The sequence below is a fragment of the Suricata suricatta genome, chromosome 1, assembly GCF_006229205.1.
Source record: "Suricata suricatta isolate VVHF042 chromosome 1, meerkat_22Aug2017_6uvM2_HiC, whole genome shotgun sequence".
Classification (NCBI taxonomy): domain Eukaryota; kingdom Metazoa; phylum Chordata; class Mammalia; order Carnivora; family Herpestidae; genus Suricata; species Suricata suricatta.
In genome coordinates, this window is record NC_043700.1 from 129,584,251 (window position 1) to 129,728,429 (window position 144,179).

General features: G+C 37.6%; 3 protein-coding genes and 1 long non-coding RNA gene across 8 annotated transcripts in view; 2 read left to right on the plus strand and 2 right to left on the minus strand.

The window, feature by feature from the left end:
• COPS4 (COP9 signalosome subunit 4) overlaps window positions 1–36,872 on the minus strand; it is a 43,153-nt gene extending 6,281 nt beyond the window's left edge. The window contains exons 1-9 of one of the 2 annotated variants that reach the window (XM_029944028.1): window positions 36,563–36,866; window positions 20,820–20,899; window positions 18,565–18,716; window positions 17,538–17,641; window positions 12,677–12,830; window positions 12,117–12,267; window positions 8,424–8,594; window positions 2,558–2,673; window positions 439–523 (exon numbers count right to left, since the gene is read on the minus strand). In XM_029944028.1, coding sequence (XP_029799888.1) covers window positions 439–523; window positions 2,558–2,673; window positions 8,424–8,594; window positions 12,117–12,267; window positions 12,677–12,830; window positions 17,538–17,641; window positions 18,565–18,716; window positions 20,820–20,899; window positions 36,563–36,636 — 1,087 coding nt within the window. In that variant the 5' untranslated portion in view covers window positions 36,637–36,866. Of the gene's footprint in view, window positions 1–438; window positions 524–2,557; window positions 2,674–8,423; window positions 8,595–12,116; window positions 12,268–12,676; window positions 12,831–17,537; window positions 17,642–18,564; window positions 18,717–20,819; window positions 20,900–36,562 lie in introns of both variants that reach the window. The other variant, XM_029944037.1, reaches the window with a different exon arrangement.
• A 15,972-nt stretch (window positions 36,873–52,844) lies between these two features.
• On the plus strand, window positions 52,845–117,962 carry LIN54 (lin-54 DREAM MuvB core complex component). Of its 4 annotated transcripts, none has more exons than XM_029944136.1 (13): window positions 52,845–52,995; window positions 66,339–67,054; window positions 71,173–71,296; window positions 78,428–78,570; window positions 100,256–100,472; window positions 105,341–105,414; window positions 105,564–105,761; window positions 106,885–106,976; window positions 107,950–108,021; window positions 109,724–109,826; window positions 109,973–110,110; window positions 113,324–113,526; window positions 115,202–117,962. In XM_029944136.1, the coding sequence occupies exons 2-13, from the start codon at window positions 66,371–66,373 to the stop codon at window positions 115,401–115,403; spliced, it is 2,250 nt and encodes a 749-aa protein (XP_029799996.1). In that variant the 5' UTR covers window positions 52,845–52,995; window positions 66,339–66,370; the 3' UTR covers window positions 115,404–117,962. The 4 variants fall into 4 exon arrangements, with proteins under 4 accessions (XP_029799996.1, XP_029800010.1, XP_029800005.1 ...); XM_029944150.1 differs by having other exon boundaries at window positions 66,339–66,391; XM_029944145.1 differs by lacking the exon at window positions 52,845–52,995 and adding an exon at window positions 55,000–55,310.
• A 4,025-nt stretch (window positions 117,963–121,987) lies between these two features.
• Window positions 121,988–138,908, minus strand: THAP9 (THAP domain containing 9). The gene is made up of 5 exons (XM_029944126.1): window positions 138,712–138,908; window positions 132,677–132,872; window positions 131,001–131,304; window positions 129,466–129,616; window positions 121,988–125,064 (listed from the first exon to the last, which is right to left on the minus strand). The coding sequence occupies exons 1-5, from the start codon at window positions 138,789–138,791 to the stop codon at window positions 123,087–123,089; spliced, it is 2,709 nt and encodes a 902-aa protein (XP_029799986.1). The 5' UTR covers window positions 138,792–138,908; the 3' UTR covers window positions 121,988–123,086.
• The window catches only part of LOC115295873, an 8,921-nt gene continuing 3,428 nt past the window's right edge, over window positions 138,687–144,179 (plus strand). Inside the window, exons 1-4 of the long non-coding RNA XR_003910614.1 lie at window positions 138,687–139,192; window positions 139,380–139,532; window positions 142,788–142,861; window positions 143,461–143,639. This is a non-coding gene — a long non-coding RNA (uncharacterized LOC115295873). The remainder of the gene's footprint in view (window positions 139,193–139,379; window positions 139,533–142,787; window positions 142,862–143,460; window positions 143,640–144,179) is intronic.

Below are 144,179 nucleotides of genomic sequence, written 5' to 3' on the forward strand. Positions count from 1 at the left end.
GTAGGACAGTTCCAGGACCTGGAAGGTCCAGGGTGTAAATGAGGTAGGAATGGGGGCAGAGTGGGTAATACACAACCGGAGAGTCAAGAGACTGACTTCTCTGTCTGCCTCCATTAGTTTAGTGAGCTGCTGAAGAGGAAATCAACTGGCATTTCTACATGCCTGATACATGGTATGTGGTTAAAATATGTTTGAGGAGTAAATGAATGAACTGGTAAGATGATTCCATCTTCCAATTTTTCCATGGCATAAAAAAATGCTGTGTTAAACAGATTCATGAATATAAGCTCATAAAAATTATTCTAGATTATTTCTTTGGAAAATAAGCTCATACTGGCAGTAATATGCTACATTAAAGGAAATATTTGTGATCTTAATCACAAATAGACTACAGTTTACTGACATTTCATTATGGCAAAAATAAGCAAAAGCTCTTACTTTCAAAATGAACTATTCCATCAATCTGATCAATAAATCCATTCATACGTCCTTCTGTTATCATTTGTGATGCTATCTTTTCTGCCTGTAAAAGAAAATCCAAAAATATTCTCATAAACTTGAATTATCATATCTAATAGTTACTCATATGTAAGAGAACTGAAATCTCTTGGTGTAGCTACCCACATACTTTCCGTATGTGTTCATGTGCCATCCATTACAAGAGTAAATCTAGGAGCGCCTGGGTGGCTCAGCTGGCTAAGCATCTGACTTCGGCTCAGTCATGATCTTACGGTTCATGGGTGCGAGCCCCACATCGGGCCCTGTGCTGACAGCTTAGAGCCTGGAGCCTGCTTTGGATTCTGTGTCCCTCTCTTTCTGCCCTTCCCCTTTTCTCGCTGTCTCTCTCTCTCAAAAATAAACAAACATTTATGTCTTTTATTTATTTTTGAGAGACAGCACGAGCAGGGGAGGGTCAGAGAGAGAGGGAGACACAGAATCTGAAGCAGGCTCCAGGATCTGAGCTGTCAGCACAGAGCCCGATGTGGGGCTCGAACCCACGAACTGTGAGATCATGACCTGAGCCAAAGCTGGAGCCACCCAGGTGCCCTTAAACAAACATTAAAAAAACAACAACAACAACAAGTAAATCTAGTAAAGCTCCCTATTTTATTCCCCAATTCTTCCTAGGTATAACTGATTATTTTAAGTTAATTGGGATATTTTCTTGTTGTCAGATTTTGGACAGGAACCTAATGCTCTTAAAAATTTTTTCCTCTGCTTAAAATCAAACTAACAGTTTTTCTTCTTACTGACATGCACATCCAGGAACACCCAAACAAACCAGTTTTTCCTTTTACTTCATCTAAATTTTCAGTGTTTATCACCTAAAAAATTCTTTAAGAAAGTAGTATTTCTGAAGAAAAAATTGTAAGGAGGAATGATCTTCAAACTTAAGAGATAATTAAAAAGGAGCACCTGGCTGGCTCAGTTGGTAAAGCATGCAATTCTTGATCTTTTAGTTAAGAGTTCAAGCCCCACATTGGGTATAGAGGGATTAATAAAAGCAATCATTCATTAAAAAAAATAAATAAATGGGAATTAAGAGGATTTAGAAGATAATTAAAGGGAACCAAAAGGTCCTCTACCTAATTCCTAAAGACATGTTCCATGTTTATTACATGTAAGAAAACTGGCTATGACTTTGTCACGATAGTAATTCTGACCATCTTCACAATCAATCCTAAACACACTGACTAGCATTTATTGTTAAGTATATATTCACTTCCCTAAGTCTCAGCCTAAGAAGGAAGTATCTTTTAATGGCAATTTTAGTTTTGTTTCCCAAATTGTTCCACTTCCTGTACTGTGTATTGAATATGCATAAGTAAAGGAACTTTGTTAGGAATTCTAAGTTACATTTTCTCACCAGATAAAACAGGACGTAACCATTACTACAGGACTTTAAAGTATGCAAGTTAGACAAAAGTAAGGTTGATTGCTTAGTTTTACTCTTATTTAAAATTAAGAGAATGTTTTGTAAATGATACCTGAAATACCGTCTAAATACTATTGATACTTAGTTGGCATTTGTACACAGCCAACCAAACTCTTATCATGACTAAAAATGAAATTAATTTCCTAGTAACTCAGTCAAATTAAGATAAATCAAGCAGAAGTTACAAGAGAACAGCCTGGAGAATTTCCATTGTCATTCTTTCAAAGAGATGAAATATTTAACCTGTGAGTCAATCCAGAGCAGAAAAAAGTAAGGCGTGTATCAAAATCTTAAGTTTGTCAGAAATCAAAAACCACTATGAACTGGATTTAAACAGACACTAAACAAAGATTCTCACAAAATGGGCATCATAATCTGGAACCCTTTTTAGATTTTCATTCTGGTTTACTTTATCATGAAATACAGTTTAAAAGAAGCAAAAAACAAATACAATTCCATTACAGTACTACTGTAACATTCAGATGGTTTATTTCCATTTTCCTGAGGGTTTTATGTGTATTTTTATTGCAGTTGCCAATATTTATCAGTTATATATTTTCTCACTACATCAATAGTTTAGTCTCTTAACTTCTCTTTTATCTATTGGAAACAAGAAAATACCTTAGCTGCAGGGATCTCTAGAAGAGCTCCAAGTTCTTCAAAGGTAATATTATTATATAATTTGCTTGCAGACAACAAATTGTGTTCAATAACAGCTCTGTCCAAGATGCTAGAACCTTAAGTAAATATAAATTAGACAGTTTTAAGTTTGAAACTTGTCTTACACTTTTAAAATACTCATCCTTTTTTCCTAAAAATTTCTAGACATATAGCAACTCATAATTATTGTCTTTATTCCTCTTACCAAATTTTAAAAGGAAAATGACTTATTTAGTAAAATCTGAATAATATACAATTAAATACAAATAACATATTGAGAAAATGAGTGATTAGCAAATAGTTACTAACCGGTTGAATGGATTTAACCCTTAAGGTTTGGAGTTTTACTTCCCTGCCGTAGCTATCAGATTCCTTAACTTTACTTTTCTCGGTGTGAACACAAACTTTTGTTAGCAAGTAGTGGCAAACCCGCCATGCAACCTCTTATACAAGCTTGATGAAGTCAGTACATATACAGCTCAGCAGAAATACCTCTTTTCTTTTGGGCACTCCGTAAGCACCTTACTGTGACGCAAAGATGAGAAATGTCTGGAAGGCAGCGCCAGCCACCCATGAGAGAGCAGCCACAGCATCCTCCCGTAAGGGAAGTAATGTAAGGCACCCATTCTGAAGGTGCCTGACTTGCTAGGCTCACACTATTCTTTTTCTTACAAGTTTTATGGAGATATAATTGACATATAGTATTGTTTTAATTAACAATGATTTTTTTGAATTTTTATTTAAACCCCAGTTAGTTAACATACAGTGTAACATTAGTTTCAGGTGTAGAATCTAGTGATTCCTCATTTCCATACATCATCTTTGCTCATCACAAGTGCACTCCTTAATCCCCATCACCCATTTAACCAACCCCTCACCCTGTCCACTTCCTCTCCAGTAACCCTCAGTTTCTTCTCTATAGTTAAGAATCTGTTTTCTGGTTCATGTTCATGTTTTGTTTTTTAAATTCCAAATGAATGAAATCATATGGTATTTGTCTTTCTCTGATTTATTTTACTTAGTATAATATTCTCTAACTCCATCCATGTCATGGCAAATGGCAAGATTACACTCTTTCTGATGGCTGAGTAATATTCTCCCATGTCTGTCTGTCTGTCTATCTATCTATATATAATATCTTTATCCATTAATCAGTCAGTGGACATTTGGGCTCTTTCCATAATTTAGTTAGACATTCTGACAGGTGTGAGGTGATATCTCATTGTGGTTTTGACTTGTATTCCCCTGATGAGAGTGATGATGAGCATCTTTTCATGTGCCTATTAGTTACCTGTATGTCTTCTTTGGAAGAAATATCTCTTCATGTATCCTGCCCATTTTTTACTGAATTATTTGGTTTTTTTGGCATTAAATTCTGTAAGTTCTTTATATATTTTGGATACTAACCCTTTATCAGAAATGACCTATAATAGTAGGAGTTTAAGGTGTACAACATAATGATTTGATATATGTATCTATTGTGAAATGATTACCACAATAAATTTAGCTAACATCCATTACCTCACTTAGTTAAACAATTTTTTTTCTTGTAGTGAGAACTTTTAACATCTACTCTCTCAGCAACTTTCAAATATAAAGACCTAAATAAATGGGAAAATAGGAAGACTTAATATTGTTAAGATGGCAATAGTCTCCAAGTTGAACTATGGACTCAGTGTAATTCCTATCAAATTTCCAGCTGGCTTCTTTGCAGAAACTGACAAACTGATTTTAATTAAAAATATTTTTTGTTTATTTATTTATTTTGAGAGTGGGTGGAGGGACAGAGGGGAAGAGAGAGATAATCCCAAGTAGGCGCTGATATGAGGCCTGTGAGATCAGTTTGTGAGATCATCAGTTTGTAAGCTCATGACCTGAGCCAAAATCAAGAGTTGGACGCGGGGCGCCTGGGTGGCTCAGTCGGTTAAGCCTCCGACTTCAGCTCAGGTCAGATCTCACATTCATGGGTTCGAGCCCCGCGTCGGGCTCTGTGCTGGCAGTTAGCTCAGAGCCTGGAGCCTGCTTCTGGTTCTGTGTCTCCTTCTCTCTCTGCCCCTTCCCCTCTCAGGCTCTGTCTCTCTCTGTATCAAAAATAAATAAAACATTAAAAAAAAAAACTTAAAAAAAAAAAGAGTTGGACGCTGAACCGACTAAGCCAATCAGGCAGCTCTTCAAAAATTTTTTTACATAGGCTCCATGCTCATCATGGAGCCCAACATGGGGCTTGAACTCACGGCCTTGAGATCAAAACTTGAGCTGAGATCAAGAGTCGGACACCTAACCGACTGAGCCACCCCGGTACCCTACAAACTGATCTTAGAATTCATTCTATTGGGATTCAGAGAAGACAAAACAATCTCAAAAAAAAAAAAAGAAAAAGAAAGAAAAAGAAACCAGAAACCCCCCCCCAAAAACCAAAAACCTGAGGGTGGAGGACTCAAATGTCCTGATTTCAAAACCTGCTACAGAGCAACCAAGGGGCTCCTGGGTGGTTCACCTGACTGAGCATCTGACTCTGGATTCTGGCTCAGGTCATGAACTCATGGTTCTTGAGTTTGAGCCCTGCATCAGGCTCTGTGCTGATGGGACAAAGCCTGCTTGGGATGCTCTTTCTCCCTTTCTTTGCCCTCCCCATGTTCATGCTCTCTCCTCCTCTCTCTCTCAAAATAAATGAATAAATTTTAAAAAATAAGAGCAACCAAGACAGTGTGGCATAAAGATAGGCATATAGAATAAAGGAACAGAGAATTGAGATTCCAAAAATAAACTTCCACACTTATGGTCAACTGATTGTCAACAAGGATGCCAAGATAATTCAATGGGGGAACTTCTAGTCTTTTCAATAAATGGTTCTGGGACAGCTGGATATCCACATGCAAAAAATAAACATTGGATCCCTATCTTACACCAAATACAAAAAATGAACTCAAACTGAATAAATATCTACATGTAAGAGATACTACTATAAAACTTAAAGAAGAAAACACAGCAAATCATGACCTTGGATTAGGCAATGGTTTCATAGATAGGACACTGAACACATGGGCAACAAAAACAACAAAAAACCCCAGATACACTGGGTTTTCATCAAAACTTTAATGTTTCAAAGGACACCATCAAAGTGAAGAAACAACACACCGAATGGAAGAAAATACCGGCAAATCGTCTTCTAATGATTAGGTCTAGAATATATAAACAATTCCTACAACTCAGTAACAGAAGGGCAAATAACCTAATTTAAAACTGAAAAGGATCTGAATAGACTTTTCTCTAAAGATATAAAAATAACCAATAGGTACACACAAAAACTCTACCTCATTAAACTCAGGGAAATGTAGATCAATGCAAATCACTAGGATACGTAAATCAAACAGACTGATAATAAATGTGCAAGGAATTACTGAGAAATTAGAACCCTCAGACATAGCTGGCAGGAATGTAAAAAAGGAACAAACTACTTTTGAAAACAGTCTGACAACTTTTCAGAAGACTAAACAGAGTTATCATATGATCCAGTCATTTCACTCCTAGGTATACACCCAGAAGAAGTAAAAACCTGTGTCCATATAAAACCTTGTACATGAATGTTCATAGCACCATTATTAATAGCCCCAAAGTAAAAATAACCTAAATGTTCTGTAACTAATGAAGATATAAAATGTGGTATGTCCATATAACTATTTGGCAATAAAAAGGAATAAAGTAATGATAAATGCTACAACATGGATAAACATTTTGCCAAGTGAAAAGTCACTCACAAAAGGCTATACAGTGTGTGATTCCACTTATATAAAATGCCCAACACAGGCAAATCTATTGAGCAGAAAGTAGATCAGTAGTAATGTTATACAACTCCAGGAATATACTAAAGAACAATTAATTGTAATTAAAAAAATATGTTTCAAGATTGCTAATGTATGGTTGCAATGCCAATAGACAAAAATGTCTGTGGGCACCTGGGTAGCTCAGTCAGTTAAGTGTCCAACTTCAGCTCAGGTCATGATCTCACGGTTTGGGAGTTTGAGCCCCACATTGGGCTCTGTGCTGACAGTTTGGAGCCTGAAGCCTGTGTCTCCCTCTCTCTGCCCCTTCCCTGCTCATACGCTGTCTCTCTCTCTCAAAAATAAATAAACATTTAAAAAACTTAAGCAAAAATGCCCGAAGGAGATAAAGAAGGAAAGCAGTAAGGTCTAAAATGGAAGAAGATGACAGAGCACCCATCCTCTCTGTAAAGTTCTGTGTGAGAAATCTAGGAATCATTTGCATCCTCAGAGGTCCTAGCGAGTATCTTTCTTTTCAGGAAAGAATTCTGTGATTATACCCTTTTCACATTTTTTTCCCCCATGGCTAGAAGCTCAAAGTCAAATATGAAGCTTCACTATATCAATTCTGGAAACTTTTTCTTTTTATCCATCTTTTAACTAGTTTGTCAAATATCTTCTTGCAAAAAGAATTTAGAACTGCTCAGAAGAATACACAGAAGACAAGAGAATTTAAAAGCAGCAACAATCAACACACACGCACGCACACACATACACACTATTTATAGGTGGGTTACAAATTTAATAAGTTTTCTAGCAGCCAAGATAAGAACAAACCAGTTTTTCAACTCAGGTGTGTTTAATAAGATAAAAACCAACTGTTCAGGAGAATCACAACTAACCCTTAGACTGTGAAGGAATTTTTCCTGAGAATCTGCATAACAAATATCCTATAGAAAAAAATATATCTCTTCTAGAAAGAAACATGAGAATCAATGAGTTTGCTTCTTGATTTTTTGTTTTTAATTTTTCCATATTTATCTATTTTTAAGAGAGAGAAAGCCATAGAGTGAGCAGGGAAGGGGCAAATAGAGAGAGAGGAGACAAAGAATCCCAAGCAAGCTCCATGCTTTCAGCACAGAGCCCGAAGTAGGGGTTGAACTCACAAACTGTGAGATCATGACCTGAGCCAAAACTAAGAGTCGGACGCTTAACCGACTGAGCCATTCTGGTGCCCCTCAACTAGTTTGCTTCTTAAAATACAAATTAAATGAAGGAAATTCAATGGGAGGTCACTCTAATCACATCAAGGATCTGGTTTAACTCTGGCCCGTAAGATTGAGTGAAGTGTATACCTTCTAGCAAACCCCTGCATAAATGACTCTTCATAGATAATTCTCTGTGATAGAGGATGACACTAACTATAAGAAGTGAGTCTAACAGATCTGTATATTGACCTTGACCCTTTTCATGTTTCTGATGGTCTTTACGTATATTTTTATTATTACATAAGTTACTGTTATAAACTTCTTTAAAATCTCTATAGATAAATCTACACAAAGTAACTGATGCTATAAATCAACAACTTATTGAAAACTTCTTTTCTGGAAAAGGTAACTTGACTTAAGCAAATACACCCCTGAGTACGAAATATGACACCAAGTTCTATTCTTATAGCCAAAACGTTCACCCTGATTAACCTTAGGCAAGCTACTGTGCCAAATTTTGCTCTATCTAAAATAGGACTGGATGACTGTACTCTATTACAAACTGATGCTTAAGAGTAATTAAGGTACTTACCGAAGGGTTTGAGTTGTTTAAAAACCAGGCCTATAATTCTGCCTTTACAGTTTCTAAAAATGCATTATTCTACAATATGTTTTCCAATAGGACTTTTATAATTCAAACCCATATCTGTATATAATACTCATCTTCAATCAATATTGCTTATCAAATGTATAAAAATATTATAGAAAGATATCAAGATGCTTCAAATTTAATACACTTTCCACTAGAGTGTACCTAAATATTTATTCTCACATATATTTATAAGACATGATTATTACCATCAGCTGTAGTTGCTTTTTGGTGAGGCATCAGCATGGCGGCAAATTCTTGAAGCTGATTTCCTCTGATGATCCTGTCAAGGTACATTTTCTCTAGGATCCCATAAGCAGCAAGTTGCTGGCATCTTTCATCCTTAAAAAGAGTAGCTAGCATCCGAGAACGTTGCTGTCCTAAGGGAAACAAATGAGCATCAAATATTTTCAAAATCTATTTCTCCAATAAAAAACTATGTTATGACTCTATTCTTGCCGACTAAAATATACAGCCAATTCTCGTGATTTGTGGCAGTTAATGTTCTACAAAGTTGCTGCCAATTCCTGCTGCTAAAGCCAATACAGGATTAGGCTCTTATGAGCCTCTGAACACATTTGTTTTTGTCAACTGATCAATATGTAACCTTGCTTTATGTGTGTTTCTGTGTTAAAGGCACTTTATTTAATATGTATTGTCAATTCATTGTTCACAATGATACATAATGAGGGAATGTCATGATGGCCTATAATGAAAGAAAGCAAATGTGACAAAAAGCTAAGGAAATTTAGGGGGGGAAAAGTAATAAAGGGGAAGTAGCCCTGCTAGATAATAAAACATATTATGAAACAATTAATGATAATGGCAATAGCATTGCACTAGTATATCCATAAATAGGCTAATTAATGGAATAGAATACTAGGTCTAGAAATCTATAATGTGCTAAATCATCAGGGAAAAAAGATTACTTAATATAGGATACTAGGTCTAATAGCCATTTAGAAAAAAAAAAGGCTAATTCCCTATCTCATTCTTTATACCAAAATAAATCCAAATGGATTAAGATTTGCAGGAAAACTGAAGAAATAGGAAAAACTAATCTAAAGTAATCTGAGGCAGGGGGATGGGGAATGCCAGTTGGAGACAGTGACTGGAAGGAAGCATCAAAGTAAAATGTGAAAGTCTAAAGCAGCAATTCTCAAAGGGGGTCTCGAAGACCCTTCCAGGGGTCAGTCAGTGAACCAACACTATTTTATAATATAAAAACACCCTTCACGTTTTTCACTGTGTTGGCACTTGCACTGCTGGTGCAAGAGCAATGGCGGCTGAAACAGCCGGCACCACTGCACAAATCAAGGCCGTGGCACTGGCAACGAACCGTACCGTACCGCACATTCAACAGTCAAAAGACAATTTGCAGCAGGAAGGAATTATTTTTATTAGGTACTCACGCTTGAGAGCACATCTTTTTAATATTCTGTGCGACAAAATGGGAAATGTACATGAGGCCCTTCCGCTGCCAACCGAAGAACAAGGGCTGTCCCAAGGGAACAGTGCAAGCTGAACACCATTTACGTACGACAATGACCAACAGACAAAAAGATGGGTGTTCAGACTTGGGCATTTGGTAGATACTTCTTAGAAAATGAACAAAGCGAGCCTATCAAGTCCAACCAACAGTATTTGTTGTCCCTGGTAAAATTAGAATTTTCAAGAAAAAAATCAGAATTTTAAAGAACTTCTATCTACCACCGGGAGCTTGACAGCTCTCCAATAGTTAAGTTTTTCCAGTAAGATCAGGTGTGATATATTCAAATGTAATTTTTATATGTTGTATAATAAAGTATGTCAATATTTGGAAGCTCTGCATAAGTTAGTGAACCAATATTTTCCAAACAACCAAACACAATGATACAAAATGGAATAAAGGATCTATTCAAGTGCAAGACAGACCAAGACTTTAACAAAGCTCACTGATACGGTTTCAGATGCCACACTGCAACTAACCTATAAGAAACTAAGCCACTTGTCAAGTGTAGCATCAAAGTATATCACAATTTCTGAAAAAGCCATTATTAATAAGCCTCCTTTTTCCAATGACACACTGTGAGCTGGATTTTCTTCATACACTTCTTCTAAAACAACATATCAAAGCAGACTGATTGCAGAAGTATTTTTAAGAATTCAGCTTAAAAAGAAAATCAGTTTTTGTCTGTTAAGATAGACATTGACAGGATTTGAAAAGATGTAAAAACAATTCCATTATCTTAACTTTTCTAATTTTGGAAAATACAGTTATTTTATAAAAATGTTACTTCGTATTTATATGTAATGGACTTATGATTGCTACTTTTAAATGAATTCATATTTTTAAAATATCTCATCTCAATTCCTAATACAGTATATCCTAATAGATATAACCTACATAAGCAAATGCTTTTTAAGGTTCTCAATTTTTCAGTGTAAAGGGGTCCTGAGACCAGAGGATTTAGGAACCTAAGGTACTGAAACAAAACATGTGGGAATTTAAAATACTTAATTTCAGAGTAGGAAAAACCTTTCTAAGCAAGTAAACAAAACCCAGAATCCATAAAAAAAAAGATGAATATATTTAACTGTATAAAAATAGTTTCTGCATGGGAAAAAATGCACCAAAAATGAGACAATGAACTGGGGGAAAAATTATTAAATTTCTTATATACATGAGGCGCTTTCCCAAGTCACCAAGATAAAAACTCAAAGCCTGGCTAATAAAAATAGATAATTCACTCAAAAAATACAGGTTTTTCAATAATGATTTTTCTTAACATATGAAAAGATGCTCAAGAGCATCCCTAGTAAATGAAATGCAAATTAAAACTGGAGTGAAATGCTACCTTTTCATCCACTAGATTAGCACAGGTAAAAACATTTCATCACGCAGGTGCGAGAAGTCAGGTCTGCATGGACACTGCTGCCTGGAGGGTAACACTAAAGGGCAATGTATAATTTGTAGCCAAAGTTTAAAGGTACATATCCTGGGACTCAAGAATTTAACCTATACATGTATTCATATATGTGCATTATCACTATAGCACTGTTTGTAACTGACTAAATAAATTATAATAAAGCCAGACAACAGAAAATGAAAAAGAACGAGTGATATGTATTGACATATCAGTGATGTATAGGTACAGGAAAAAAAGAGGTGGCAAAGTGTGTATATCACGCTACCATTTATTAAAAAAAAAGGGGACACAGACACTTCTACATTGAAGGAAATACAAGTAACTGGTAAAAAAGTTTGTTAGAACTGGAAGCAGACCACATTAGGTACTGCCTTTTTAGTAACAAAAATGTAATAAGATCACTGCTTCATAATGAAATGTATAGTGTGAACATGTTATTAGGTTCTCAACCAACCAGATGAAGAATGTACATTCTAAAAATGATTTAGAAAAGCCACAGTTTAGAATTACCAGCATTTCTTCCCAATGCCCTGTTTTATAAGCTGAGTGATTTACATGCTATGATTTAGTTAAAAACAAAGAGTATTTTTCATATCTACCAAACAAAAGGATAAACGTGAGATCTACAACTAAGGTTTGAAGGTTGAAAAAGATCTCAAAAGCAGTACTTTAAGTATTACCAATCTCTAGATTTTAATTTTAACTTCCCTTTATGTAATTCTCACATAATTTTATAATTCATTTTTAAGTGATATTAGGCGAACTAAACTTCATATTATCTCTATTACTTCTAACACATGTAGGTAAGACTGATACATGCATATTCAAACATTTTCGAAGTTAAACGTTTAAACTAAATTTACCATAATTGTAGATATAAGACCGCCCCTTGAAGAATAAATAGTTCCTTACTACATCCTCCAATAGTAACAAACCTGAAATTATTAAGCAAAGATAACTGACTGTTCGTGAAAGCACAAATTACACGCTTACCTGCTGATGCTAGGATGGTACAGTGCAAAGCATGCTTTAAGGCCTCTAGTCTTTCACTTTCGTGCACTATTGTCTTGTAGGAGAGCTCATTGTACCTTTGTGCAGCTTCAATGAATTTTCTTCTATAATCAAGAACACGTGCATAGCAGACCTACAGAGGGGAAAATGTTTCAATTAGGGGGGAAAATTAAGAATCAAAGCCAGGGGTGCCTGGGTGGCTCAGTCGGTTAGGCATCCGGCTTCTGGCTTCGGCTCAGGTCATGATCTCGCAGTTCATGGGTTCGAGCCCCGCGTCGGGCTCTGTGCTGACAGCTAGCTCAGAGCCTGGAGCCTGCTTCCGATTCTGTGTCTCCCTCTCTCTCTGACCCTCCCCTGCTCACACTGTCTCTCTCTGTCTCTCAAAAATAAATAAAAAACATTAAAAAAAAAAGAATCAAAGCCAAAAATAAAAGAGAGAGAGAATTTCTAATATATAACACCATTGATCAGATATTCTGGAGTAGCTCAGTATAGTAGGATTCTCCAATACAAAATTAATTCCAAACCAGTTAATCTGTTACCTTATAATGTATCTGTAACTGTTCATTGGTGGATTCATTCTGAAGCAATGATGCTCGATTTATGTAAGCCTCTGCCTGTACTGGGTCGTCATCCTCCAGATACAGCCTCGCAATCTTCAGGTAAGTCTCCAGCTTGTAATCTACATTGTACTGCCTAGGATATAACAGAAAGACTAAATATTTTATCAAGAAAATTTTTAGGAGTGGTAGGAAATATACTTTTCCTTATATATATTCTGTTAATATAAGGAAATCAAATTTTTACTGCATTAGAAAAAAACCTAAAACATATTTCCAAAATGAATTTTATTGAATTTGTATTCTTTTTATCATGATTGCTCCATTGTATTTTAGTTTCCTTTAATCCTCAATTAATCTCAAAGTTAGAGAACTTAAAAGAAAAAATGCCCAGTTTAGGGGTATACCATACACTGGTGCTGGGGATATAAATGGTGTTTTCCGTCCTGGAAAACAATGTGGCAATATATTCTCCAACCACTCTTTGAATATTTTAAAATGCATATATTCATTAGCTACTATATTTTATCTCTAGAAAATAAATCACAAGAAAATAACCAGAGATGTGCACACATATGTACAAGGAATATTAATTTGTAAAACTACCCATAAATATCTGTAACAGAAAAAATTGGAAATCATCTATTATGATATTTTTAATAGTTAAATTGTGATGTATAAAGATGGCACAGTAATATATAATTATAATCATTAGTGTGTGAAAACAGTCATCATGTGTTTTTGCTAAATGAAAAAACAGGATAAAACACCATCTAAGAAAAAGTATTTCTATACTTATATATGAAGATGGTAACAGCAATTATCTCTAGGCCCTGAGATTACAGGTGGTTTTCATTTTCTTCTTTATCCCAGTGGTCACATTTTATGCAAGAAATGCACAACTGAACACCTCACCTCATCCAAAACACATAATTCATGATTAATCCTTAGAGAACAATTAATACTTTTTATTGCCAACAAAAGTGATGCCACCATGTGGCAAGAACTGAGTTTACAATTTACATGGCCTCAGCTCTGAAATTGATTATTTACTTAAAAAATTTTTTTATATGCATTTGATTTTTTTCCATGTCATATATTACTAACATTTTGTATTACAGTTTCTTTTCAATTTTACATGAACTGCTATAAATAGCACTATACTTTTTTGAATTTTCCAATTTTATGCCAATTGTACCCATTAAATGTATTACTTTATCAGAATGAATCATCGTTTAAAGAAACAAGTTCTCAATTGTTTATCCAGATTTTACTTTTAATCACTTTTAGGTTCATTTGTTTAGAAAACTCCTAAATTAAAAAAAATAATAATGGCTAAATGCTCAGTTCTCTGATATCTTCACAAAAATAATGTTATGAGACTACCAAAATGGTAAATACTATCACTGCAAAGAATAGTATCTAATTTTATATTTATTTCAACTATCAGTGAAAACAAATAAATTGCCCTGTACTAGGAAGAAAATGCTGTAGACAGAATAAGACCAAAGCAAATAAGAAAGCCCAGTCTTTTCAAACTATCAAAGAAAAAAACCCAAATTAACAAGAAGCTTTGGAAAGCAAAATTCAATATCTACTAACAAAACCGTTTTCATAAACTGGCTGTTTTCTCAAGGAGCATCACTGCCTAATAATTTCATAAGTAATGCACAAAACGCAAGATGCCTAAAGTAGTGTCTGCCTTATCGTCCATCATAAATATTAATGAGGACCAAAAAAGAATCCCTCATTTACCTGGTAAAAAAAGTAGAGAAGCAGCTGAAATATTTTTAAGTCATTCACAGTTGGTACTGAAAGGGGAAGTGTGTTTAAAAAATATAACCAAGAATCTCACATCTGTCCTCCTCTTTGTACAATGTACTTGGGAGGATGTTTCATAAGACACTACAGATGTTTTAAAAAATCCTTCTCAAAAGGTAAGGTTAATTAAATAAAAGTTACAAACTATCATCTTAGTTTTTTCTAATTGTTTCTCCACTTCCTCTAGCATCTCAAATCCCAACAACCCAGTGAACTCACTGGGACCTCCAATTATTACACTAATCTTATTACACTGTTACTATCTTTTTCCCCTTGAAGCCTTCACTTAACACTTAACCTAGCTTAAGCCCTATGGTCAATCATTGTAATTACTGATTTGAATATGCACTCATCTCCCTTGTCTTACTTTTGCTGTCACACTTCTTGGGCAAAATCATAACTCTGGTTAAACCTAAATCCTTTCCTGCACCCATGTTGCTGAACTCTGATGGAGAAAAACACCTAACCAATCTGAATGATCTCATTTCAATCACCACAACCTTCAGATGAGCCCTTTATGCTGCCAAATATATTACATATTCCTAGTCCATTAACTGTCTCACTCCTCTATAAATTTCTCATATTCCTGTCTTCCCTCCAACTTCAGTGCTCCCAACCCCATCTACATTTTCCACTGATGACTGATTCTGACTTCACTAAGAATACTGGAGCAATCAGGGGTGCCTGGGTAGCTCAGTCGGTTGGGCGTCTGACTTTGGCTCAGGTCATGATCTCAAGGTTCGTGGGTTCGAGGCCTGCATCAGGCTCTGTGCTTATAGCTAGCTCAGAGCGTGGAGACTGCTTCGGAATCTACGTCTCTCTCTCTCTCTCTCTCTCTCTCTGACCCTTTCCTGCTTGCACTGTCTCTCTCTCTCTCTCTCTCTCAAAAAATAAAATAAGACATTTAAAAAAGTTAAAAAAAAGAATACTGGAGCAAGGAGTACTTGCACAAATGCCATCAGCACATTGGTGATATCAACACCAGACACTCTGTATTCCTGGCTGTTACTGTAGGTCACTGGGCACTGTTCTGCCCATCAGGGAACATGTCTCAATGTCTACAGACATTTTAACTGTCACAACTAGGGGCGGTGATGCTATTGGCATCCAGTGAGTAGATGGTAAGCATCTTGCAATACACAGGACAACACCCATGTAAAGAATTATTCCATCTAAAATGCCAACAGTGCCAGTGCTGAGAAACTCTGCCATAGATGAACTATTTATGCCCCTCTCTAAAGACTATCCCTCCACTGGATTCCTTATCCTCTTCTTGACTCTTTTGCATCAAGTTTTTGCTTTCAAAAAAAAAAAAAGAAAGAAAAAATAATCTCTTAACCTAACCTCTGCTGCTTCCACCATATTTGTTTCTTTTTGTGAAAACTTCTGCAAAGAGCTGGCCATACATATCATTTCTAATTCTCCTGTTCCCATTCTCAAACCATTCCAATCAGGCTTTTTCACTCTTACCATTTCACCCAAACAGCTCTTGTCAAGGGCCCCAGTGACCTCCACTTTACTAACTCCAATGGTTAACCCTCACTCCTCAGCTTAACTGACCTATCAACACCATAGCACATCACTTGCTCCTTCTTGATACATTCTCATTTGGCCCCTGGGTCACCACATTCCACCTCAATCCTCATTTGATCTATCTTCCTCCTGCCCCTCACTTCTTTTTTTTTTTTAATTTTTTTAATGTTTTTTATTTATTTTTGAGAGACAGAGAGAGACAGCATGAGCAGGGGAGGGTCAGAGACAGAGGGAGACACAGAATCTGAAGCAGGCTCCAGGCTCTGAGCTGTCAGCACAGAGCCTGATGCAGGGCTCTAATCCACGAACCGTGAGATCATGACCTGAACCGAAGCCGGACGCTTAACCGACTGAGCCACCCAGGCGCCCCTGTCCCTCACTTCTTAATGCTGGAGTGTTCCAGGCCCCTATTCAGTCCTCTCCTTTATCTATATTCCCTTCATTGGGGATCTCATCCAATCTAATGACTTTAAATCCTATCCATATATATCAGTGATTCCCAAATGTATATCTCTAGCCCATGTCTCTCTTCTAATATATTCAACCCCCTACTACATATTTCCACTTAGTTATCACATGTCCAAAATGGAATTCCTGCTCTTCCCTCAAAACCTATTCTTTACTACACAGGAGATGGCAACTCCATCTTTCTAGTTGTTCAGACCAAAACCAGGATTTGTCTTGGCTCTTTTTCTCATACTCCATATCTAAGCTACCAGAAAATCCTTAGCTCTACCTTAAAAACATATCCAGGACCCAACATTTCTCACAATCTCCATCTTATCTGCTGTAGTACATAAGTCTCTTAAGCATGTCTGTCCTTACTTCTATCATTACTTGCCTAGAGCTACTCTCAACCAAGTACTCAGAATGATTTTTTTTTTTAAGTAGGCTTCATGCCCAGCACAGAGCCCAATGCAGGGCTTGAGGCCTGAGATTAAGACTGAGCTGAGATCAAGAGTCAGATGCTTGACCAACTGAGCCACCCAGGTGCCCCAGAATGATTTTTGAAATAGAGGTCAGATCATGTCACTCTTCCAGACAAGAACTTAAATAATCTGGTCCCCAGTAGTCTCCAATCTCAGCCCTCCATCTTCTCTTGGCTCACTCCACTCCACCCACACTGGTCTCCTTGATCTTTTGAAAACACTCCAGGTATGCTCCCATCTTAGGGCCTTCACACTAACCGTCCTCTTTAAGAGGATCTACTGATAATCTTCCCTAAGCTCTAACTACTTCCTTCAAGTGTCTGAGAAGGCATATCTGGACCACCCTACATTCCAATCATCCTATTTAATAATACAACCTGTTCCCTACTTCCCTTTACTTTTCGCCATGGCACGTAACACCTTCTCTAACATACTACAGATTTATTTACTTATTAATTTGCTTATGTTTCTTGCACTAGAATGTAAGAAAAAAACACCATAAATGAACAATGATACATGTCCTATATACATCTCCATCCAATATCCACTATTTACTATACTTTTGTCCTGTTTCCAAAGGAATTCCCACCAACACTTGGGCTGCATTTCTCCAATCTTCTTCTTTTTCATATATGGATGCAAGATGCTGTCTTATGGAAGCAACCTGGAATGATAAGTAGACATTTCAAATTATTTCAACTGACATTAGTAACTAATTAAAATAAATGGATGGTAAGTTTATCTATCGGGACAATGCTTTCATTCAACATACTAAGATGGCAAGTAAACGGCACAAGCTTACCTAGACCATCCAAAATGTTTTAATGAAGTCTGTATTCACAGAATATTCAAACACTGAACTGAAATTAACACATTTCTGCAATGTAGATTACGGCAATAATTTCATTTAAATTAAGTTTTATGTTTATGTGAACTGTATACATAATGCTAGTGTTTTCCTAAGTTTTCAGCCTTATCAACTGATTCTTTTTTTTAACTTTTATTAGTTTTTACTTTTATAATCTGTTTTTATTTCAACAGAAATGAGGATAGAATAACTTATTCTTCTCTGAGCTGTGGTCCCAGGGTTTTAATCTGTTTAAGGCCCCTGAGATCCTACTGACCAAAGAATATAGTTAAGACGTTCAGACTCAGCCTGGCCACTACAGACTACCCGTCACCCTATTCCTCCTCTTTAAAAACAAAGATGCACGCTGTGTAAGCTAGTCTCCTCACTGCGGCATTAACATGCTCATTTCTAAACTTGGAAGGCAGTTGGCAACTAAGCCTAAAGTTCCAAAGACCAAAGGCCTGGACCTGAATCCTGGCTCTGCCACTCAGAGTCTACAATTTTACCAATTCTTAAAAATTGCCTAAAGAGTAATATTTGGTTCATGAATCAAATGGTACTATTTGCACAAATGTCGGCTGGAGTTACAAGGTCCTGGAGTTTTTACATCATGACATGCTGTTTGGCACACAGTTTTGTCAAAATAAAAGTGGATGATCACCTCCTTTAAAAACGTAATATCTCTCAAAATAATTACTGCTGCCTCATGTTCAAAACTCACTGTTATAGATTTTTACCTGCTCCTCAAATGAAATGACTCTAGGCTGGATCTTTTCCAAGGTGAAATGATAGATTTCTTTGGCTGTGCTATCAGGCAGGTTAGGGAGATGCGTACAGAAATCAGTCAGCAACTGTCGAGAGATCACGAGACTGACATTCTCATTCACCACTTGTCAAAAAAAAAAATAAGAGACAGGAAAACATGAGTAGTTTATAAATTTTCATTAAGCAATCAATTTTTACCTAAACTATTATTAAAAACAGTATATATTATTAGTACAACACTCAATGCATTAATCAGGGATTTCTACACTCATATCATCTATTATAGAAATCAGTTTTTCTTATGCAGAAGTATTTGATTATATAATGACTATACCAAAACAGTAAAATCACATACATTTTCTAAAAAAGAGAAGTGGCTGGGGGTGCCTAGGAGGCTCAGTAGGTTGAACATCCAATTTCGGCCCAGGTCATGATCTCATGGTTCGTGGGTTTGAGCCCCGCTTCAGGCTCTGTGCTGACAGCTAGCTCAGAGCCTGGAGCTCGCTTCCGATTCTGTATGTCCCACTTTCTCTGCCCCTGCCCTGCTCCTGATCTGTCTCTCAAAAATAAATAAATGTTAAAAAAAAAAAAAAAGTGGCTGGGGAAAAGTTTTGATTTACATTTAAGAATTTTATATTTTCCATTCTCTTCCTTTATTTTTCTACAAAGGGAAGGTGCAAAAACACCTATACTTTTATCTTACCTAGTTATAAAAAGGAGTTAAAGAAGAAACAGTGAAATAATTTTCATGAAATTTAAATAAAGTAAGTAGTGACAGTTATTGCCACTTGTACTTTCCTTTGTAATAAAAACAAATAACTGAGGTCAGCACTAGATGTACATATTTAATGACATTATTTATAAACATTTATGAGATATTATTACTGTATGTGATTAAGGATGAAAGCTCTGAAGTCACACTGCTTCCACCACTCGTGATTAGATGCCCTCACACAAGAAACTTAAACTCTGTGCTTCTGTTTTCTCATCTGTAAACTGTGGATAACGATGCTGTGAAATTCAAATGCAATATATACAGAGAGCACTATAAACAACATGTGGCACAAAGCATTCAACAAATGTTCACGATTATTATCATTATTATTATATTTTAAAAGATGCACCATGCTTGTGGCCACTGCTCAAATAAATTAAGTCTTAAATCAGCAGTTACTGGGGGAAAAACCTGTTCAGTTGATATAAAGGATTTTAATAGTAGACTGCTTTTCCTGGTGGTTCCTTGGATTCAAAGTTTATATAAAGATCATGGTTTATTTAAAAAATCACTATTCTTTTGCTACTATATTGCAATGTTCTCAATAAACCCATTCCTAACAGCTTTTCTAAACCCATGGACAGTTCATCACACATTGCAGCCACAATTTTTTGCCACAGTAACTTACAGTAACCTGGAACAAAGGTTGTCCTCAGTTTATGATATATTAATTAGAATTCATTATTGGATAATACTGGATGCAACTGAGAAAACAGTTTTGTTATAAGTGCCATTAGGCACCTGCAACTCAGAAAGAACTAGCACATCTCATGATACTGTGCATGAAAGCACACTGTACACTGTAAAACACTCTCAAGTATCATTAATATTGTTAACTGAGCATAAATTCCAGCCTGAATTTTGAGTCATTTTCAACATAACTGGATATATTTTCAGTTAGGGAGTAGCAGAGAGTGTCTTGAAGAATGGAAATTTCTAGTTCCCAATCAAAAGGAATATTTTTAACATTAATAATAGTTAACACTTCCATGGCACTTATTAAATGCCAGGTACTATTCCAAGCACTTTACTATGTATATTAACTCATTTAACCTCCCAACATTTCTACAGGGTAGCTATCAAATCCCCATTTAATAGACAAGGAAAAGGAGGCATAAGGGAACTAACTTACTCAATAATACAGCAGACCAGGTTGAATTTAGACTATTCTCTTTATCATTATGCTATATTGTCTTCCATCAGTTACTGTATGAATTAACTTCACAAAACCTTAATTGGTAATGTAACTCTGAAGATAACTCTGAAGACAACTTATTGAAAAATAATCAAGCTGTAAATAGTTTAACTTCTAAAATCAATCAATTTCAATGCATATTTAATCTAATCTCAATGAAAATTATATTGATAATTCAATATAAAACAAGCTTGAGCAAGCTTTGAAGTCCTAACTCAATTAATACAAGGCAGACATGGAATTTTCACTCTACTTACTTGCTTCCACAAAAGCTTTCAAAGCTTCTAGTTGTTCTGCCCCAGATAACTGAATGGCTTTTTCTAGGATCTGACGATACCTGAAACAATACCAAATAAAAATCATGTTCAGAGGACGCTACATATTCTAATGCTAATTCTGATGTTTATTCATTTCTATTTATGCTGGTTTCCTTCATAAGTCCTAGTTCTATTCATTTCTATTTGTGCTGGGGTTTTTTTTCATAAGCTCTAGTTTGTGCTTTTATTTATAGAACACCACAGATTTGTTGTTGTTGTTGTAAGTTCCCAGTCTATAAATTCTAAGGTGGCACTTCTAGTTTTCTCTACAGTGTATACAATTTTTTAAAAGTTTTCAAACCCAGGGGCAACTAACTACCTAAGTTGGTGAGGCATGCAACTCCTGACCTCAGGGATTGTGAATTCAAGCCCCACACTGGGGAAAGAACCTACTTAAAAAAAAAAAAAAAAAAAGTTTTCAAGCCCATTACAACAAAGAGTAAATCTGTAATTCTTAGTTATTGGATCTAAGGTGCTACTTTTTTGGGGGGAAAAGTTTTAGTTTTGAATTTAAACTAAAAAGTCAACTTCCTTTCAAATACCTTAAAAGATAAGCTATACTTTCTTCAATTGTGTATTACACAGACATACAAGAGTGTTATTTGAGGTGACCCAGAACACTTCTCTATGGTAGACCTAATGAAACCAGGGTCATCAACAACAGGATAGTGTTGACTAGGCAGTGAAACCAAATATTAGAGATTGAATGTCTTATGTACAAAATAAACTCCATCAAGCCAAAAGTACTGATAGAATACCCTTTATGTTGTCAGATAGTGCCTATATATTCTTTATTTGTAGTCACTTCTAATAGCTATTCTAATATTCATGACCACATAAAATTCAAATCAGCACTCTAAAAATCTAGGGGAAATACTAAAAATAGGAACAATGACAATTATCAGGCAGTGTCAAATTCCTTCTAAAATGTAAACTCAACGAGGAGAAGAATTTTTGTTTGTTTTGTTTACTGCTATATACACAATGCCTAGAGCGGCATATCACAAGCACTCAAATATTTAACAGTATTAGTAAATAATAAAACTGTTATTTCTTAAACTGAGTGGTGGGTTCACAAGTATTTTATTATTCTTTATCCCTTTTGTCTTCATAGTAGTATTTATTAAAAGTATTAGGGGCACCTGGGTGGCTTAGTTGGTTGGGCGTCTGACTTCAGTCTGGGTCATGATCTCACGATTCATGGGTTCCAGCCCCACACTGGGCTGTGCGCTAACAGCATGGAGCCTGTTTAGAATTGTCTCCCTCTCTCTATGCCCCTCCCCCGCTCACACATGCACTCACATGTGCACTTGCACGTGGGCTCGCTCTCCTTCTCTCTCAAAATAAACATTAAAAATAAAAAATAAATAAACAAAAGCATTAGCTAATGCATTTTACAAACCTAACAGCACTGGAACTATTCAGAAAATCATCCAGAATATAGTCAAGAAAATAATATACAAATAGGAGAAAAAATATATATGAATAGGGCCCAAACTCATTCAAATTTATGATTTGTATTTTTAAGGCACACCCTCAAGCTACCATTCAACATTTACTGATTCTCAACCCATACAATATTCTCACAACCTTGGTTAAATGATTTCTCAAAAACACAATGAGTCAAACTGACTTTCTAAGAAAGGTATACTGAAGAAAAAGACAGCAAACTCCAAAAGGAGAGAGAAACTACTCTAATAAAGCAAAAGTACTACTAAGCTGTAAGATAAAAATTGTTATTTTTTAAATTGTTTTTAAAATTTGAGGATACTCAGCTAGCTGAAAATTCATTAACACAATATCTCATTCTCTCTATACATACACATACACAGGTGTGTACTAATATTATTTCCCATATCTATATTTACACATATACTTTCTTGCTCTGGGTATGCTTTTACTTAATATATTCAATGGTTTATTCTTTTTTGATTATTTTTCATATTCATATTTGTCACATTCATAGCTAAGCCCTCTTAATTTTACATCCCCATAATTATTTTATACTAACATTACATTCAAAGATGACAATGTCTCACAGAAATTTTCTGATTAACCTAAGTTTTAAATCATTATTTCATAATTATCAACTAATCTGTATTGAAAACACACTCCCCCCCAAAAAACCCCAAAAAGTAATAAAAGTTTTATATTAACCACATCATACAACTTTCCAGAACATTACAAACTGCCTACTCAAACTCTCAACTTTTATGGATTAAGAAAGTGAGGTGCAAAGTTTGGGCTAGACGTTATCTTCCTCCTTCTCTAACATATAAATTCTAGTATCTAAGAGGCGCCTGGGTGGCTCAGTTGGTTGAACATCCAACTTTGGCTCAGGTCATCATCATGCAGTTCAAGAGTTCAAGCCCTGCATGGGGCTCTGTGCTGATAGCTTGGAGTCTGCTTTGGATTCTGCGCCCCTCTCTCTGCCTCTCTCCTGCTCACACTCCATCTGTCTGTCTGTCTGTCTCTCTCTCTCTCTCTCTCTCAAAAATAAATAAACATTAAAAATAACTTTTAAAAATTCTAATATCTAAGAATAAAAAATTACTTTTTCACAGTAATAATATGGACTAACTAATAAACCTAATTTAAACCAGGGATTGAGATCATTTTTTAATATTGCCATATAGAATCATCCAAAATTGAGCACCTAGGGTTTTTTAAATGCTATCTAAGATTCTGAGCATGACACTAAAGAAATTTTAAGTAACCTTGGTCTTTGAAGACAGTTAGGCAAATAAAAATGTAAAAATCAAATAATATCATCATATATTAAATTACACTAAAACAAAAAAAACAAACATTGGAATAAAACTGAATATAAGAAATATGACTATTAGAACTAATTAATGAATTCAGTAAAGTTGTAGGGTACAAAATCAATACTCAAAAACTGCTGTGTTTCTATATGCTAATAACATTATCAGAAAGAAAAAACATCCCATTTACAATTGCATCAAAAGGAATAAAATAACTAGGGATAAATTTAAGTAAGATGAAAAATCTGTACAATGAAAACTCTAAGACATTGATTAAAGACATTGAAGATATAAATAAAAGGAAAACTATTCCATAGTCACAGAGTGAAAGTATTACTATTATTAAAATGCCTATGCCTATACTACCCAAAGCAATCTACAGATTTAATGAAATCCCTATCAAAAGTCCTGGGCACCTACGTGGCTCAGCTGGTTAAGTGTCCAACTCTTGTTTCAGCTTAGGTCATGATCTCATAGTTTGTGTGATCTGAGCCCGTGTTGGCCTGAGGGCAGAGAGCCTGCTTAGGACTGTCTGTCTTCCTCTCTATCTGCCCCTCTCCAGCTTGGGTGTGTACTCGTGTGCACTTACATGTTCTCTCCCTCTCTCAAAAATCAATAAACATTTTTTTTAAAAGGCATTTTTCACAGAAATAAATAATCCTAAAATTTGTGTGGAGACATAAAAGACCCCATATAACTAAGCAATTCTGAGAAAAAAAAGCAAAGTTGGTGGCATCACAGTCCTGATTTCAAGTTATTACAAAGCAACAGTAATCAAATAGTGTGGTATCAGCATAGGAACAGATAGATCAATGGTACAGAATAGGGAGCCCAGAAATAAACCCAGACACATATGGTCAATTAGTTTATACAACAGAGGCAAGAATATACAATGGGGAAGGGACAGTGTTTTCAATAAATGGTGCTGGGAAAATTGGATAGCCACATGCAAAAAAATGAACCAGGACCACTATCCTACTCCACATACAAAAATAAACTCAAAATGGATTAAAGACTTGAATGTAAGACCTGAAACCATAAAACTCCTACTATAAAACATAGGTGGCTTACCACTGACATTGACATTGGTCTTACTAATATCTTTTTCGATCTGACTTCAGAAGCGGTGACAACAGAAGTAAAAATAAATAAATGGAATTATATCAAACTAAAAAGCTTCAAGTGGAGGAAACCATCTACAAAATAAAAAGGCAACTACAGAACGGGAGAAAATACTTGTAATCATATATCTGATAGGGGTTAATATCCAAAATATATTTTAAAAACTCATACAACTAGGGCGCCCGGGTGACTTGGTTGGTTGAGTGGCTGACTTTGGCTCAGGTCATGATTTCATGGTCTGTGAGTTCAAGTCCTTCGTTGGGCTCTGTGCTGACAGCTCAGAGCATGGAGCCTGCTTTGAGTTCTGTGTTTTCCTCTCTCTCGGCTCCTCCCCTGCTTGCAAGCACGCTCTCTCTCTCCCTCTCTCTCTCTCTCAAAAAAACAAGCATTAAAAAAAATTTTTAAACTCATACAACTCAATAGCAAAAACAAAAGTGATCAAAAAATGGGCAGAGGGACTGAACAGACATTTTTCCAAAGAAGATACACAGATGGCCAAAAGGCACATGAAAAAAAATGTTCAACATCACTAATAATCAGAGGAATGCAAATCGAATTCACAATAATGTATCATCTCACACTTGTTGGAATAGCTTTTATTAAAAAGAACTAACAAGTGTTGGTGGAAGAGGTGCAGAAAAGGGAACTTTCATGCACTGGTGGGAACGTAAATTAGTGCCGCTACTATAGAAAATAATATGAAGGTTCCTCAAAAACAAAAACAAAAAGCCCCCACACTATGAAGCTTCCTTAAAAAAACAAAAACAAAAACATAGGGGTATCTGGGTAGATTAGTTGGTTAAGCATATGACTCCTTGACTTCAGCTCAGGTCATGATCCCAGGGTTGTGGGATCAAGCCTCATGCCAGGCTCCGAGCTGAGTGTGAAGCCTGCTTGAGATCCTCTCCCTCTCCCTGGGCCCCTCCCCCACTTGTTCTCTGACCCTCTCTCAAAAAAAAAATTAAAAAAATAAAAAAATAAAAAGTCCACCCTGTAATCCAGCAATTCTACTTCTGGGTATTTATAGAAAGAAAATGCAAACATTAGTTTGAAAAGACAAGTAAATTACTATGTTCACTATAGGATTATTTATAAGAGCCAAGATATGTAAACAACCTAAGCATCTATCAATATATGAATGGATAAAGAAAACGTGGTATGTAAACACAGTGGAATATTATTCAGCCCTTCAAAAGAAAACCTTGCCGTTTGCAACAAGATGGATGGATCTTGAGAGCATTATGTTAAGGGAAATAAGTCAGACAGAGAAAGACAAATACCAAATGATCTCTCTTACAGTGGAATCTAAAACAAAACAAAACTAAGCTCACAGATATAGAGATCAGATTGGTAGTTGCCAGAGGCATGGAATGGGGAATGGGCAAAATGGGTGAAAGAGGTCAAAAAGTACAATCTTCCAATTATAAAAGAAATAAGTCATGGGGGATATAATGTACAGCCTGGTGATAGTTAATAATACTGTGTATTGCATTTCGAAAAATGCTAAAAGGGTAGTTCTAGGGGCGCCTGGGTTGCTCAGTCCATTAAGCGTCCAACTTTGGCTCAGGTCACGATCTCATGGTTCATGGGTTAGAGCCCTGCATCAGGCTCTGTGCTGACAGCTAGCTTAGAGGGTGAGCCTGTCTTCCAATTCTATGTCTCCCTCTCTCTCTGACCCTCCCCTCTTAGCACTGTCTCTCTCTCTCAAAAATAAATAAAACATTAAAAAATTAAAAAAAAAAGAGTCGTGCTGGGAGCTTCATCGGCCTTGCTGGATGACACAGTCACAGTGAGGAAATGGCAGACGTTTGCACAGCTCCTGCCATGACAGGTAAAACTGGTATCTCCTTCTGCTACTACTGCTCATGTTTAAAAAAAGCCTATTGTCAGCCTTACAATGATCCAAATCAGACCGACATTCCTCATACAGTAACCCCATAAGAAAAAACATTTTCCTGTCCCTAAGAGATTTCAGATCAAAACACTAAAGATGTTTGACAAAAGGCTCTTCTAATGAACCTTACAGACCCAAAATATAGACTTGAAGGGGTTAAAAACACAAGAATTGCATTTTAAGTCTGGTCCAAAGAAAAGGAGCCTAAATTAGAGACAAAAAAATAGAAGACAAGGTCAGAACATACCCCCTTCCCAAGGTCTACATTCTACAAATATCCTCCCTTGTACTGACTTCAGTTCTGAGGGTGGATAAGAATGTGGGAAACCCAGGTACAAGGCCAACACACATAGGGCCCCCACTGTGCTTGCATCAAAGAAATGGCTTTCTCAAACAACTTGTTAACAAGCATTTTTTCTTGTAGTTTATGAGCCAAATAAAATAACTCCTAGTCTATCTATATACAACTTAACCTATGTTTTAATCTTAGCTTTACTAACTTAAATAATATGTATGCTATTTTGTTTTTTACTAAAAACATTCCTGTTACATTCTTGGTTATAAGATTTACTCAACCTCACTGTAAGTACATTACATGACTTGGTTGTAACTTGTTAATCAAAAACAAAGTCATAATTATTGGCAAAAACCAACCCGTACAAAATAAGATAGGTTACTTTCTTAATCTTGGGGACTGATGCCAAGAATGAATGAGATGGTTCTACAAAAATACTTCCGTAAAACTTGTTACTGTATACTTTTGATGATTAAAACATCTTATCATAAAAAATTAGTCACTATAAAAAATTTCTATTTTCTAATGTCATCACTTTCAATGATTAAACCATCTTCTCACAAAGAATTAGTCACTGTAAAAAATTTCTATTTTTTGATGTCATGTTATCTCTTGACCTATAAATAAAGACACAAAAACAGACAGAACAGAGATGCCTGCCTGTTGATCAGAAAGAAACTTCGATGCTCTCTCTCTCTTGCCGACACCATCCATCCTTCAGGGACCCCTGGACTCTGGCAGAGTAGTTCTTAAAAGTTCTCACCACAAAACAAAAATTTTTTGTAAGAATAAAAAATAGGTGTTTCTTAGAAATTAAGATATCTATTAGTAGCCATTAAATACCATTTAATGCCATTAAAAAGTGAAGCATGGTTTCCTCCATTCGTGCCAGGACACTCAGTCCTTCTTAGGAAGCTAAGGCAGCCCTGGGGTGAGGCCCTCAAATCATCCTGCGATTAGCACTAGCAGACCTGACTAGCACACCACTCAGCACCATGGCCTCTGTCTTGGAGCTCCTGCATCAACTCATCTGCAGGACTCATTGCCTGCATCAGCTCATCCTGCAAAACGATGAGGTGACGTGATGGATAAAGATCAATGCGCGTGAATGTTGAACTTTCTGGCAGGGCTTGTTTGCAAAGGCCTTGGCCAAGGTCAACATCAGGAGCCTCATCTGCAAGGCAGGGGCTGGAGGACCCGCCCCCGCAGCTAGTGCTGCACCACAGGAGGTCCTGCTTTTTCCACCACTGCTGCCCCTCTCTGTGAAGAAAGTGGAAGCCAAGAAAGGAGAATCAGAGGACTCTGATGATGACATGGGCTTTGGTCTCTTTCACTGTGCCGCTTCTGTAATCTGTTCAATAAAAAGCTGAACTCTAAAAAAAAAAAAAAAAGTAAAACATGCAAGCCAGAAAAGGTATTTGTAATCCATGTGTTCGGCAAAAAAACCCCCAAAAACTAAAACCCTCCTCTCCAGACTATATTTAAAATGCCTGTAAATCAGTAAAAAACAAACAATCCAATTAAGAAACAGACAAAACTCTTACATAGGCACTTCACTAGAGATAATATCCAAATGCCCAATAAGCATATTAAAAGGTACTCAACCTCAATACTCATTAGGTTAATGCAAATTTTTAGCATAGGAAATACTTCCACTAGAATGAATAATATTAAAAACAACAAACCTGAGTGTTGGTGGGGATATAGGAGAACTAATAACATCTATTCCTGATGGGGGTGTAAAGTGATCTACACTCTGGAAAACCCTGGCAGTATCTACTAAAACTAAATATATGTCTACTCTGTAACCCAAATATTCTACTCCTGGGTATATATCCAAGAGAAATGAATGTCTACGCATATATATAAATTTTCATAGTACCTTTATTCATAATAGTGCTAAACTAGAAAAAAATCTAATGTCCATCAATAAGACAGTGAGGCCCACTAATAAAATGGAATTCTCCAAATCAGTAAGGAATACTTCACGCATGCATGAATCTCACAGATATGATGTTGAGTGAAAAAGGACAGACACAAAAAGGTATACACTGAATGATTCAGTTTATGTGCATTTCAAGAATAGGCAAATCCAACTCATGGGGACAGAGGTCAGAGTAGTTGTTATATTTGGTGGTATTGACTGGGAAGGGACATGAGGGAACCTCTGAGGATGCTGAAAATATTCCCCAAGCTTGTTCTTGATTGTTATTTATCTATGTATGTATGTGAGAAAATGTATTGGTCTTTACTCTTAAGAGTAATGTACTTAATGCAATGTATTTTTAAATATAAAGGTATCTGTATACATGCATATATGTTACATTATCTTTTTTTTTTAAGTTTTATTTATTTTGAGAGAAGGTACGTGTGGGGGGGAAGGGGCAGAGGAAGAGAGAGTGAGAACCATGCTTGTCAAAAGAGGAAACACTACCACTTTGGAAATAAGATTACAACTTTTATTCTAAGGATCATCTAGGGAAACCAAAAAATTCTGAAGACTTTGTCATAGACAGCTAGGTAGCCCTCAGGTGACTAGCAGAAGGAAATGAAAATCCTCTCTGAAAGGTGACATTCTAAGCCTCCAAATGTTTCTGAAAGTATATTTTTAAATAACTTGCTCAACAAAGATTAGAAGGCACAGGACAATATGAACTGGAATCAATAAAAGCAATAGACAATAGCAACAAACAGGAACTCCAGGTACTGGAGCTATCATAAAGACTGCAGTACAATTATGCTTATACTGTTTACAAAGATAAACTCAAGCTTTAAAGTTTCAGCAAGTGTGGAAGTTGAGAAACTTAACAGAAGACCATAGAGGAAGGAAAAGAAAAAAAATAGTTACAGAGAGAGAGGCAAACCATAAAAGACTCTTAAATTATAGAACTGAGGGTTGGTGGGGGTGGAGGAGGTAGATAAAATGGGTGATGGGCATTGAGGAGGGCACTTGTTGGAACAAGCACTGGGTGTTGTATGTAAGTTATGAATCACAGGAGTCTACTCCCAAAGCCAAGAGCACACTGTATATACTGTATGTTAGCTAACTTGACAATAATCTTTCAGCAAGGAACTGAAAAGCATAAGAAGTGTCATTTGCAAAAAGAACCACTGGGATGCCTGGCTGGCACAGACTCTCAATCTCACGGTCGTGGTTTCAAGCCCTGTGTTGGGCATGGAGTCTACTTAGAACAAAATCTTTTAAAAATTGGGCACCTGGGTGGCTCAATCAGTTAAGTATCTGACTTCGGTTCAAGTCATGATCTTGGGGTTTGTGAGTTCGAGCCCAATGTCGAGTTCTCTGCTATGAGTGCAGCGCCAGCTTCAGATCCCATTTCCCTCTCTCTCTGCCTCTCCCCTACTTGCAGTCTTTCTTTCCCTCTCTCAAAAATAAATAAACATTTAAAAGACTCTTTTTAAAATGTTTAGAAAAGGAAACACCAAAAAACTATAGAACTAAAAAATACTATAACGAAGCCTAAACATTCAAAGATGTTCTCAACAGCAGATGACACTTCTGAAGAACTGAAAAACTAGGAGACAAGTCAGAAAAATCTACCCAGAATAAAGCACTGAAATTGTAAGTACAGAAGACAGAGTAAAAGACATAACGATCCTACTAAGAGGACCTAACTAACAAGGGTTTCACTGAAGTCCTAGAGAGGTAAACACAATGGGCATAGGCAACATTTGAAGATATATAGCTGAAACATTTCAGGACCATGAAAGAATCAAATCTATCGAATCTATCTGGTTCAACAACTGCAATGAAGCACAGCCAGGCTAATGCAGTATTTACAAACAAAAACAAAACAAACCCCACAATTCTTTAAAAATTTAAAAAAAATTTTTAATGTTTTTAATTTATTTGAGAGAGAGAGAGAGAGAGAGAGAGAGAGAGAGAGAGAGATGGACAGAATAGGAGCAGGGGAGGGGCAAAGAGAGAGGAAGACGAAGAATCCGAAGCAGGCTCCAGGCCCTGAGCTGTCCGCACAGAGCCCGATGTGGGGCTCGAACTTGCACACACAAGATCATGACCTGAGTGTTAAGTCAGTCGCTTAACCAAGCTACCCAGGTGCCCCTAAAATTTTTTTTACATGGGGGTGCCTGGGTGGCTCAGTAGGTTAAGCGTCTGGCTTCAGCTCAGGTCATGATCTCGCGGTTCAAGGGTTCGAGCCCCATGTCGGGCTCTGTACAGACAGCTAGCTCAGAGTTTGGAGCCTGCTTCAGATTCTGTATCTCCCTTTCTCTCTGACCCTACCCTGCTCACACTGTCTCTCTCCATCTCCAGAAAATAAATTTAAAAAAAATTTTTAATGTTTATTTATGTTTGAGAGAGAGAGAGAAAGAGAGAGAGCAAGAGCAAGAACAAGCATGAGTGGGGGAGGGGCAGAGAGGCAGGGAGACAGAATCTGAAGTTGGCTCCAAGGGCTAAGCAGTCCCCTGACACAGGGCTTGAACTCACGAACAACCAGATCATGACCTGAGTTGAAGTTGGACGCTTAACCAAATGAGCCATCCAGGCGCCCCAAAACACAATTCTTTCACCTTCTGTATCTATGCCATTTGCAATGTAAATTTGTAGCTCTTCATATTAACAGGTAGAGTGTTTTTCTCCACTCTCTGATCTGGGCTTGTTTTGATTAATAGAATTTGATAGAAGTGAAGTGCCTGTTCTAAACCTACTCAGACTCAAGAGGTCTTATGTCCTTTCCTCTTGGGACCCTGCTGTGGCCACATGAACAAGCTCAGGCTAACCTACTTGATAATGAAACATGTAGCCCAGTTACCTCCACCACCACAGCCAATGCACCGCACCAAAGCCACACTGCCTACAGCTGGCTACAGACACATGTAGGAGTTCATGTGGAACCCAGACCATGTGAAGCAGAGAACCCTCCAGCTGGGCCCAGCCCAAACTGCCAACCAAAAGAATTATAAGGAAAGTAAATGACTGTTGTTTTATTCCACTAAGTTGTAGAGTGGTTTATTTCACAGCAAAAGCCAAATGGCAGATAAATATTAAAACAAATCCACAGAGACACATCATAAAGAAGTTTCAGGGCGCTTGGGTGGCTCACTCGGTTAGGTGTCTGACTTCGGCTGAGGTCATGATCTCACAGTTTGTGAGTTCGAGTCCCATGTCCGGCTCTGTGCTGACAGTTCAGAGCCTGGAGCCTGCTTCAGATTCTGTATGTGTCCCTCTCTCAGCCCCTCCCCGACTCTTGCTCTGTCTCCCTCTCTCTCTCTCAAAAATAAATAAAACATTAAAAAAAAGTTTCAGAAAATTAAACACAAAAATCTCAGAAACAGGTAAGTGCTAATCTACTTAGAAGGAATAATTTCCTAAATGAGGTTGATCTTTAAGCATTCCAAATATTTTAATGTAGTGTTAAGGGGGAAAGAGTAGAAATAGACAGGTATTCTAGGCCAAAAAAAAAAAAAAAAAATCACTACCTGAAATGTAGTCCAGTTTGGGAGGAAAAAATATAAAGCCAAATGGTAGATGTGTTTAGAATTAAGGGTTATGAGCCAAACAGATAGGATGTATTATGGCCTTGCCACTAGCTATGTGGCCTCGAACATGATATTTCACCTCTGTACTTCAGTTTTCTCATATGTAATGTACATATTACTTGTTAAGGATTAAAATATGTAAACAAAGATGTTAACAAAGATAACAATATATGTTAGGGAACTTTACTCTTGAGATGGGAACCATGAAAACCTGTGTGTGGGAAAAACAGAACTAGGGGATCGGAGTTACAGCAGGCCCTGAAGATTATATAGTCTATCCTTTAGTATGTGTGTCTTCCATTTTTTGGCAGTTTTTTTAAATGTCTATTTATTTTTGAGAGAGAGAGAGAATGAAAGGGAGAGGGGCAGAGAGAGGGAGACGGAGAGGATCCAAAGCAGGCTCTGCACTGTCAGCAGAGAGCTAGGTGCAGGCTGGAACTCATGAAAGGCGAGATCATGACTGAGCCAAAGTTAGATGATTGACTGACTGAGCCACCCAGGTGCTCCATTTTTGACATTTCTATTTCACTCTATTATTAGAAAGCTCTAATCCAAAGTCTACCTCTATAAGATAGAGGAGTCTATTTTCTTTTCTACAAAATAGCTTTTCTAATATTCAAAGAAAGCTAAAAGGTCTCCCATTATTCTCTTTTCTCTAGGCCAACAGGTTCCTATAAAATGAAATGTTTAGACTCTACAGGCCTGCTATCCTCTTCTGGGTACCTTCCATACAGAGAACTAGGAAGAAAAAAAAGTTCCTACAGAATTAACTCAACAAAGACCTATAATCCATAACATCATACATGTCCTCAAAGAAATTACATACATTCTAACTGAAAAAGCAGACAAGTAAGACAGTTAAGTGCTACGGTACAAGTAAACATTGTCTGCCACTGGGCTAAGAGCAACTAACCAGGTACTCTGCAAGGATAGTTATGAATGTGTGTTGTTGGCTGTTTAGAGAAGGCTTTTTAGAAGAAATAACATTGCAACTGAGTTTCAAAGAATTGGTAGGTTTTAGCCAAGACAATACAATAAGACTATCACAACAGCTACCTATTCAAATGCTCCCTCTTCAGAGCTCTCCTCCCCTCTAAAGCTCTTATGAGGATAATGAATATGTATAATATGTAGAAAACCAGTTTATAAAATCTGCAAAAATGAATATCATATGACCAATTTCTTATATTGACTTTAGAATGTTCTGCTAATTCACAGTTATGAGAAAGCATTTTTGTTTGTTTTTTTTAATCTATTTTTGAGAGAGCGAGAATAAGAAACAGACAGACAGACAGGCATGAGCGGGGGAGGGACAGAGAGAGGGAGACACAGAACCCACAAACTGGCGAGATCATGACCTGAGCCAAAGTTGGAGGCTCAACTGACTGAGCCACCCAGGTGCCCTTTGAGAAAGTATTTCTTATTGAAGATTGGGCAAGAAAAGCAGTATAGGCAAGTAGGTTAAAAATAAGCTTTTTATGGTAGACAAACCTGGGTTCCAATATAACCTCTACACCTTTCTAGCTATTCAGTGATCCAACCAATACTTACTAAAGGACTACTCTGTTAACAGATATCCTGCTAATTGCTGGAAATACATATTACCAATATTTCAGAAGTGAATTTACTCTGCCATTCCTTAACACGGACTCCTTTGTCATCCAAATTCTAACACAAATCCTAAAACTACTACACATTTCAAGAGTGTTTTCCTCATAAACCTGTAGCTGGCAGAACTGTTTTGTTATGAAAATAAATGTCCTGACACCTTCCTGTCCATATAGGACCAGGTATGTACCTGCAGGCAAGGCTAAGACTTTCCTCAGAAAGCACTGGTTATCAGTTATCAAACACATGACTTCATTTAATTTTCACAATAAACTCATCTGTTAGACTGTTAGAGTAATGGCCTCCAATGAATCATACTCCCATATGCCCATGCCCCATTGCAATGTTACTTGGCCACTTCTCCCATAAAGAGGTAGACTCCATTTTTCCTTCCCTTGAATCTGGACTGGTCGTGTGACTTACTTTGTTTTAGAAACTTGACATTATGAGATTTCCATGGCTAGCCTTAAGACATTTAGCAGCTACCATCCATGGCCCTGTAAGGAACTACTGAATGAGAGACCAGGTGGAGAGGAAGGCTCAGCCAACAGCCTGATATATATGTGAGTCCATTTTATCTATCCATCTATTATTTTTTAATGCTTATTTATTCTTGAGAGAGAGACAGAATGTGAGTGGGGGAGGGGCAGAGAAAAGAGGGAGACACTGAATCAGAAGCAGGCTCCAGGTTCTGAGCTGTCAGCACAGAGCCTGATGCAGGGCTCGAACTCACGGACTGTGAGATCATGACCTGAGCTGAAGTCGGAAACTGAGCCACCCAGGTGCCCCATGTGTGTCCATTTTCATTCCACCAGCCCCAACTGAGCTACCAGCTGATTCTGCTGCACCTGCATGGGTGCACCAGCAAAACAGTCCAGTTAATCCAAAGAATCCTGAAAAGTAAGAGTTGTTTTACACCACTAAGTTTTTGGTTATACAGTAATAAACAACTAAAGTGCCCTATAAGATAGGTACTATTGTTTAATCCCTAATTCAGAGCTAAGGAAGTATTAAGTTTCAGAATCCTGCGAATACCTGAAAAACGATGTCTTCTGATAAATAATGTACCTCACGTTCTTCAACAAAACAAAAAAGCAAGCAAGCATAGGGGGAAATATAAGAGCATGGCGAAAAACATATGCTTATTTTACTTTCACTCAAATCTGTGAATATTACATGTGAAAAGGATTAAGCCAGGAAGACACATTCAACTTATTTACAACTCATGGAATAAGTCAATGTATGTACTGACTAACTGCTTTATAACAATAACAGTAACAATGACAATCTCCTGGGAATAGGTGTCAGATACTGCTCTAAGTGTATGTGTGATATAAGCATATATACATATACATGCTCATTTTGTCCTCAGACAAGAGTAAGTCCTACTATCCTCATTTTCATGAGGAGAAAACTGCAGTACATAATAGCTAAACATAGATACACAGCTAAATTTCCCATTGATAAAACTGGATTACATATACCACCAGAGAAAAGACAGCAGAGCCTACATAAAGCACAGCCAAGGTTTCAAGAGCCAGGTGAGAGAAGTGTATCCCATTAATATAGATCTACGTGATCTGAGCTGCCAGAATGTAAATATTACCAACAACTTGAGATCCAAACTTTAAACATAACGCAAGTTCATTACAAAAGAACGGTGCTATATAATCTACAAAGAGAAAAGGGGCAATATCTATCTATCTATCTATCTATCTATCTATCTATCTATCTATCATCTATCTAAAGAGAAAAGAGGCAATACCTACCTACCTACCTACCTACCTACGATTAACACTACTTAGTAACTGCTTGCATGACAGGCACAAGTCACAAATTTTCACGTGGAGTGGACCTAAACCTTCAACAATTCAGATTCCTGCAAACATCAGTAATTTAGACATCTTGACCGACGTTGTGAGGCCGTTCATATGTGCCCCTCTTCAGAGTTGATGGTACAGAGAATCCAAAACACAAGGACTCACAGAAAACGATCCAGGTGGTTGGAACGACCTGATAGCAGTCATACCTCCTTAGCTCCCATCAGCCTCAAGAAACAATCTCCCAGAAAACTCTGCATCAACATCCCATATTGTAATTGTCCCTCAATTAAAAAAGAAAAGAAAAGGGGGGATCCAAAGAGAGACCAGAATTTGGTGTGATAGGCCAGCGGCAATGCAAAGAGGCATCAGTGACTGCTAAGGCCGTGGGAGCAGCCGTCTCTCATAGCGTGCTTCTTAAGAAACCAGTAAGGAAGCTATCAAGGACATAACATGTTGACGGTTATCCCAGGTCTGTTGCCCCAAGGGTTCCCGGCCCAGCTTTCTGCTGCTCCCAATATTTGCGTCCACAAACGACCTCAGGCCCGCCCCCTTGGTCGTCAGGCCGGCTCCTAGCCTCATATCCCAAAGCCGCCATCAACCCAAGGAGAACAGGTCTGTGGGTTCGCTCCTCACCTCCCAGGCCCCTGGGAAATACTCACTTGCCCGCCAGATCTTTATGAGAACCGCTCGAATTCATGAGCTGGGCCAAATCCTGCCGCACGGCTGCCGCCATCTTTCTTCCAGCTCAGCAGAGACTGTCGGACCTCTCACCCTTCGCCAAAAGAAAACGAGTGTAGTCCTCCAGAGTGCAGGTAGAGGGAACCCGAGATGCCACAGAGCAGCGACTGTGTGGGCCAGAGCGTCCGATGTGAGAGCCGACTCAAGCTCCGTCCCCAGAGTTGAATGACGCGAGGATCCACTCAGGTCCGAGGCCCGCCCAGGATTCTCCCACGGGCTCAGGCTCGCACGCTCCTACTTAGGATTGGCGGATGAAGTTCCAAGGCGTGTGTGGCTTGTGCAACTCCAGTAAGTGCCGGGTAGCCAAAATTACCGCGTCGTCATTAGGTTCCGCGTCTCACTTGTGGTTTACTGTTGTTCTTCGTTCTTTAAGACAGTCCTAACTGGTGCTAAAAACGAGTTGTTATTATTTCCAATTCAGACTGGTACTGTTGTAAAAAACAACAAAAAGCTATATATTTCTTCTCTTATTTTGTACCCTTTATGTAGGTTGATCATGCATCCCAGTTTGTCCAGAACGGTACCACTTTTCATCTGTTGTCCTGGAGTGATTATTAATAACACGCCCTTTCACTGTTGAAAACTGTTCCATTTGGATGACAGATGATATGGTCACCTACCTTCAAATGTAATTGTATTAATTACTTATGTTTATAGAGTTTTTTCTGTAAGTAAATGTTTATACTTTCCTGCTTTACTAAAGATAACATACCATATCGTCATCATCATCATCATTATTATTATTATTACCTTTGGGGTTTTTTTTTTTTTTTTACTTATTTTGGAGATCTTACCATGTATGTCCAGAGAGCTTCCTCATCATTTTTTTTGCACTGGAGAGTAATACGTATAATGAGGGAATGTCATAGTTTTTTTAATTTTTATAGCTAGACACTTAAGTTGTTGTTAATTTATCAACCAGTGCTGCAATAAGTAACTTCCTACCAACAATATGTAGGAATGCCTACACATTTTCTACAGCCTTGTTTATAACGGATGTCAGACTTTTGAATTTTTGCCATCATGGTGTGTGATAAATAGTGTGTTCCCTCTATTGGGTAGGAGAAAGAAAAGAAGACCAAAACATGGAAATCCTTTAAGAAAGTGGATATTGCCCACATCAATTCAGATCTCAGGCCATTGGCAAGAATTTAGTCACATAACCATGTTAGCAACAGTGAGGCTGGAAATTTGATTTCCAGTTGGGCAGCCCTTTGCCTAAGAAAAAGAAAAAGATTCGTTCAAAGGACAATCTGTGGTCTCTACTACAGTCTCTCTCTTTGATCACCTAAATATCTGTGTGTATTCTTCTTGCAGTAAGCACTCTTACCCCTGAAGAAGAGAGATCGATTCCCTAGTCAGTTTCTATACCAACTCAAAAATCAGATGTCTGATGATGCACAGCCCTCTCCATCAGATTGGGATAGGTCTTTTCATGACCCAGTGTCATCTGCACTAAGAAATAAATTATCTGCCTCATGCCCATACATGTAATACAAAACAACAGTGGAACAGGAACAGGATAACCACAGTTAAAACTAAAAAAAAAATAAGAAGAAGAAGCATGTAAAACTCATAGCAGTCACTTGCCCACAGTGATGGTGGAATCCTGGGTAGGAATTATTAATACCCTTTACTCTAGTAGTGAAATAAGTTCCTTGGTTAGACCCTGGTTCTGCTCTTTGAGAGGAGCTCCATTGTCCATTATACTCTGGGCTTTGCCCTAGGACTACAAGTTAACTGGATATTGGTAAATATTCCCTCTTTGGGGGAATGTCTTTAGACTTGGATTGAGAGCTTTTGTAGGTCAGGCTTTTCAGTATTTTTTTAAATGTCATTTAGTTGAATATTCAGTAAACTCTGCTTCCAGACAGTTTCAGGTTCCAGTAACCACACCCACAGTTGCTTCTAGAAATAGTTGTTAAACATGGCATATTTCCTGGCTTCTATACTCAAACCATTCTTAACATCTTTTTAAAAAAATTTTTTTAACATTTATTTATTTTTGAGAAAGAGACAGAGAGAGACTGAGTATGAGCAGGGAAGGAGCAGAGAGAGAGGGAGACACAGAATCTGAAGCAGGCTCCAGGCTCTGAGCTGTCACCACAGAGCACAACGTGGGGCTTGAACTCATGAACCGTGAGATCATGACCTGAACTGAAGTTGGGCACTTAACCCACTGAGCCACCCAGGTACCCCTCTTAACATCTTTTCAGTGATGACAATCTTGAGGTTATCTGAAACAATAGGCTTAAGTGAGAAGAGAACTCTATTAATTTGACTTTTGCTTCAGTTTATCTTTGTTTTCTTGTTCGTTTAATGTTTGCCAAAAAAATCTTGATGGACTATGAGAAATCTCTAAGCCAAGTCTTCTCTTCTGGTGTTGAGGGGTACATAAGCAGTTGCCTTTTTCAACTTAGTGAAGCCCAAGAATTTCCAAATGTTCTATTTGCTTTTTACACTGACATCGAACTTTATTTGTAATACCTTGCTGAAAGCAAAAAAAAAAAAAAAAGCAGCCAAACACTCAAGTTTGTTCTTTTTATGTACCTTCACTAGAGCAATAAGCTAGGCAGGGAAGTTGTCTACCTTCCTGGTTATTTTAGGCAGCAGTTTGACTAAACTGTTTGATATGACAAGGCCTCCCTTTTCCAGACTGCTCATTACCCTGCCTAACCTCTAAGAGATTCTACATGGTTTTAAGTTTTATTTACAGCAGGGAGGAAAAACAAACAAGCATGGCACTGGAAACTCATTCTCTCTTTTCAGTTGCTTAGCAAGAAGTTAGCTAGGCACATCTGAATTAGCAAATCCTAGTTCTGTGTTATGCAAAACCATAGGTCCCAACCCACACCTACTGAATCAAAACTGCCAATATTAACAAAATTATCTAGTAATGCTTGAACATTAAAGTTTGAGTAGCACTGCTCTAGCTTAGATGTGCACCCCACTAGATGTGTTTGTTCACTAAGCTCTTGCTATTAATGGGTATTAAAGCCATTTCCCTAGCCAGGAAATTCCCATTTTTGTATAACCAACTAGTTAGTCTCTCCCCCCTCACAATTTCCCTACAGATATACAGAGGAAGTCATTCTGGGGTCCTTTTCCTGGTGCATTTTCCACTCTGTGTCCCATGTGCCCAGCTCAAACATGCCTTGCTATAGAAGGAAAAATTAAAAAAGAGCATAGGTTGAAGCGCCTGGGTGGCTCAGTTGGTTAAGTGGCCAGCTTCAGCTCAGGTCATGATCTCACGGTTTGTGGGTTCGAGTCCAGCATCGGGCTCTGTGCTGACAGCTCAGAGCCTGGAGCCTGCTTCAGATTCTGTGTCTCCTTCTCTATTTTTCCCTCCCCTGCTCATGCGCTGTCTCTCAAAAATAAACAAACATTAAAAAAAAAAAAAGAGCATAGGTGATTGCATATGTCCTGCTCTTTTCTGAGAGAAAAAAACCCATCCTTAACTTTACATTTATTCCACATGTTGCTAATGCTGTTTGACAAAATTATTCTAGAGTCATCTTGTGTATTTCCTAGCCTGGACCCAGAATCAGTTGTTTCACCAAGAAGCCCTTGCTCCTTTAGTTCCTTTTAGGAATGATATTTACAGATAACAATCTGAGTGCTAGGGATGCTCATTGCTACTGTCTTGGTCATTTTGGGACCTTTTAATAGGACAGAACTAGGAAATATATACATATTTTAAGGATAAAGTAAGTCATGAGTTCATACATTCAATTCCAATTTAGGTGATTTTACTTACCCTCTTCTGCATTACATCTGAATCTCCTTACTTCCTCATCCAGAATCCTGGTTCACAAGTACATAGGAGATTATAGAATCAGAATATTTCATTCACCCCACATTGTATACACAACAACTTCAGAATAATAATACTGATACTACTATACCCAGTATGATTGCTGAAGAATTCAACATTTTCCTGCTATTTCTCTCCCATTTACTCTCATTTTTCATAATTGGACTATATCTCTATTGTGAGCACATAGAGCTATTACAAACTATACTTTCTTCCTCTTAGTCCTCATTTAGTCTTAGTTCTGTAACACACATGCAATACTCACTATCGGCTCTTATATTGAGACTTCTCTAGTCATTTTAGTTGATGAAAGGTAGCTCTTTAATAGGTTTCTCAGGAAGGGCTCCTGAAATCATAATTTTGAATGTTCTTGTGTGTTGGAAACATCTTGTGCCTTTTACACTTGAAAAACCAGTTTTGTTAGATATAATAATCCTTGACTCAATTTTCTTGAGAATCTGCAGCTTGGTGCTCCATTTTCTCAGGACCTAAAGCATTGCTGAAAAATATCTCATAGAAGTTTAATATTCTTTTCCTTGTAAGTCACCTCCTCTTTTTTGCCTAGATGCCCTCTGCTTTTTTCTCCTTTAACATCAAGTAATTTTACTAGACCAAGTGTTGGTGTTGGTCATTTTGGGTCAGTATTCTTTGGTATATAGTATACTCTTTCAATAGAGAGTTTGAATATCTATTCAGTTTTTGAATAACATTATAATCATTTTTGTACTTGTTCTATTCCATTGGATTCTTTTCTCAGAAACTACTGTTTTTATGTTAGGTTATCTTTAGCTCTCTTAATATTAGTTACCTTTCCTCAAAATCTTATTTCTTTTTTCAAATTTTTGATTATGATTTTATTTCTTTTCACTCTATTTCTCTTAAGGTATTATCTGTCACTTTTATTTACTCCTGGTTTCCTACTAGTTGAGTCTCCATTTCTGAAATGATGTTTTTATTTCTAATTCTTACCTGAATTCTGCCACTCATTCTGGGTGTTCCATTTCTTATTATGCTGTTCTGTCATATCCTGAATCATTTCTTTCCAGTTGAACTAGTGTGAAAACTGTATTAAGGCTCATCTTCTTTTCAGCTTAACTGGTGATGACCTTCCCTTTTCTGACATTCCTATCACTTTTTCTTTAACAATATAGGAGGACAGGTTTTCAGCCCTATCCACACTTCTGGACATGTTAGTCCCCCATTGCCTCTGTCAAGGTATTTACCTCAGTAAATAAGATGCATAGGATATTTTTACTTCCACATTTTTTGCTTCTAGTTGAGACTTTGAGAATTTACTGACTTCTGTCCCCTCCGCCCTTACCAAATTCCTCAGTTTCACTGAGATAGGTTGGCACTTTGTTCCACTGCAGCAAGTACTTGCTTTTTCTTTGCAGTATGTCTCCTCTATTTTAGAAATCACTAATTTAACACTTGTGCTATAATTCCCAGTTTCATTGTCATTATTCTCTTACATTACTATATAAATTTAAATTAAATTAATCATCACAGATTCCCCTTCTCTTCATCTGCCTATCTTGCTATGAGGTTTCTGCTCTGATTGTTTCATTGTTTGGTAGAGGTCACTATTTAAAGTTTTTTTTTTTAATGTGTATTCATTTTTGAGAGACAGAACGTGAGCAGAGGAAGGGCCGAGAGAGAGGGAGACAGAATCTGAAGCAGGCTCCAGGCTCTGAGCTTTCAGCACAGAACCTGTGGGGCTCGAACCCGTGCACTATGAGATCATGACCTGAGCCGAAGTCAGATACTTAACCGACTGAGCCACCCAAGTGCCCATGGTAGTGCCCACTTTTAACTGATCCCTCAGAGTCTGTGCATGGGTAACATATTTATGAATCTGTGCATATTCACAAATATCTATCATCTTGATGGCTGAGTAGGATTTTGGCTGAGCTACTGTCCTTTTCCCTCAGTGACCTTTGAAATATTACTCCACAGTTTTTCAGTTTCCAGGATTTCACATGAGAAGTCCAATGCTAATGATATCTCTCCCTCTCTTCCTCTACCACCTTCTTTCCTTCCTCCCTCCCTCTTTTCTCCATTCTCTCTCTCTCTTTTTACTCTTTGAAAGACTGAGTATGCAAACAGACAATGACATTTTTACTGTATGTAAAAATAAAAATGACCCCAGGTGCCTAGGTGGCTCAGTTGATCAAGCATCTGGCTCTTGATCTTGGCTCAGGTCATGATCTCACGGTTTGTGAGTTCAAGCCCCGCATCAGGCTCTGCGCTGATAGTGTGGAGCCTGTTTGGGATTCTCTCTCCCCCTCTCTCTCTGCACCTCCCCTGCTCATGCTCTATCTGTCTCTCTCTCAAAATGAATAAATAAACTTAAAAAAAAAAACAACTAACAAAACAGTCTTCAGCAACCAGTCCAGGAAAGCAGCTCAGCATCCGCAGCAGCCATCCCAGGAAGCCAAACAACAGCTGTGGTTCTCAGCCCCAAATGGCCAGCACTTGATTGATCAGTGACAGCTTCCCTAATTTTGGCCCTAACCAGGGAAAGCCAAAAACACTCCCCTAACCAATTACATAGGTAATTGGTTATCTTCTACCCCTACCCCACTTCTAGGTAGCTTCCAACAGCTCCCCCATGCCAACAGCCTCCAATCAGGGCATGTCTGAATTCCCTTTTCCCACCATAAAGCTTTCCATTCCTCTGCCTGCCTGTCAAACACAAGTCATGGTTTCCCAGACCCCTTGCTATCGAAGCTCTGAGTTAATAGCCTTCGATTGTTCTCATTTGGCTTTATTTCTGCACCTTTCTTCTTCTCTTTCTTCCTCTTTTTCCTCTTATTCTTCCTCCTCTTTCTCTTTTTCCTCACTCCTCCTCCCCCAGCCCCACAGTCTCCTTTGTTCTTGTTTTTCTTCTTCTTTTTGTGAGTGACTCGTTCTTTCCACCTAAAAGTTTTAAAAGATCTTCTCTTTATAGGAATTTTCCTCAGATATGCCTACGTGTGTCTTGTCTCATTGATGTTGCCTGGAACTCCGTGACCCTTTTCATCTGCAGACGCACATCTATCTTTAGGTCATGGGAATTTTCTATTATTATTTAATTATTACCTCTCTTTTATCTGTTCCTTTCTCTCCTTCTGCAATTCAAACAGTTATATTTCAGGTCTTTTGGATGTACCTTCAAAGTGATGTGCCTTTTCCATCATAATTTCTCTCTTTTTATTTTTTTGCTCTGTGTTTTGAGATATCTTTTCCACTTTTCAGGCCACTTAGCAAGATTCAGTCATTCTTCAATGTATCATCAATTTCATGTTTTTAAAATCATGATTTCCATTTGTTTACTTGTGCAAAAATGTTATAGCTGCTTTATTTATAATAGCTTCAAGTGAAAACAACCCAAATGTCCATCACAAGGAAAGTGGATGGAGAAACTGTGGCATATGCATTCAGTAGAATACTACTCAGCATTAGAAGGGGAAAAAACTACAGATATATACAAGAACGTGAGTGAATCTCAAAACATTATACCGAGTAAAAGAAATCAGACCTTAAAAAGTAAATATAATAAGAGTCCTTCTACATGAAGTTCTTTTTTTTTTTTTTTTTTTTTTTAAATCCAGGCTCCAAGCTGTCCCCTAAGGGCCCAACACAGAGCTCAAAGTCATGAACTGTGAGATCATGACCTGAGCCAAAGTTGGACACTTAATGGACTTGAGCCACCCAGGCTCCCCTGAAGTTCTAAGTCAAACAAAACTAATCTGTGGTGATAGAAAATCAGAAATTACCTAGGAAGGGGGAAATGGGGAACAATGGTAATTTACTGGGGAAGTAGCAAGCGGTGATGGAAATATTCTATATGTTTACAGAGGTGTGGCTCATATGGGTGGTATAGTATGGATGTATCAAAGTTCATCATACTGTACACTTAAGATCTGTGCATTTAATTGAAGGTGAAACCTCAATTTGAAAAGGGAATAAAATGAATTTTGTTCAATAGTCTTGTGTGCGTATTTAATTTAGTCTTGATGAGGGCTTTTATTTATGTATTTATATATTTATTTATGGTTTAAGATGTTTTCAGTCTTCTCTAGCAGTTTCAAAAGCTAGTGCTTTATCAGCTTCAAAGAAAGAGAAGTTTCAGTGCAACTCTTCTGTTTCCTCAAAGCTCCTCTTTGTCAGGATGACCAGCAAGTCCTTTTTCTTTCTTTCTTTCTTTCTTTTTTTTTTTGAAAATTTATCTCATTTTATTATATTTTTAATTGAAGTATAATTGACACGGCATTATATTACTTTCAGGTGTACAATACAGTGATTCAGAAGCTCCACATATTCACTTATTCCCCCCCACCTCTCCCCTCGAGCAACCACTAGGTTGTTCTCTGTTTAAGAGCCTGTTTTGTTTGTCTGTTTTTTCTTTGTTTTGTTTCTTAAAGTCCACATGTGAGTGAAGCCATATACCATTTATTTTTCTTCTGTCTGACTTCTTTCACTTAGCATTATGCCCTCTAGGTCCATCCATGTTTTTGCAAATGGCAAGATCTCTTTCTTTTTTATGACTGAGTAATATTCTATTGCACATATATATATGATATGACATATATATGTATATGACATACATATACATATATATATAATATATATATCCCTCACATCTTCTTTATCCATTCTTCTATCAGTGAACACTTGGACTGCTTCTATATGTTGATTATTATAAGTAACGCTGCAATAAACATAGAGGTGCATTTATCTTTTTGAATTAGTGTTTTTGTTTTCTTTTTTTGGGGGGGGGGAGGGAGAGAATACCCAGTAGTGGAATTGCTAGATCATATGGTAATTCTATTTTAAATTTTTTGAAGAACCCCTGTACTGTTTTCCACAATGGCTGTACCAATTTGCATTCCCATCAACACATGAGGGTTCCTTTATTCTCCACATTCTCACCAACATTTGGTATCTTTTGTCTTTTTTATTTTAACCGTCTTGACAGATGTAAGGTGGTATCTCACTGTGGTTTTGATTTGCATTTCCCTGATGATTAGTGATGTTGAGCATCTTTTCAAGCACCTGTTGGCCATTTGTGTGTCTCAGCAGGTTCTTTTAAGAACAGTACCAGGTACCATCCTCCCGCTTAGACCATGGGTCTTCACGGGCTCTACTCTTCATTATCCACTATGTTCTGATGCTCTTTCCTTTCTGTCTCTAGACTCACTATAACTTGAGCCTTCATTGATGCCATCTGGTGTCCACTGAGTCTGTCTGCTGATTCCCATGTATTCATGTTTCAATTGGGGTCATATAGTTGAATTGGGAATGAGAAAAAGGGTGAAAGATAGGTGATAGTCTTTTTTTTATAAACTAGCTGGTACCCATAACTGTATGCCATGTATTTAGTAAATAATCAAGAAATAGTTGTTAAATTGAGTAAATAACATAGTTGGGCAAATAAAGAGACCTAGAAAATCCAAGCAATATTGAATGTGATGTTGTTTCCATCTCAGTCTCCCTGCTTTGAAGGTGGCACTTAAGTCAAGGAACATACAAATCCAAAGGTTGAGTAGGAACTAATGTTAGTGAGGTAGAGAAGATGGTCCAAATCTGCCACCAAGTATGGAAACAACCAGAAGCAACTAGTGAAATCTGGGTTGTAAAGCAAGAGCTCTGAGAGCTAGAAAGGCAAGTAGGAAGGGGTGGGTTAAGAGAGTAAGTAGAAAAACTATCTTGGGTAAAAACTGTGATGAGCCCTGTGGTCTAACAATAGATAACCTTCAACCCTTTTAACAACATAATACCTGGAGGACTTCCAGCTTCTGCCTAGGAGCAGAAGGCTGGAAAGGGTGTTGCTCCCACAACCACAACAATAAGCTAGGCAAGCTATAAAGTCATAACTTTTATTGAGCCAATCAGAGAGCTGAGGGCAACTTACTAGGCTGAATCTAAGTAAAGACAAGTACTTGTAAACACAGATGAGATGGGTCCTCTGTGGCACAGCATGTGAAGGAAGACGGAGCAGCCAGTCAAACAGCAAAGAATTCTACTAAATATTTAAATAAATTGATAAAGACTGTGTATGGGCTTGTATGTTCCTAGAACCCCACAGAAGCCACCAGCTACACAATAAGGGGAATCCACATCTATTAACTGGATCTTCTCCAGGGAAGATGCTTTGTGATTAAAAGAGGAAAAAAAAAGGGGTGCCTGGATGATTCAGTCGGTCAAGCATCTGACTTCAGCTCAGGTCATTATCTCATTGCTCATGAGTTCAGGTCCCATGTTGGGCTCTGTGCTGACAGCTCAGAGCCTACAGCTGCTTCAGATTCTGTATCTCCCTCTCTCTCTGTCCCTTCCCTGCTGATGCGCGTGCACACTCTCTCTCTCAAAACTAAACATTAAAAAAAATTAAAATGTTAAAAATAAGAAAGAAAAAGCTTCTAGTCTCTGTAGAGGCAAAAGTCTTCTTCCTCTGTTAGGTGGAAGATGAACGCATTCCTTCAAACACATTAAACTCTGGGTCCAGGTACAAGTGAGCAAGACCAAGAGACCAGTAGCACTTGCCTGTCTGTGTGAGCCCTTCTTTCAAGTTCCTATATCCTGTGCCTTTTCTTGGGATGACTGACATTGGAAATACTCACTTGCTTCAAGGGTAAAGCCACACTAGGGATGGTATACCCCTAGCAAGACAAGTGCTGGCGTATCCACAAAGGATATGTTCTAAGCCTCCTAGTAGATGCCTGAAACTGCAGATGATACTATGCCCTATATATACTATTCTTTTTGCTGTACAGCCATACCTATGATAAAGTTTAGTTTATAGTCACAGTAAGAGATTAACAATAGGTAATGATAAAATAGACATTAGCGATATACTGTATGTGTATATATATGTATATATATATATATAAAGGCATATGAATGTAGTCTTTCAAAATATTGTACTGAACTCACCTACTTATGATATGAGATGATAAATGCCTACATAATAAGATAAAGTGAGGTGAGTGGTGTAGGCATTGTGATTTAGTGTTAGAGTTAGGCTGCTACTGACCTTCTTAAATTTTTTTTTAATGTTTTATTTATTTTTAAGAGAGAGACAGAGTACGAGCTGGGGAGGGGCAGAGAGAAAGGGAGACAGAGAATCCACGAAGCAGCCTCCAGGCTCTGAGCTGAGCCTGAAGTGGGGCTCTAACCTGTGAGCCACAAGATCATGACCTGAGCCAAAGTAGGACGCTTAACCGACTAAGTCACCCAGGCGCCCCAAGGCTACTATTGACCTTCTGATGACATATAGGAAAGAGGATCATCTACTTCTGGACCAAAGTTGACTGCAGGTAACTGGAACCTCGGAAAGTGAAACCACAGACGACTGGGAGGACATTGCAGATCAGAGCCTTACAGAGAATCCTCTACTTCGATCCTTTTACTTACAAACACAAAAAGAACGATTATAGAGGCAAATAAACCTTGCTGCTGGAGGAAAAGTAATTGAACTCTGCCTATCGCCAACAGATGATTTTATTGGTTGATTTTAACTGTTAGGTGATCGGACAGTTACTAATCACATCAGGTACCATATGTGAAAAAACTTAGGGTGTGTTCAGAGTGATAGTGATCTACATTATCTTATTAGAAACCACTGAGTATCAATGAATTTTAGAAATGAGGACATTTTGGATTTTAGAAAAGAATATGTACATGAAATTTTAAGAACTTTTTCTTTAAAAACCAACTTTAAGGGGTATAATTGACATAAAAATTGCATCCATTTTAAGAATACTCAGTGAGTTTCTCATGCAACTACCACAGTAAAGGTCAAAAACATCCCATTCCATAAAAGTTCCTTTCAACCCCTTTGGCCATAATCAAGACCCATAATCAAACACATTCATATTTCTGCACTGGCATATATGTATATTTATACTACTTGGTGTAGAATATTAATACTTTATGTCATATTGAGCCAGGCTTTTCTCTTGAGTTTGTCATAAGCTTTAATAAAATCCTTTAGTTTTCAAAAATTTTGGATTTTGAGGGGCACCTGGGTGGCTCAGTTGGTTAAGGGTCTGACTCTTGGTTTCAGTTCAGGTCATGATCTCATAGCTCATGAGTATGAGCCCTGCATCAGGTTCCATGTTGACAGTGTGGAGCCTGCTTGGGATTCTCTCTCTCTCTCCCTCTCTCTGACTCTTTACCACTCCTTCTCTCTCTCTCTCTCTCTCTCTCTCTCTCTCTCTCTCTCTCTCTCTTTCTTTCAAAAATAAATAAACTTTAAAAAAATTTTAAATTTTGGATTTTGAAACTGTTAATAAGGGATTATAGATCTGTTATAAGAGTTTTAATGAAAAGAAAGAAGGATAATTACACTTGTATAGATTGGTTGCTTGCATAGAAACATCTGGATTTATGATGAATGGGCTCATGAGCCTCTGGGTAATCTTTTGGAAACTAAGCTCTTTTAAGAAATTTTAATTTAATTTAATTTTATCTTTTTTTAGTAAAATTTTTTTTATGTTTATTTTTGACAGAGAGGCAAAGCACAAGCGGGGAAGGGGCAGAGGGAGAACACAGAATCCAAAGCAAGCTCTAGGCCCTGAGCTGTTTAGCTCAGAGCCCGACATGGGGCTTGAACTCACTGACTGCAAGATCATGACCTGAGCTGAAGTCAGACACTCAACCAACTGAACCACCCAGGTGCCCCAAGAAAAGTTTATTAACTAGTGTATAGTTTGTACCTAGCAGTATACCTGGTACATAATAGCCTCTGAAGAATCTTTTGGAGACTAAGCTATTTTCAGAAAATTTATTAACTAGTAAATACTTTGTACCTAGTATAGTGGGCACATAATAGGTGCCCAGTAATACATTTAATTTTGTCTTGATAATTCTGCCCAACTCATACTTCTTCTGTACCAGTGTCTTTTTTTTTTAAAATTTGTAGTAGGTTCCATGCCCAACATGGGGCTTCAACTCATGACTCTGAGATTAAGAATAACATGGTCTACTGATTGAGTCAGCCAGGCACCTCTATATCATTCTTTTCATTCCTTGTATTGATATTTTCCTCAGAAGATATCTGAGAGGGAAAAAAAAAAAACCCTAAACCCTCTCCTATTCATTTAAAACTCTTTTAATTTTTCTACCTATTTATTGTCTGTCATTTCCTCTTGACTGTGCTGTCCAATATATAGTCATCAGCCACACATAGCCATCTAAATTTAAATTAAGGATAATGAAATAATTAAATAGCTGCAGAAGAGCCATACTTCAGTGGTCTGATAGCCACATGTGGCTAGTGAGTACTGTATTAGATAGTGTGGCTATGGAACTGTTCCACCATCGGGGAAGGTTCCATTGGACAGAGCTCCATCTTGTTTGCCACCTTGTTCCCAGTGCCTTTCACAGTGCTTGGGATCCAGTAGATGATCAACAAATATTTTCTGAGTAAATGTTTTTGATTCATCTGTAAAAGACATCATGCAAATATAAAGCAAAGGTTCTTTTTTGAAATAGAAATGTTTGAATAGCAGTGACTCTCAGGAGCTAAAATGCTTTCTCAGAAAAGGTAGAAGATTAGATGATATATTACGTTGTATTGTAGCTCTGATTATTAATACTTTTCAGTCATTGAGTATTTACTACATGCCAGGCAGTGTTCGAAATGTTTCATGCATGGTTCCTCAGTATTCCTTACAACAACCATAGGATGTCTACGTTATTTCCAATTTACAGATAAAGAAACTGAGACAGGAGTAGAAAGTAACTTGTTGGAGATCTTGCAGCTACTAAGTAGCAGGGCCAGAATTTGGGCCCAGGCAGTGTGGCTCCAGAGGCTAAGCAATTAACTCCAACATTGAGCTCATTGTAATAAAAAAAAAATGTTTATTTTGAGAGAGAGAGAGAGAAGAAGAGAGTGGGGGACGGGCTGAGAGAGGAAGAGAGAGAATCCCAAGCAGGCTGTGCACTGTCTGCACAGAGCCCGATGAGGGGCTAGATCTCATGAACCATGAGATCATGACCTGAGCCGAAATCAAGAGTCGGATGCTTTGCCAACTGAACCATCCAGGCGCCCCTGTGATTATTTTTAATAAGGACCACTTAGTCTCTTCTTTCCAGCATTCAAACCTCTATTTTCTTTTTTCTTATTTAATTGCATTTAGCTAGGATGCCCCAGAAAACATTAAATAATAGCTGCTATAGCCCTGCATCCTTGTCTAGTCCCTGACTTTAATATGAGTGCCTCCTCCATTTCATGCTAAGGTAGGATGTTAACTCTTTTCTGATGACTATCTCAATCCATTTAAAGAACTGTTCCTTTACTATGAATTTTTAAAATTCAGGAATGGCTGTCGAATGTTATACAGTGCATCCCTAGAGAGTATCATTTGGCTTTTTTCCTTTAATTTAATAAATTGCCCGAGTAGATTTCTTAGTGTTAAACTACCATTCTTGGAATAGACCAGACTTCGTCATGTTATGAATTCTTTTTATTATCACGCCACTGATACTGATATTTTAATGCTCAACTTTCTTTGCAACAAAGTCATGGTGAGAATGAGGAACCTAAGGAACCTAAGAGTTGTGAGATTAGACCTAGGCAAATGGAAATTTAACTGGTCTGTGCTATTTCTGTAACAGTATGAGTCCCAGGAAAAATGACTTAGCCTGCCTCGCTTGTTCTGCTTCTGTACATACGCTTGGGGCGCTATGTGTAGGGTGGGGTCAGCCACGTGGCTCGACATTGGGGTGGGGAGTACTGGATGTTCAAACTGTGGCGGGATCCAATCAGGGAATGTCCAGTGTCTGAACTTAGATATTGACCAGTGTAAGCGCTGTAACAAGGGAACGCCCCTGACTTGTTTGGGCCGGCCTATAAAAAGGACGTGAGCCCCCTGCACAGGGCTCTCTGGCTCTCCCCCGCTCCACCAGCTTGGAGTGCGCGGAGGACCCAGGTTCGAACCTGCAATAAATGACCCTTGCTGCTTGGCTTTGACTGTGGACTCTGGTGGTTCATTTTTGGGGGTCGCCCGAGTTCTGGGCATTACAAGAACAGAATTTCCTCCCTTTCTTTGGGTACTGTTTGTTTTGGGTTTTGATATTAGGGTTATGCTAGCCTTGTGAAATAAACTGAGAAAATTTCTCCCTTTTTGGTATAGCTTCCCTCTAATCCAGCCAGACTTGGGTGCCCTGTCTCAACTCCCTTCTTCCTTCTAGAATTGCCATACATAGTACCACTGGCCACTTAAGTTTGAGAATGTTTTCTCACACTAGCTCTCAAGGCTCCTCATAAACTGGACTCACCACCTACTGATCCTCAACAAAGACTGTTTATCATTCAGTTTTCTCCCTTTCCTTGCACAGGCCACAGACATTCTGGCTTCCAAGCCTTTGCTAATTGCATGCCACTTGCTTTGTCATTGAGTTTGCCAAGGTAGATATGGGATGGTGTTGATTTTTGCATAATAGAACTAACATTGAGGTGGGAACTGTGTGGCTGCTTGACACCTTTCACTTCCTTAACCCTCAAAATCCTGGGAAGCTTTGTTATTTTTATTTTGCATAAGGGTAAAGGAACTTGATAAATGTCTATACACTAATGTATGAGGCGCCAGAATTTAAAACCAGGACTGCTTAATTCCAAAGCAACTGAAACAACGTAAGTCTCACTTTATCCATTATGTTTCCTGGCCATTGTCTGTCACGTTGACTTGTTTGTCTTCCGTACTCCATTAGCAATTATGGACTGTACTACACCACTTAACATTACCCTCTTTTGTATTGTTTGTTTGCTTGTTTCATCTGTGAAGTTCTTGTTTCACACAACAGTTATTAACTACCTGTTTATGTGACTCCACATTTGGCTTTTTTCTTATTTTTTAATAAAGCACAGCGCGAAAAATAAAAGAAAAGATGACTAAATGCAAAAATTTTGATTGTATTAGTCTTAATTACACATTGCAAAAAGTCCCTTTCAAAATGAGTTTAACTCTGCGTGGTCTCCCAGGGACTTTTTAGCGATCCCTGCAAAATTAATGCCTAAAAACAACGTAAGAGGACATTTGTGAATACTGATCACCCAAGCACATTAAACAGCGGCAGTTTGCTGGAAATCGCACCTACAGCACTGACTTCCTAACAAGGAAAGCTAGAAGATGCGGCAGTCTCTCAACTGCAGGCGCAACCCGGCTTTCCCCCTCCCAGCTCGGCCAGATGGAACTTTCCCTGCGAAAGCTCTGACGGAACGCCCGCTAGGGGTCACGTGGAGCTGCCGCGTACTCCCGCGCCTTGCGGAATGACGCGAGGCTCGGGTTGCCAAGGGGAGGGGCAAGGCGCCGCGGAAGGGGCGGGGCGAAGGAAGCCAGCCGGGAGGCGGGGCCGGTAGAGCAGAGGGGCGGGCGGAGAGGGGCGCGCGGGCGGGGAGGGCCCAGCGTATTATGGGATGCGGCGGTGGAATGGCGCTGGGCGCGTGATTTTGAACAAACCCGGGTCTGTGTCTCGGAGGCGCCGCCGCCGCCGCGGCTGCTGGGAGCCTAGGGAGCGCGGCGCGAGGAGCAGGCGGCGGCGCCGCCGGCTTTGGTAAGTGTCAGCCCTGGGGGAGGGGACATCTGAGCGGGCGGGCGGGAAGGGGGCGCTGGCCCCCACTGCGGGTGGTGGAACGGGTGGACGGCGCTGGACCGCCCCCTCTGGGGGTCTGGGCTGGTGGGTCTTGGCGGAGAGCGGGAACCTGGCGGCCGGGGCCGCCGCGCTTTATACCCGGGCCTCAAGGGGCGGGAGAATACTCCTGGTTCGGCCTCTTCCCGCCTGCACCCCGGAGGGCGGCTGTCACCCGGCAAGGCCGGCGCACGGCCGGCCGCCCGCCCTTCCCGGCAATCTGGAGGAAGAGTTCCGGCGGCTGTTGACACGCACCTTGCGTGGCCGGAGTAGCAGACTGTGTCAGCCCTGGGTTTCTGGGAACCGGTTTTGCTGCTGTGTCATTTTGTACCAGCCCTTCCTTTCCTTGCTGCCCGCCGCCCCGTTCTTCGTACGCCCTTTTGTATGATCTCTTCGTGTGTGTCCGTTTTCCTCGCGAAGCCCACCATCTAAATGTCATAATGTCCCCGAGGTGCACGGGGAAAGGGAGCGGGCCGGGACTTAGCTTGGCCAAGCAACGGTAAACACCAGGCACAGTGCGAATGGGACGGGGCTTGCGGGGTGTTGGGGGTGGGAATAAAGTTTAAAGATGAAGAAACTGGTTAAGACTTGAGATTCTCATCCTAGTCAAGCAGGCTGCATAGATGAAGAGCAATTGGACTGGGTGGTAGATAGCACTTGTTTAAAGCCTGAATCGACTGGCTTTTATATGGAGTTGTCATTCAAGAAAGGTAAGGAAATGAAATGGCTTTTTCAACTTCCACCTTACTCTTAGACTAACTTTGAAAAAAGACAGTGGAGTGGCCGTATTCTCAACCTTGAAATTCAGTTTGTTCATTTCAGGTAGATCTTTCAGAGTTTATACTGTAATTCACTGGTGAGTTTAGAATTTAGCTTTTGAATGGGCGATTACCATATCTTTCTGAAATTCACAAAGGTTACCAGTTTTGAGTTTTTTTTTTAATTCTGGTCTTGTCACAAGCCTGGCAGCTTATGGTTTTGTGTTATTTCTAGGATGATTAAAAATGCTTATGTTCTTTTTTAGTTATTAAATCGCATAATGAGAGTAGCTGTTGGGAAAAATGGGTATCTCTGGGGTCTTGTTCTAAAGCAAGCTGTTTAGTTTCTCGGTTTTGAACAAATATATCTGCGGCAAATTTTTAAAAATTTAGTGACTTAGATCTTAACATTTGGCAAATAGTTTTTGTTTAGAGGTGTATTTTCTGTATTTTAGAAATTGTTCATTCGTGAATAGGATCAGTATATTTTAAACCTACTTGGGTTTTGACATCTTAAACCAATGACAGATTGGAAGTCAGTGTTCACGGACAGAAATGGTGAGATGAAATTAAGTGAAGAGGAAAATAGTTGAAACTGTGTTTTTAGAATTACTCGTCTTGACCACATTATCAGCGGGAGGATCAGTGCCTGTAATTTACAAATGTGAGATCAGACTTGAATATGGGAATGGGTCGTTCTGTCAAAGTAGTGCTGAAGTGGAGGAAAACGTCATTCGGTTAATGACATTAAAGGTCTTGATCAGGTTTTTAGAATCTGAAATGAGCACAGTGAATAAAACGCATTCCGTCGTCTGTCCAAGTTGCTTTACTGAAAATGAAAGAGTTTGGGTTCTTTATTGTCCTTATGCCGCCTTCCGTGTGTCATTTGCTCTTCAAAACAAAAATATGCCAGACTTGGGACTCAGCAGGTAGAGCGACTTCCTTTCGCGTAGCTGCCGGGCCCGCAGAAGCACCATTTTTTCTCCGTGGGGTGAAAGGTCTCGGCGTGGGCTGTGTGTGCATTTGTATCTCCCTGTGCTTTTGAAGGTTGGCGGGGCGGGCGGGAGGTTTCCCCGGATATGTGGGTGTGCGCCTCTCCGGAGGGGAGGGCCGGGGAGGGGAGGAGGAGGAAGGGGGAGGTTACTGGCGGCGGCGGCGGCGGCGGCGGCCCGGGCTCGGGCTGTCGGGGAAGCTGCTGAGCTGTGATGGTGATGACGAGGTGAAAATGGCGGATCTTTCGAAATACAATCCCGGCCCCTGACATACCAGAGGCGGCGGCAGCGGCGGCGTCGCCACCCGGGCTCCCACCCCGGCCCCCGGGTCCCCTGTAGCGCTCGAGTTCGAGCAGACTGGGAAAGGAAGCGGCTGGCCAGAGCTACCGTGCACAGGCAAAACAAGCACCGCCCGGGCTCGGAATTGCCCGGGACCTTCTGGAGCCCCCACCTCGGAGCCGGAGGGAGGAGAAAGCGGCAACCGCCGGAGGTAGAGGGGAAAAGGGTATCCGAGGGCTTCTCTGCACTGAGATCTCTATTATTTAGGGGGTTGGTGGGTAAGAGAGGAATTGCGTTGTGGATCAAGGAATGACTAGTCCAGAGTGCAAAGAATCAGTAGCCTCGTAATGACATCAACATTATTCTACGAGTGTTAAGAGGGCTCGAGTTTGCTCTTATACCTAAGGCTGCTGCTGAGGCCTAGAGGAACCGCTAGCACTTACCATGATTTCCTGACTTAATATTTAAAACATCCACTGTGGCGGGTGTTGGTGTGGTGATGTTCAGTTTATAGGGTTTATGTTTCTTTAGGGGGGTAGAGCATAGGCATTTTATTCTGCATTTAAGCTCTGTGCCTTAGATCGTAGTCTATAACTTGTTGGGGTGTGGATGCTTACATTTTTTGAACGTAAATACCAGTTTTGTAACAATTAAAAATGTCTTTTTCTCTTATGGCTCTGTCATCCATAGAGTGACCCTTTAGCCCCTGCCGTTTGGCAAATGACAATTGAGATACTGTCAGTCATATTTTATGTCCATGTTTTTCCCTGCTTCCCCCTCCATTTCACGAATTTGGAGACAAAAGTTCTGGAATATTTTGCAATATGTAGATTTTATAATCCAAGGGAAATACAGCTGTGGGAGTTCTATTTTGACTCATAAGTTTTACCTTCGCTGTTAAGGGAGTTGTGATGGCTGCGAATTAAGTTGGGAGAGATGAATTGAGACCTATGCTTTATTCTGAATACTGGACTTGTTAGCTCTTTGTTTAAAGAGCTGGAGCATAGGAGTGATTGACTTTATCATGGCCAAAGTTTAATTTTGTTTGGTTCCTTAAAGATCCAGGTATGTTTTAGATGGTGCTACAGATTGCTCAGGAGTCTTTCTGCTTCCATACAGCAGTAGTGTTACTGAAAAGTTACATTTGAATCAAATTTTTATACATTAATTTGGGCCCTCTAGTTTTTCCAGCTTTTTAGTGGAAGGTTGGGTCAGTCCCATTTGACTATATGAGCCTGAACAGAGAGGTGAATATTTAAGAAACGCCCATCAGTAATGTTTATGAGTAGCAGTAATTTTTCTTATCCAAGTGTCCTACAAAGAGATGATGTCATAGAATGACATACAATATTATACATTATGTGTTTCATTCAGAGGAGAAGTATTTTGTGTGCATGTGTGTATGTAGCTTAGACATTTGGCTTTCATTCATTAGAAAAATAAGGGACCAAAAAAATTTCAGGGGAATTGTGGAGGTACTCAGAAGCTTTAGTTAATGAGTTTTTTTGTTAATCATTTGTCTGATGTTCTTGTATTATCCAGTCGGGATTTGGTTCTGTTTTTTTCTTACAGCTTTTATGTTGCATTTATTTGGTATATGTCAATTAAGGGCTAAGTAAGTAGCAAAACTCAGAATTTAGAAAGTAATTAAAATAAAGAGGGAGATTAAAATGCTTTTTCATTGGCTTTCCTTTTCTTTTAATCACAGAGGACTGTTGAATTTTTGTGATTCTTTGTGATTGCCTTTAAAGGCCAGTTTTCACCCTGTTAGAACAGTTGTCTATTACTAATTAGAAGTGTGTTACAGATGAAGGAAGAGTTATGCCACCCAAGATAGTGTAGAGTCATTTTGGGGGAAGAGGAGCATTATAGATTTTTCATTGCTTATTTCAAATGTTACTATTGGATATCTTTTATGTGTTATATACTGTGCTAGGAATAGAGGATATCTCAGATCATTGTCTCAGGAAACTTTCAGTTTAGGAATCAATGGGAGGTAAAGTTGGAAGGATGGGTTAGGTAGAGCTTTAATGCAGAAGGCCTTGAGAGTTACAGAAAATTTAATTTTTTGCAAGTTTTGTTTAAATAATCTCTATACTGTATGTGGGGATTGAACTCACCACCCTGAGATCAAGAGTCACATGCTTCTCCCACTGAGCCACCAGGGAGCCCTGACAGTTACAGAACATTTTAAAATAGAGTGACAGCGTCACAGATGCACTCAAGAGATACATTCTGTAGCTTTTCTGTAGGATGTGCTGTAGGTTAAAGTAGATGGAGATAAAGATACTATAGTAGGTTCCAAACTTCAGAGGGGGAAATTCTTGGTTGCATTGGGAAGGAGACATAGTGAAGGTGTAATCTGCATGTATATTACAGATTAATAGTTCTATGGAGAATCATCGAAGATGACAAGATTTTAAGCCCCGCTTCGATAGAATATCGAATGTGGTATACTATAAGTCAAATGAAAATTTCTTTTATTCTTTCTCCATCTAAATCATAGTAACCCTGCAAGTAAATGGAGGCTTAGGGAGATTACTGCTTAGAGTTATGTGTTAAACAAGTAGGAGAGCCAACATTTGGAAGTGAATCTGATTTGGATTCCCATGTTTTATCCATCATGTTAGTCTTAAGCATGAATAATACATATATATAGTCCCCCCTTTAAGGGGAAAAAATATGTACGTCCTTAGTATTGGCCTAAATAGTTTTATTAAAATATTTAATTTTTAGATGTATATAAGTATAAATTCCTTATGTTTAGTGCTTTTATGGAAGTATAAAACACAAGTAGATTTATAAAGGAAGTATAAACAAAACTGTAAAGCCAGTAAAACAAATTAAGTTTAGGGTAATGGATGATGTTGTTTTGCTGAAACAAACTCTTTCTTTGCATAGTGAACATACTATTGCCTATCTTGGCAAGGTGTGCAGTTTTCTATGAACTATATATCCTGTGATACTCCAGCTCCCTCACCACTTTTCTCTGTTTAAATGCTGCAAAGCTTTCCTCTTTAAGTCACAGATGGTTTGGCTTTTACTTAGCATAAATATATCATTTACCTTGTAAGACCCTTCTGTGCCTTTTTTTTAGACCTCCCCGATCTAGTACCATTGGTTGTGGGTATGAGGTAGTTATTCCGATGATCCAGAGTGCACTATTTAAAACAAATATCAAAATGAAAATACAGACTTTTCAAATATTCCTCAGGACGTCTGTGCTCCCAGTTTAGTTTGAGAAATGAAGTTACGTAGTTTTTTGAGCTGTCAGTGTTTGATTTTAGAAATCCTAGCTAAAATCCAAATGGTAGAGTTAACCAGTTAGCACTGGTGGTAAGATCTAGGTACAAAAGTAGAGTTCTTAAACACTCAGGTATTTGTCTAGTCTGACAAATTATTCACTCATCTGTAATATGAGGATAGATCACCACTTAATAATATTATATGCAAGAATGAAAACACTCACCTAGGCTGTCCTTTACCTGTAATTAATAAAGTAACAGTGTGTCAGCACTGATAATATTTCATGAAAAACTTTTTTATTAAAGAGAGCACATTATTGGGGGAGAGGAACAGAGAGGGAGAGAGAAAGAGAGAATCCCAAGCTTGTGGTCAACGCTGAGCCTGACAAAGGGCTCAGTCCCACAACTCTGGGATCATGACCTGAGCTGAAATCAAGAGTCTGATGCTCAACCAACTGAGCCACCCAGGTGCCCCTCTCTGAGGAACTCTTAAAAGGTGTAAAAGCATAGAGCATTTGCCATTTCTGTCATACATTATTTTTTATTTTCTGTTTGTTTTAATCATTCACTATCTTAAGTCAGACCTTCCATAAACCTGTCTTGAACTAATTGCTATAATAGCCTTCTAACTGGTCTCCCTGCCCTCAGTCCACTAAAATACTGAGATGAAGTTAATCTTCCCAGAGTACAACTATGATCATGCCATTCTTCTACCAATTTCTTAGCTTTGCCATGGCAAGATCTTTGGTTAATTACCCATAATGCCCTCTAAAGAGTTGGGAAGCAGTAAGTATTTTTTCATTAAATGACTGATAACAATCATAAGCTACTTAAAAATTAAGAGAACCTTGTCTGTCTTAAGATGAATATAATTGAAGAGGGTATTAGTTAAAAGTTAATTGAGTATTTAAAAACTTATTTGAAGAGGAGTTTCTCAGTTTGAGTGTTGTGAATTTGTTATTTTATTTGAAGTGTTGTGAAGTCTTAGAGCCCTATATAAAACTGTCTTACTCAAATAAACAAACCAAAGTTATCTTTGAGAGCCCAATGTAAATAATGCTAGAATTTTAGATGATACCTCTTCTCCATGGTTAAATTATTCATTCTTAAGTTTGTATTGAGAAACTATTATGTGGCAACCCTGTTGTAGGCATTGGAGATATGGGATCCAGTGATGAAGACAGATAAGTCTCAGTCCTCAAGGAGCTTGCATTCTAAAAAAGTAGGGGAGGATGAATGGTTGTGGTAAATGCTACGAGACACAATGCTAAGGACGGTGGAGATGAGAGTGAGGGTGCTATTTTAGGTAGAACTTAAAATGTAATACAGTTGAGACAAATACAGAAATCATTAGATTTCCTGAAATCAGTGAATCTTTAACTCTCATTAGATTTAAACCATTCAACCCTGTTCAACTGTGAGAAGGAAAAACTCAATGTTTGGCTTCACGAATCATACTTTGCTTTTAGAACTTTGTTTTATAAGCAAAAATATATATTGGCGGCATGAGGAATACATTGTATGTTCTGCCTTCTTTCCTACCATACCTTGACATGTAACCCTTTGTACAGATGGGGTGAAGTAAAACTTGGCCCTATTGGCTTATGAAAACCCTTTCTTTTCTTGGAGTGGTCCTCAACACAGTGATGATGAGGTTGCATGTGCTAGTACATATCTTCCATTCCTAAGGGATAAAATTAGAGTGATGATTCATGTAGCTACATGGCCAAACCCTTTCCTGCCATGCCCACAGCTCCTTTTCAGAGTTTCTTTTAGCACAGGCCACCATGCCATGCATGTGACCCTGATTGAAACAGATATAGATGTCTAACTATAAAGCATTTATCGTAGGCTGCTCAGTGGCTTTGAGGTGTGCTGTCTCCAGAATTCTGCACAGCCCCATACTGCATAGAGACTGGCCAAATCGATCAGACCTTTTCTTGTTAGAAGTTTGAACTTTACTCCGAGTTCAAGGGAGACTCTAGTCCTGTCATTCCTAGTCTTTTTTTAACAGGACAAATAAAAAGACATTCTGAATAGCAAGCTTCAAAATATATGAAGCCAAAAGGCATAGACAAGGAGAAATAGACAAATCCACAATCATGTTTGGGGATTTTAACAGTCTTCTCAGTAATTGATAGAAGAAGAAAAAGTAACAATATAGAAGATATGAACAACACTATCAACCAACTTGATAAAATTGACATTTGTAGAACACTGCTGTCAGCAACTGTAGAACACATGTCCTTTTCAGGTGCACTAAGGTAGACCACATACTGAGCCATACAACAAGTCTAATTTGGAATAATGGAAATGTTGTAGAGTATCACATTCTTTGGCAATAAATAGTAAATTAGAAATCAATAATAAGATGGAAAATCCTCAAACATTTGGGAGTTATATAGCATGTCTTTATTTTTCCATGGTTCAAAGATAAAATCACATGGAATATTGAAAATACTTGAAATTAATAATAATAAAAACCTACGGAATGCAGCAACAGTTTGAGGCAAAATTTTAATATTAAGTGTTTATTTTAGGAAAGAAGAAAGGTTTAAAATCAGTAAAACTAAGAGCTTTAGACGCTTTTTTTTCTGCGAAGAGCCAGATGGGAACTATTTTAGGTGTTGAAGGCCATGTTGTTTTATATAATTTATATATACTCCCCTCACCCCTGCTATTTAAAAATATAAAAACCATTCTTAACTGGAGAGCAGTAAACAGACTATGGGCCTGATTTGGTCTGTGGACTATGGTTTACTGAACCCTTATCTCTGCTTCCATCTTAAGCTTCTAAAAACAAATTAAAGAACAAATAAATGAAAAGCAAGCAGAAGAAAGAGATAAACGTAATAGTTGATTAAATTAAAAATGGATAAATAATTGCGATAATCAGTGAAGCCAAAATGGTTCTTTGAAAAGATGAATAAAATTGATACCTCTCAGGCCAGACTAATGAAAAAAGAAAAAAGAAAAAACACAGAAATTCCAAAATGAGGAGTGAAGTGTTGACATTTCAACAGACATTAATAAAAGAATATTATGTATAACAATGCTAACAAATTTGACAACTTAGAGGAAATAGATAAATTCCTTGAAGGACACAAACTATCAAATATCAAAGGCACTGAATAATCTGGACCCTACATCTACCAAAGAAATTGAATCTATACTTTAAAAAACAAGAAAGATTATGTCTAGATGGCCTCATTGTTGAGCTCTAACAAACATTTCAGGAAGAAATAGTAACAATTCTATGCTCACTTGTCTGAAAATTGAAGAGGAAGGAACATGCCCCAACACATTTTATTAGGCTAGCAGTATCCCCAGACAGCCACTGTGGGAAAAAGAACTACTCACCAGTGTCCCTCATGAGTGCAGAAAAAATATTAGGAAATAGAATTCAAGCATATATACAAAGTACAATACGTCCTGACTGAGTAGGGCTTATTTCAGGAATGCAAAATTGGCTTAATAATAAAAAAATTAAAAATTCAGAGGCCAAAAGGAAAAGCTGTGTGATTATCTCATTATTTGCAGAAAAAGCATGTGACAAAAGTAACCATTTATGATGGGGAAAAAAAAAAAAGAAACCCTCTGAACTCTGCAAACTGGAATATTAGTTTGCTTCCTCAACCTGATAAAGGGGATTTATGAAAAACCCACAGCTAACATATGAGATTGGTAACAAGGCAAAGCTGTCTTCTCTTATCACTTTATTCAACATTTTACTGGCGGTCTTAGTGCGGTAAGGCAAGGAAAAGAAAAGACATGCTGATTGGAAAGGAAGAAATACAGACATTATTCTCAAACAATGTGGATTATGTTTGTAGAAAATCCTAAGAGATCTACATCAAAAAGCTACTAAAATTAATACGTGAGTTTACCCGGGTTATAGACTACATGGACAATATAAAAAAACAACAGTTCTATATATTAGTAACAATTGGAAAGTTGGAGAAAAAAAACCTTTTGCAGTCCATCAAAAAACATGAAATGCTTAGGGGTAAGTTTATGTGCAAGACCTGTACACTTGAAGTATAAAACATTTACTGAGATAAGTAGCTAGGGTGATATACTATTGGGAGACAGTTTTTCATTGCTCTTTGCATTCCTGCACCTCTTGCAAGTGAGGCAGTGACTGCCCATTTAAATGATCATTTCTAGGATGTATGTATAGCATACAGCCTTGAATGATAGAAATAGTGACTTGTGCTGTAGCCAAGGACAGATTTGCTTATTGTGCATTATAATAAAGATAATATCTTCCTGTGGATGAAAGGGCAGGTGTGCTTCAGCCCATTATAAATGAATCAGGTTCTCTGAGCTCAGGGTTCTTAGTTGTGATCCAAACCCCTTGCCTGCATAGTATCTTCCTGAGCCTCTCCATATCTACCCCGTGGGACTTGTGGGCAACTGGAAGAACGCATATACACATGGTGCTCTCATGTTCCTGGCTGTACTGTAATAAGTCCTGTGTCTCTACCTAGGATTACTGTATGGCCTGCAGTATGTATGAAATGGTAACAGGATACTTTGTTAGCTTACAAAGAGGGTCTAAAATCTCAGATTGCTCATAGCTGTTGGCAGTTTGGGCCATGAAAATGGCGTACTGGCAGAGACATCGCTTTATGAAAGATGAAAGATGAGAGCCATGTCAGCTAGCTTAGGGAATATGAAAGATTCGGGCATCTGGTAGTGAATGGTGTCACCCAAGTGGTGGACAAGGGTGGCAGGGGGATAAGTGTTCCAGTGTTCTACCTCTTAATGGATATTTAGGATCTAAACCAAGAGCCCAGACGGTGCTTTGGTTGTTGTACACTCAACTCCATAACCCAGCTGAAAGGCAGTGTGGCTATAGTCGCTGAGTTAAGAAGTCCCCAAAGCTGAGATAATGGTGTCATAGGATGAGAATTTTGGGTGAGTCAGAAGTTTGTTTAGTTGAGTTGGAACTGTGGGTACTTGAAACTGAAAGTAAATTCATTGCCAATCCGCTGTCTCCTGTGACTTGATTTCTCCCTCCTCCTACACTACTTCTGGTGCTTTAAGGAGAGAGATGAATAGAGGTTGGGCAAAGATCTCCCTGTCCTTACGGGGGGTGGGGGGGGACCAAAGGCCATACGACATGTCTAAATATGCTGGTGGAGCCTCAGCCATGGAGTCAAACTTCCATGGCTCTGTTGGATACTAGCACCCAAGTCATCATCCCGCCTTGTTCTGTGGGGAATAGAGTATGCAGATGCAACTGATGGGGCCTGGACAAGATGTGCAGTAGGGAAGGGAAGCTATGAGACATGGCTGGCCGAGCCCTTTGTTGTTATGTACTATTGTTGTGACTGCCATTGCTAAAGGTATAATTGGTGTTAATGTTTTTACATGTCTACTTTAAATTCCCACAAATATCTGAGGGGATTCTCCTGATCAGAAAGAGCTGCATGTAGAGAAGTGTTAGTACTTTGGGGTCTCAAAATAGTAGTGATTCCTTCGAGCTACACGTTATTGTGACTGATGATTTTATAGTATATATAAAGAGCTTAGCCAACTCAATAAGAAGACAAAAAAAAAGCCAGTATTTTTTTTAAAGGCAAAAGATTTTAACAGGCACTTTTCAAAAGAAGATGCACAAATACACTGCACATATAAAAAGTTGCTCACTGTTATTAGTCATTTGGGCATTGCAAGTGAAAACCACTATGAGATATCATTTCACACCCATTAGAATGGCTAAAAAGACTGATAATACCAATTGCTAGCGAGGACGTGGAGCAGCTGGAAGGAACTCTTGCACATTGCTGGTGGGTGTATACAGTGGTACAGCCAAGTTGGGAAATAGTTTGGCAGTTTCATGGAAAGTTAAAAATAAATTTACCTTATGACCCAGCAAGTCTACTACTTTGTCTTTATTCAGAAAATATGAAAATGCCATCCATAACAAACTAGCAGTGTTATTTATAAGAATCCCCAACTGGAAACACTCCATTTGCAGGTGAATGGTTAAACAAATTGTGGTTAATTGGTATGATAGAATATTACTCAGCAATAAAAAGAAACAGAACTCCTAGTAAGTGAAGGAATGCAGGTAAATCTTAATCATGTTGTATGGTTCCTTTATGTCACAAGTATATAATATATATTCTGTTTATGTGACATTCTAGAAGGACAAAAGTCAAAATTAATCTGTAGGAATAGAATAGTGGTTGTGCAGGGTGAGATTTTTGGGGTAAGGGATTGACTGTAAAAGAGTAGACTTGTTTTTTCTTCATTAAAAAAATACCATTGGTAAAAGTTTAAGGCAATGTAATTTTGTGATTAAAATTTTCAACTTTGGTATCATAAAACATATCCTGAGGTTGAGTCTGGGCTCTATCATTTACTAGTATGTGACCTTAGGCAGATTATATAACCCAAGTTTCTTCATCTGTAATATGGGAGTGGTAAAGATACTGTCTCAGAATGGTTGTGAGGATAAATTATGCTATCGTTGGTATATAGCGAGCATTCAATGATTAATTTTGGCACTATTAGTATTTATTAATGATAATAATTATTGATTGCTTATGTCTGTTACTCTTAATCTCAGAATGGGTGTTGCATTTTTGTATTTTAAAAAATGGAAGAAGAGAAAGAACTGCTGATTAGGTTTCTGTGGATCTTTAATGTTGTATGGTCAAGTAACATTACTATTTAGTCAGTTATGAACATGATGTACTCTCTCTAATATGTGAAGATAAGGGTACTGACTCCTTTATTGGAAGTTCTGCATAACCTTTGGCTAAAAGCATCACAGTTCTAGGGTGCCTGAGTTACTCGGTTGTGTCTGACTTTAGCTCAGGTTATGAGCTTATGGTTCGTGAGTTTAAGCCCTACATCGGGCTGATGGACTCACTGCTGTCAGCTGAGAGCCCACTTTGGATCCTCTGTCTCCTTTTTTCTCTGCCTTTCCCCTGCCCACACATGCGTGCGCATGTGCTCACACTTGCTGTCTCTCAAAAATAAACATTAAAGAGATAAAAGCATCACAGTTCTGATTTATTCATAATTTGCTTTATTATTATTACCCCTTTTTTTGTATTAGACTGTTATGCCTTTTAAATGGTTCCTTTTTGACATTTTTAAAAATTATTTATGTTTATTTATTATTGATGCAGAGAGAAACAGAGCACGAGTGGGGGAGGGGCAGAAAGAGAGTGAGACACAGAATGTGAAGCAGGGTCCAGGCTCTGAGCTGTCAGCACAGAGCCTGATGCAGGGTTTGAACCCACAAACCGTGATATCATGACCTGAGCTGAAGTCAGAGGTTTAACCAACTGAGCTACCCAGGCGCCACTTGACCTTTTAAATGGCTAAGAAGTATTTGAGAATCTTCTTTCCAAATAAAGGTGTTTTTTTTTTCATATGAAGCTAACTGATCACACTTGAGCCAAATAAGTCATTTAATCTGGATTTGCTGAGATGGATTACGCTAGAACTCCTTTAACATTACTTTGAGTATTTAATGGATTTTTATAGATGGCAAACTACCTTCATTTTAGGACCTAGCTCCCTCGAGATTTGAAGATATTTTCCAGTATTTGTTTACATTTAAATCTTCCTTTATGTGAATCAGCAATTTTCAAGTTTGTCAGTTGGAAAAATAACTGGCAAGAAATAAAATGAGCAGACATATCAAAAGGTAAAGAGTTTCAGAGTAGGCATTGGGAAGGAGTTTCCTGTAATTATGTGACCTGCTATTGATTGAATGCAGTATACTTTTTGATTGAGACACAGTCAATGAGAATATTTGCTTCTACTTTTGTGTGCCGTCTGACTTATTTCAGATTCTTGAGATTTGACGATATGTTGGAGTGGTTTAAGCCAAATAGACATCAGGAATAGCTTTTACTCAATTATACATCAGTAATAAATGATGATTTTGTCACTTGCATTTTTAAAATCTTTTTTTCTTAAATCTGTTTTGAAAATTAGTAATTTATTCATTTTCAACTTTATTGCAGCGCCTGATCAACTTTCTAGCTGGAGAACGATCATGGAGGTGGTGCCAGCCGAGGTGAATAGTTTGCTTCCAGAGGAGATAATGGACACTGGTATAACTTTAGTGGATGATGATAGTATTGAGGCTGTTATTGTTTCATCCCCAATTCCCATGGAGACAGAACTGGAAGAAATTGTCAACATAAATTCTACTGGTGACTCTACAGCCACGCCCATTTCCACGGAACCAATCACAGTGTACAGTAACCACACTAACCAAGTTGCAGTGAATACCACAATTACTAAAGCAGATTCTAATACCACAGTGAAACCAGCTTTTCCAAGTGGCCTTCAAAAACTTGGTGCTCAGACTCCTGTGACTATATCAGCCAATCAGATTATTTTAAACAAAGTATCACAGACATCAGATCTTAAACTTGGCAATCAGACCCTTAAACCAGATGGACAGAAGTTAATTTTAACAACTTTGGGCAAGTCTGGTTCACCAATTGTTTTAGCACTACCCCATAGCCAACTACCCCAGGCTCAGAAAGTTACAACTCAGGCCCAGTCAGGAGATGCTAAGTTACCACCGCAGCAAATTAAAGTAGTTACCATTGGAGGGAGGCCAGAGGTGAAACCTGTCATTGGTGTCTCAGCATTGACCCCAGGAAGTCAACTGATTAATACAACAACTCAGCCCTCTGTGTTACAGACCCAACAGTTAAAAACAGTACAGGTAAAAGAAAAAAAAGGGGGCTTATTAATTCAAATGCATGTTAAAAATTAAATTGATTCATAGTTGTGTTTGTAGGGTAATTAAATGCATAGTTGTTACTGAATTCTTTTGAATGTTGCTTTTAGTGATTTTGTGGTTGTTTTGTTTTGGTTTTTTTTGTAAAATTTGATATGTCTGATGCTTTGAAAATGTTTGCTAGAGGACATAGGGCAAACTTAATTTCTGTTAAATTTTCCAATTTAGTGTATTTATAGCTTTTACCTCATTTTTAAATGCATTTTATTCTTAGTAGTAGTTTGCAAGTATGCTCTGCTGGTATAAAGATACCAGAATTGCTGCTAGGCTGTTAAAAAATCATTGAGACATAATTTTTTTCAGTTAACAGATAGCCAAAGTCTAGGAAAACTTGCTGCTCTGAGAAACCCTTGGAGCCAGCAATAGCACATACTAGCCAGCGCGTGCCACCTCTTTGCAGTTTATTGTCCATTGCCATCACTTGTGTTTGCAGTGTGGAAAGGGCAGTGTCACATGATGGAAGGTAACATGTTGGCTTTAGAATTGGATCAGCTGGATTTGAGTGACCTCAAGGCTACCCTATCACCTGTGGAACTTTGGGTTGGTTACTTCTCTAAGTTTTTTACTTTAGCTGAAAGATGGCTAATTTGATCATGATGAAATACATAGTAAAAGATAGTATTGATGTAGTTCTCAAAACTTTGAGGATTCTTCAAAAGGGTTCCTAAAAAAAAAAAAAAGGTTCCTATTATTAGTATGAATAGGATCCCAAGGTAGAAAGTTAACAGAACATACATTAAATGGTTCCTAGTTTTTTATGCTCAAATAGGCCTTTTGAGGTCACCACTGCTCTTAAAATAAAATGATCCACTCAATATCAGGAAACACAAATGCATTCCCTGTTTGAAAGGTTCACCTTTCAGAAAAAATGGAGAAGCCATGAATTAGAGAACTCATGCAGGTATATAAGGAAGTAGGAAAATTTGGGGAGCTATCCACATTCAACTGACACTAGAAATAATATTTCTAGTTATTTTGGTTATTATGTTTGCAAAATAACTGGAAACTTATTTTTCTTGGGTTTTTTTATTTAAGCACTTTGTATAATTTCTCAAACCTTGTAATTTTCCCATGTTCCTCCTGCCATGATTAAATAGTTAATGCTCTTTTCTTTCTTGTTCATTATCATCTCTCACTTATCTCCGACTTCCTTTTACTTCTTTTGAAGAGAATCTCTTGAATGGCATATACTAACACCATCAAGCATCTTGTCCTCAGCTTGTTTTTGAAATCAGTTTTAAAACTTGTTTTTATTAGTTTACCAGAGTTTATCTGGCTTTGGAGATGTGGATCATAACCACGTTCATAATAAACTGATAATGAAAATCAGAAGGTCATTTTTTTCATTTATTAGAGCAATATATATATATATGTATATATATATATATATGCTGTTTCATGACCAGTTTACTTGTATCTACAGGGTTTCTACTACAGTCTCTAAGTACTGACTATGAAAGCATTTATTTTTGTTACTTATATAAAACCTGATTCTATTTATTTAAAAAAGAGCTTTAAAAAAAACAAACAACAAAAGACCCCAGCTAGAATATTGTTCCACTTGTCCAGTTATTTTTGGGCAACTCAAATCTTTCCAATTCAAAAATTAAAAAGCTACAAAGCTCTAAAGCATAGGGGAAAAAAAACCCAAATAAGCTACACATCTGTATATTTCCTCTCTAGGCACCAGAATATTTGGTTTAGTATTAGACCGTGTATATGATTCTCTGGTTTTTTTCCTAGACAGCCCTCAGCGTTGTCTTAAGTTTAATCAGAGTATTGAAACTGTTAGGGTGTGGACAGCAGGTAAGGGTGGAAGAAGGAGACCCATCTTGAAAAATGAAGGAAAGAGGTGACAGTTGAGGCCAGAGGCAGTAACAAAGAAGTATAGTTACACTTAATTATAGATACATAAACACTGTCCCATGTTTCTTGTGTGTAGTATATAAAAGTAATTAATAACTAACAGTTTAGAACAACATAGCTACTTATTAGTTGCTGAATCTATATAATACAGTGCCAATAATTACCTGCATGTATTATTTGATCATATATTTGGCCATATTTGTAAATTTCCTTTTTTGATTCATTTTTGTCTTTATCTGTTGGTTAAATAATTTATCCTTTGCTTCACTTAATAATTTTGTTCTAGTGTAGTTTAGACTTTATAATGCAAAAAGTACAGTTCCTTGAAGGAATTATGTTGCTTTAAATAATGAGCCACTAAAGAAATGTAGCCATGGGGCCAAATTGGAGTTATTCATTTGAATAATTAATGAGCCTTTGGTTGTATTGTTTATATTTTCCCCTGATTGGTAAGTATTCATATGTTCATATGATTGTGAAAATCAATTAAAAATGGAGAAATACTCTAAGCTCTTAAAAGAATATTTACTATAAGACATGGGTTTCTAAGAACATCAGTACTTTCATTTTTAGAGATTATTAGTATTAAGTCAGTAAATGACATATTCTGACTTATTTAAAAATTTTAAGCCTATAAATACAGTTGGGAAATATATCCCCTGTATGTCTCCCAAATTGCATCAGTCTTTTAAAAGTATGGTTATACATTTATTTGAGTATATCAGTTTTGCAAGCCAGGTATTTTCTTTTTAATTAAAAAAATTTTTTTTTCCTGAGAGATAGAGTGAGAGAGACAGAACACCAACAGGGGAGGACAGAGAGAGAGAGAGAGAGAGAGAGAGAGAGAGAGGGAGGGAGAGAGAGGGAGAGAGGATCCAAAGGAAGCTGTAGGCTCCAAGCTGAGCTGTCAGCACAGAGCCCAACTGGGGCTCAAACTCATGAACTGTGAGATCATGACCTGAGCCAAAGTCAGATGCTTCACTGATTGAGCTACCCAGGTACCCCAGGATGAATATTTTTTTATGTAGTAATGGATCTCCTTGTTTTGTTTTTTAAAAAAATGACCTGTATTTCAATTATATTTTGTTTTGTCAGTAACATGTTCTGAGTGTAAGAAAGTAACATATTCTAAGTATAAAGGTAATGTTATTTAATTTATAATTTGAGCACAAAGCTGATATTTATCTAGTTCTGTGATCCGTTGCAGCTTCTGGTATACTTACGTTATTCAGATTGGTCGTGTTTATTCTTTTAAAATTTTTATTTCCAATAATAGCAATTTCAGGGCTTCAATTTTCATATCTGACAATATATCATGTATTTAATGTCTTCCCTCTCATAACTGAATTTCTGCTTTTAACTTTTAGAAGAACTATATCTTTACATACATTGATAATTTCAATATTAAAACATTGATAACTCTATCCTCCTTGACTTGTGGAGAATCTTAGTTTGGGTGAACAGTGTTTCAGTATAATTTAAGATCAGTGATGAATAAATATAGACCCTACCTTCAAAGGATTGATAGTCTAGTAAACAGTATTTTAGCGAATAATATTTCTAGAGGCTTTGTCTTTAGAATAGTCTGTTTTGCCAAACTTGTCTGTATCGTAGGGTATTAACTTATTCAGTTCTTTGTTTATCTACCCTGATAAATAGATCTAAAGCTGAAGATCTAATCATAAGACTGTCTTTAATGTGTATTTATATTTTGCTTCCAGGGGCCAATGTAATTGCATTTACAGGTGGCTTCATCATTGGCACTATGCTTTCTTAAATGACTCTATCTTTTTATTATTGAATAGTTTGTTATTTTGAGAAAGAATATTGCTATGTCATAATTTTTATTATAATTATTAAGTAAGCATTATTATTAAACATTAAAATTATTTTTAAATACTTGTTTGGTTTTCATCATATGCATATTGTCCTTCAAACTGAAATAAGGATTTACAATAAAATGGAAAAGTATTGCTATATATGGGCTTAAGAATGGGATCATACTAGTATTTTGGTGAATGGCTGCATTTTAGATGTTTTTAACATTAATACTTAGGTATATTCTGTTAAATGAACTGGTTTCACATGTATTTCTGTATATCAATATTCTGTTTAATTTTGTTTGAATAGGTGTTTTACAGAAACAAATGGCCTTCATAGTTATTTGTATATTTCAGATTGCTAAGAAGCCTCGAACACCAACCTCTGGTCCAGTAATCACGAAGCTGATCTTTGCAAAACCAATTAATAGTAAAGCAGTTACAGGACAGACAACTCAAGTATCACCACCAGTCATTGCAGGTTATATTTCTTTATAGTTTATTAAGCTATATATTTACCTTCCTTTTAGGTTTAAGAAAGGCTGTTCTGCCATCTTAAAATGCTTTAGTCAACAAGTAGAGTTATTATTATAAACTAAACTAGTTAATAAGAAATGTTAACTATTTAAATGTGTGCTCTGAGCAAAATGCCTTATCTCAAAATCAGTCCATTACTTTATTCGCCTTAGTTTTTTTGGTAGAATTGTAACAGGAAAGGCAAAGTCTGAAACTCCAGGAATACTAGTGAACATTTACCTAGTGTTTACCACATACCTCACACTATTCTTAGCCCTTTACATTTGCTGACTTATATAGTCCTCGGGTAATCCTGTGAGGTAGGTACTAATAACAGCCCCATTTTACCACTAGTAAACGGCCAAACTGGGATTTGAACCCAGGCAGTTTGTCTCTAGAGCACAGATAGCTAAGTCTCATACACATGAGAGTACGGTATTTTGTGGTTTGTTTGTTTTTGGTTGCAGTATGCTTTATATGCAATTTTCTATGAACAGAAAATGGTCACAATGATAGTAATTACTTAAGTGATAACAGAATTTTAGCTATATTTACCAGCAAATTCTTTGGTGTGGCCCAGAGCTCTTTATTATATACTTTAATAATTTGTCATCACCAATAACTATAACACCTCAAATCTGTAAATATTTTATTTTCTTTATTAGTTAATCTGTATTCCCAGTTGGGTAGTTCTTTGACTTTGAGATCTCTGATCTATTAATCATTCTACTTCTCACTCAGAATCACTTCCTCCCTTCCTCAGATTCTTCCTTAGTCAGGATAAGTCCATGACCCATAATTATCACTTCATTGCAAACACCAAAGATACTCCTTTCCCTTTCTCTTTCTGTAATGGCTTAAGTCCAGCACTCTTACTACTCTTTGCCTGGCAAGCAGCTGAATACTTCTAGAGAGGTACACCCATGGTGACTGGTCTTTAATTCAGAGCCCTACTAATGTGATGGTTTTCACCACTTAGGAGCTCATTTCTAATTTCCTCTGGATGGTGGACTTTGACTAGAGACTTTCAAATGCTAATTACCCATTCCTAGAACGTGTGATCTTGAGGAAGGCATTTCAAATGTTAACTAACCATGAGGGGTGGTTGGAAGGGGATATATAGTAAAACCAGGGACTATCGTTTTTTTAAATAAATTTATAGACAGTAGGCATCTCTGAAGTCAGTGGCAGTCATCTGTCATTTTCCTGAGGCTTTGAATTGTGTTTTGGGAGGCTTCTCATTTTAGCAAGTGAGGCATGGAAAGATTGTAGTTTGAGGGCAGTGTTGTGGGTGAATGACTTTTCCCTTTTGGCCCTCAGCAGAGATATGTGATGTTAAAGGAGACTGGTGTCTTGAGGGCTGTCATAGAGGCAGGTATAGCCCCAGAGGAAAGATTGGAAAGCATTGGGATTTGGAACTGGTTCAAGAAGTGGGCTTCAGTTGGCTGAAAGTAAGGAAGGTTTTGATGTATTGATGAAAAAGGGACCCCACCATTCCCCTGGGAGTTTTTGGGGAGGTTTTAATGGAGGGAGTTAATCAAGAGGAATGTCTCAGTGCAGTGTTGTTGTTTTTTTTTTTTTTTTTTTTTTTTTTTTTTACTATTTCTGAGTTTGAAAGAGTCCCTTAAATTTTTTAATTATGTGGGAAAATTATATGCTAAACAATTGTGGTGTTTGCAGATGTGTCTAAGTGAACATTTAGTATATGCCAGAATTTCACCTTTTACATTTGATGATAATGATATCATTGCTGGGTCTTTGGGTCATTTATATAATGTGTTTGCTCGTTAATCATAGTTTCACCTTTTAATTATAGGCAGACTTCTTGGCCCTACCAAAAGGTATAGATAGACTTCTATTAAATTTCATTAGAATTGTTGGCATTAAGTTCAGTTTGGAGAGAGAATTTCCACTGTCAACTAGTTCATTAATAGCCTTTTAAATTCTTGGAAGCCAAATTTTAAGCTGCTAAAGTAGCTCTCCTGTTGAATTTTCTTGTCACAAGGAGGTTCTGTAATCTTTATATTACAGCTATTGAGTTCCCAAAGTACGTTTAGATTGTTTTCTAATGACTTTTGGGCTTCTCATTAAAGATGGATATCGTTTTCTGTCTTACAGTTAAGATAAACTTAAGTTTGTATGTAAGTGATTTTTTTAAAAATGCAGATCTGATCTTACCACACCCTTAGGATTTTCTTGGCCATAACCATTTCTTATCAGTTTCTTGGCTTCAGTCTGTCAGATTTGAATTCAGATGCCAGTGCTTTTTTAACATTAAAGGCATTTATGATTGAATACATACGTTTTTCATTTTCACTTAATTTAACTTATTTTAAGAGATTACCAAACAGACCGTGTTCTCTCAGGATTTAGGATCTTGGCATTCCTTTTACCTAAAATGCCTTTCTTTGCCATATTCTTCTGATCATCTCCTATGTATTCCCATAGAACTTAATTATACCTACCAAATTCTTAACTTTAATTAGACTTCTATTAAATTTCATACCGGTTCTTAACATTGCCATTAGTCACGCTATGATATAATACTTGGTTTTCTTGTATGTCTCCCCTACTACATTTATAATTTTTCTTAGTGATAATTTTTTTGCTTTGTTTGGTTTGTCATGTAATTTTTAAAAATTAATTTAAATTGGAGCTCAGTTGGTTGAGCGGCCAACTTTTGAATAGTAGCTCTGATCATGATCCCACGGTCATGGGATCAAGCCCCACATTGACTCCATGCTGAGTGTGGAGCCCTACTTAAGATTCTCTCTCTGCCCTTCTCCCCTGCTCGCTCGCTCTCTCAGAAAAACAAACCAAAACAAAAAACTCTTTTAAAATTAATTTATATTTTAAGAATTGTAATAAAAATGCATACATAAATTGTGGTATCATACATAATATTTTTTTAAAATGTTTTTTATTTATTTTTGAGAGACAGAGAGAGACAGCGCAAGCAGGGGAGGGTCAGAGAGAGAGGGAGATCCAGAATCCAAAGCAGGCTCCAGGCTCTGAGCTAGCTGTCAGCACAGAGCCCGACATGGGGCTTGAACCCACGAACTGTGAAATCATGACCTGAGCTAAAGCCAGATGCTTAACTGACTGAGCCACCCAGGCGCCCCTAACATACATAATATTTATTTTTAAGTGGATTGTTCAGTGACATTAAATATAGTTACACTGCTGTTCCATCATCACCATCATCGGTCTTCAGAACCTTTTTCATGTTGCAAAACAGAGTGAGTGCATTTATTGAACAATAACTCCTGATTCTTCCCTCCCAACTCTTAACATGGGACTTGTCTCTATCAATTTGACTACTCTACATATCTCATATAAGTGGAATCATACAGTATATGCCCTATGTAATTGGCTTATTTCATTCAGCATAATGTCCTCCTAATTCATCTGTGTGGTAGCGTGTAAGAATTTTGTTTAGGCCAAATAGTATTCCATTGTGTGTATGTACCACATTAACGGTAGTTCTTTCGTCTTGTTTATCTCTCTCTCCAGACTTGGCACAGTTTCTGGCACGTAGATGTGGTTCAGTGAATGTGTATTTTCAGTGACCATCTGTGTCATGGAAGCAATGTGGTGGTGTGGTGGGAAACTTGAGTGTTAGTCATAGCTGTTTTGTTGATTTTGTCTGTGATCTTGGGTAAATGATTCTTGGGTAAATGATTATCAATTCATCTTCTATAAAATGTTGATACCAGACACTTCTGAAAGCTTTGGAGGCAGTTTAATGAGATACAGAGGTCCTCGTTATCAGAGCTTCCGTGGTACAAGGTTACTGCAATGGAGCAAGCTTTATCAATGTGAAAATATTCACTAATAAATTAATCTTTTACAGAATTAGTCCTCACTTAGATAATCCAGCTTCCTGCCTGTCCTCCAACCCCTGTCTTATGGAGTATGTTCTTGGAGAACACCTAACAGTAGAGTGTAAATACCTTGCAACCTGACTTAAGGGAAAGTTGTAGAACTTGCATACTTGGTTGACTCTGTCTGCAGAGCTAAGGATGAATAGGGTTTTGTAGATTAGATAATCTAGAGAGATGCAATCTGTATGAAAAGTAAGCAGGCACCTCAAAAAGAATAACTTGAGGGGCTTCTGGGTGGCTTAGTTGGTTAAGCATCTGAATTTGGCTCAGGTCATGATCTCATGGTTCATGAGCTCAAGCCCTGCTCTGGGCTCTGTGCTCTCTTTCACTCTGCACCTTATGGGATTCTCTCTCTCTCTCTGTCTGTCCCTCACTAATTCATGCTCTCTCAAAAAAAATTTTTTTTAAATAACTTGAATTTTAATGAGTATAGAGGGTTCTTGGGAAAATTGATGAAATCCTGAAATATTTGGGTTTGGCAGAGATGACCTTCAGTATAATCAAGTTGTGCCCATTCAAACAGAATCTGCCATACAAAGTTTCAGAAGAATCCTCTTTCCCCCACACTTAACAGTTCATCTTAAGAGTTACTGTAGTTTTGGGGCACCTGGGTGGTTCAGTTGGTTGAGTGTCCGACTGCGGCTCAGGTCACGATCTCACGGTTTGTGGGTTCGAGTCCCGTGTCAGGCTCTGTGCTAACAGCTAGCTCAGAGCCTGGAGCCTGCTTCAAATTCTGTACCTCTTTCTCTCTCTGACCCTCCTCTCCTCGCACTGTCTCTATCTCTCAAAAAAAAATTAATTAATTGTAAAAAAATAGTTACTGTAGTTTTAATTATAAACTGGAATTTTTAAAAATATAAGCAAAAAACCCTCAAAGATAATAGTTTTCTTTGTTATTTAGAATGAAATTTTTATCCCTGTTTTAAGTGAATTCACTTTAAGTGGCCTTTTCTGGATCAGTTATTTTTAGGAATTGAGGATTTTCTGTACTAACTTCTTCTGAAACTTCTTTCTGAATTTATATAATGCCAAACATAAGAAATTATAGTAATAACCATAAATGATGAGCATTTTATGAAACTGTGTCCTTTTTGGTAATTTATTTTCTTTTCTTTTTAATATTTAATGTTTATTTGTTTTGAGTGCGGGGGGGAGGGCAGAGAGAGAGAGGGAAGAGAGGGTCCCAGGCCGGCTCTTCGCTGTCAGTGCAGAGCCCAATGTGGGGCTCTATCCCATGAACCATGAGATCATGACCTGAGCCCAAACTGAGTCAGATGCTTGACCAACTGAGCTACCCAGGTGTGCCAATAATTTATTTTCTTAACATAATCATTTTTGGGTCTTCAGGTTTATCTCACAGGTATTAGTTTTGGAAACTAGAACAGGCAAACATTTTACTTTAGGTAGGCTTATCACTTTAGGGTGGCCTAAAAACATTTGATATATATTTATTTCGTTTATATAGAATTGACTTGTTTAGTTATGATATTATTCAGGCTTTAAAAAAACCAATCCCCAACTGAAATTTGTTAATGACTATTTCAATGAAATTAAATGTAATTGCATACTACAAATAAATTGAAAATATTTTAAAAATTCATAAATGCCAGATAAACTTGATTTTAGAAAAGAAACTGTATATTGTGGCATCATTATTAGAAAAAACAATACAGAAGCTCTTAAGTGCTACTAGTTCTCTATTTTTGTCTAGAGAGAAAGTCCTTTCTTTTTTCTCTTTTTCTCTTTCTTCCCCTCTCCCTCTCTCATCTCTAGATATATTTTTAAGTTAGATCATACCGTCTAAGAGGGAATTCTAGTAATAATGTAGTTATCTACCTTTTCTCCTCATTGGGTGCTTGAATTCCCTCTTCAGCCAGTGACAGTGATTATACAGTGTCTGCTTGGAACACCATCAGTGACTAAAAAACTCAGCTTGTGGTGAAACAGTCTATTCAAGTGGAAATTTTTGTTAGAAGTTCTTTCCTAGTGCTGAACTGAAACTTCTGTTTTTGTGCATCTGTGCTATGCATCTGATGTGATACAGAGTGGCTCGAATCCTTCAACCTGACAGCCTGGGTTGGTCAGGATAATCTTGGCTTTCCAGCTCAGAAGTTAAAAAACAAATTTTTTTTTTTTTTACTTTTTATTTATACTTGGTAAATTCACATATCCATTTTGGATTAGAAAGGGGGCTTTTATAGTCTCACGAGGACTCAAGCTGACAGAGAAACCACCATCCCAGGTGTGGTAGAGGAAAAGAGAGCTTTGGAACAAAGGCCTTGCATCAGCAGTAAATGTTCTGGCCCAGAAATGACATGCGTCACCTCTACTCATAGTTCATCAGTTAGAACTTGTCATGTGGCCCTAACCTAATCAGCGGGAGTGGGGACGAGGGTAGGGAGTGCAGTTCTCCCGTGTGTGCAAATGGGAGAGAACCAGAGAATACATGGTGAATGGCACTAACAACTATCACACAGTCTTTGAAGAATTTGGAGATGTGTCATGTCTTTGTATTCCTTTCTTGACTAGGATAAAAATTCCTAATATTTCAAATCACTATGATATGATTCCCAATTTCCTAAGCCATCTAGACACCCGACAGTTTTCTGTGTTTTTCCCGAAGGGTACTGTCCAGAAGGGAACACAGTATTCCTGTATTCCTGTTGGATTCTGTCCAGGAAGAACTTTTTGTTTTCCTTTTGACAGTCTAAGATCAGATAAGTATTAAATCAGACAGTGTTCAAGTTAGTCTAGTCACTGTTTTATAGATGTGGGTTGAAATTGTGTCCTGAATGACTTAAGTTCAGAGTAAAACAGCTGTAGCATGGTACAGAGATTAAGTTTTGAGACTTGGATTCGAAGCCTGACTTTCAGGAACTGTGTTACACAGGGCATGTTGCACAGTTGTCCTGAGCCTATTTTCTGATAAATGTTACTTAACAGGATTGATGAGAATGTGAGAAGTGTTTTTCATGGAATTTACATTAAGTGGTATTAAGATACTAAGTGTTACTAAGAAGCATTGTTTTGTTTTCTTCTGACAGTTTCACCTTAGTTCATTAGGGCCTCACTTGAGTGTTTAAGTTCATACCTGGATACATATGAAAAAGTGAACATATAGACTACAGTCCTTGTGGGTGTAGATCATCATCACATACATTTTATATTATTATTGAAAAAAGTCAAACTGATCTGCTGCCTCTCATTTGCAGGTAGGGTTCTTTCACAGTCTACTCCCGGGACTCCATCAAAGACCATAACAATATCTGAAAGTGGTGTTATTGGATCAACTTTAAATTCTACAACACAGACACCAAATAAAATAGCCATCTCACCTTTGAAATCGCCAAATAAGGTAAAAAAAAAAAATTAGCCACAAATGCTCAAGTGTTGTGGTTAATGCCTTTATGTTCTTACTAGTCACTTAAGATACTTAAATTTTAACACATTCCCAAACAAGTAATAAGCTTTCATCAAATACTGGATTAATTTAGTAGTCAAGAAAAAGGAACTTACTCTAAACACATAGTAACCTAGTAGTATTTTGCATGCTAAGATGATTTCCATGGCCCATATAAATGTGGGTACAACAGAAATCTTTTGAATGAGGTACATAATGTGTTTAGTTCTCAAGTTAATATCTGTGCAAAACTGCTGTCTTTGGCAACTCACATATGTAGTGACTATATGAATATAAAATGTTGAATGTAACTTTATTATTATTTTGATAAAATACTCTGTTTTCTGCTTAAACTGTCCTGGGTTTTGTGGAGATCTGAGTTTTTGCTGGGTAACAGATTACCCAGAGTGCAGAAATTGCCATTAAATGCTGGTAACCAGATTCTCAGAGATTTTAGACTTAAGTAAGTTCATTCAAAGCATTTGAAAGCTTTACATAATTTGTTTTTATTATTTGAAGGTAGCAAAGTACTTATCATTTTACTCTTAGGTCAAATAAGTAGTCTTTAGCTCACTTCCTAAAACACTCAGATGTCATTATACCAGCATAACATTTTGAAAAGGTATATTTTAAAGGACATATTCAGGTGGAAAGCTAACCATCATTATTCTGTAAGATGCCACCTCTGTGATTCTGGAAACTTACTACCCTTTGTTCACCTTTTTCGTTATTTACTACTACTATTCATAAATAGGACAAACATTAAATATTTGTTCCACATTTTAAAAAATTTCTTATTAAAAATATTTTTTTAATGTTTTTAATTTATTTTTGAGAGACAGAGATAGACAATGCGAGCAGGGTAGGGTCAGAGAGAGAGGGAGATACAGAATCTGAAGACAGGCTCCAGGCTCTGAGCTAGCTGTCAGCACAGAGCCCAGTGCGGGGCTTGAACTCATGAACTGTGAGATCATGACTTGAGCCGAAGCCGGACTCTTAACCGACTGAGCCACCCAGGTGCCCCTGTTGCACATTTTTTGGAAGTCTAGCTGTTGGTTTCTGTTTTAATGAGACTTGAACATAATATACAAATATGATGTCTCTTACAGTTTATTAATATGGGATTCTACCTGCATAACAGAAAATAATTATTTACTTAAATAGAAAAAGAATTCACTAGATACTTGAATGCTATGTGCTTTGCATAGTGGTAGGCACTGGGGATAAAAGCATGAATAAGACAGTGTTTTCCATTTCAAGCAGTTCAACAGGGAAGTTAGATGTAAACGTTAAGAATTGCCCTACAGAATCATGACAGTTACAGGTGGGTTGATGAGCCCTCCTGTGTGTCGGGGACAGTGTATACAAAGGTTGTTCTTGAAAGGTCTTAACCTTAAACATGGTTTGGGTCTCAGCTGTGGTTGAGCCACAGAGGTAATACTTGCTTTGAGGTAGTTTCTCAATTGAGGTAATACTTTACACAAAGGGGCAAAAGTGTAGCCCCTTGAGGGAACTACATGGCTTTGGTAGTGTGAGAGGTGAGAGTACTAAGGTTAGGTAGAGGTTTTACTGTCTTCAGGGGAGTTTGCATTTTACTGTTCCAGAAGACTTTCTGTGGCTTCCCATTGCTTCTCCCACAGTGGTTTCCTTGCCTGCATATTGGGATCACCTGGGAATACCTGGTTTGTAGCCGTAGAGACTGTTTTAATCGGTCTGGACTTTGGGCTGGTATCAGGATTTTTTTTAAAAGCTCTCAATGTGATTCTCATGGATACCCTAGATTGAAAACCACTACTCTAGGATAATATGAGATTGCATTTTTTTTTTATTTTTATTTTTTTGAGAGAGCGAGAGCGAGAGAGCATGCACACAAGTGAGGGAGAGGGGCAGAGGGAGAGAAAGAGAATCTCAAGCAGGCTCCACACTCAGCACAGAGCCCAACTTGGGGCTCAGTCCCATGATCCAGATGATCAAGAGTCACACTCAACTGAGTGAACCACCCAGATGCTCCAAGATTTACATTTTAAAAAAGATGATTCTTACAGCTTTATGAAAGACAGTGTGAAAGAGACCAGTTAGGTTAGTGATTCTCAGCCATGCATGGACTTTTGAAACACACAAGAGGCCCCTTGAAAAAACTGGGTCCTACCTCGTTTCATAAATGAGGGTCTCTAGGCTGGGGCCTAGAGATTAGTTTTAATATTTTAAAATTCTTAAATATGGGTCAGGGTAGAGAATCACTAAGTTAGATTACTTATAGTACTTTAGGCTTGAGCTAGACCAGTAGCTAAGGGGCTTAGGAAGAAGAGATGTGTTAAAAGAGGTTTAAGACATAATATTGCATGTCAGGCTCTTATAGGGAGGGGGAGAATCTAGGATGACTCCTAGATTCCTGACTTGAATAACGAGTAGATGATGGTGGCACTGTGGACTAGTGAGACTGATATATGGGCTATGACTGATTTGCGTACAAATAAGAAGTAGCTTTATTTTTCTTTCATCCTTAGCTTTAGCCATGCCATCTTGGATCTTCCTTCCCTACATCTTGATAAGGGATTATTTTTAACTATAAGAACAAGCCTTATTTTGGTGATTAAATTCACAGGTATGAAAAGGCTAGTCAGAAGCTTAAATCTGGTTCAAAGTTTTTCCCCTCAACTGAGATCTAATCATGACTCAGGGACCATATAGTGAAGAAGAGTGTGATCTGTTTTCTTCACTTTTCTACCTCTTCCCTCTTTTTGCTTTTGGCTTCTGATTGGAAGGAAGATTAGAAGAAAAAGGATAAAGTCTTCTATGATTGGGACTGTTGTGATCTAACTGCCAGTGTAGCAGGTATCCAAGTGTGGACTTTTACAGTTGTGCCTTAAGGAAAGATTTTGGAGGTCCCCATGAATATGTCCCCGTTGCCCACTTGTTTGTCGCGAGCGTGGTACACACTCAGGCTGTCCTCAGCAGTTTTCCCCTGGCTGTCTCTTCCCTCCTGTAGTCTACTCTATAACCTGGAACTGCAGTGTACTCTTATGACATAGAGGCACGTGTCTTTGGCCCATAAAGGTTCTTTAGCCCTGCTGCAGCATCTGTTTGGCTAATGGGAAACCTATCAAAGAACCCAGTGGTAGAAGTGCAGCTTAACTAACTACTGTCCTCCTTTTCCTTGCTCTACCATTTGGACAGCTCCATCCAACCTCTTGCTTTCAGAATTCTCCAGGCTGGGACCAGTTTCTGTGTTCACATATGTCCTAAACTTTTGCGGGTATGTGTCAGGTTCTCCCGAGAAATCTCGTACTGCATTCATTTCTGGTGGCTAGACCAAGATAAGCTTGAAGAGTTTCTTTATCACCAAAAAGAAGTCTCTTTATTACAGTATGTTGCTAGCCAGAAATTGAGATGTCAAGTTTTTCCTTCTTATAGTTTTCACCTAGTCCATCCCAGAAGTTTTCTTGGAGAACCCCTGCCTTTCTTTGTTCTTATGGAGGTATGAAGTCTTCTCTACATTTATAAATTTACTTCTATGTATATTTTTTTAATTTTTGAGAGAGAGAGAAAGGGAGACTGAGTGCGAGCCAGGGAGGGACAGAAAGAAAGAGGGAGACAGAATTTGAAGCAGGCTTCAGGCTCTGAGCTGTCAGCAAAGGGCTTGAACTTACAAACTGTGAGCTAAAGTTGGACACTTAACCAACTGAGCCACCCAGGTGCCCCTACTTCTATTTCTAATCTGTTTGCTTTTATTTTCAACAGGCAGGAGGTAGATGATAGGGATGCTGTCTCTCAGTAAGTCTGCCATGGATGTCTTGTCTTCCTTTTTAGAATGTGGGAATTTATCATTTGTAGTTCTCAGCTTTGGCAGCCCCACTTCAACCAAATTTTGAGATAATAGAAAAAAATCCCATTATCCTCTTATACTAGACAGGAAATATAGAGAGAATTACTGGTTTGGGCAAAGAGATGTTGTTTAGTTCTTGGAGATGTTTGTCATCAAAGTACTCATTAATTATCTAAAGAAAGATGTCCTTTAGAAAGGTGAATATAGGGAGTGACAAAAACAACGCAAATAGATGAAATCAACCAGGGAGCATGAGGTTGTGTGTAGAGAAAGAAGAAATCAGGACTGAACCACAGGAATATTAAGAGTTAATAGAAGAAAAGGAATCAATGAAAGAGAAGGAATGGTAAGAAGTAGTAGGAAAAACAAAAAATGTAAAAGAAAACGAAGGAGAGATGACTTCAACAATGCTATTGGGCTACAATTTCAAATGTCAAGAAAGTCAATTAAGAAAAAGACTGAAAAGTAAAGTTTTGCCTCCATTGATCACAGTGGTGAAAAGGAAACCCAAGTATACAGCTTTCCCTACCTTCCAACACTCAACAATCCTACCACCATCTGCCTTGAATAGCCAGGACTTCTCTCATTATTTATCCCTGTTTATATTGGGTACCATCCAAAGGCCCAGACTCCTACATCACCTTTTGTCTCCCACATCTAGTCTCCTTAAGGTTGTCAGTATCTTCTATCCTCGCTCTCACCTATCCCCAACTCTTGAACTACTTCCATTTTGCCTTCTCTGGAATTCATAATCAAAATGATCCCCTAACTCCTCAACCTTTTCACTGAATTCCTTTTAATCTTGTTCTAACAGATACCCAGCTCTCCCCTACAATACTGCTTTCCCAGAAGACCTCTTAAACGATGGCCATTTTTTTCTCCTTCAGCCCTAGGCCACTGATCCTATAGTGAAGGGGTGGGGCTACATGTTCTCCTTGCTTCCTCTCATTACTCTCTGAAAACCTACTCACTTTCTTCTCCAGCTTTGACACTAGTGTTACCAGGTTTGTTATGGGAAGTTAGGCAAGTCTACTGTCTTCTCAATTTACTTGATGCTACAGTTGTCTTTTATTATAGAACGTATTTATTCCATTATATTTATTTTATAAAGTAATCCTCACTTCTCTACAAAGTATTTATTAGACATGTAAATAAGCACTAAACCAATGAAAACATGATTCTTCATGATTTTCTTCTTTATATTTTATTTAGCAAAGCTGTCCCCTACTTTCTGACATTTAATGTGTCTTTTGTCCTGTAATCTTATTCTTGCCTTTTAGTACTATTTTTTTTTCATGGAGTATTTGGGTTTATTTCAGAAATGCAGTGTGACTTATGGGGCACCTGGGTGACTCGGTCGGTTGAGTGTGCAACTCAGATCATGATCTTGTTTTGAGAGAGAGAGAGCAAGCACAAGCAGGGGAAGGGCAGAGGGAGAGGGCGAGAGAGAACCTCAGGCAGGCTTCGTGCTCAGCATGGAGCCCAGTGCAGAGCTTCATCTCATCACTGAGAAAATGACCTGAGCTGAAATCAAGAGTTGGAATCTCAACCAGCTAAGCCACCCAGGTGCCCTTCTTCTCATTCTAGAACTCTGGTTTCAAAAACATTAGTCAGTTCACAGCTCTTAGATGCTCTGTTCTGCTTATCCACCCCCACTTTGTTTTGTGTGTCAGTTTGGATAATGTCTACTGACATGTCTTCAGATTCATTGGTTCTTTCCTCCTTTGTGTGGGCCCATTGAAGGGCTTCTTCATCTCCAGTAATTGTTGTTTTAACTTCTAGCGTTTCCATTTGACTCTTTCTTCCAGTTTCCATCTCTCTGGTGCAGTTCCCCATGGTTCATTGCATGTTGTCTTACTTTCCCATTAGGCCTACTAATAATATTAATCATGTTATTTTAAAGTTCTTACCTGATGGTTACAACATCTAAGTCATCTCTGAATCTACCTCTTATTTTGTAATTGGAAAGGCTGTCTGGAGACCTTTTTTCAACATTTTTAATATATTTTTTAAAATGTTTATTTATTTTGAGTGAGAGAAAGCGTGAGCAGGGGTGAGGCAGAGACAGAGAATCCCAAACAGGCTCCACCCTCAGTGCAGAGCCTGATGCAGGGCTTGATCCCACAACCATGAGATTATGACCTGTGCACCTATTATTTGATGAGTTTGGGGGGAAAAAAACATTTTTGACATACTTCCTAGAAACAAATGACTGCAGATTATTAAAACTTTTGGTTGTAACTCAAATTGATTCCAGTTTTTTTTTCTTTCTATGAGGTTAAAGAAGGACCTATGTGAGTTTTCAGATCACCAAGAATAATTTTTGAAGGTAGAATACAATTTAAGTTTTGGTATAAAATTCAAGAGGAGTTCAGAAAATAATGTATAGTATTATAGTAAATATTCTTCTGTTCATGTATACTTATTTGTGAAAATCATGTTTTTCAGTGTTTATAAGAAAAATAGTAGAATTGGTGCTGAGCTCTCACTCTCACAATATGTAATATTCAGCCATGGATACAGGAAGTAATGAGTCCTGTCATCCATCTGAATAAGAGATGCATCCCAATAAAATCTTTTTTATTTGTAATAATCACAATTTATAATATATTTGTGTTGCTGTAAGTATATATAGTAATCATTAAAACAAGATATTTATTTTAATTAAATTTTAATTAGTGAGCATATATAAATATATATAATATATGAATACTATTGGTAGAAGTAGAATTCTGTATATATAATATATGTTACATATATATAATATATAAATACTATTGGTAGAAGTAGAAGTATTATACATATTATATATAATATATAAATGTATATAATATAAATACTATAGGTAGTATGCATTTATATACAAGTATATATATAAATACTATTGGTGGAAGTAGTATTCTGTGATTCATCACTTACATCAACACCCAATGCTCATTACAAGTGCCCTCAATCCCCATCACCCATCTAGCCCATCCCCCATCCACCTCCCTCCATCAACCCTCAGTTTGTCCTCTATCATCAAGAGTCTCTTGTGGTGTGTTTTTTCCCTTTCTTCTCTTTCTTCATCCCCTTCCCCCATGTTTATTTGTTTTATTTCTTAAATTCCACATATGAGAGAAGTCATATGATAATTTGTCTTTTCTCTGAGTTGTTTCATTTAGCATAATACATTCTAGCTCCATCCATGTTGCAAGATTTCATTTGTTTTGATGGCTGAGTAATATTCCATAGTGTGTGTATATGTGTGTGTGTGTGTGTGTGTGTGTGTGTGTGTGTACCTTTATCCATTCATCAGTCGATGGACATTTGGGTCTCCTTTATCCATTCATCAGTCGATGGACATTTGGGTTGTCTCTTAAGTTTGGCTCTTGTTGATACAGACAAAATTATTTAATACTTAGAGCTGTATAAAAAGGGTAGTAGGAAATAAGGTTTTTGTTTAAATTTTTTAATAAAATTTTTAAAATATTTTATTTATTTTTGAGAGAGCATGAGCAAGGGAGGGGCAGAGAGAGAGGGAGACACAGAATCTAAAGACAGGCCCCAGGCTCTGAGCTAGCTGTCAGCACACAGCCCAATGCAGGGCTCAGACTCATGAACCGTGAGATCATGACCTGAGTCAAAGTCGGACACTTAACCAGTTGAGCCACCCTGGCACCCCAGAACTAAGGTTTTTAAAATTTCAATTTATATACATCTTTTTGTTTCAGAGAATTCTAAGAGAATTTCAAGCATAAAAATATTACACTAGAATAAAATTTTTAGAGGCTGTAGAATTAAATACAAATTCAAAGAGGAAAGGGAATAATGTAAATTTATGTCTTAAGAATGATTTGTGTTTTAAAAAATGTGATAGATACTGGTATCAGGTCACCGTGTTGATCTGATTCTGTAGAATACATTATAAAACGTAATGGGACAGGTATATTTCAATTTAATTTTGTTAATATTTTTAATAGGCTTGAAATTACGATAAACTAAATGATGTTCTCAGTCTCTCTGAAGGTTATCTCCATTCTAGCCAACTAGAAGGGAAAAGACATGGAAAAGCACATGTGAGAGGCTTTTATGGGCCAGACCTAGAAATAGGCATATAGCATCCATTCAGTTCACTAGCTAAAATTGTGTTGCATGGCCTCACCTTAACAAGGGAGGCTAGGAAATATAATCAGCTATATGACTAGGTAGCAGAAGAGACTCTGGATTTTGATTAGCTGCAAGCTGTCTGTAACAATCGTCCATACACATATAAGAGTGCTACATTAACACAGGTAATAGACAGGAAACTGGGAGCCTAAACAATAATGAATGTTTACGTTATGGAGAGACACTCTTCCATCCTGATACTTCCATCCTGATAGCTTTTCATGGCTGTCAGTATATATGGAGGTCAGTGTGTACCCTGTGCGGAGGCTGCAGAAACTAAAGAAGAGCTTACAGTGGTTGGAGAGACAAAATTGAACACATATAAAACAACAATGAGTAATGAAATAGGTGCTTAGTTGTGTGGTATAGACAAGATGGTTTGAAACTAAAGAGATAAATCCTGGCACTTCATTTACCGTTTACTCAGATACTTCATCAGTATCTACTACGTGTTGGGACTGTGCTGTGAAACACTAGAGAGAACAACAAAGATGCGTCGAACCTAAACCCTATGGAGGTTGTGAAAGGGAATGTGATAGAAATGAATCACATAATATACAAACAGATAAAATTGCAAAACCATGAAAAGATTTATGATGGTATGAGACCCTACATAAGGAGACTCAGCCATAGTTACGGTGATTAGAGAAGGCATCCTGAGCGAAAGTTTTGTATGGATGTGAGTTAGAGGGGATGTCAGCCACAAGCGTGAAGGTGTAGAGCTGGAATAGATATACTGTACGTGTAGGACGGCACAACTAATCTGATTGGAATTAGGAATGCTTTGGAGGGAATGGAGGGCATAGAAAGATAAGGCTAGATTATGGGTGGGTTTTAAAACAAAGCAAATATAGGTTTAATTTTGTCATTAAATGGAGATTCATAGAATGTTTCTGATTTGTCAAAAGCTATAATCAAAGTATGAAAGTGAAATTTGCAACAACAAAAAAATTAGCAATGTCTCTGGTGGCAGATAGAGGTGAGTCATAAAGATGATTGAATTTGTTTGGCAGATAGCCAGACAAGAAGTGATATGAGCAATGACAGTATCAAAAAGTGAAGACAGAGGTTTCAGAAGTTGATAGCTTTTACCATGAAGCTCTTACATGTTTGAGTTGGGGGGGTGATTATGGTTGTAATGAGTACAATTTGAAGTGTAGGGTGTTAGTTTTCCTGATAAACTTTGTTACAGATTGTTCTAAGAATAATGAGAGTTGGAGTTGAGGTGCTTACAGTTTACATTGATTCTGTTGCCTGAAGTTTTATTTTTTCTATAGTTCCTCACACCAGTACCCATTAGCCAGATTATGGAACAGAAGAAATAAATGACTGAGAATTTATTTTTTTCTGTTATTTTTTTTCTGTTGTTGTTTTTAATGCTTTTGTAATTATGTTGATTGAATACCTGTTGGGTCCTGTGGCCATATTACTAAAAACTTTTTATACTATACAAACTTTTATACTATACAAAATTGTATGTTAAAAACCTAAAGATACTAAGAAGTTAGGGTAGTATTAACTCATTCCCATGTGCCCTTTATCCAACTTTAGAATTATCAGCTTTACCTTGTTTTTATCCACCCGCTTATTTTTTTTTAAGTAAATCATGTCATTTCATCTGTAGATATTTGTGTATATGAAAGATAGGAACACTTTTTAAAACTTACTCACATTCCTTTAATGCTATTAAATATCTAGTTAATTCACATTTCCCTAATCATTTTATTTATTTTTATGCTGTTTGGATTTAGGATTCAGATATGTTTGTGAATGATATTTCTCTTACTTTTTTCATCCTCCTTTGATTCTCTTACCTTTTATAAAAAAAAAAAGAACAAAATTGGGTTGTTTATATCCTATAATTTTTCATAGGCTGGTTGCATTCCTCTGGTGCTTTCTAGTTTCAGGAATTTCTGGAATGGTACCCAGATGGCTCTTGCATCTTTAGACCTTACAGTGTGTTCTGCAGATATTTTTTCCCAGTCTGTGGCTTATCTTTTATATTTTTAAGAGTATCTTTTGTAGAGCAGAAATTTTTAATATTAATGAAGTTTGACTTATCAATTTTTTCTTTCCTGGATCATACTTCTGTTATTGTATCTAAAAAGTCATCACCAAACCCAAGGTAAATTAAATTTTCTCCTATGTTATCTTCCAGGACTTTTATTGTTTTCCTTCATTGTTTTATAGTTTTACGTCTGAATCCATGTGAAAGGTGTCTGTTTAGATTCACTGTTGTGCATGTGAATGTCCTATTCTAGCACCATTTGTTGAAAAAACTATTTCCATTGAATTATTTTTGCTCCTTTGTCAGAGATCAATGGACTATATTTAAGCGAGTCTATTTTTGTGCTCTCCTGTTTAATAAGTCACTTTTAGTCTTTGACAATCCAATCAATTAAAAGATCTCACATAGATTTATATCTTTTTTTTTAAGTTTATTTACTTAGAGAGAGAGAGTGTGTGTGTGTGTGTGTGTGTGTGTGTGTGTCTGTGTGTGTATGTCTGTGTGTGTCTGTGTGTGAGTGCAGGGGAGGGGCAGAGAGAGAGGGAGAGAAAGCCCAAACAGGCTCAATGCTGTCATCGCAGAGCCGCATGTAAAGGTGGTGCTTGAACCCACAAGCCACAAACTGTGAAATCATGATCTAAACAGATAAAGAGCAGGTCCCTTAACCAACTTAGCCACCTAGGTGCTCCTCACATAGATTTATATTTTTAAAGTTATACATGTCTTTGTGTCTTCTGGACTCCTCTTCTGTGGACTCTGATGCATATTGGGTGGTTTGCCTTTTTTCTGTTGTGAACTGAAAAAAGCCCATAGCATATTAAGGAAATTATTGCTTTGTTATTACTGCAGTTACAAACATTTTTCCAAGGTGGCTTTGTCTTTTTTCTCTACATTGCAGAAATTTTGCACATTAATTTAGTTAAAATATTGTATTGTCTTTATGAATTTTGAGTTTTTGAGCTATGCCTAGTTAAGTCTTCCTTACTCCAATATTATAAAACACACACTCATTTTTAAAAGTTATTTTCCATGTAAAAATTTATTATTATTTAGTATAAGAACAGATCGATTCGTTTTTGTTTTTTAAACCTTATAAAGTAGTTAAATTAATATTAGCTCCCATATCATTTTTATCCTGACGGATTTTCATAGCCCATCTTGCAAATTGGGTATCTACTTGGGTAGAATACACACACCATAAAAGTTACTATCTTAAACATTTTTTAAAAATTTTTTATGGTTTTTATTTATTTTGGAGAGACAGAGACAGTGAGTGCAGGGGAGGGCAGAGAGAGAGGGAGATACAGAATCTGAAGCAGACTCCAGGCTCTGCGCTAGCTGTCAGCACAGGGCCCGACATGGGGCTCGAACCCACGAACTGTGAGATAATGACCTGAGCCGAAGCTCGATGCTTAACCAACCAAGCCACCCAGGTACCCCTATCTTAACCATTTTTAAGTGTACAGTTCAGTGGTATTAAGTGCATTCATCCTGCTGTCCAGCCATCCCCACCAACCAGCTTTCCATCTCTTGGAAAACTGAAACTACATACCCATTATATAACAAGTTGCCTCTCTTCCTACCCCAGCTCTTGGCAACCACCATTCTACTTTCTGTCTCTATGATTCTGGCTACTCTAAGTACCTCATGTAAGTGGAATCATACAGTATTTGTCTTTTTGGGACTGGCTTATTTCCTTAGCATAATGTTTCTAAGGTTCACCAGTGGTGTAGCATATGTCCGAATTATCTTACATTTTAAGGCTAAATAGCACTTTATTATATGTGTATTCATCTGTCAATGGGCACTTGGATGGTTTCCGCATTTTAGCTATTGTGAATAATCCTGCTATAAACATAAATGTATAAATATCTCTTGGAGACCCTGCTTTCAGTTCCTTTGAGTGTATACCCAGAAGTGGAATTTTTGGATCACATGGCAATGCTGTGTTTAATATTTTGAGGAAACATCATAATATTTTGCACAACAATTGTACCATTTTTAAAAAATGTAATGCACAGAGGTTCCAGTTTCTCCATATATTTTTTTAATATTTTATTTATTTTTAATACAGAGAGAGACAGAGCATGAGAGGGGGAGGGGCAGAGAGAGAAGGAGACACAGAACTGGAAGCAGGCTCCAGGCTCTGGGCTAGCTGTTAGCACAGAGCTTGACGCGGGGCTCGAACCCACGAACGTGAGATCTGACCTGAGCCGAAGCCGGAGGATTAACCGACTGAGCCACCCAGGCGCCCCAAGTTTCTCCATATTTTTAAAAAATATTTATTTATTTTTGAGAGTGAGAGGGGCAGAGAGAGAGGGAGACACAGAATCTGAAAGCAGGCTACAGCCTCTGAGCTTGTCAACACAGAGCCCAACGCAGGGCTTGAATTCATGAGCTGCAAGTTCATGACCTGAGCTGAAGTCTGACAGTTAACCCACCAAGCCACCCAGGCGCCCTCTCCATATTCTCATCAGCACTTTAATAGTACCTATCCTAATGGGTGTGAGGTAGTATCTCAGTATAGTTTTGATTTGCATTTCCCTAATCATTAGTGATGTTGAAATATTTTTTCAAATATTTATTGGCCATTGTATGTCTTTGGGGAAATGTTTTTTCAAATTCTTTACCTATTTTTGAATTCATTTGTTTGTTTAAGTTTTAAAAGTTCTCTCTAGAGGGGCACCTGGGTGGCGCAGTTGGTTAAGCATCTGACTCTTGATTTCGGTTCAGGTCATGATCTCACAGTTTGTGAGTTCAAGCCTCACATTGGGCTCTGTGTTGATGGCATGGAGCCTGCTTTGGATTCTGTCTCTTCTTCTCTTTGCTCCTCACCTGCTTGTGAGCGCTTTCTCTCTCCCTCCAAATAAATAAATAAACCTAAAAGGCTTTTTTTTAAGTTCTCTATTTATTCTGGACCTTAATTCCTCATCAGATATATGATTAGTATTTTCTCTCATTCTCTAAGTTGCTGTTTTACTTTGTTGATGGTGTCTTTCGAAGCAAAAAATTTAAAAATTTTCATGACGGTCCAGTTTGTCTATTTTTTCTTTTATTTCCTGTACCTTAATTTCATATGCAAGAAACCATTGCCAAATCCAATGTCATAAAGCATCACGATATGTTTTTCTAAGAATTTTTTAGTATTAGATCTTACATTTAGATCATGGATCCCTTTTAAGTTTTTTTATCTGATGTGGCAAAGGACCCAGCTTTATTGTCTTGCATGTAGATATCCAGTTTTCTTGACACCCTTTGTCTTTCCCACATTGGATGGCCTTGGCACCCTGGTCAGAAATCATTTGACCATCTATGTGCAGGTTTATTTGTAGACTTTCGTTCTATTGGTCTGTATCTCGGGCCAGTATTGGTTTTAGTGTTTTCTTAAGGTTAAATCTTTAATCTATTTGAAATTTATTACATGGAATGAGTTCTAGGGATCCAGCTCTTTTCCTTCAGACCAAATAGCTAATTCATACCGTTTACTGAATAGCTCATCATTCTCTGTTGATCTGAGATCCAGCTTTCATCATGAACTGTTCTATATATATGTTATTTTCCTTCTCCAAATAATTTATTTCAAAATTATTTTTGTTATAATACAGATTTAATAATTTAAAACTTGCTTTACAACATAAATGTCTAAGATTCACGTATGTCATAATCTGTATAGTTAATTATTCTGTAATTTTTTTCCTTTTTTCCTTCCTTTTTGTTATTGAAGTCTAATTACCATACAGTGTGATATTAATTTCAGGTGTACAATATAATGATACAACAATTCTATACATTATTTGGTGCTCACCACAGTAAGTGTGCCCTTAATCCTCTTTATTTCACCCATCCCCTACCTACTTGCCCTCTGGCAATCACCAATTCGTACTCTGTTTTCAAGAGTCTGTTTTTTGTTTGTCTCTTTTTTCTTTGTTCATTTGTTTGTTATATGGGTTCTTTTATCTATTCTTTTGATCTTCAGTATTCTGCTCCTAGTCCCATGCTATTTTATTTAACCCTATCTTGATAATGTTTTAATTTTTAGTAGGGCTGGCTTCTGATTTGTGTAAGGCTGACGCTTAGAGAACAGGTTGTCTAATTTTGCCTTTTTTGGTCATTTAACCCTTTCCTTGAATGCTTCTATGGATACTAATATATTTAAATTACTCCTCCTTGTCACTGTAATTCATAAACTTAAATACACATAAGTTGACTTAGTATCTGTGAAAAAATAGCCCAAAAATGCCTTATAGCTATTTCACAATATTTTCAGATAGTAGAAGAGTGCTGAATGTTCTGGTGTTCATCTCAAAGTTTGACTCTGGCTTTAGTCATATGATACACATAATATTTATCTCTTCTTCTCTCATTTTTCTGTTAGTCCGGAAACATTTTACAGCTTGCAGATTTGCTTCTTGGTGGGTTTATTTAATTTAATAACCTGAAGTTTGGGAATTAGGATAATGTAAACATAGTTTCTCCATGATTATAAACTGTATAAACAGTCATAAATTTTTAAAAGCTATATTAATAGGGAACCTTACAAAGTCCCGATTTTAAACTATATTACAAAACTGTTGTAATCAGAACAGGATGGTATTGTCATAAACACAGATCAGTAGCACAGAGTAGAGAGCCCAGAAATAATCCACAAATATATGGCCAATTAATTTATGACCAAGGAGCCAAAAATATACAATGGGGGAAGTATTATTTCTTTAGTAAATGGTGTGAGGAAAACTGGACAGCTGCATGCAAAAAAAAATAAAACTGTACTATTAACATCATACACAAAAGTAAACTCAAAATCGATTAAAGCCTTGAATGTAAAACCCGAAACCATATAACTCCTAGAAGAAAATAATAAGGGTCTTTGACATCAGTCTTGGCAGTGATTTTTTTATTCAACACCAAAAGCAAAGGCAACAAAAGCAAAAATAAGTAAATGGTACTACATCGAACTTAAAAACTTCTGCACAGCAAAGAAAACCATCAACAAAAGTGCTTTACAGAATGGAAAGTGACCTGTAGAATGGAAGAATATATTTGCAAAATATATATCTCATAAGGGGTAATATTGAAAATATATAAAGAACTAGAACTCAACAAAGGAAATCCAAACAGTCCAACCAAAAAATGCACAGAGGAGCTGAATAGACATTTTTCCAAAGAAGACATACAGATGGCCAACTGGCACATGACAAGGTGCTAGCATCACCCGGGAAATGCAAATCAAAACCACGGTAAGATGCCCCGCACACTTGTTAGAATGGCTGTTAGCAAAGACCAGAAATAATTGTTGGCAAGGATGTCAAGGGAACACTGGTGCACAGCTGGTGGGAATATAAACTGGTGTAGCCATGATGGAAAAAGTGTGGAGGTGCCCCCACCAAATCAAAAATGAAACTACCATACAATTATATTTCTGGGTATTTACCTGCAGGAAATAAGATCACCTTAAAAAAATCTGTACTCAAAAAAAAAATTCTGTAATGTTGATTGCAGCATTATTTACAATAGCCAAGACATGAAAACAACCTAAGTGTCTTTTGACAGATGAATGGATAATGAAGATATGGTATATATTCTATATAATGAATGGAATAGTATTCAGCCATAAAAACATATAAAATTCTGCCATTTGCCACAACATGGAAAGACCTTGAGGGCATTATGCTAAATGAAGCAAGTCAGATGCAGAAAGATAAATAACTGTGTGATTTCACTTACATGTGGAATCTTAAAAAAAAAAAAAAAAGAAAAATGAACTCTAAGATGGAGAGAACAGATTGATGTTTGCTGTGAGGTGGGGGTGGTAGGAGTGGGTAAAATGGGTGAATGTGATCAAAATGTTCAAAGTTCCAGCTATCTGAGTTAAATTCTGGGAATGTAATGTACAGCATGATGACTTTAGTTAACAATCGTGTATATTTCAGAATTGCTAAGAGAGTAGATCTCAGAAAGTAGATCCCAAAACTTCTCATCACAAGAAAAACTTCATTATGTGCAGTAATGGATGTTAACTTATTGTGGTAATCAATTTGAAATATATACATATATGAAATCATTATTCTGCATACCTAAAACTAGTACAATGTTACGTCAATAATATTTCAATAAAAAAGAAAAGAAAAACATAAGTTCTTTCATCTTACAAAATTATGCCGAAATTAGCTGCCTTTTACCTAGATTCAAAATGAGTCTCAAGTCATATTCTATGTAGAAATACATATAAATTGCTACTTTAAGGGATTTCACAAATATTTTTGGTACAGGTTGCTTATGATTAATTATGTCTGTGCTAACATTCTGTATTACAACTTCTGTGAAAAACTATTTCCTGTAGGGTGTCTTTATATGATACTGTCTGCCTTTCTCTTGGCACCAGTATATTTTAAAAAGGAAGTGAGGGAGGAAAGAAGGAAGGAAGTCCCTTCCAAATCCTGTCAAATAAATTTGAGAAGCACCCTATACCATATCCATCTTCGAACTTTATAGCATGGTAAGGGCTCTGGGAAGGCTTTTGTTTAGCTTTGTTTACTTTAGGGTTTCATAAATTAATTCAACAAAGTGGGCTGTTTCATGTAATAACTAATCCTGAAGAGCTAATGTTTAATGAAACACACTTTAGTAAACACTACCCAATTCGCATTAAGGAAAATATTGTTCTGATTTTGCAGCAGATTAAACAAAGGCCATCTTAATATCTGTCTGAAACAGTACAATTTCTGCAGGTGTGTCAGAGTGCTATACAGATTTCATTTAGCGGTAATGTTCTCCTTTGTACAACAGAGAAACAAAGATATAAAGCATTAGGGTGCTTGCCAAAATATACACAAGACTGAGACTAACTTGAACCAAAGCTCATATGTCCCAACAGTGATTTCTAAGCAGTATTTACAAACAGAACCAAATATGGAACTCTGCAACCTCATTGTTTTAGAGTATTGGTTGAGTCTGTCTGTTTCTCTCTTCCCCTCTTTCCCTCCCTCCCTCCCGCTTTCTCTCTCCAGCTTTACCAAATAGAATAAGAGTCCTGATTTGCAGAACTAGAAAAGTGTTTTATTCCTTTCCTTTTAGGTAAACGTCAGTTAAGCAAAGACTTTTGCCAATTGCTAATTGGAAAATAATGTTCAAAGAAATTTATTTTTAAACACATAATTATGATATTAATCTGTAAATAGAAATAGCTTAGGAAATGGTACAAATAAGTAAATCTTTCAAGTCTTTGTGTTTTAAGGCAGCCCTTAATACATGTTAAATGTTGCTATCTGAATTTAAATTAAGATAGCTGCTTTTTAACCCAGCTCTCAAGGATGTTAATCAGGGAATAGAGATACCTGGGGGTTTTTGTTGAATGCACACAAACTGTTTTTCTGGTAATGTTGTATGTTCAAAGGGACATTCACGTGGAGTGTCTCAGACCACTGTACTTCAAGGAAGGGACTAACTTGTATATTCTAAAAGAAATTAATTGTATTCCAATTCTTCTGTCATTTGCAAAAATAGTAAGTGCTGTTGTATGTTGCCAAGTGTTTCAGGTATTGTGAAATGCCTTTTAATTAGAGTTTGTCAAGAGTTAGGGTTGGGGAGGAGAGTGTGACTATGAAGGGTAGTGCAAGAGAGTTTCTTTGTCGTGATGGAACAATTTTGTATCTTGATGGTAATGTTGATTACATAAATCTATGCAATCTCTAGGATACACCACTACCCCCCAAATGCATATAAAAACTGGGAAATCCAAAATAAGTTCTGTTCTGTAGTTATTAGTATTGTACCAATTTCCTGGTACATTTTGATAATGTTCTATGATTATGTAAGATGTTACTTTATTGGGGAAAGTATGGGAATTCTGTATTCATTTTGTAACTTGTGAGTCTAAAATTTTCTTAAAATAAAAACATTTTAAAAATGTGTTTATACTTCTATTCGGCATACTGAATAAAAAAATACTTTCAATGTTTCTTAGAGGCAAATATGCAACTTTAGTTCTTAAGAGAGTTCTTGAGGACTGAATACTATTTAGTTTTGTTTAGTCATTTAATACATATTCATTAAGCATCTAAAGTTGGAGGCATTATGATGTCTTACTTAAAAGAGTGGCCCTGGGAATTGGATCTGGTTCAAATCCTGGCTCTGCTACGTTTTAGCTTTACGGCCTTAGGGAAATGTCTTAACCTCTCTGAGCTTCCGTTTTTCCCATGTGTAATGGACATAGTGATGAAGATAGAAATAGCAGCTCACGTTTAGTGAGCATTGTAATATGTGATGTTATGAGTACTACATAGAATTTAACTCGTTTGATTCATACAGCAGTCCTATAAGAAGTGTGATTTTCAGATGAGGACACTTAGGCACAGAGAAGTTCAGTCACTTGCACAGGCTCACACAACAAAAGAGTGTTGTAGCCTAGGTTAAAACCCAGGTAGTTGGTATTTTGTTTTTGGCTATACAGAACTAGCTTTTTGTAGACCAACTGTCCCACTAAAAACAACTAAAAAGCAGGGCGGAGGGATATATTTTAAAAATCTGTTTGAAGTCACTGAAGACCTGGTAAGGGAGCCAGGACATCAGAGGCCACATTCACGAAGTAGAGGGAAGTCTAGTGAAGTCAGCCTCATGTTCACTATGACACTTCTTCAAGCATTTGCTGATTTCTAAGTTGTGGCTAAGAGACAGAGGTGATGAGCAGAAAGTGGCTACAGAGAGGGTAGGGAGCTGAGCAGACATGTCAGTCTTCTAGATCTCATGAACAAAAATTTGGTTTCAGGCCCACCATAGAGGTGGAAGCCTACAAACACCCAAATCCTAGATGGGACCACTGATGTCATATACACGGGAAGAGTGAACCAGAAATAGACCAGGCCTCTGGAAGAGTGAAGCTCCACTTCACACTGCTCAGTTTGTGATTGGTTTAGGATGATCTGCCCCTACTTTTAACTGCCTGCCAGAAGCCAAAGTGAATTATCCCTGGAGGAATATAACATCATTCAGAGCCTCAAAGTACTTCTTCAATGTTTTATAAACAATGTCTGGCATTTAGTCAAAAATCATCAGGTCACAGACCAAATTCTTCAAAATCCAGAAATACAGATAATAGGCTTATCAAAGTCAGACTTTTAAAATAACTAAGATTAATATATTCAGAAATGTAACAAGATGAAGAATTTCAGTAAAAAGAAACCATAAGAAGCAATCCAATGAACCTGAAACTCGTGTAACATTGTGTATCCAGTACATCTCAATTAAAAAAAAAAGGAATCAGGTAAATATTTTCAAATTGAAAACAAAACTGAGGTTAAGAATTTAGTAAGTCAGTTTATCAGCAAATTAGATACAAATGGACAGTTTTTGAGAACAAAAAGGAAAGAATTCCTCATCAGCAGACCCACACTTAAGGAAATTCTCAAGTGAGTTCTTTAGGCAGAAAGAAAAAGATCCTAAATCATTTGTGCTTTGAAGCAGGAAGATACAGAAATAGTATATAGTATAGTATAGTATAGTATATAGTACAATAGATATAGTAAATTTGTGAGTATATGATAAATGAATATTTTGTGGGGTTAAGATTATTATATATAGAGGGGCACCTGGGTGGCTCAGGTGCTATTGCATCTGACTTCAACTCAGGTCGTGATCTCAGTTTGTGGATTCAAGCATGTTGGGCTCTGTGCTGTCAGCATGGAGCCTGTTTCAGATTCTGTCTCCCTCTCTCTCTGCCCCTCCCCTGCTCATGCTCTGTTTCTCTCTCTCTCAAAAATAAACATTAAAAAATTCTTTAAAAATTATGTGTAGAATTAAAATACTTAACAATAGCACAAAGGTGGGGCAAGAGTAAATGGTGTTTGTGTTCTGTGGTTCTTTTCATTTCCTGGGTGATGTGTAAAGTACTAATTTAATTCCAGCGTTGTCCATTGTAATCTCTAGGGTGACCGTTAAAAGATTAGCAACACAATGTATAAATAAAAAGCTAATACAGGGAGGGGGAATGACCCAAAAGAAGAGGAAAAGGAGCAGAAGTGGACAGACGGTTCAAATACGAAACAGTACCACAGTGGCTGTAAATCCAGATCTTTAAGTAAGTCTGTTAGATGTAAACAGACATATACTGATTTAAACATACAGTCAGATCTGACTTTTGTTTTGAAGACCCAATTCTGTATATCTTGTAAGATGTGTAGCTTGAAGCTTAGGATGAGAAAACTTGAAAGAGCTGGAAAAATTATGCTATGTAAATTTACCTAAACCAGCGCCTGTCCTTGGGCCACACTATACCTAGCTCAGATGTGGCTGCTAGATTTAAAACAGATCATCTTACTTAGAATTTTAAAAGCACTATTCTTAAAAAATAAAATAAAATTAAATTAAAGCACTATTCTTCATACATATTATATTAAGTATCTAATCTATGCTTGAGATTAGACTACCTTGTTTAAGATAGTATTTTTCTTCCATTTTGAGCTGATATGTGTCCCTTGCATCATTGTACATACTTACCTCGTGCTTGCTTGGTTTTTCAGTAGCTTCCCTATGTTCACATTTTATCTCCTTTCTTAAGCTTTATATTTTCATTTAACCCATTGACGGTTGTGGCTGTTGTCTTTTATCTTTCTTTTAGATCTGCTTTGTGGTACCTCTGCCCCATGATAATATGTGTCTCGTTTTATGAAGTCATTTCCTTTGACTGTTGTCTGTAGAGTTTCCATGCTAAATGACATTCTTCTCTCTCTTTTTTTTCTAGGCTTTTATGAAAATGTTCATATTCTTAAGAATTATTCTTTCATAAATTATTATCCACATAATATAGATTTCCAACATCATGTCAGTGGTCTTTTAGTATGAGGGCTCTTTGAAAAATAGGTGGGGATATAATTATAATATTAAAGAATTGGTTGAAAATCTGGCCTAGACCTTCATAGGTCTGTTGTATGTTGATTAAACACCAACTGAAGACATCTTGAGAGACTTGTTCTGTTCTGCCTCTGATGTTTCGTTTAGCTTTCTGGGAAGTTACATTGCTGTTTATCAGAATGAAGGAAAGGATTAAAATGATTATATTGACTCAAGTTTGAATCTCCCAAAATTAGTTTTGTTTGACAACCAAAATTGGGGTAATTTGGGACTGAATTTGACCCCTTACCCATTTGTTAGTGGCTACATTTCTACCTGCAGATACAACTGAATTGACTGGACTTAATGAGGGTATAAGATGGGCGTTTCTTTGGGGTTTCTTCTTTAGAACATGTGAAAATGAAATTTGTCATAGTTTGGTGGGTAGCAATAAATAAAGCCAAGTGTCTACATCCTCTTTTCTCTGTGTTGAAAATGAGGCTTAATTCTTGGGGTTTTAAAATAATTCTTTTCTTATAAATATTAACAAAACTGAGTTCTTATAATTTAAGTAATAATTTCTTCATAGCAAGTCATCTGACCTGGATTCTCAAGGAAGTAACTACTAGAAATGGAAAGTAGAACTCACTAATTTTGGTTTCACTCCTGTATTCATTACTATTCTTTTCATTTCTCTTTGAACAGGTTGTTCCTTTCAACAGCATTTGATGAAATACAGGAACATACTTTTTTACTTGAGCAGTTGTCATAAGTTAAAAGAATAGGGAAGTTCAATCCCAGATTAATGATAGCCATGTTGTATTGTTTAATAGGCAGTGAAATCAGCTGTGCAGACCATCACTGTTGGAGGCGTGAGCACATCACAGTTTAAGACAATTATTCCTCTGGCAACTGCTCCCAATGTCCAGCAGATTCAAGTGCCTGGAAGCAAGTTTCATTATGTCCGACTTGTTACTGCCACAACAGCCAGTAGCTCCACCCAGCCAGTTAGTCAGAATCCCAGTACAAACACTCAACCTCTCCAGCAAGGTTAGTAACCATTTTTTAAAAATAGTAATTAATTCTTTGAACATTATTAAAGAACATTGGTCCTTTTCTTGCTGAAATCCTGATTAAGTATGGCATTTCAGCTGAGAGTATGAATTCAGCAACTGTTGCAGAAAGCCGCAAAATAGAATCATAGTTGTATGTAAATACAGTGTTGCACTCTGCTAGAAGTTGTTACACAGTGTACCAGACTACCAGACAATCAGAATTATTGGTCAGTTTGTGGGTAGCCATTATATTGCTGGTTTATAAGCCTACGGTTTATGATAGTGGGACAAATTTAGATGAAATCGAATTATTTGTTTCCTAAACTGTGAAGCTGTTTGGTAGGATTTGGGTCAATTGAAATTGCCAGTAGGTAAAGTATAAATGGTAAATAAGAACTTTACACAACGTTCATCCTTTACTTATTTTGAATCTAATTGCTAATAAAAAGCAATTAAAATGTTCTGTTATATTGCTCAGTTGTACTTTCCTTGGAGGGTACACCTGTGTATAGTCCTTCCATTTTGTGTGTGTTTAACCCTTCCTACCACCTGACATATGCATAGACTCACACATCTAACCCCTCTCCGTGTTTATCTACTTGTTAAAAATTGAATGATATGAGAGACTCAGGACAGTTTATAATGTAGGGCCCAATTTTTGGTCTTGGAAGACTGCTGTGTATCCCTTTGATGTCACAAAGCAGTTGATGGCAAGTAAATGACTTATTATTTACTGTATATAAATAGTAGAATTAAGGACCACTTGTAACCTCTTTCATTATTGGAGGGTTGGAGTAACCTATTGCTGATAGGTAGTCCACTAAGGGAAACTGTGGGAGAGAACACCTTCCTCTTTCGTTATTGGAGGGTTGGAGTGACCTATTGCTGATAGCCAGTCCACTAAGGGAAACTGTGGAAGAGAAAACCTATTTATTTTTTAAATTACTGATGGGAGAAAATAGAGGATACGTGAAGGAAACAATATTTTAGTTTGTATTCTTTAAAAATTAGACCTATCAAGTAGTTATATTTTTTAATCTCTCTTTAAACTGATTTTAGAAGGAAATCTTTTATTACAGTTTCTTAATGAAAGGTAAATGACACTTGCGTATTGCTGACTAAGGCAGTCAAGTTTTATATTCTCTCAGTACTTAAACTTAGGGTATTAAAAGAGGTGTTGCAAGTCCAGGGTACCTAGATAATCATAATGATATGAAGCAGTCCTTAGATGTAGTCAGTTATATTTTATGTGTGTGTTTGTATGTGTACCATATGCTGAGATCCATTTCCAGTGTGATGTTAACACTAAGTGTGATCAATAATAAGCCTTTGGTATAAGTAGAAAAGAATCTGAAGATCCAGGGAGAGTACATGAATAGGTTGGACACTACATAATTCTAATTATTGGTATCTTCTTTTCCAAGTTTCTATCTACCTTTCTGCCTCTCTCTACTTAGGCTCTTTGTCTCCTGGAAATTCCTCCCCCCCCCCCACCTTTTTCTACTTATCTGCTTTCTTTTTTGCCTTCTACCTTCGACTTTCCTTCTCTGCCCTCCCCTCCACCTCTCCAGCCTTCAGCTCTTCCTGTGTATACCCTTTTCCAGCCTGCTCACATACCCAACTTCCCATGCAGTTTCCCTTACATCCACCTGTATTTTTCTTCTTCTGTTCTTCTATCCCTAGGTAGGAGACCTAGGTATATATAATATATATTATTTTGCAGGAATAATGAATTAAGTTTATAATTTTTATTAGAGATACATGAAAAATAGTTGCTGTCGTTCATGAATGTATTAATATGTCTTTTTAAGGGCTTGATTTCCACTAAGGGATTTTCTTATGCCAAAGGGAGTTGGGGTCATCTTGTATATTTCCCACCAAAGCCATACAAAAACCAGTGTTCAAAGGTTCCACCATATAAATTGCAAATCACAGGCTGCCTACTAGAATGATCCAGAAGACTTCATGGTTAATGTCTTTAGAATGGAATCTTCCATCTTGCTGAGAAAGTCAATTTAAGAAATTAAAAAGCCTTAAACACTTGCACATATGGTTTCTAAAATTTGGAAGGAAGCTGTTCTAACAGGATTGTTCAGAATTTCTGTTAAAGACTAAAAACGATTATTCCAACTTCGATGAAAATGGCAATAATAGTAATATGGGGCTGTGCTCAAAAGTTGAGGGGGAGAAGTAGAGACTGTTGATGTAGTTATGTAACATTAATATGTCCCCCTTTCCCTAGGTGTTTTATAGTGTTCTATTTTCTGACTACTTCATTTTATATTGTCTTCATTTCCCAGGTTTTAGTGAAAACTCAGCGTGCAGATTCAAAGCTAATGTAAACCTAGAGTTCCCAAATTTTCTATGTATGGGTGTGTGTCCACCTACACACACACACACACACACACACACACACACACACATGCATGGAGACAGTTAACCCTTTCTTTATTATCCAAATAAAAATCATCTGCATCTGTCATTTGATGTGACTGAGGGAAGACCACACACACCTTCCCATTGTTTCGGAGACAGCCAGGAAATTCTTACCCTCTCTGGTTGTTGGAGCCACTTCGGAATCACTGTTGTATGTGCTCATGGGACAATGGCCAGCATCTCTTCTCCAAGGAGCAAGGGGAGTAGGGAGTCCGTTCTTTTGTGTTCTAAGCAGGAATTTTAATTCTTTTTAGTATTGCTGAGACCAGTCTGTAGTGGTAATTATGATCTAACTAATTAATAAAGCTGAAGTAACTGATGAAGAGAATCAGAACAGGAAGAAAGTTCAAATTAGGTATTGGACGTCACTGCTCCTATAATTCATGGTCATACATTCTTTTTGCATAACAACTTTATTGAGATAGAATCTGTATCGATATCGACTATAGAATTCACCCTTGTTAAGCACACAGCGTAGTGGTTTTTAGTGTATTGAGAGGGATGCAGTCATCACCACGAACCAGACACTTTCTGGAGGTCTCCCACTTCCCCCTTTCCCTTGGTCCCCGTGCCTGCAGGGCCTGCTCCCTGCAGGTCAGAGCACCATCTCCTGTTCCTCCAGGACTCTCAGCCTTCTGTCTTCAGCCATGAGTCCTCCCAGCCTTTTATCTAAGGAAATCTGTTCTTTTTCTTTTATTGTTAGATCCCATTTTCTCAACCTCTCTTTCAGACCAGGCTCTAGGCCTTTTTGCATAAATAAAACCTTAAGGGCTAGCTAGCCTTCCTGTCTTCTTAAATCCCTCATTTAAACTGTGGAAATGGCAGTAAGCAGTTTTAAGGACTGTACTTCTTTTAGTTCAGATATATAGATCGAGTGCAGCCTCTCTCCTCCATCTCATCATAGCTTGTGTCTGGGCCAGGGTTCATCTTCCTTCAGATCGGCTCCACCCTCGGGGTTTTAGTTCTGGTTGCTGGCCTCTTCCTAGCCACTCGGAAGCTTCCCACTGCCCTACATTTTCTTCCCTAATGGCGTGCAGTTTTTGTCCTCCTCTTGGGTGCTTCCTCTCCCCTCCGGCTTCTCTCTCGCAGTTGCTCACTCCAGTCCGTCCCCGGCTGTGTCATTCCAAGTAGACCCTCAGCTTGCAGCCCTCTTCTAACCTTCCTTGTTTTGTGGAAATCCATTCGGTGTTATACACTGTGGCCAAACACAGTTTCCTTTTGTGCTATTCCAAGGAATATTTCTGTACTTCAGAATCCTCAGAAAGTTCTCATCGCCTGCTGAATTAAAAATGCAGATTAAATACATAGATTTCTACCCTAACGTTGAAGACCTACTTTAAGCCTAGGTTCCAACCAGACTGGTCTGTTCACCAACATTTTGTGAAATGCTTTGCTGCTTCCCAGCATCAAGTCTCTGCTTCCCTTGCTTCTGCCTCTTCATGGAATGTGCTGCTGCAGCCTGCGCGCCTCTCTCCAGCCTGACCGTTGATCAGGACCCACCTCAGACACCGTGCCCGCCATGCATTCCTTCAGTGCTCCTACCCTCTCCAGTCAGACAGATGTTCTGTGTCCCTTCAACTCCGCAGCACTTTCTCTTTTTGAATCGTGTTTGTTTTCTTTGGTAAATGTCTCATCTGCCTTAATGGAGTGTAACCTCTTTGAGCAAATGTCTTTATACTTTAGTTTCCCTGGAACACTGTCCACATGGCATTTATATAGTAATATTGGTTGTAATAACAACAATAATCACATTAGTGGTAACTAACATTTGTTGAGCACTTACTATTTTTAGGACACTGTTCTAAGAAGTGCTCATGGATTAACATACTTAATCCTTATACTCTATAATGGAGGTACCATTCCCATGTTGTAGATGGGGATATAGACAAAGAGACTTAGTAAGCAGCAGAATTGGGATTTGAACCCCCAGGGTATTATGACTTAAGAGACTATATTCTTCATGCTGTGCTGCCTTTTGTAGGTACTTTGTAAACAATGAATCATACAGAAATGATGTCTTCTCTGGTTTCAGTACAAACACGGCAATTAGAATATAGAACAGCATTGTTACTCAAGCTCCTGAATGGCAGTTTTTTAAATTTATACAACATTTCAGCAGACTGGCTTAGTAGGGAGTGTTTGAAATCACCGGAGTACAGATTGAAATATTTTCAGTAGACTCTCTTAAATGACAAACATTCCCTTAGAAGGCGGATACGGTATAGCTCCCTTAGATGTAAGGTCCTTGGTAGATGCGCTAAGGAATTTTGGAAAGGTAACTATCCTGATTAAAGATTGCTCTAAATAGGAAACAAATGATATTCTTTAAACTCTTTTATGAGAATATCTTGAGAGAACTACGTATCTTAAATGTTTAAAGCACTATTTTCTGAAAATAAATTGTCCTTTCTCCCCTTTTTTAAAAAGCAAAGCCAGTGGTGGTTAATACCACTCCCGTGCGGATGTCCGTTCCGCTCGTCTCCGCGCAGACTGTCAAACAGGTGAGTGCCACAGAGCTTGGTTTCCCAGTCTCTCCCAAACCATTCACTTTTAAAATTGAAAGTTAAGATTCATGTACAAAAGATACATGGTGAATGGAGATGCTGTTAAATTTACTTTTGTAAATATATATATACTTCCTTTTTTCTAGGTTGTTCCCAAACCGATCAATCCCTCTTCACAAATAGTCACCACCAGCCAGCCACAGCAGCGGCTCATCATGCCTGCCACACCACTGCCACAGATCCAGCCAAACCTCACTAACCTGCCCCCAGGCACTGTGCTGGCCCCGGCTCCGGGCACAGGGAACGTGGGGTATGCGGTGCTTCCCGCTCAGTATGTTACTCAGGTAGGAGAGCAAAATGGAGTCGGCGCATTTCAAAAAGGGTAATTCGGTCTAAGCTGTGCGGCCCCATCACATTCTGAAGCTACTCGAAAACATCTTACTCGGTATTAAAATGACCATTTCCAAAACCTTAAGATGCTAACGGAAACTTCTGAATTTATTTCTGTGTTGTCTCTAGCATTTAGAAATAGCTCAAGGCACATATATGAGTTAGACACTTAGGAACTGAGAGCAGTTTGGCAAGAGGGCAAGACTATGTAGATAGAAGGGAAGATGAAGTTGAAGTTGGCAGAGTCCAAGTGCATGCAGAGAGCGTTGCGGCTGTGATCCAGCTCTTCCACGCATGCGAGTAGGATGGCTCGGACTCGCTCCTGGAAAGTAGACCGTGAGATACATTTCTTTAGTGACTTGTCCAGATACCCTCATCTGGCCATCTTTAGAGTTAAAGCCACGTGTCATCCACCTGGCTGGTGAGGGTTAGGAGTGCTACTTCTAGGAAGCTGATAGAAGTTTTCTTTTTCACATAAGAGTCCAGCAAATGAGCACCGTGTTCTCAGCTGTTGAATTGATCGCCCCAGATTCTAAGAGAGAGAAACAGAAACATCATGAAATGCACCCTGGAGTATGCTAATGTGGCTACTGATGAGAAAATGAGTGTCCAGGATTTTTGTCTCTGGCATCTCTTTTCTTGTGTAGAAATCGATCTAAAATTGAAAATTATTACCCATGTAACATCTCATTCCCTATAACTTATAATGTGATTAATGGTCAGTATAGCGCCTATTTTATTTACAAGTAGACACATTGCATTTTTCTAGCCAATACAAATTAATACTTAGACTTTTGAGGCATTCACCCAGAATTTCCTAATCCTGATATACTTACTCCTCTATGAAAAATTTCTTGTATTTGTACCATGTAGTACTTTCAAATGTCACGTTGTTTTCACCCCTAGTATTAGTTTGGGTCCTTAGAAGGGCTCCATGAAGTAGTGCTTCTGTATGAAGTTCTCCATACTGTTTTTCCTATAGTAGTGGATGAATTTGTGGTTCTTACTGATCATTACATCTGAGAGTATTGTGCATTTTTGTAAATATGGTCTAAAATTACCTTTCTCTCTGCATAGCTACAGCAGTCTTCATATGTGTCTATAGCAAGCAACTCGAACTTCACTGGAGCTCCTGGTATCCAGACCCAGGCAAGGCTTCCGTTCAATGGGTGAGTCTTTTGAAAATACGTAAGGGAAGTTGTTGCGTCAGATTAAATGCAGCATCAAATATATATATTTCAAAACATATTCATATGATTTTTTTCCTCAAAGCCATGTGAGCACGCCTTTATAGAACTTTTTATTCTGAGATTCAGCTTTAAACAGAAAGGTTACAGGAGCAGTCAGAGAATTCCCAAATATCTTTTACTTAGATTCATCAGTTTTGCCATGTCTTCTAAGTCTCTTTCTTCTCGTTCTCTCTCTCATGCTGAATATGTTTTTAAAAATGGTATTAACTAGGTTTTAAGTTGTTATGTTAGGCCCTTGCCTTTGTTGATGGTGGTCTGTTTTTTCATCTGTGAGTAAGTACTGGAGTAGATGCAGCGCTTCGTTCCTGGCACAGGCCTAGGCCCCGGCTCCCCCGGCTCCAGCCCCACACCCCCTTCTCCTCACTCCTTTCATAATGGAATCCCAGGCGTTTTGAGCAGATTTCAGCTCTAGTTCTTTCAGAAGGAAGAGTTTTTTGTGGAGTGTTCTTTGGAAGCTATTCATAACTTCCTTCTTAAAAAATCCCTATCTTGAGGTGCCTGGGTGGCTCAGTTGGTTAAGCCTCCGGCTCCGGCTCAGGTCAGATCTCACGTTCGTAGGTTCGAGCCCCGCGTCAGGCTCTGTGCTGCAAGCTAACTCAGAGCCTGGAGCCTGCTTCCGGTTCTGTGTCTCCCTCTCTCTCTGCCCCTCCCCCTCTCATGCTCTGTCTCTCTCTGTATCAAAAATAAATAAAACATTAAAAAAAAAATCCCTATCTTGACGCTACAACTTGCTTTTGAATTTGATGTGAAGGGACAACATAGAGATGGATTATTAGAGATGGACACATACATTTGTTAAAGCTTTCTTTTAGGAATTTACAGAGACATTTCTAATTTTTAATAATTACCTTTAATTGACTAAAATATGTATCTTTTTTTTTTATCTGTACAGCATAATCCCATCAGAGTCTGCCAGTCGGCCCAGAAAGCCCTGTAATTGTACAAAATCACTGTGTTTGAAATTGTAAGTCTTTTTGCTATTGTTTCTTCATTTGATATAAATAGTTTTAAAAGTAAGTGGAGCTAGGGGCGCCTGGGTGGCTCAGTTGGTTGAGCGTCTGACTCGGGCTCAGGTCATCTCATGGTTTGTGGGTTGAAGCCCCGTGTCTGTCCAGACAGAGCCTGGAGCCTGTCTTCAGAGTCTGTGTCTCTTTCTCTCTGACCCTCTCCTGCTTGTGCTGTCTCCCTCTGTCTCTCTAAAATAAAATAAAAAACATTAAAAAATTAAAAAATTAAATGGAGTTAAATAAAAATTCTTAAACCAGTTTCATAAGTCCAAACAATTTAAATAAACATACAAGTGAATGTCTGAGCACTTATGATGGTGTAAAAATACTGTTTCATTCATTCAGAAAGTGATTTTATAGTCTTTACCATAGATGAGGCACTGGACTAGGAATTTAGAGACACGGCAGCATGAAACAGATGTAGTCTCTTTTGTTAATAATAATAAATCTGATTATTATATTTATGACTTTATGTTTGCTCTCCTAGTGAGATGATACTCTGAGTAGCTTTAAAATTATTGGATGGGAGCACCTGGGTGGCTCAGTCAGTTAAGGGTCTGACTTCAGGCTCAGGCCATGATCATACAGTTCATGAGTTTGACCCCCACATCAGGCTCTCTGCTGTCAGTGCAGATCCTCTGTCTCCCTCTCTCTCCGCCCTTCACCTGGAGTGCATGCGCTTTCTCGAAAATAAAAAAATTTTTAAAAATTAAAAAAAAATTTTGTTGGATGATTCATTTGCATATTAGTTCTGAACCAAGAGATTTGACATGAAACAGTTAAGTGAAAAACATTGGTCATGTAAGTGGATTCAAATCCCAAGAAGCATGACTATAGTTCAGGTGAGCGGATTGTACTGCTGGAATATCGCTCATGATTTTCCTTTTCAGTGATTTTGAACTAACTTACTTTGGGTTCACATAAAATCACATAGCTTTTGTGTTGACAGCAGTTACCACTGGAACTAAGTTTCTAAACCAAAATTCTAGGAGCCAGTGACTTTAATTTTGAGCCCGATCACATGGTTGACAATTATATTAACTCTATAAGTAGGTGGCTCTGAGTACATTCTAAAATGCTTTACTGCATATATAATGCTTTTAATCAGATAATTTCTAGTTTTGTATATTTTAACAATGACTTTTCTGGGGTGCTGGGGTGGCTCATTTGGTTAAATGTCTGACTCTTGATTTTGGCTCAGGTCACAATCTCACAGTTCATGGGATTGAGCCCCGTGTTGGGCTCTGTGCTGACAGCGTGGAGCCTGGTTGGGATTTTTCCTCTCCCTCTCTCTCCCTGCCTCTCCCCCTGCTCTTGCTCACTCTCTCAAGATAAACATTTAAAAAAATAAAACAGGGGCGCCTGGGTGGCTCAGTTGGTTAAGCCTCCGACTTCGGCTCAGGTTATGATCTCACAGTTCGTGGGTTCGAGCCCTGCGTCAGGCTCTGTGCTGACAGCTAGCTCAGAGCCTGGAGCCTGCTTCCAGTTCTGTGTCTCCTTCTCTCTCTGCCCCTTCCCCTCTCATGCTCTGTCTCTCTCTGTATCAAAAATAAATAAAACATTAAAAAAAATTTTTTTAACAAAAATAAATAAATAAAAGAAATAAAAAAATAAAACAACAACCCTTTTATGTGACTTTCACTGATTTTTGTATTCCAGATATTGTGATTGCTTTGCAAATGGTGAATTTTGCAACAACTGCAATTGTACTAATTGTTATAATAATTTGGAACATGAAAACGAAAGGCAAAAAGCAATAAAGGTGATTATTTTTTATTTTATTTAACTGACAAATTTCCAGTTTCACCTGATTTTTTTAGAACTCTATTGTTTTACAAAGAAACTTCCTTTTGCTCTGTATAATCTTCTGTGATTGAACTTCAGTTGATATTTGATCTGTTTTGATAGGCATGCCTTGACAGAAATCCAGAAGCTTTTAAGCCTAAGATAGGGAAGGGAAAGGAGGGAGAATCAGATCGACGTCACAGCAAAGGATGTAATTGCAAACGATCAGGATGTCTTAAAAACTACTGTGAATGCTACGAGGTGAGATGCTGGTTGGGGAACATAATCTAATCAAAGGTATACTGTAAAAATTTACTTGCAAATTGGGGAATTACTCTATTGCATTTTGAAAATAGTGCAAGGGCCCTATTTTGAGGAAGACCTTCTGGCCTCCCAAGCAAGGCTTCGGAGGAACAATACCGTGATCTTGTCATTACGGCTTTGGGACTCATTACCTGATTACCAATTCATAACTTCTTGATCTTTATACCTGGAAGTATGCAAACCAGAGCATCAGTTTATTGATTTTTAGTAAAAATAACATCGGGGGCGTCTGGGTAGCTCAGTCGGCTGAGTGTCCTATTTCGGCTAAGGTCATGATCTCATGGTTCATAAGTTTGAGGCTCACATCGGGCTCTGTGCTGACAGCTCAGAGCCTGGAGCCTGTTTCGGATTCTGTGTCTCCCACTCTCTCTGCCCCTTCCCTGCTCACTCACTCTCTCTTGCTCTCTCAAAAATAAGCATTAAAAAAATATATATATTTTTTTAATAACATCAAAGTGGATGGAAACTAGCCGTTGTCCTTAACGGAAGGGTAGTGCTATCCACTGTTCCCCATGGGCTTTTGAAAATATATGTGGATACAAAACAGTCTGTATTCCAAGGACAGTCCTGAAAGTGAAGATTTATCTTGCCCAACCTCCCAGTAGTGCCTTGTTGAAGAGTGGTGCTCTTTGGAAAACTGATATGTTATGCAGTTTGCTTTTTGAGCATACAAATAGGAAAGGAGAAATATGAAATATTGCGGTTGAGGTTATTGGTCATTGTGAAGTGATTACATCCATTTTTGCTGCTGACCATTCTTGATCAGGCATCTTTAACAGGTGCTATTTTTTTTAATTTTTAAGTGCAAATTAAATCATCCCTTTCTTTCTGTAGACAAAGTACTACATAACATAACTACATAATAAACATTGTTTTTATTTTCAAAGCTTAAACAGAATGCCCAAGAGTAACTCTGTGTTAGTGTATTTGCTTTTTTGGTGTACCTGAGACTCTTTACTGATAGTCTTTGGAGTTGAGTCATTCCTACGGTTAGTTGGCTTTCTCATCTATTAGATTTTCATACTTTTCAGATTTCGTATTCAGGAGGACACCTTAGTTTTAGTTTTGGCAGAAGCCCTAGCCTTGTACTTGGTAAAGTCTTACCAAGGATAGCATTCTCTTCTCATGGGGTTGCTCTGCTTTAGGAGTGTGTGCCTGCCATTCAGGGCCCCTTCCCATTCAAAATGTGTCACAGTAAAGATTATGTGTCTGTATTCCCTATGTAACAAATTCCTAATTCCCCTGTGTTAGAAGTCAAATACTCCTTCCAAGAAGTATTTAGAAAGGTAACCTCTTGTTAGTCCTAAAGACCAAATGAATGAAAATTGTGTATAATTAAAATGGAGTATTTTGAAAGTGTCTTAAATAATGACTTAGAGTTTAACAAGACAGTTTTTTACCTGTGTTGGAAGAGATGGACTCCTTTATTTGAACACATGATGAAATAGGTGGCTTCTGTTCATAAACTATATCATACAAAATTCGTCATGAATTTGTTAAAAATGTAAGAATAGCATATTCTTATTATAAAACCAATCCACAAAAAGAGACAAAATGGAAATTGATGTAAAGCTGGGTCAGAAGGGCAAAGAAGCCTTTCCATGCCTATGGCGCTCAACAGCCCGCCCATGCTTGGCACGTATGAGAGTCAAACGTACAGGAACTAACAATTAAATCTGAGAATTGATGGAAGTAGAAAAGGCAGTGAGCTGGTTGAAATATGCTAAAAGAGAGAAAGCTGCCCTGTTATAAAATCCCTGACTTTCAGGACACACATAGTGTCTAGTAACTAAATTGTCATTTTTGAAGACCAAGAAATACAAACACCAGGAATACACGAATCTATGACTAGCAGGGGCTGATTGGCCCATTGTGAATTGGCTGACAGTTTGTGTGTTCAGTTGTTGGTCTTTTGAATTGAATTGGCTTTTTTTGGTCCAATTAGTTTGCATCTGGATAACACGTGCCTATTCCTTTCACTCAGCTTCCAGAGCTTGTTGAGTGGAGGTGTGATGGCCCACATTTTTTAAATGGTTATGTCTTGTAACCTTTTTTCTTCTCCTTTTTTTGACCCCAAGGGAAGTTGAATCAACACAGCTAAATGGATACTCTGTCATTCTAATTTCTTCTTCCTGATTTCCTGTTAGATTATTAGTACCTTTCTTATGGTTCTTCATACTTAATCCAAATGATCATTACTGGTGTGTCAAATTTACTAGGTTTTGGGAAATGTCAATGATAGAACAATGAGATCTCACTTTACCTCTTTCCCCCAATCGGGTTGCTAAATATTAAAAAGAGCTATAATATATACTGTTGGAGAGAATGTGGGAAAGGCTTCTTCTATACATTGCTAATGAGATGTGAGGTGTTACAGCCTTTTGTAAAAACAGTCTGGTCACATCCATTAAAATGCACATACCCTTTGGCCAGTGAGCCCAGTTCTAGAACTGTAGCTCATAGAAATAAAAGCAGAATAGAGAGAGAAAGAGAGAGAGAGAGAGAAAAGGAAGATGTAGAGAGTGGGCATATGATTTTGTAAAATGAACTAAAAAAAGACATGTATTTGTTAGTTAAGATAGGTATATGTACATAAGGGCAGTGTTTTTCATAAAAATGTATGTTTTACATATTTCTACATACAAAGACACTGGTTTAATATGGACTGTAGAAGGATTTGTGGAATCTGGAGAAGGGAATTCAGAGAGGGAGATTATGGAAATTATTCATAATAAAAATAGCATCTATGAAATTCCTTTCGTGTGATAATTGATTATGTGTTTGCATAAGTGGAAACGATCAACGTGTTAATGGTGATTTGACTGAGGTGGTTGGATTCTGGATAATTGTTATTTTTTAATATTGTATCCTTCATCTTCTTTATAAAGAACATACATTAATCCTATCAAGAGGAAAACCTGTAGTGGGGGAAGAATTGATATGGAAGCACACACTGTGTGACCGCTCTTGGACTTAAATACGTGACCTATCCAAGCGTAGGTAGCCCACTGAGTGTCAGGAAGAGATGTTTCCATTGTATCTTATGTCATTTGACCAGTTAATTCTGTTATCTGTTGATTTGATCAGAGTCTGCTTAGAGTAATGCTTTTTGGGTTTGATTTGGAAGCTTTACTTTTGTAAATCTTTTAGGCAAAAATAATGTGTTCCTCAATATGCAAATGTGTTGGCTGTAAGAATTTTGAAGAAAGCCCAGAAAGAAAGACACTGATGCACTTGGCAGACGCAGCCGAAGTGAGGGTACAGCAACAGACGGCAGCGAAAACTAAGTTATCTTCTCAAATTTCGGACTTGCTTACTAGGCCAACGCCAGCTCTAAATAGTGGAGGAGGAAAGTAAGTCAGTATTTTAATGTGTTTTTATAGTGTAATATCAGTATTCTTCTTCTTGGACAAAATTAAGTTATACTTTGGATTGGTGCAAACCTCTTTTTGTACCTTCTCTAGTTACTCGTAAAGGGTTTGAAGGTAATAGGAAAACCACTGTCAGATATAGTACACACATCTAAAATGCTTTGTGCTTAATTTCATTGGATTTCTCTCCACTAAGATGAGGTAATGATGTAATTTGACAAGTCCCTAAGAAAACTAAATTTTTACACATGTTCCTGGCAGTATTTCCATTCATCTTTTTGCACATCCTTACCTCTTCTTGCCTTTTCCGCGCCCTTGTAGCACTTTCCCCATCGTATTGGGGCACTTTGTTTCACTAGACTACTAAACTCCAGAACAGGAAAGCTTGAGCTTTAAAGTTCGGCCAAGCTGAGTTTAAATATGGGTGCTGTACAGTAGTTTGTGAATTTGACACGGACCCCTCCCCCACTCTGGGTCTCAGTTCTCTTATCCTTCCCATCAGCCTTACCAGGTGGCCACGAAGAATAAAGCATCACTGTCCCGGCATTTGGCAGGCCGGATGCCGCACAACGTGCTGGTTTGGATTTGTGTCAGAGGTTTGGAAGAGGTTAATTTGCGGAACTATTAAATGCAGTGAGCCTTGCAGATGGTATATTATGTAAAATGCCTAAGTTGAAGTAGGCTTATTGAAATGCTCCTTTTTGAACAAAATATTTCAGATAGCAATTCTGAAGAACTTTTACACAGTGTTACACTAATTATATCATATAAACATCATTGCAATTTTATAATATTTTCTAACTTAAAGTGTTTTGCATTTTAAAGATCTTCACACAAGTGTACAGCAGCCCAAACCCTCAATTCCTCTCTTGCCATAGCAGGTCTGAATTTCAGACTTCCATTTGTTTTGCAGTTTCCTTCTGTCAGGGTTGTTGAGTTCGTGGTTACACTAGGTTGCCTGATTTGTCTCTGAAGGCCTGAAGACTTGGCTACACATAGCAAGCCTCAGTCAGGATGAATTGCTCTTAATACCTAATAGTTTAGGTCTTTATGAATGAAACTCCATATTTAGAACAGCATTTGGGTTCCCACTGTTTTGTTTGTCATAGTGGAACAGTGCAGAATTTTGGTGTGCTTTTTGTTTTATGAACAATATGGGATTCTGGGAAAGTTCTTTATTTTTAGTGTTATCCAGGAGATAGTACTTTCAATTCACAATTTTATTCATTCATTGAGCAAATATTCATGGAGTGTTTCTATGTGTCAGGCAGTGTTCTAGGCTGTGAACAATAATAAAACAAAGACTGCACTCTGAAAACAGATTCATGAAATAGGAGTATTTTGTTATACAATTATTCAGTCGACACAGAGAATTAACATCTTTTAGTTAACCAGATAACCTTGTGTAGGTAATAAGACATGTATTTTACATAAGATTATATTTTCTGACAATGTTTTAAAAATATGCAATAATAAAACCAGGTCTAACTTTTTAAAGCATTTTGGGGTATGCTTGTGCTCACTGCACAGACTGTAATGTTCAGTGGTCTGGTGAGTCACGAACATGGCAACAGATATTCATGTCAAGTAATGTCATCCACTTTTGTTGTTATTCAACACCATCGCCTTTCTCTTTCTCTCAAAAAAATCATTTCAGATTGCCATTTACATTTGTAACTAAGGAAGTAGCAGAAGCCACGTGTAACTGCCTCCTTGCCCAGGCGGAGCAGGCAGACAAGAAGGGAAAATCAAAGGCAGCAGCCGAACGGATGATACTTGAGGAATTCGGACGATGTTTGATGAGCGTCATCAATTCTGCAGGCAAAGCAAAAAGTGACCCTTGTGCCATGAATTGCTAACTCTTGCACAAAAGACTGATAATGGAACTGTACAGGAAACTGAAGGTCCAGGGACACTTGATTTTCTGGAAGATAATTTCACAATGATTGTACTGTTAACTCAGTCCTTGTGAGACCTGAAGTTATAACATTGAACGAGAAGAAATTTTAAATGAGGAAATTAGTACATTTTAAATCTTAGTTAAATCTGTTTATGCCCCTTCTAAATTGAGTTTTTCTTTATTGTATTATATAGATTTTTAATTTGCATGGGTTTCTTAAGAATTAGATGTTCTATCTTTCTGATACTATTGACAAAGGACATTTATAAATTAATATAATTTATAATGTATGGCGTTGTATGACTTTGTTCCAGTAGAAAAAGCCAGAAAACCATTGGTATTGCCCAGTCTTTAGCACTAGACCCAAGCAGATAGAATATCTCCATAAACAAATTCTTATGAAACATATTCAAATGACATTTTGTGTTTAGAAAAGCACTACTTTTTAAGGAAAAAACAACTTTTTAGCACAGATTCTGGATAATATCTTATTGTCACTTTGGAAATGTCAGAAGGGGAAGTAATCATAGGCACACTTTTAAAATGAAAAAAGTTGTTTAAAAAAAAAAACAACGACATGGTAAGGGACAGTAAGTAGTTCTCCATAGGCAAGGTCTTTCTCTAAGAGTGACTAAGAAATGCTCTGGGATGTTTCCATTTTCTTTGAAGGAGGTGCTGTGTATTTGAAATGATGGTATATTGTCTTAGTGATTCCTGGGTACTGTTAAAAGCAAGAGATGCATATGAATAGAACTTATTATTATGTAGTGATAATATAGAAATTTACATAATCATCAGGTATAAAATTTGACTTGGATGGAGAAGTAAAGAACAGTGAAGCTCTGATAAATGAATTGAAGGGAGGGACTTTTCACCTATATAATTCTCTTTATAGACTTTTGAGCTAAGAGGTCACAATCCAATGTAAGAATCTTACTTGATTTACTGAAAGGGCCTCCCAACAAAGCTTTCAAAATTATAATGGGATTTCTTTTTATAAGGGAAGCTTAATATGGCATTATTTTTAGCCAGTGATTTGATAAGCTGAAGGTATGAGTGTTTTCTTATTACTAAAATACCTAAATCATTTTCGCTAATTCAAAATTCAAAAGCTTTATGAATTTAAGAGCCTATAAAAGGACTCTCGATTTTATGACAAGAAAAAAACCATGTTGGAATTCAGGCATTTTGTTAGGTACTTTAATCCTCAGTAATTATTAGTATATGATTGTTACATTTCCTACAAGGAATCTATAGTTGTATGTATTAAGTGTGTATATATGTTCATATGAACATGCAAGATATAGGCAATAGAAATTAAGTAATCCAAAAGAAGATTCCGTTATTCATTGAAGTATCTTCCTTTTGAAATTTGGATTTATAAAATTATAGTGCAGTAACTTTAAATGTAGATAGTGCAAACATTCTTAGCACCTCAATCTAGTATGTTTAATTAAAATTTGTATAAATGTAAATTAGTGTAAGAGGATAAAATATCTAATCAAGTTATTTTTCAAAAGATTACCGTACCTTTTTGGTCTAAACTTAAACTTTGTTCATTTTGTACATATTCTGTGTTTAATTCTAATTGCACCTTTGTGATGTGTATTTATATACAGTGTGCAGAAAATGTTTGTGAAATTTGGATTACAATTGTAGATTATGTATGACGGCATTGCTTGAGAATGTTTTGCTTGTAAAAACTTGAAGGTGCAATCAAATGCTACTAGTTTTTCTGATTTTCAAGAACCTATCTAAAGTATTAAGACTTTCCCTCCTGTGTAGTACTTACTAAGGAACTTTTTGTATTTAGGCATTTGCATCAAATTGCTGAACAAGATTAATATCCACATTAATTCAACAATTTTAAAAGACTATTTGGGGAGGGATGGGTATATAATTTTTTTAGCTCTATTTACATCCCAAAGTAGAAAGATTAAATTTATATTTACTAGAGCTATTCAAAGAATACACTTTTCTATATTGTAAAAACAGGACAGCAAAGTAAATCATACAGAAAATAAACATTTATACTATTCTGTAAAAAAAAAAAAAGAGGGTTTGCTTTTTTTCTTTAAGAACACCATTTTTAACCATTTAACATACAATAAACTTAAAATATCTGATTTCAAGTAAATTTAACATTACTTCTGAAAGCACACAAATAAAACATATCATTTTGCCCAATTCTCATTAAGCCCAAATTGCTTTAAAACGAGAATATGTCGTCTTTTTTCCACTGTTTAAGGGCAGAAACTCCATCTACTCTTTCCTTTCTTTTAATGTTTGATGTTTTTACGGTGAGCACCTTTCTTAGTTTCCTTTTCTCTCAAGAATGAAAAGCAACCTGTAGGCTTCTCTCTGCATTATCTGGAAATAAAACCTTAATGTTGCAGGTAATAAAACAAGCAGAGCAGCGACTTTAAGGAGAGACTACTGCTTTAGCTTCCCTGTTCTTTCATTCAGACAACATTTTCTAAGTCTTATGTAAAATGTGAATAAAAATAACCTATAGAAACGTTTTCCACTTTAATTATTCTATAACACAAATAGCTAAGAAAATACTCGTTATGTAAATGAAGCTTCAAACTAGGATCTCTATCATGGTGCATCCTTATTCAACATTTTCTGTAGATAATTCCACAGCAGCAACTCAAAGGAGAAGGAAGCCAATCTACTAGAATGCCTTTACTATTGGAGTTTTCTACTATGTCAATTACTTAGGGCTGTGTGTGTGTGTGTGTGTGTGTGTGTGTGTGTGCGTGCATCCTTAATGCAGATTTTGTCATTATCTATAGACCAAATGTGAGGTTTTAATAATACAAATGACTATAAAATAAAAAGTATAGGGGCACCTGGGTGGCTCAGTTGGGTAAGCGTCCAACTTCAGCTCAGGTCATGATCTTGCAGTTTGTGGCTTCGAGCCCCACGTCGGGCTCTGTGCTGACAGCTCAGAGCCTGGAGCCTGCTTCAGATTCTATGTCTCTCTCTCTGCCCCTCCCCCTCTTATATTCGGTCTCTGTCTCAAAACTAAATAAAATATTTTTTAAAAATTTAAAAAAATAAAATGAAAAGCATAAGGGCTTTTAAAAATAAAATTTTAAAAAGTTTTATGAAAGAATTTAATGCATTTTTTCCCCTCAAAAGCATTAAGAAAATACATTCAGGGTAATAGTTACTATAAGGCCGCAGACTTTTAACTCTGATTTTATTATCAAATGGAGTCTGGCAATAGATTTAAAAAAATGGATCATGACCAGGTTGGGTTTATCTCAGGAATAAAAAATTGACAACATTCAAAAATAATCCAAGTAATTCACTGTATGGACATAAAAAAGAGGTAAAACTATGATCATCTTAAAAGTTGCAGAGAACCTTTTGAATATACTAAAAACTACTGAATTTTATGCTTTAAAAGGGTTAAAATTAACAGTATGTAAATTATATCTCAAATATTCTTCCAAAATTAAAAGGTACAGAAAAGCCGGGGAGCACAGATTGGAAATGAGTAAGACAGTATCTACTGGTAGATGTGACTGCCTATATACAAAAGTCATAGTGATCTTTAAAGAAAAAAGCTAGAATAAGTGAATTAAACAAAGTCAATATGTAAAATTGTATTTTACATAGTAGCAATGAACATTTAGAAACAAATTTTACAATTAGCATTTATAGTACTACCATAAAACATGAAACAAGACATATATAAGATCTGTAGATCTGAAATGTAGAAAACATAAAATCAGGGAAGACCTTAAAAAAGAGATCTACCATGTTTGTGAATTAGAATATTCAGTATTATTAAGATACTACTCTCTCCAAATTGATCTTTGGATCCCACAAAGCTCCAGCCAAAATTCCAGCAGGAATCTTTGTAAAAACCAACAAGCCGATTAAATAATATATACAGAAAGGTACAATCAGAATAGCCAAACATTTCTGAATAAAGAACAAAGGTGAAATTTCCACCTGACTTCAAGACTCCTATAAGGTTAATTAGGTCACTGCGGTACTGGTGCAGTGTTAGACCAATGGATCAATGGAACACAACAGAGCCCAGAAGTAGACCCCTATATATGTGGTCAATTTTTGACAAAGGTTCAAAGGTAATTCAGGGAAGAAAATCTTTTTAACAAACAGTGCTGGGATATCTGTATGTAAAAATATGAATCTCAACTTATACCACAGACCAGAATTGACTGACAATGGATCATAACCTAAATGCAAAACCTAAAGCTACCAAATACCTAGAAGATAACATAAGAAAAATCTCTGTGGCTTTGGGTTAGGCAAAGATTTCTTAGATATGAAACTAAGAAATATCCCTAAAAGAAACTGATAAAATGGGTTTTTCAAAATTCATGTCTGCCCTCCAAAACACACTTAAGAAAATTTCAAGAAAAGTCACAGACTAGCAGAAAATATTTGCAAAACACATCAGATAATGCACTTAAATCCAGAATATATAATAACACTCAATTTAAAAAAAAAAAAAAACCCTTCCAAAATAGGGGGCAAAAGACTTGAACAGACCTTTCACCTAAGATTATATGGATGGCAAATAATCCTATGAAAAGATGATCGGTTAGCCATTAGTAAAATGGAAATGAAAGCCACAGTGAAATGTTACTGTATACCTATTAGAATGGCTAATTTAAAACTAAACCCTGGCAATACCAAGTACTGGGAAGAAAAGAGAGGAACTGGAACTTTCATACATTTCCTGATTGGAATGCAGAGTGGTACAGTCACTTGACAAAAACTTCTGGCAGTTTGTTATAAAGAATAATGTATACTTACCATATTACCCATTGTATGGACACAATACATTTTCAACCATTTAGTTGTACATTTAGGTTTTTTCACTTGTTAGCTATAATAATATGAAATTTGTGTATAAGTTTTTACATGGACATGTTACTTCTCTTGGGCATATTATATATATGCCTGTCAGCAGAGCTGCTGGGTGATACGGTAACTGCTTAACCTTTTGAAGAGCTGCCAAGCCGCTTTACAAAGCATCTGCATTCCCACCAACAGGGTAATAAGGCTTCAATTTCTCCACATTCTTGTCAACACTTGTTATTATCTGTCTCTTACTATAGCCATCCTAGTGGGTGTAAAGTCATACCTCATTGTGGTTTTGATTTGCATTTCCAAGATGGTTTATGCTTTTGGGTACATATTCATGTTTTTATAAGCCATGTGTATTATCTCCTTTGAAAATGTCTATTTCTGTTCTTTAGCCGTTTTTCAAACTGGGTTATTTGTCCTTCATTGTTGAGTTATAGGAGTTCTTTGTATATCCTAGATACAAGTGCTTTATTAGGTATGTTAGTAAAAATGTTCTCCCATTCTGTGGGTTGTCTCTTGATGGTGTCCTCTAAAGTCAGTTTTATTGGTGAAGTCCAATTTATTTTTTGTTGTTCATGTTTTTGATGTCATATTTAACAAACTATTGCCTAATCTAAGTCTCCAAGACTTCTCTATTTTCTTCTAAGAGTTTTATAGAGTTACTGATTATATTTAGGTCTTTGACCCATTTAGTTAGTACTTTTGCATGTGGATATCCAGTTGTTCCTATCTATGTGTTGAAAAGTAGAAAGGATAAACTTCTGAAGAGAATGTTTGTTTTCTCTGAAGAAAACAGGAAAAAAGTGCTAAGTGGAAATTATAAACTAAATTACCCTCATGAAATAGGAGTAATTTATTTAAAAAAGTCAGTGTAAAGCATATCGTGTTAAATAAACTTGGTATCAGACTTGAAACACTTTCACTAAGGCAAAAGCAATTAACTGTTAAAGGCAGTGAAGGAGGGGCAGCTGGGTGGCTCAGATAAGTGTCTGACTTTGGTTATGATCTTACGGTTTGTGGGTCCAAGCCCTGCACTGGGCTCTGTGCTGACGGCTCGGAGCCTGGAGCCTGCTTCACATTCTGTGTCTCCCTCTCTCTGCCCCTCCTTGCTCTGTCTCTCAAAAATGAATAAAAACGTTAAAAAAAATTTTTTTAAAAACAGTGAAGGAAATATTTGTTGTCAACATTTGTCCAATTTATCCAGCACTTAAAGAAATGATGTGTAAAACACTAATTTCTAAAACTACAGAATATACTAGTATATTAGTAAAATGCAACAGCAAAGAACATGAGACACCTATAGGTATAAACCTAGTTTTAAGTAAAGATCTGGACAAATCTTGGATTTTTATAAGCAATAAGTTAAAGGTGGTTTACAAATAGGGTTCCTTTAAATAAGATTTATCCTTGTGTATCTAAAATTCTATTGCAAAGACAACCCATAATATTTAGACTTCTCAGTGATTGCTCTTGCACAAAATGTGGTATAACTCTTGTTACATCTCAAAACGTAAACCTTTGTTTGAGGTAGAACAAAACAGAAATATATCAAAATATATAATTTCAGGAGCATTTCAGTTAATAAAACTCAACTTTTGCCTAGTTGTTATTCTTCTGCAATTTTAAGTTTTCATATTAATTATACTTCATGAATATTCACACAGAGTAGATGTTTTACACACACACCGGTGAAATCATGTGCTTGTTTCTTCTTTTATCCATTTAAAACACTCCTCATATGTGAAAGTACATACATCTATGTTTTTCTACTCATCTTTTCAAGTCTGGGTGTGACAGAATGCAGAAAATTGTCCTTAGTGTGTTTCCATCCTCAGATCATTTAAGCTTCTCCTAATTTCTGAAAAAACTAATTATATTGTTAACACAAATATTTTCATAACCACAGTCTCAATTAACTATCTTTTTCTAATTTATCAATTGCATCGTGTAATGTCCCATTACTTATTCAACACTGAAAATATATTTCAGCCTCCCTGCAAAATACAAGAGCACTTCAGAAGAACTTGAAATAAGGCTTCTCCTCATTCTCTGATGAGCATCGGGCTCTTCCAGCAGAGTCAAGTAAGTATCCCCTCTATTATTCAAAAGTCGCATTTCGAAGTCCGAGGGCAATGGATTGTGAGAAGACATCCCTTACGTACTTCTCAGGCTACATTCCCCGGCTTCACTGCAACACACAGAACCATCTCATGGCTCATGTTTACCTTCTGCCTGAAAAAGCCTAAGTATTTCCATTTTAGGGTACCCTGGCAAAGAGAGTGTGTGGTATTTGATATTGTAACTTGGCCCAATTTTCAAACCACATCTTAATTTTCACGTGAGTAAAAATTACATCCCAGGTTATATATTTTTTCTTTTTTCCTGTCAACATTCTTAAGAGCTGTAAACCAAAGCTCTTTTAGGGAATGTAGTCTATTTATAAAAGAAGTCAATGTTTTAATGACTCTTAGTTGTTGTTATTCTCTCGTTTTAAAGCAGACTGAACAAGTTAAAAAGTATGTCCAGTCACATGACTTAGTCTTACAGTCATATATTCAAAGGCAGCATCTGCTCCTCCTTACTGCTTCCTACATTCTGAGTAACTGAAATGTTGCAAACCATACCAAAGTACAAGCAGATTTTATAATATGCATAATTAGAAATTCTAATAAGTCAGAATTATAAACTTGTCAACTGTGCAGAATGGTCAATTTATAAAATATGGTAGGTTGAACTTTAAATGTTGACCAATAATTCTTCATGAAACTTTTAATGTATTTTAGGTCCCTCATTTGAATGGATATCCACCATTACTTAACAAATGCCTGAATTTATTGGTATTAGCAAAACTGGAACATCTGTAATCCTGTAAAGATGACCAGTGTTTCCTTGGCAAAGTTTTCATTTCAGTTCTTTCTGAATGGAGTTTTAAAGGGCACTGAGCTACATCTTTAGCTCTGATCTTTAAGAAACAGATTATTATATCCTTTAGTAACTTTACAAAGTGATTGACGGCACACACTTCTCCGTCAAAGAGATGCTCATCTAAATCTACAAAAAGATAAATATGCCCAGAAAGCTCACACAATATTTTCTGCTGAAGATACAATTCTCTCTGTTTAGGAAGTGGTTCATAGACTGCTATTCTTGAATGGGTTCTTACAACTCGCTCACAAATACTTATGACTTGACATAGACTTTGTGAAGGGAAATGTAAACCATTCTTCTTTTTCACACACAAGAGTGACCCAATTTTAGCAGCCTTGAGATCTGATGCATACAGTGCACTGATGCATTCCTCACAAGTTAAAAGAGCTGATAACTTATTTGCAACATAACTGGCACAACAGGTGAGTTTTTGCTGATGGTCTGACAGATCTAGCAACGTCTCACTTAGCGAACAATTAGACCAGTCTCGGCAAATATCCTCTTTATGAAAAAGAGTCTTAAGACCGCTGACGCCATACTGACGCTGAACGGTCCAGAGGGCCAAGTCTGTCCTTCGAGCAATTGAAATGTCAAGGATGCTTACGTCACTTAGAAAAACTTCATCTTGTGATCTGTATCTGGTCTCCAAATTATGGTAAGCTTTCTGGAATGCCATACAGGTAGGGTTAGAACTGGTTACTAATACCTGTCTAAGCATCTTGAGAAATAATTCTAGATGATCTTGACTGAATTTATAAGTCAGAAGATACGGAAAAGGCATGACCTTTGGGAAAACGTAATTCTGATAGAGCCATTTTAAGCTTTCAGCATTAAGCAAAAATCCCAGGAATCCTAGTTTTCGTTTACCTTTAATTATTTGATTGTTGCTAGCGTCAGATAATGTAACAAAGATAGTCTTGGCTTCAATTAACACACGATTAATTTTACTGTAAGTTTCAGGCAGTAGAGGTCCTTTAAGTCCCTTTCCGTAACAGTTCCTACTATTAAAAATGTCAAACAGGTTGTTAATTAAGCGTAAAAAATGGACGGTACCAATACAGTTTTGAAAAGGAGGCAGGCCTAATGACAGCAAGCACTCCAACGCACTGGCCACACCCTCACTGAACAGTTGGGCAGCACAGTTCGTCTTCAGCACGTGGTTTTCCAAATTTGCAAGTTTTCTTGGGAGTCCGTCTATGTTTGCTAATTCCTGGTCCCCCAGTGCTACCAGGTCCACAAGGTGCTGCCAATGTGCCGTGCCATTAATGAACTGAATGCTCTGAAAATTCTGAAATGCATTTCTGATTAATCTGAGCAAGTGGCAAGAATCAAAGAAGTATGCAATCTGTTGACTAGAAGATGAGGGATGCTGAAATGTACACTTCATGTTGTCTCCATCAAGATGTATTCCCAATGCTTTGGCCATCTGAACGCTGTGCGCTGTAGCATCAGAGGTGACGGCCAGAACCGTGATCCCTATGTCACTCAGTTTGCCAATGGTAAGACGAAGCAGTTGAGCCTGCAAATATCCAGATGCCCTGTTAACAAAAAAATAACCAAGAGGTGTTCTCCAGTGACCAGAAATACCCACTGCCATCAACAGAATAGTTTCGGACGCGAGGGGCGTTTCATCAGCATCAAGTATGCCGAGGCCAAAGTCCATAAACCCTTGCAAACGGTGACTGTTGGGGTCCCACTGAAGTTGTTGTTTGAGAGCTATGCCTTTTATTATCAGTGAACAATACTGATAGAGCTGGTCTCCGTTCTCTACTCTCCGCTGAAGAAAAGAAAAAATGTTGCTGTTGAAGCCTGGACTGGGTTTGCATTTGGATAACCATCTGGGAGATACAAAAAATAAAAAGTATAAAACTCAAATGAAGAAATTTTTTTAAAAAAGGAAAAAATACCTTAAGTGCTGCTAAGTAGCTTCAGATCCCTATGGAAACAAAGCCAAATATAAGTAGCCAAATTCTATGGACATTTTCAAGCATGTATTCAAACAGTTACCATAAAATACTAAGGTAACAGAGAAGCTCAGACACAGAGTAAGTATTTCAATATGCAAACACACCAATAAACAGTTTTAATTGTCATCTACTACTTTAAAATGTATACAAAACAGTTACCCAGCTTGTGGGAATTGTCGTGTTTAGACCATAAACCACTCTTAGCTGTAAATTCAATGAAATGAGAAAACTGCTGAAGGGGAGGGAAACTTTGAGAACATCTAGCAGATCTACCTCATTTCTCAGACTGGGAAATGGGCACAGACCCCGCTGTGCTGCTAGGTGTGCACAGCGTGAAACCACACTTTCCAGCGTCCTGCCAGTGCTTTTCTCACCGCTCCTCGGAGCCTCAGAGCTGAGCCCTCAGGGACAAGGAAGGCGGCTGCAGGGCTGCCCTACCAGAAGAACCTACACTACTGCCTCAGGAGTTCTTTTGTAGTGTCCCTGATCTTCCCAGACTGGTTATGCTTTCCGATTACTGTTGGTGGCTGTCTTCAGAATCCTCTTCACTTGATTTTAACTTAACCTCTAATTTGCTGTGGGGGCAGGAAAGACAACAGCCAAGTTTAAGAACTGTCTAAAATAAGACAAACTGGATTCTCAAGTAGAGACTGATGGGTTCATCTCAACTAAAGTTTACTTCCGTAACTCAAATGACTTTTTGGGGTGTTATATTTCTGACTTGGGGGCTATATTCTAGACTGCCAAAGTTTTTCCTGGATAGCCAGCTTCTAATTGAAATTTTAATGTACCTCGCCCTAAATATTTCAGGACAGAGCTTTCCAAATATTTTGCTGCAACCAGAAGTTCCATAAATGAAATTTACCCTCATTACATGCCATGCACACACATGTATATATATGTGTGTATATAATGTCAATTATGACCCACTGAATTGATTTCAAGATGCACTAATGGGTTTGACAAACATTTATAGGATGCAAAAAACATATTTCAACTTTAAGTTGGTTATAATCTAATTAAGAGACAAGTGGATTAATCAGTTGTTTATATTTTAAAATAGGATGAATTAGTTAAGATAATTAGAAAATAGAGGACAGTGGTTATCCACCAGGTGCTACAGCCCACTAGTATGTTGAATGTCCTTTGCAAATGGGTCTCCAGATTTTAATTGTTTAAATTTTTTTCTTGCATTAGGACTGACTCTCAAATGAACACCAAAGATACTGTGTTGCACATGGAGTCAGTCTGGTATGAAACTACTTAATGCCTCCATGTAAAAGTGTTTAAATAGGCTTCTTTAAAAAGCTTGTTCTTTGAGCTTGATTTTTAAGTGGAAATCTAAATGGTATCTCTTTCTTTCTTTAATGTTTTCTTTATTTATTTTGAGAGAAAGAGAGGGAGAGAGAGAATCCCAAGCAGGCTCAGCACCAGCAGCACAGAGCCTGAAGCAGGGCTCGAACTCACAGCCGTGAGATCATGTCTTGAGCTGAAATCAAGAGTCAATGCTTAGCCAACTGAGCCAACCAGGTGCCCCAACATGATATTTTCAATTAAACAATGGCTTAGTTATGGAATGATTATGGGGGGGATCAGTTGGGTGGCTTAAAACTCTGCCTGAGAAAATACAAGGCTGAAGAGTCATCATACTGAGGAGAGTGTTTTTCTTCAAGACCATTAGCTCCACTGGCACTCTTTTTCTCTCTCAAATAACAGTAAAAAACAACAACAAAAAAGACTCTTACAGCTCCTCCCATGGTCTTGTTTACCTCTGAATCTCTCACATCATTACCTATAGAGGGCGCTAATTTACTAAATTGCAATGAATACCTAAATAGAAAATCACAGACAGGGGCACCTGGGTGGCTCAGTTGGTTAAGCGTCTGGCTCCAGCTCAGGTCATGATCTCACATTCGTGGGTTCAAGCCCCACATTGGGCTCTGTGCTGACCGCTAGCTCAGAGCCTGGAGCCGGCTTCAGATTCTGTATCTCCCTCTCTCTGACCTTCCCCTGTTCCCACTGTCTCTGTCTCTCAAAAATAAAGAACATAAAAAATTAAAAAAAAATTACAGACAGAAAATCTACTCATACCATATGTATCACTGTTATGATAAGGAAGGCTGAGGATGTTACGACTTTCTTACAAAAGATATGTGAAAACAAACTACCTTAAAGACCCAAAGAACTGGAATTGTAAGAAGCAAAGCTCTGGGAAGGTACTGGATATAAAGAACTGAGAAAGATCCAACATCCAAGATCTAAGATATATATGACAACTAGAAATTAGTGAAGGAGGTACCTGTCTCACTGTCTCAATATCCCCCTTCTTTAAAATGGGTGGTGTCAGGGGATGGTGGACTATACAATCTCTTAGAGCTTCTCCAGTTCAGAGTCCCTCTGAGTCTGTTTTAAAGTTGAAGCAATAAGAAACCCAGAGGTTTCTCCCAGGAGAGAAAGCTGCTGCCATTCCTGGCTGGCCTCTGTCGCACCTGCACTGAAGTAAATGGAGTACCGCTCTTCAGACAGCGACTTAGCGTCCATTGCATTTCCCCCTTCCATCTATTCAAAATGCTCAATGACCATTCAGGCATTCTTTCTTTCTACAAGTATTTATTAAGGGACCATTGTGCTCCAGTATACTGCAGAGTTGGGGGTTCAGTGGTAGTGTAACAGAAAACCAGATGCACCTCATACTTGGGCAGCTCACAGTCCAGTGGGGAAGCCAGTGTTTTAAGAACTATGATTCAAGTCTGGGATACCTGTATGGCTCAGTTGGTTAAGTATCCGACTTCAGCTCAGGTCATGATCTCATGGTTCGTGGGTTTGAGCCCTGCATCAGACTCTCTGCTGTCGGTACAGAGCCCACTTCGAATCCTCTGTACTTCTCATTGCTTCTCGGCCTTTGACTAAGATCAAGTGCAGATCTTCTATACCCCTCTCTCTCTACCCTTCCCCCCTCAAAAAAAATAAAATAAACAAACATTAAAAGGAAAAAAGAACTATGACTCAGTTCTGTATGTGTGTGAGAGGAGCACTTAACAGCAGGCCAGGCTTCTGTAAGGAGGTCTAATTTGAGCTTAAAGACTGAGGAGTAATCACTAGGACCAACAAAGAGAGAGAATGGGCATTTTAGGCACAGAGAATAGTAAGTCTTAGAGGCAAAAAGAGGCAAGTAAGGAATGCCTTACAACTGGACCATGGAATGCTAGAGGGCAGGGAGGGAGGCCAGAGACAGCCTCAGAGCCCAGCAGAAGCTCAATAAACCACAGGAAGGAGTCAGCCTATGGTCTGTGGGTAATGGGGAGGCTTATGCATCAGGAAAGTGACTGTTATGGGCTGAATTGAGTCCCTCAAAAAAGATATATTGGAATCCTAATTCCCAGTACCTTGACCTTTATAGAGGTCATCAAACTAAAATGAGGTCATTAGGGTGAATCCTAATCCTACGAGTGGTCCTCATAAAGAGGAAATTTGGGCACAGAAGCACACATACATAAGAGAAGATGATGGAAGAATACACCTAGAGAAAGACCACCAACTACAAGTCAAGGAGAGAGGCCTGGAACAGACCCCTTGCTCACAGTCCTCCAAAGGAACTAAACCTAATACCTTGATTTTGTACTTCTAGCTTCCAGAAGTGTGAGACAATATATTTCTGTCATTTTTAAGCCCAATAAATAAAAAAATAAATAAAAATAAAAAGGCATCTGTAAAACCAGTGATAAAAAATAGTAAAAATTGAGCATTACTTTTATAAGACATTACTGTAAAGTCACTGTTATTTACTTCACACTAAGTGAATTATAAATATATCCATGTATTTTGACCATAAATCCTATAAAATTATTTACCAAAATTTCCTCCCTGAACAACTTGCACTGGGCATCAACTACAGTGCTTAGAAAAATGCAGATTTTTATGCTTAGCCTCAACCCAATGCTGTCAATCTAGAAATGTTGTAGATTTTCCTAGGATAATCAGAATTTACAACTACTTAAGTATATCAGAAATCCCAGTATCTCCAGATTCAAATTTTATCACCCAGAATGTCTGCCATCTGGAAGATGCAAAAAAAATTTGTAAGATTATATACCTTCATTTTTTGGTGAAAATACTGCTGTTGTGATAATATGCAATTACCACTAGAAATTTTTAAAAGGAGAAAATGGGACTAATGAGAGTCTGAATATGAATAGCTTCAACAGACAAAATGCAATTAAATAATAAAATACTTGTTTTATTTAACATCTGAAAAGCAATTAAATCACTTACGTCCTGAGGATGGAAGAATGAGGCAGCTTGAGAATCTTTCTTACGTAATCATAGACTTTGCTACTGCACAAATAGAGTGTACATGCAAACTGTTTCATTTCTGTGGAGTACTCAGATGTTTCTCTCCAGTTATACAATTCCCACTTAAAATCTGTTAAAATAAATTTATTTACTGTTTGTGATGAAGAATGTATATAATAACATTTTCAGGTACAAATCACAGCATTTGGATATAAAAAGCAGTGGGCATCATCAAAATACAAATACAAATACCATCATAGTTTAACTGAGTTTGTTCAAAGGTTAATACCCAATCTTAGGGCCTCTTGACCAATTTATCTTGTTCATCCTGGATCGTGTCACTCAAAAGAGGGAAGAAAATGTTTCAACTTGAATCATTATGTTTTACTATTCACTGACAGCCTACGTGGAGAGTTTTAGAGAAACAGGGAAGAAAATGAAATAACTAGATAAAATTAAGTCTCTAGATTATGAGTACATTTATTTATTTTGCTCCCTGGTTACTATTTATCTGAGGGTAAAAATAAAACACAAGAAACAATTCCAGCAATAAGTGCTATTCAGATTAAATAGATGACCTTGCGTACTTTCAGGGAGAAAAAAATCCTCTCTTCCTGGTGGGGATCCTGTTTATTGCCTCTGTTCCCCTACTGGAAAAACACAAAATATTCTCTCCTTTGGAGATACTTGCTCTTTTCTAGAAACAAGACATACTTATTTTTTACTAGGATGTAGATCCAAAATCTCTGCTGCTTTCATCAAAGAGTTGGTTGGCAATACTTATTCTGTCCCTCTTCTGATATCTTGGTTCACAAAGAAAGTAGGTAGTCTTTCCAATGGACATGTTTATCTTTTATAGGATATTTTAGAAAATAATATATGAAGACTCAAAGAATTTTCAAGCTCAAAGGGAATTGGAAGATTATCTGGTTCAACTCCATGGCAAAAATACTTCAGTGATAAATTATGTAGCAGTTAAATTGTTTAAAAAGAATTTGCAGTAAAATGAGTAAGTGCTTTATAAGAAATGAAAAGTACAGTATATGGTATAAACCATATAATCTAACCTCTGGGTAGCAGGATTATGTGTTACTTTTATCATTATATATTCGTTGGCCTTTCCTATAATAAACACATTACTTTTAAACCTGCAAATGCATAAAAGGATTTAAGTAATTACTTTTCCTTCTTTCAACTTACCGTGAGACTTCATGTCTCAGCTATAAGCATGTTTTCATAGGCAACAGCAAAGTAAATACTTCAGTGATATTTCAGAAAAGGGTAACAGCATGGACATCATCGGGTGGCCCAGTCGGTTAAACATCTGACTCTTGGTTTCGGCTCAGGTCATGGTCTCACAGTTCATGACTTCGAGCCCTGCATCGGGCTCTGCGCTGACAGTACAGCAAGAGAGCCTGTTTGGGATTCTGTCTCCTGCTCTCTCTGTCCCTCCCACATGTGCTCTCTCAAAATAAACTTAAAAAAAAAAGAAAAAGGAAAGGGGAACATCATACCTGAAAACTGTGCTCGTAGCAGACACTCTGTTTCTTCAGAAAGTAATTTCTCTTCTACAAGTGCATCAATTAATCGTAAGCCCTTTCTCTTCTTGATCATCCTGTAGTTTTTTACAGAAACGAGTCTTTTTTTGGACACTTGTAGCATCTGTTGCACCTCAGCTAGTTTCTCTGCACCAATTGTCAGAGGTCTCTTTAAACTGTAGTTATGGTCCTCAGTAGCAACTTCTTGGGAATTATCAGGAAGTGGCTGTTTTAGGATTTTCTGTTTTGCTTTACCTTTAAGATGTACACCTTGAAGAACCTACAACAGAAATACAAAATTAAGGTTATTTTTGAAATTATCACACAGAAGACGGTCTATAAAAACACCACTAAATGCAAAGCACTCACCTTTAATGTGTAAAGTTAATTATTAAAAAAAGGTCATAATCTCTAATTTTTTCAAATATATTTATAGGAAAATGTGAACACGGTTGTTATTGTTTTTCCATCCATATAGAAATAGTAACCTGCTGCCGCAAGTTAACATAACATTGAAACTTTCTGAAATGGTTAAGGTAACAACAAAAAAGTGGTAATTTTGGAAGGTTTCATGGAAATTAGTTTTGAGCAGTATTTTAAGAAAGCAATAACATGACTGAATGGAGAGGTCAGGAAAATTATTTGCGCAAAAAGGCAGGCATAGTGGACAGAGCGTGGGCTTTGGAATTAAGACTAATCTGGGTTTGAATCCTGGCTCCCCCATTTCTTAGCTGTCACCAAACCTCTAAATCCTTCATCTCCTCATTTATAAAATTGTAATAATACAGCGTTGTTTCAAGGATACAATAAGATAATTTATGTAAATCTCCTAGCACAATGCCTGGACTATTGTAGGTCTCAATCAATAGTAACTATTATTGATTGTACACAAAAGCATGAAAGCTAGTCAATTTACCACATATACAGTCGTTAAGTACACGTGGTTTGAAAAGAGAATTCGGAGCAGTTAGAAATGCACGATTTAAAGGAAGCTCTTGGAGCTCAGGAGTTTGGATTTGACACCAACTACAGTCTTCTGAATACAGGAGAGAAAAACAATATCCAAAGATAAGAGGAGGCAATGGTAGCCTCAGGATAGAACAGCTGGACTGCTGCAGACTGAGCAGACACTGAGGAGCTACGTTCAACAGTGTGGCCAAGGGGTGAAAGGATAACATAAAAAATAAAAGAAACCTAAAAATGTAACAGTAATACTGGGAGAGCTCTCTATTTTCTATAGATACCTCTCTATATCGATGCTAATAGTTAGGCATATTTTTGGTCAAGATCAACATTACTGGGAGGAGCCCAAAAAAGGCATAATTTCTAAGTATTATGGAAATTGTTTTAAACAAAAGCCTGAATTCTAAGGCATCTACTAGTTATTTTTTGTGATCAGTTTAGTAATCTTTATGTGGGTCTAGAAAATGATTTGCATTTATATACCTAAAAAACTCCAAAGGAGAACTACTAACATTACATAGAGACTAAAAACAAAAAGCCTACTTTCCTATGCATTTAAAATCTATTAATGGATTTATTTTAAGCTTTAGGATTTTTTTAATCTCTGTAAATTCTAGCTATAATGTGAGGGATCTTGGTTTTTAAAGGTTTTGTAGAATTTAGTTTTGTTTACACCTATATTTAAGTACCTTGTATAGAGAAACAGAAGGCACAGCTCCTTTTTTCAGCTTTCTTCTTATGCCATATGACTCAAAGTCACTTTCTTGAAAATGTTTGGAACATAGTATAGCACCTGGTCCTGGGATCCAAATCTTTTTGCTTCTGGGGTCCACACGATTAACAGCCCTGATCCATTTTGAGCGCTGTATGGTATCAGTTGGAAATCTACAGCAATCATATTAAAGTTCCATTAACATGAAAATATTATGATAATACTATAGTATTTATTACATAAACCCATTTTATTATTTAACTGCTTCATATAAACATCAAGTCCAGTTAATCTTAATCTGATTTCATTTATCAAAGTTTATTTTTTGAATCCAGAGGTCAATATCTAAGTGATCTCATTTGTTTTAATTTCTGAGGGCAATTCTTTAAATATCCTACATTTTGTCTTCACTCCCTACATTAATGGAATCTGCTCAAATTTAGTATGTTTGTTTTTAAAATATGTCCTCAAATTCTTTGCTTCTCTTCCTTTCAAGGGGTGGAGACTAATTTCCTTCCCTTGAGTGTGGGCTAGAGTTAGTGATTTGCTTATAAGAAATACAAAAAAAGGGGCGCCTGGGTGGCTCAGTCGGTTAAGCCTCCAACCTTCGCTCAGGTCAGATCTCACGTTTGTGGGTTCGAACCCCGCGTGGGACTCTGTGCTGACAGCTAGCTCAGAGCCTGGAGCCTGCTTCCGGTTCTCTGTCTCCTCCTCTCTCTGCCCCTCCCCCTCTCATGCTCTGTCTCTCCCTGTATCAAAAATAAATAAAACATTAAAAAAAAAAAAAGAAATACAAAAAAAAAGCAGAAGTGACAATAGGCAATAAGACGAAATAATAAAAGGTACTTGTTCCCTCTATTCAATGGTTTTCCTCTGGGAAAATTTCTCTGCCATGAAGAGCAGTCCTGTAGAGATATGTCCAGTGGGCATATCCCACTAAGGCCTCCCGCTAGAGGCCACGACTGAGTCTTTCTGAAAGTGCGCCCTTCACCCTCATCAAGCGTTCAGAACATTCTAGTGTTGGCTAACATTTTACTGCTACCTTATGAGACAGCTTGTAACACCAAGTTAATCCACTCCCGGATTCCTGCTCTCAGAATTTGTGAGGTCATGTTTCCACTGTATTTTGAGAAATTTGTTACTTAGCAGTAGAAAATAAGTAAATTTCCCATACTCAATTTTCATCTTTTGTTTTGAAAGGCACCACTTTTTCCTAGCCTTGAATGTAAAAATTACCTTGTTTTTCTGTTTTTAATCCCAGCCAAATTACTAAAGTGGTGGTGGTGAGGGGAGTCACAAAACTGCTCTTCCTGCAGCCTCTCCCTTGATTTACCTTGGAAACAGATCTATAGGTAGCTGTGTCACTTCTGTATATTTTAACTTGGGTTTTAAAGCATGTACTTGTTAGGAATTGAAACTAGTGAAAATTTTAATCTCCTCAGCTCATTGTTGGGGAAATAATATAGCAGTATGGTAAAACATACTTCTGAGCTATTCTCTCAATCACCTTGAGAAAGAACGTTGAACTAGAAAATCTGTACGTAAGCTTCAATTGCCTTTTATCAGCAGTGTGGTATTTGATACAGGTCTCAATCACTGAATCGCCTCCCAGGGTTGTAGTTAAGGGTGCACACGGTGACAGACAAATAAATGCATTCTAAAGCTCTCTGTAAATGGTAAAGTACTATCCAAAGTTTGTTCTTTCCTAGGACCAACAATTCCACTTTCAGGACTTTCACTGTATTCCAAGAAGATGATACTACTTAGACACTACTTAGATACTACTCTTGATCAAGAGGAAATTGGTTTTCTAAAAAGGGTGAAGCAAATCTCTCTCTTTTCACTGAGTTCTTTTCTTAACTAATGGCAGAGGTTTGTGAGGTGCTTTTCCACAGATGGGGTGCAGCCTCTAACCGGTTTTGCAAAGGACAGTAAAAAGTTGGCTGGTCCACCAAGTGACATTACTAGCCTGATCCTCTGATGCAGTTTCCCAACTGGCATGCCGCTGACTACAGCCATCAGTGCCCTTAGTCCATGGAAGGGCCAGGCCCACTTGGAGTCCTTGAAGTAAGCCAGTCCCAAACAGCTTTGTCTGCCCCAAAGTATTAAGCAAATATTTCCTATGCATAACACAACATGAAAGGCTTGAAAAATGTTGTAATCTAGCCAGCATGACTACTTTGAATTCTGGACAAAATTAAATTGCCAATAATAATTAATACTACTTTTAAGGCACTGAACTTGTGTGTGCGTGGGTGTGTGCGTGTATGTGTGTATGTATGTATGTTTTAAAGTTTATGTAATCTCTATACCCAACATGAGGCTTGAACTCATGACTCTGAGATCAAGAGCCACACACTCTTCTGACTGAGCCAGCCAGGTGTCCCAGTGTGTATGTGTGTGTTTTAAAAAAATGTGTCTTAGACCAGAGCTAAGTATAGCTACCAATAAATAGTAACTGAAATTGGAATTCATGTTTCCCTATTCTAAAATCACCTGTAGCAACAGAAAAACCCCAAAGCAATCATCATCTCATATACACAATAGTGAATTGGCTTACACTAATACAGAATACGTTTTCTCTCCTGTTAACTATGCCTTTTTTATACTAATGGCAGAAATTCCTTTGGGCTCTCTGCATATCATATTTTCTAGAAAAGTGGCTAACAAAATCCTTTCTACAGTGGCTATCTCTGGGAAGATAGAGAAACGATTGAGGGGTAAAGCTTTATGCCTGTAATTTAATTCTCTTCTAACAGAAAAAAAATAAAAACAACAAAAAACAAGAACAAAAACTGAAACAAGGCAAAATGTTAATGTCTGCTTAATCGTAGTGATGGGCCCATGTTTGTTATGTATTATTTTCTGCTTGCCAGTGTGTTTGAAATGTTTCATAACTAAAAGTATAAAAACAGAATTCATTACAATTCAGGCAAAAACTCTTCCAAATTATCATACATATATTTCTTTGGTTATGAAATAAGTTGTTTAATTTCTTTACATCAACAAAAAGAGAATGAATCAAACTGTCACTTCTTTAAAGGTCCCATCGCATATTTAACCATTATATGTCTGACAAAGTACCAGTATTCTCATAACAACAGTTTCCACACCTTTAATCATTTTGATTCATGCTTTTCAGCCAGAGCCCCTCGCCTGTGTCCTTGCAATGTCTTTCACAAGTCTGGTAAGGGTGGTGGGGATGTTGGGGAAGGCTTCAGAAGAGAGAATATTGGAGCCAGAACTGATGTGTCAACAGGAGTTTGCCATGCAGACAGTAGCCACTCCAAGCAGATGCACAAACAGAGATATAAAATAACTACTTGGCTCTTACTGGTTGATAAAGCATTGAAAAATAAGTTAATGTGGAGGCTGGAGAGGGTTAAAGGAGAGCACAGAGGTAGCTTGAACTGGTTACAGAAGGGCTGGAGGGGTGGCTAGAGGCCAGATCACAAAAGACTGTGTACACTAGGAAGTTGGGGATCCATCCTTTCAGTCAGTGGCCACCAGAGGAGTGTGCACTCATCTAGTGAGATTTGAAGAAAACATTGAATTTATTTTTATACTGTTTTGCCCCATCCCTTAATTTTTGTGTTTCATAATACATATTAGTACACTATTTCATGTTATGTAATTTATAAATCATTATGCATTTATCAGGGCTTGTACTCAAATTTCTTTGTGGAGAGGGCTCTATGATCAAGAAGTTTGAAGATGACGTCGTTGGGCAATGGCATGTTGACAAATCTTTCCATCCTGCATTACCTTTTTGATGAACCCTTACCTCTGATCAATCCTCCTTTGTTGCTAGATTAACACCATAGTATCTAACTCCTTTTCCTGTCTCTACTTTCTTCTGCATTCCTTACAACTTCCTAGGTATAGGAAGACAAAGATGATTCCCTCCCATTCATACACAAGGACATGTGTTTAATTTAGGAGACATATACAATAACAGAAACATAGAGGGAATAAAATTCCGGTTGGAAGACAGGTATTGTAGGAAAGTCTTCGCAGAGGAACTTGGTCTCTGTCTTTTAGGCATTTGAAAACCCTTCCTTTTGGAAACTGGCATAAAATTTGCATTTTTAGAAAACTCATTTCCAGGAATCAGGAAAATGGAATGAATGGAAGAAATCAGCCTGGACAAATCACAGTAGACTACTGTAGTAACTGCATTATGTTCTCTTGTTAAAATTAAGCAGGTCTTGGGGCGCCTGGGTGGCTCAGTCGGTTAAGCGTCCGGCTTCGGCTCAGGTCATGATCGAACGTTCGTGGGTTCGAGCCTGGCGTCAGGCTCTGTGCTGATGGCTCGGAGCCTGGAGCCTGCTTCAGATTCTGTGTCTCCCTCTCTCTCTGCCCCTCCCTGCTCATGCTCTGCCTCTCTCTGTCTCAAAAATAAATAAAACACTAAAAAAAATAAAAAATAAAATAAAATAAAATTAAGCAGGTCTTACTTTGGTCAAATAAAACAAAATAAGAGCAATAAATGAACTCTACCTCACTTAAAGAACCTAAGAAGGCATGAAAAGCAGGGCAGCAAAAAATTGAAAAAGAAATTAGAGAAAAAGGAGAGAACTAGGGACAGAGTGTGTCAATAAAGCCAATGGAGATGAGAGTTTTATGGAGTAGTCTAGATAATTAAAAGTCAAAAAAAAATGTCAAGAGAAGGACTTAGAAGTGCTCACTTAGATTTGGCAAGATTACTGATGACCCTTTGTCAGTGCATTATAGCGGCAGTGATCTGGTAGCATAAATTGAAAAATCAATAGGACTTAGGGAAACAGGTGTGTATGTTCCTGTTTAGAGGAGCCTGGTTATAGAGGGAAGGGGTGGTAGGGTAGTGTAGAGGCGCACACAGGCTCAACAGTTTGTGTGTCTGTTTAAAAATGGAAGTAATGGGAGCATGCTCACTGGCTTTAGGCACGTAATCCGTAGAGGAAGCAGTTTAAAATGAATAGGAACTAATTGATGGGGGGGGGGGAAATCTCAGAGAAGAAAAAAAAAGGATACAATGCAATTGTAACAGCTTGAGTGGAGGAACCAGCCCTATTTAAAAAACAACACAAAACAATGACAATAAAAGGCCTACCATACATAGTTGAAACTCAACCTGACATTTTATTATTTTTAATGTCTTCAAGAATACTTTTTCCACTCCTCTATATCTGCACTTTCCACCCCTTTATATTTTTCCATGTTATTTCTATTTAAGTGCTATCTTCCTCCCACTCCACAATCTAAGTTAAAGGTCCAACTCAAATACTATCTGTCCCATAAAGCTATTTTTGATCTTCTCATAAAAGTCCTTTGTCAATGGTTTAACTCTCTACGTCTATTACCTTAACAGACCACCTCTTTTTGAAGTGCATTTTTTTGTCTGTGAGGATCTGTTTTACGCACTTTTCTACTTCTACTGTGCCTTGAACTTTGACTTGAATGAACTACATACCATAAATGGGACTATAGATGTGGGTTCAAATTAGACTGGCCTGAAAATCCGCCCCCCTCTTGAGCCAATGTACCTTCCTTGCCATGACCAGATCCAGTCAGAAGACGACCGGCCTTGAGGAGCTCACCCAATACCACTAAATAACTTGCAGTAACAGGCAATATTCGTTTAAACTCCTCTGTACCCAAGTCCTGGGCTAGCCACACACTTTAATAGAACCGAACACCTTCAACAGTTCTCCCAAACTGCCCACACGTCCCATCTCCTCACGATAAACAGTGAGACGACCAAAAGGAAACACGACTCCTTTCAAATATCCCTCGCTGAAAGCCATAAGGCAGGCGATAGGCAACGAGAAGGAATCTGCAATTTGTAGGTTCACACTAAGCCGGAACGGCAGGAAAATCCTCAACTCTCAACGGTCCCCGTTCCTTTTCCCCACACTACGCACGTCACGCCAAGTCAACGGTGCTACGCACGCCCGGCCCCGCCCCACCCTGGCCGACTGCCCGCCAGGCGGTGCTGGGAGCTAGACAGCCGGAGAAGCTGCTCTCACGCACTGGTGGAAGGAGAGGCCGCGCTCCCGGCTCAGCACGGTGTCTCGGGTGCTGCAGCCAACTGCCGAGCAACTTCGGGTCATCTTCTTGCTACGTGGGGCTCCACTTTGGGTGTTCCCGCGGCAGCATTAATCGTGATAAATTTAGCTCCGCCCGTAGATTCGGCGGCTACGACCTTTATTTGTCGGAGAAGGCGGGCTCGTAACGCGCAAGACTCCAACCCTTCCTCTTCGTGGGTGCTGCGCTTGACGCCGTGACCAATCACCGGCCACGTCGCGTCGCCGCAGCCAATCAGAAGAGCCTAGGGCATTAAGACGAGCACTTGACGGCTCCTCCCTCTCTGTTCCAGGGTGGTTGGTGGATTTAGTTGTTTACGGGCTCATTTTGCTATTGCTTCGACCGCTCCGGTTACATCCGTTGCCATCGCGGTTCTTGTGAGGCAGGGCCTGAGAATGCGAAGCGGAGAGGCAGAAATAACGCTGAGGTGAATCTAGGGGCATGCAGATAGGTCCCCGGTGCAAACTCTGAAAGTGACTGGAGGATATGGCTGAAGGAAGAGACGGGAGGGAGAGGGATAAACGCGGTGCCCTAGAAATATTAGAGACGAAATCGGGTCCCCAAATAAACCATCTATTGAGAGGCATATCATTTACTTGCATTTTATTTGGTAGATCCCTGATGTGGAGCTGTTGGAATGGTTGGTCTTACATACGTGACCCCGCAGGAGCTTGAATGAGAGTGTTAGTATGAGGATACGTCGACTTAATTCAACGGACCCTTTTCTACAAGACCGTTTGTCACTATGGGGGAATTAAGGAAACAAGGTAAGGTTCTTGGGGCAACACAGGTCTAGTGCGGACTCGACAATAGCATTGCCAGGAGGGGCAGGACAGAAAGGCAATGAAATGGTTATGGTTGGGATGTGCATTGTAAATAGCTTTCAAGGAGTGATAAGGTCTTAGAATCATTTCTTTGTTATGTTTACGATATGAGATTTCGATTTTCATGAAAGAAACAAAATGGAGCCAAAATATGACATAATTTCTATTCTATATCTTTAAGAGACCCTTAGCATGGTAAGTGGCTTGTTTCTTTCCTGCTTGCATTGGAGGTCCAATAAGGAAACAAATGTTTGTACTTTCATTCAACTTTTTCACTTCCTTCTGTAGGCCAGCAGGATTCCAACGTTACTGAGCCACATTGCTTCTATTTCCCCTTTTTATTTTCTTAGTCCAGATTCCAGCCCAAAGGCTTTACTTACTGACATCTACTTTTCATTATAGTATGCTTGTATCTTGTCTGAACGAAATTAACAGCTTCTGTATTTGTCCCTTTTTTTAAAAGTCTCGTGGCCTAAGGATAGTCGTGAGTTTGGGGATAATCGAGCCATGGGCTGTGTGCTTGCTTGGCTGTTAGATGTGCAAAGGGTAGGACCTGGATTTAAATCACCTTCAGTCTGTTAGACTATTAGAAACTTTCTTAGTACTCAACCAATTAAGATCCAAATGAGGCTAAGAAATAAGTAACGGTTTGATCTTTAAGGAAAAAATTGGTTGCCTTGTTTTTTGGGTAACAGTTTTGTTGGGATGTAACTTCTATACCATACAATTAGTCTATATAAAGTGTACAGTTCAGTGGGTTTTAGTGTATTCAAGAGTTGTGTGACCATCACCACAATCCACAATCAATTTTAGAACCTTTCCATCACCCCCCCCCGCAAAATCATTCTCCTCAACAGTCACTCCCTATATCTCCGCTATCCTCAGTTCTTGGAAACCACTAATTTTTTGGTCTGTGTACATTTGTCTATACAATTTCATGTAAATGAGATCAGGAATTAATATACGGCCTTTTGTGAGTGGCTTCTTTCATTTAGAATGTTTTTAAGGTTCATGTTGTAGCATGTATCAGTACTTCCATTTTGTTTTTTAATACAGAATTTTAAATGTTTACTTATTTATTTTGAGAGGGAGAGATTTAGAGCATAAGCAAAGGAGGGGCAGAGAGAGTCGGAGAGAGAATCCCAAGCAGGTTCCACACTGTCAGCACAGAGCCCAATGCAGGGAACTCACAAGCTGTGAGATCATGACCTGAGCGGAAATCGAGATGTTACTGAGCCACCCAGGCACCCTGAGTACTTCCTTTTTTTTTTTTTTTTTACTTTTTTGCCAAAAGATGCTCCATTGTATGGATATATATATACTGCTATGATGATTTTATTTAACCATTCATCAGTTGAATAGTTGGGTTGTTTCCATTGTGGGGGATTATTATGGACAATTCTGTGTAAATTTAGTGTACAAGTTTGTGTGTGGACATATGTTTTCATTTCTTTTGATTATATACCTCAGGGTGGAATTGTTGGGTCATATACTGTTATATTTAACCTCTTGAGGAGGTGCCGGACCATTTTATTCCCATTAGCAGTGGATGAGGGTCCCATTTTCTCCACATTCTTGTTAAGTGTGAAGTGGTATTTCAGTGTGGTGGTTGCCCGAATTTTAAGGACTCCAGGTTTGCAGGGAACTCACTAGAGGTTGTAGACCAATATGTAAGGTGAATTAGTCTGTTCAGTCTCTAGCACACAAATAGATACATGGGTTTCTGCTATAATATACATGTCCTGAAAAATGCCTCATGTTCAGCAAAATTGTGCATGTGAAAGTAGTGCTTATAGGAAAAAGAAATAAGGTTGAGTACTCAAAATCTATGCAGTTGGGTAAGTTCTAAAATAGTGATCAGTACTTGCATGCCCTCCTCTCACCCCTTGAAGGTAACTTAAATGGACACTGCCATAGAGTATATTAAAAGAGCAAGACTGGTGGGTGTTAGACATTACAGATAGGAAGTGGAGCTCTGAGCTAATGAGCTGCTAAATGGAATAACCTGTTGAGAGGCTGAGGTTAGGCAGGTGGGAGCAGCTGGGGAGAAAGCCCTAGATGCAGGCTTTCTGGTTTTTTTTTTTTGGTTTTTTTTTATGTTTATCTTTGAGAGAGACAGAGCTTAAGTGGGGGAGGGACAGTGAGAGGGGAGACATAGAATCCGAAACAAGCTCCAGGCTCTGAGCTGTTCAGCATAGGGCCGGATGCTGGGCAGGCTCCAACCCACAAACCAGGAGATCATGACCTGAGCAGAAGTCAGACGCTTAACTGGCTGGACCCGCCAGGTGCCCCAGTCTCATTTTTCAGTTTCTTAAGTTGGAGTTGAAAGTACCCCTGCTGCCAATTCAGCATCACAGTTCAGAGCGAAGGTTGGTTTTTTGTTTGTTTGTTTGTTTGTTTGGGGTTTTTTTTTTTTTTGCTTAATTGGATTCCAGACATTGTGGCTGCCCAAGGAAAGATGAAACTGTGGCTCTCAGATTATTCTGAAAGCATTCTTGTAATTATTAATTACAAATGAGTTACAGAAAACTGCTATGCTGCAAAATAGATGTACTTAAATGTTGTAAACTGGTTAAATGAAAACATTTTATGGGGGCGCCTGGGTGGCTCACTTGGTTGAGCTTTCGGCTCTAGCTCAGATCATTATCTCGCAGTTCATGGGTTTGAGCCGCGCGCCGGGCTCTGTGTGGACAGGTCAGAGCCTGGAGCCTGCTTCCGATTCTGCATCTCCCTCTCTCTGACCCTCCCCTGCTTACGCTGCCTCTCTCTCTCTCAAAAATAAATAAAACATTAGAAAAAAATGAAAAAAAGAAGGAAAAAACCCTACTTTTTGTAGACCACAGAGGTCACTGCCCTAGGTTTTCTTAGTGTTCTCCTGGATAAGGAATATGTTATCCCTCATAAATGCATGATATTTTGTTTTAGTGTATTTATGTATCTTTGTTTATACTTGTGCATTTTAATTGCTGTTTTTTACTGTTTTACTAGTGACTTTGAGGTTCTCAGTTTGATCATTTGATTATCTTTGCTTCTTTGAATAACTTCATATCCAGTGATTAAACTTTTTCACTGCTGTTCACATAATGAACTGTTGTGATTATTGAATACATAAATGAGGATATGTAAACTGTAGTAAAGATGTTGTAAAATGCATGGACCATTGTGCATTGCAATTTAAAAGAAAATATCTCTTTTCAGGAATTACATTCTTGGAGATGTTGGAAAAAGATTCCCGGGACTTCAAAAGTAATCACTCCAAATATACAGGGGAGGTAGTATATCTTTCTTTAAATGTATTAGTTGGAACAATAGTGAGTTGGAAGATTTATGAAGACTTCGGTGAAATCTAATTTACTGTTACAGAATCTCATTAATTTGGTCACTTGGGGAAAAAAATAACAACTATTGCTTATTGAATGATTATATGCCAGGCTTTAAGCATTTTATACACACAGTTTTGTTTTATAAACGATATGTATTTCTCACAACAACCCTATGAAAGCAAATAGACTTTTTGCTTTCTAGGACTGGTATCTTGTTGAACACCTCTTTTGTCAGATTCCTAGTTCTACTAGAACCTTTATTTATTGTCCTATTATAGTAAAATGTATTTCTAGTAACTAACTTACAATCTTGCTGAATTTTTTACTGTTTCATTTCAGAAAGCCTTGGGGTTTTGAAATTATTGGTGACCAACCAGAAACACTGTTCTGAATCTGATCCTTTCCCCAAAACTTCAGACTGTTTAGGTTAATTCATAAGTTGTACATTTTGCTGTTTCAATATGGATTGTGACCGTCTGTATGAAGTATTTATTGCTATGTAAAAATTATCCAAAACTTAGTAGTTTACAACAACACTTATCTTACAGCGGGAGGAGGGCAAAGCAGAGAGACTCTCACTTGGCAAGCCTAGGTTTCTTGATGACTGTTGGCTGAGACTTTAGTGCTTTACCATGAGAACCTCTCCTGAGGCTGCCTGAGAATTCCCACAACATGACAACTGTCTTTCCTCAAGGAATGAGCCAAGAAAGAAATGCCAAGTCAACATGTAAGTCGGCACACTTGAGGGTATGAATACCAAGAGGCGGGAGATTATTGGGGACCATCTTGGAGGTTGACTATCACCCTTTACTCTTTTTTTTGTTCATTGCTTTAATTAATTGAATCAATAGATTTAGTATTAGACCCTCTGGTCAGAATTAAAAGCATGTGTATCCAAATAAGTTTTCTAAGATGCACAATTCTTGCCTGTGAATATATAAATTTTATAAGTGATGCCACATTTCTTTTAGAAATTTTTTAGAGTGTATAATTATGAAAGCTCATTTTATAGCTAGAGAATATTGTACTTTGATCATATTTTTTTTTCTTGGACACATTTCTCCTCTCCCAATTCCTCCTTAGGTGAAGGTGGTTAGAGAAGCTGGAAGTAGACTATAGATAGAAATTGAGTATCCCTACCCCTGGTATTTTGCTTGGGTTGTAGACTGAGTTGGAATGGTTGAAATTTCCAATATCTTTAATTGGAATGCAGTCCAAATAAAGGCACTTAACACATATATTTGATATAGGATGGAATAAAGGTATA

Coding starts and splice junctions, on each gene's coding strand:
- LIN54 (XM_029944136.1), top strand. CDS start 66,371: ATGGAGGTGGTGCCAGCCGAGGTGAATAGTTTGCTTCCAGAGGAGATA. Junction 100,473..105,340: donor CACTCAACCTCTCCAGCAAG/GTTAGTAACCAT, acceptor TTTTTTAAAAAG/CAAAGCCAGTGGTGGTTAAT. Junction 109,827..109,972: donor AAAGGCAAAAAGCAATAAAG/GTGATTATTTTT, acceptor CTGTTTTGATAG/GCATGCCTTGACAGAAATCC.
- THAP9 (XM_029944126.1), bottom strand. CDS start 138,791: ATGACCCGAAGTTGCTCGGCAGTTGGCTGCAGCACCCGAGACACCGTG. Junction 131,305..132,676: donor CTTCTGTTTCTCTATACAAG/GTACTTAAATAT, acceptor TTTCTGTTGTAG/GTTCTTCAAGGTGTACATCT. Junction 129,617..131,000: donor GCTACGAGCACAGTTTTCAG/GTATGATGTTCC, acceptor TTATTTTAACAG/ATTTTAAGTGGGAATTGTAT.